The sequence below is a fragment of the Urocitellus parryii genome, chromosome 1 (genome assembly GCF_045843805.1).
Source record: "Urocitellus parryii isolate mUroPar1 chromosome 1, mUroPar1.hap1, whole genome shotgun sequence".
Classification (NCBI taxonomy): domain Eukaryota; kingdom Metazoa; phylum Chordata; class Mammalia; order Rodentia; family Sciuridae; genus Urocitellus; species Urocitellus parryii.
The window spans coordinates 188,643,764-188,767,266 of record NC_135531.1 but is presented as its reverse complement, the minus strand read 5'-3'; the positions used below and the strand labels follow the sequence as shown (position 1 = coordinate 188,767,266).

Below are 123,503 nucleotides of genomic sequence, written 5' to 3'. Positions count from 1 at the left end.
TTCTAGTGTCTTGCCTAATTAGGAATCCCTGAGCCATTGTCTGGGGTCCTCGGCCGACCTCGAGCACCATCTCCCGCCTCGGAGGCACCCTGCGCCCGGGTCGGTCTATTTCAAAGAAAAGGACAATGCCAAGCTGAGCACTGCGGACTGGCCTCTTGCACCGGCTGCTTACTTCTGTGTTTCAAAAAACAGAAGGGGACCTCGCGGCTGCAGGTCTACTAGATAGCAGCCCAGCTAGGGCTCACAGCCACTGGGGGCGGGCTTTGTGGGTAATGATTTAACTGCGCTTCTTTCCGAGCTCCGGTGGAGGGGTCCCCAAGCGCATTATCGGTCCCAGGCAGGAAATGCCTTCACTTGCACTGAGATTTCTCTGAGCGCCCAGGATGCAGGTGGGACCAGGAGCGCTCTCCTCCAAGAGGTCATGGCTGCATGGTCATCTGGCCCGCCAGGCCCAGGCCACAGGGGTTGGGGAAGCTTCCTGAGGGGCAAGAGGAGTGCCCTGCTTGACCCAAGCCTGCCAGACGGGCTGCTCAGCCAGTGCTGCACAAACCCCAGCTTTCCCACTCCAAGAGTCCCAGGGTGGCCCATGCTTGTGTGTTTCTCGAATTTTCTAAGGTAATAGATTTTGTGTGTGTAACTTCAGAGTGATTAATTCCATTTGTCTCAGCAGTTTGCTGTGTAATCCCCGCGACTCCAGTTGAGGCAGGAGGACTACAAGATCTTACTAGATCTCTTCTGGCGTACTAGCTACAATCGCTCTGACCTCAATATTGTACAATTAATGGTTATGTGAAATCCTGGAGTTTTCTGTGATCTAAGTGGAAACAGAAAGTAGATATAGTTTGTTTTCTTGATTGACAATATTATTAAAAATTTCCCCCAAAACTTCATTTTAAATTTTTATCTAAAACTTAACTGTTTTAGAGTTTAACATCTTATATCAAAGTTAAAAAATATATTTAGAATATTTTGCCTTATACCTAAAACTCATAACAATTTTATACACTGTTTCCATAAACAAGTGAATCATTTTAAAAATGACTTCCTTTTGCCTGACCATTCCAAAAGTTAAAACTCCTACTGTGTATTTGTGTTGTTATAGGCATACCAGTTATTGTCATAAATTCTCCTCATGTTAATGGGGAATAATTGGAAACGGTTGGTTATTATAAAGGACTTACCTGGAAGGTCATATGTGAGAATGATGTTTTTTTTTTTTTTTTCCAGTGCTGGGGATGGAACCTAGGGCCTCAAGCCTGCCAGTCAAGTACTCCACTACTGAAATACACTCCCCGTCTGACAATGCTGCTCATTTAATCAGATATAACTAGATCCTTTTAAGGAGCTGAGATTGACTTTATGGAGCTAGTGTTTACAAAGCCCTTTTGGGAAAACCAGCCTGGTATCTGGCTTACATCATTCCCACAATTTTGGAATTGTAATGAAGATGACTTTCTGGAAGGCCAGGGACCTGAGAATATTCTGGGAAACTGAAGAAGAGAGGAGTTTTTCCAGAGCTAAGAGTACCTCACCAGATCTGGTGGCAAGTTCCTAGCTTCTGGCCTTAAGTGGTTACTGAAAGCCCAGTCCAATTTTTTTTTTTTTTAATACAAGGATTGAAACCAAGAGCATTTAACCACATCCATATCCCCAGCCCTTCTTATTTATTTATTTTGAGACAGGGTCTCACAAAGTTACTTAGGTCCTTGCTAAGTTACTGAGGCCGGCCTTGAACTTGAAGATCCTCCTGCCCCTGAGTTGCCAATTTGATATCTTTAGGTAAACTTCCTACCAAACAAACTTTGAAGAGGCACACGCATGTGAAGTGGGGGGAGAAATGGAAGATAGAATCAACAGCTTCATGTTATCCAGACTGGCCTACTGCTTGTGACCCTTCTGCCTCAGACTCCCAAGTATCTGGGGTTATAGGCATGCCCCACCACATGATGCCCATCTGGTAAATGTTCTACCTATGAAAATAACTAGACTAAGTCTAATCAGAACAGTTTTATTTTGTGGACCAGAATAAGAAGAATAATCTGAAGGGCCCCATGGTGCAGACCTATAATCCCAGTGACAAGAGAGGCTGAGGCAGGAGAATCACAAATTCAATCCCTGGTACCAAAATCATCATCATCATCATCATCATCATCTTTCTTTGAGATAATTTTTTATCAAAATGGGGAGAGTGAAAGGAAAATATTGTTTTAATGGAAAACGGTGCATGTAATTCATAGCGCATTATGGAAGGTTATTGAATTTCATTGTCTTTGAGCTACTTTGCATATGTTTGTAAATTGCAGGTAACTGATGGCTATGCAAACTCTGTTTTGTCTGGCGGAGATTTAATTGACTCTACTGCCAACTCCACAGATGGAAGAATATAGTCACACTTATAGTTATCCTTTGTTAGAAAAAGCCTTTGCTTCCCTGAGTACACAGCCCTCATTACTCATATAAACTAGCAGCATAAGGTTGATTTACCCCAAACTTACCTAATCTGTATCATTGCCATTCAAGACTGATTTGGATCAACAGATTACCAGCTACCAGGTTTCCTCCATCATTTCCTCCCAAAGATAAAAGGGCAAGTGGTTCATTTCCTTTTACAAAAGAATTAAGATGATTTTCAGGATCGTAATCCACCATCTTCTTAGTTATGGCTTGAATCTGGACTGTCCTCCTCAAACACTCACGTGTTGAAAGTATGCTCCTCAATGCAGTAAGGTTCAGAGGTGGGGTTTAGACAATGATTGGATTGTGAGGATTCTGACCTCATCCAGCAGTTAATCAGTTTGATGGATTAATCTGTTGATAGCTGAATGGACTACTGGGAAGTGGGACCTAGTTGGAGGAGGTAGGTCACTGGAAGTGTGCCCTGGAAGGGCTCCTGGTCCTCCCACACCCCTCTACTTCTTGGCTGCCATGAACTGAGCAACTTTCCTCCAGGATGCCCTTCCACCATGATGTTTCTGCCTTGGAGCCAGCTGACCATGGACTGAAACTATAAAACCATAAGTGAAAATAAATCTTTCCTTCTCAAAGTTCTTGTTAGATATTTTGGTTGGTCACAATAAAGAAAAGTTGATTAACACATTGAATAAATATTTTTCCTGACCCCAACAACTTGTCCTGAATTAATTGGGCCCTTTTTAAGCAGTGAGTAAATGGACTTGCATTTGTTAACAAGAATGGGTTGTTGATCAGAATTACAATTGAGTTTGCAATTGTTCATTGGAATTTGCAATTGGAGTTGCAAATTGGAATGGGTGCTTCTACCTTGTCCGTATTATCAGTCCTTACCAAATTTTAAATTCTTCCAGTTGCTATCAATAGCTGGTTATAACCATCCAAAAGAACACTCCCGATTTTTCTCCCTGTCACCTGACTTGAACCAAAAACAAAAGCCTGACCACCCAACCCGTTGGTTGCCTGGACCTTTCTCCCAAGACCTGGAGAAGCCCTGTGAATGAAAGTCTGGCAAGCTTAAAGGATTCTCCACCCCAGCACACTCTTGTCAGCTAAATTTCTCCCTGGACAAGTGGGCAGAAGGCTTGGGTCGTGTGTACCTTTATGTGGAAGATAACCAAGATGTTACAAGCTCACTTAAAACACCTTTATTGAGCTAGAGACTTAGGAAACTTTGAGCGTGCTGCTGCTAGACACCAGCTCACCTCACTGACCTCCTGGAACCTGTTGAACAGGACACTTCCAAGGTTCAATTCTGGCTTTTTACATTTTTTTGAGTATTTTTTTTTTATTTTTTAAATTTTAATTTGTTATGTATGACAGCAGAATGTATTGTAAGAGTAAAAGAAATTGAAGTTAAAGTGTAAAAGACCAGGCATTGTAAAGTTTCTAAGCTGCAAAGCCTGAGTTAAAATGTAAAGGACCAGGTATTGTTAAGTTCCTACGCTACACACAGAACCTGAAATTCCTGAGGCAGTTAAGACAATGCCCGGTACTGACCATTTAGTTGTTTAATAACCTAGGACCCTGTGTAGCTTGGCACGTAGGCCTTCAGGGCCCAAACCAATCAGTTTAAATGTGTACCCCGCTTTAGGAATGACCAATCACCCCCGCCCGACCTGTTCCCGCCAATGAATGTACTAATCAAGTTTGAGAGTTGTTGTTCAATTTTCCCGCGCCTCATGATGATTTGTTCTGATGTATGCAAAGCCTCCGCCCTCCCCAAAAAGTGTACTTAAGCACTGCTTAACCTCTGCTCTGGGCTCTGGGCTGCTCTCCCTTCTTGAGTGAGCACGGAGCCCCAGCATGCTGGATTCTCAATAAATCCCCTTTTGCTGATTGCATGAACCAGTCTCTTGGTGGTCTCTTCCTCCGACGTTCGCGGGACCCTTACAGTATTACAATTTATGTTACACATATAGAGCACAATTTTCATATATCTGGTTGAACACAAAGTGGAGTCACACCATTTGTGCCTTCATATGTGTACTTGGGGTAATGATGTCCATCTCATTCCACTGCTGGCTTTTTACTTTGATAAAACCTTATCTATTAATATTTCCCTTTTTTTCATTTTGGGCATCATCTTTCAATATATCTGACCTTCCAAAAACTAGTTCACCTGGTTGTACAGACACAATGTCAGCAAGCCTCCCTGAGGTTTTATTTCTTAGTCTGTCTATCACCCACTCAGAAGATTGTCAGCGACAACTGGTAATTGAAGGGAATGAGCACATTGAATTTAATTTGAGCCCTGCACTCTTAGAAAGCAGTAATGGTTGAAAAATTCGTCATTTGTCTTTGTTTGTTTCCTGTTGCTATAACAGAATACAAGAGACTTAGTAATTTATAAAGAACAGACTTTTTTTTCTTTTTTTTTTTTTAATCACAGTTCTGAAGGCTGGGAGGTCCCAAACCATAATGCTTAGCATTTGACAAGGTGAGATCCATCTGCTTAGCTTTTGACAAGGAGAGAAGTGGAAGGCCAAGCAGGTGTATACTAAGAGAGTTGGGGACAAAAGGAACTTAGGATTGTTTGCACCTATCTCATGATAAGTAATGCCGCAGTCTGGCTGGGCACAAATCTCCGAGCCGCCACAAAGCACTTGTATGTTCAAACAGGAAACTTTATTGCTTGAACTCCAACAGCACTCCACGCACACTCCCCAGGAACTCTCCCGAACACCACCCACGCAGCCCTTCTCTGGCACACCACACACCAACCGGAACTCCCTCCACCGGGCTGCACACGCACTCACTCTCAGAACCCCGCGAGAACTCAACGGGAACTCCAAAGTAGTGGACACCCAAGGCAGCAAGAGCCACCCTATTACTGGACAGTAAAGGTCTAATATACAATTGAATACACAGTCTGTTTCAATCCAGCATCATCCAGTCACAGCAATTTTAGATAGCTTAACTTAATATCATCATCTTAATGGCTCGCCTCTCAACCATTACTTCCGGTAAAATGCCAGGGGTCATTCTGACTTGGCTGTGGCTCTCAGCAAAGTAATCCACTCCTGCAGGAACTACATTAGTATCTTCATGACCCAAACACCTCTTTTTTATTTTCCTTTCTGGTGGTATTGGGGATGGAACCCAGGGCTCCATGTGTGCTTGGCAAACACTCTTTCATCCCTAGCCCTTTAATTTTTTTTCTTTTTATTTTGAGGCAGGGCCTTGCTAAGGCTGGCCTGGAACTTGTGAGCTGCCTGCCTCAGCCTCCCAAGCAGCTGGGATTATAGGTGTATGTCACTGCTCTGGGCTCAAATACCTCTTAACAGTGCACAATTCCATGACATTCTGAATTTTATTACATTGGCAATTACATTTCCACATGAGTTTTGGCAGCAACAGACCTTATCTAATCTATAGAAGCTGGTTATGTTCTTAGAGCTGGTGAGCTGCAAAGGTTCAACTTACCCTGTGCTTGCAGACAGAACTGAACTCTACCCTTTGTCAAGACCCTTGCTTACTTGCGCTGGCAAAGTCCTTGTTCACTTCTGAGACATTCTTCTTTAGTGAACCTTCTATTTCAATAGATGGAATAAAATCATTTATTTAATTGTCCCTTCTGTTTCACAATGTTAACAATTTAGTTCATGGTATCATAACAGAACACTTTGAAATAATATTGTATCAGTTAAATTGCACTGTCACTTTAAAGCCAATAATTTCAAAACTTTGAAAAAAAAGAAATTGAATGATTTAAATAATATAAGAAACAAAATTTGGTTTCCAAATTAGAGATGATAAAACTGCTAGAACCACGTGTGGTGGACATTGTCAGGCAGCATTTGCTGAAGAGATGCAGACAGTGGCTGAGCAACCAGTAAAGCCTCATGTAGCCCAGCAGCGAGCCTATTTCTAGAATGGCAGAGGAAAGGGTATGGTAGATTCCTTCCCTAATAAACATTCTCCATTTAGCTGGAGAAAATGATTCAAAACAACAAGTCTTTGGAAATTGTCTTAAGGTCATCCAGCAAGTAGAAAAACATTCATTCAAGAAACTCGGTTAAATCTCGGTAGGAAATACATGGCATATGAAACACAATTCACTCTCTCCACTGCCAGTACCATCTTACAAACTATTACAAATGCTCTACTTGATGCAAGAAAAGGAGTGCTCTGCTGTATCCACAGACCCCAGCTGTAGGACAGAAGCTCTACTGCAGGTAAGCAGCCTGAGAAAAATGAGACCTCAATCCTTAACCCCTCCCACTGTAGCTTCCATACCAAGAGGGGTGAACCAAGAAGACCAGGAACTACCAACATCCCAGTGCCCACTTGTAGAGCAGAAACATCATTCTGGGATAAGTTGGTCACTGTCCCCAACTTAAGGACTTTGCAGTAGCACATAGATTTTGCCCAGGGTAGAGTCAGAGGGGACTTTTAAAATTTGAAGCAGTGTGGAAAATTCCATGCCTAAAGGTGTTGTTGAAAATTATGATATTTTATCAATAAATTAAGAGGGTGCTAATAGTTCCACGACACCAGTAGCGGTAAGCAGACTGACAGAATAATCAGAAATGTAATGGAGCGACCCAGAGAAAGTTTAGAAGGAGCCCTCCTTGCATCACAGGAAGTCTATGTACAAACATTAGGCTTCACATGCTCTAGAGAAGTCACAGCAAGATGTAGGGTAGACTTGGAAATATTTCCCAGGCTGCACAGAGACCCATCAGCACAGGGAGGAAGCCCTACCGGCACAAGGGGCTTAAATTCACCCTCTGACCAAACACTGGTTGAACAATAAGCTACTCTTAGACATCCAGGCTTTAAAATAAAATCATATGCATCCCTGGGAGTCTGGAAGTGTGCAAATGCCTAAGATGACATTCTTAGGAGTGATCAGAGGGAGGAAATCCAAGCTACTACTCTCTTGTTGCACATAAAACATGAGGAAAATAACAAGTACATATCCCAAACTGGTAGCACATCCAAACTACACACATTAATGGTAATAGGTTTATATATAATATAATATAATATAATATAATATAATATAATATAATATAATATATTGATATATAATTAATATAATAAGTGGCTTATATTAATTATATATATAATTAATATATATTTATTATTATATAAATATAATATTTTATATTATATAAAATATTATATAAATAGGTAGTCAGGCTAAAAGATAAAAGTGAGACAAAAATCTGAGTGTGGACATCAGAAGTGATACACTGCACAATATTAGCTTGTCAACTCACTAACCAAACAAATAATGACCAAGCAGGTGACAAAAGCAATATCAGGGGCTGGGGTTGTAGCTCAGTGGTGAGAGTGCTTGCCTCGCACGTGTGAGGCACTGGGTTTGATCCTCAGTACCACATTAAAACAAAATAAAGGTATTATGTCCATCTATAACTAAAAAAAATTTTTAAAAAGCAACATCAGCTCCCAGAAGATGGAAGAAATTCATTTCCAGGGATGATATACTATAGTACCCCCAAATGTCCAGTTTTTAATAATAAAAAAAATAGTGAGACATTCAAAGAAACAGAAAAGTATGACATATAAAAAAGCAGCCAATACAAATCATTTTTTTTTGGTACCAGGGATTGAACTGGACCACTGAGCCACCTCCCCAACCCTATTTTGTATTTTATGTAGAGACAGGTTGCTTAGCACCTCACTGTTGTTGAGGCTGGCTTTGAACTTGTGATTCTCCTGTCTTAGTCTCCTGAGCTGCTAGGATTACAGACTTGCCACTATGCTGAGCACAAACCATTTTTGAAGGGGCTCAGATGCTGGACTTAGTAGACAAATACCTCAATGTAATAATTACAAATATTTTCAATGAACTAAAGGAAATCATGCTTAAAGAATTAAAGAAAGACTTAATGATGATGTCTTATCCAATAGAGAATATCAATAAAGACACTCCAAAATAAGATAAATCTGAGATAATTTATTGCTAGTAGGTCTAATATAAAAGAAATACTAAAGGAAGTTCTTAGAAAGCAAATGACATCAGATAGTAAATTTGAATTCACACGAAAAACAAAAGGGTTAATAAAGGTAGATAATCGCAAAAGATAGTAGGGTTGCATGTTTTTCTCCTTTCTTCACTGATTTAAAAAGTAATTGCATACAATGTACAGATAATTTTATTTTGGGCTTCCTATATTGAAGGGAGTAAGAAGCAGTGCTAAAAAAAGTCATTGAAGAAACAGTGGCTGAAAAGCTCATAAATTTGGCAAGATTCATAAACTTAGAGATTTCAAGAAGTTGAGCAAACTCTATAAACAGCATAAATCCACATCAAGACACCTCTAAGTTCAACTTCTGGAAACCAAAGGCGAAACAATCTTGAAAGCAATGAGAGAGAAATGACACATTACTCAGAGGGAAAAACAACTAGAATGACAGCTGATTTCTCATCAGAGACCATGGAGGCCAGAGGAAGTGGCACAACATTTTCCAAGTGATCCAAAAAAAAAAAAAAAATGTCAACCCAGAATGGTATATTCAGCAATAGGACCTTTAGGAATGAAGGGAAAATCAAGACAAAGAAAAACGTTTAAAAACTAAGAGAATTGTCAGTAGACCTACCCTAAAAGAATGCTGAAGAAAGTTCTCTAAGGGAAATCATGAAAGAAGAAACCTTAGAATGTCAGAAAAGAGGAAAGAAATAATAAGGACAATATGGGCAAATACAATAGGCTTTCCTCTCAGGTTTTCTAAATTATATTTTATCATTGAAATTAAAAATATTTATATTTTTTTCAGTACTGGAGTTTGAACCCTGGGGTGCTCTACCACTGAGCTATAGCCCCAGCTTTTTGATCAGACCAAAGACTCTCTTCTCCATGTTCCAGTTCTTACTTGCCCCACAAAAATTTTCTAATGGAAAATAGAAGGAGGAAGGGCCAAAGCTCTGTGCCTGGCAGGAGTGCGCAGGTTCTCTGTGCCCAGGTTAGCTGGTCACTGGTCTGGCTAGTAAAGTTCTCCTTTGAAAGGAGCAGGAAACCAACAAGCCATCTAAATGCCTGGCCAGTCATCCTCAAGGACTGGTCCTATCCAATAGGCCAACGGGTTTTATACTTTCCTAGTGTGAGTAAAATGATATTTGGGATTCTTTGAGGAATGAAATGTATGATACATACTGCTCATTTAGGCAGCTCCTCTCAGGAGTACGGAATTTAACAAAAATGTTTAAAAGAGCATGTCTTTAACAACTATTTACTGAGAGACTATTCTGAATGGAGCCCTGTTCTTGCTCCGAGAATAGAACAGGGAAGAAGGCAGGCGTCTGTTCTTGGGGAGTTTATGTTCTGGTATACAGTGTATTTATAACACGCAGGCAGGTTGTTTTAAACAACATGGCGATGCAGTGTCAATCACTGCTTCAATAAATTTTCAATAAATTTTCATATGTCTGCCGTGTATCTAGCTCTCTGTTGGGCTCCGTGCTGTGTAGAAGTAAACACCCAGATAAAATTTGACTGAAAAATACCCACCAGTTATGGCTGTAAAAGCTGTATATACAAACCATGGACATAGTGGATGTGGACACTGTCATCTCTTCTCCCCAAACAGCACAAAATCAGGGAGCTCCCAGGGTACTGTATTCCAGCACGATTGTGAACAGGGTCCCTCAAGCCAGGGCAGCCCCGATGGGTACTGAGGTGGTGGCAAACCACTGCCATTGATAGGGAGAAACAAATATGAAATCGCAAACACAAAATGATTACAATCCAGTTAAAATAAATATGCGCAGATAAGACTGCAACCAAAGTGTGGACGACACCCAGTTTCAGTGGTAAAACTTGAGAGAATTTTTCTTCTTTCTGCCTTTGGGCGTTTGCTAATACAATGAAAGTTTTCTAGCAGAAGACTATAAAATAATTTCTTTAAAATAAGGTCTGGGGTTGTGGCTCAGTGGTAGAGGGCTTACCTAGCATGTGTGAGACACTGGGTTTGATTCCCAGCACCACATAAAAATAATTAAAGGTCAACAACTAATAAAATATTTTAAAAAATTAAAAAGATACAGACTGGGCATGGGGGCGTCAACCTGTAATCCCAGTGTCTCGGGAGCTGAGGCAGGAGGATCATGAGTTCAAAGCCAGCTTCAACTAAAGCAAGTAACTCAGTAGAACCTGTTTCTAAATGAAATAATAGGACTGGGGATGTGGCTCAGTGGTTGAGTGACCCTGAATTCAGTCCCTCAATAACCCCCCCCCAAAAAAAAAGAGATACATAATCCTGAGATTTTCCTCCTCCTTGCAAGGAAAGCAATAATCGGCAAGAAGGCATTTGAGTAGCTGTTCTTGGTTTCTTCGGGTCCTTAGACACTGGGGGCCGTGGGGCTCATTGTGGGCACATGTCCACATCAGGCTTCCCAGGGGCTTATGAGTTCAGGGCTTCAGGAAATTTTCATTTTAGCAGCTGTTCCTTTGCCAATCCTTGGGAATTCAGAGGACAGCTGCTGCTCCTTTTGTTCTGTGGGCCTGTCTCCCCAAGGGAGTCCGGCCTTTCCTTCCTTCCTTGGCTTCCTCTGTCCTCACCTGACCCCAAGGTGCCTCCAGCCTCCCTGGGAGCTCTGGACCTTGGGCCAAGCTCCTGCCCCGGAGAGGTGGAACTGGAGTGTATCTGGGTCCTCTGATGTGGCTGCACGCTCCCGGCTGCTGCCCAGGCCTCCACGTGGCTGTGCCAAGCAGGCCGGGCAGCTCCTATTGTCCTCAGGGCAGTTACTGGAAGCGCTCAAGGAAGGAAGCAGCCAAGGAGGTGGAACAACATCTCAGCCATTGAGGTAGAGAGGCTGTGACGTGCGCGGGGCTTCGGGAGGTCTCTTCCACCAGCTACTCTCTATCCCTCTGTCCCACCCCTGGGTCTCCCCGCCATTCTCTTAGGCCCTCTGAGTGACCAGTCTGATGTAGCCACATGCCCCGGAGTGGTGTGCCCATCTGGGTTAGCCTCAGACACACCTTCTCAGTCCGGGTATCAGGCTTTCCTTGGCTGCACACTGGGTCTTCTTTGGGGAGGCCACATTTGGGTTGGAGGATTAGAGGGAGGGAGGCCGATCTTTATTTGGGACAGAGGTTAGAGAATCTCTGATGGAAAAGTGGGTTGATTGTCATGGAAAAGAAGCAAAAAATGCACCTTGGTGTGTGGATGAAATATTCAATGAGAGGCTGGGCATCTGCAACTGAAGAACTCCGTGGTATCTGTGCCCAAGTGGTGTGTGTGTGTGTGTGTGTGTGTGTGTGTGTGTGTGTGTGTGTTTTGACAGGAATGGAACCCAGGGCCTTGCGCATGCTAGGCAGGTGCTCTACCACTGATCTATTTCCCCACCCCCCCAACCTCAGCCCACAACTGTTTTCTTGTTGGAAGGTCAAGGTGCAAAAACACAGCATTTGTGAATGTCTGTTGGAGGCAGTTCTTTGTTGCTCTTGTTCTGAATCTGTGAATTGCATCACATCTGTCCCAGAACCTAGATGAGGGTGAAATGGCATTTTCCTATTCTGAGTTGGAGGCAAGGTCTTCAGGAAATGGTACAACTCCTTAGCCTACCTCTATCCCTGAGTAGATCCAACTCTCACTAAGGGGTTTGGATCTGCCTTAGATCTGCCTCTGGATCTCTTGTGGTGTGTTCTTCAAGTGCTAGCAAAATTATCAGCCCATCATCCCACCAAGGTCTGTCTCAGCTGTTGCATGGTCCAGATAGAAGAAGGCCATTTCCGCTGGTCAGATGATATGTCTAACACTGGTTTTGAGAGCTCACCACAGGTTTAAAAAGAAACATTTGGTTTTCAAAACAGCAGGTGTCCAGCAGTTTGCATAGAGGTGGGGGTGGCACCCACTAGTCATTTGGTCTAAAGAGCCCCAGCAAGGAAAGGCTTCTGCTGGGAGGGTCCAGGGACTTCCCTGCTGTTCCCTAGAGCTCCTCTCAGGCCACTTCATGAATGCACTTTAGCCCCACATGAACTAGCTGATTTAAATATATGTTAAGTGTCTTAGCCATCCCCAGTCCCTGAGAGTGCAATGCCTAAGCTAGGTTCAGGGGATAGACCCGGGATAGAAGAGTCACCTCACATCACATGTTACCATTGAGCTATGCCCCCAGCCCATTTCATTTTTATTTTTGGTATCGGGGATTTAAACCAGAGGTGCTTTATCACTGAGCCACATCCCTAGCCTGTTTTTTTTTTTTAAGTTCTTTTTTTTTTTTGAGAGAGAGAGAGAGAGAGAGAGAGAATTTCAATATTTATTTTTTTTTAGTTTTCGGCAGACACAGCATCTTTGTTTGTATGTGGTGCTGAGGATCGAACCCGGGCTGCATGCATGCCAGGTGAGCTTGCTACCGTCTGAGCCACATCCCCAGCCACATCCCCAGCCCTTTTTATTTTTTATTTTGAGGCAGAGTCTCATCAAGTTGCTTAGGGTCTCACTAAGTTGCTGAGGCTGACTTTGAACTTGAGCTCCTCCTGCCTCAGCCTCCTGAGCTGCTAGGATTACAGGTGTGTGCCACCACACTGGGTTAATTATTTATTTCTTTTGAGACGGAGTCTCGCTAAATTGCCAGGTGGACCTGAAATTTGCCATTCTTCTGCCTCAGGCTCCAGAGTATCTTGGATTGCAGGCGTGGAGCAGGGAGAGGGAGAAAGATGGTGCGGGATAACTAGGGCAACTGCCTGTTCACAGGGGTGCTTACTTCCTGCAGCACTAGAGGAAATGGCTGAGGGGACCCTGAACTTCTGCCTTCTGGGGGCAGCCTTTGTGCCACTTGGTGGCCCCACCTTGACCTTGGACATCTCAGAGACCATCTATCCTTCTCTGTATCACTGCATTAAGCATGTAATCCAAGTTCCTCTCTGAGTGTCCATTGGCCTGTCCACTCTACCAAACCCTGTTGGGGATATTGCTCACCAGGGGTATCCCACGTCCATTCATTCTCTCTTCCCACCATGTTCCCCATGGCAGGGAGCACAGAATGTAGAGAGGGCTGTTCCTGAGGGTGGACAGGCAGTGCCCCTGGCTGCTCCTCTCCAGATGGACTAGTTGAGGCAAAGTGCTCACTCTCATGGTCCTGCTCTGGATGCCAAACCCAGATTCCTCTCTGACCTCTTGTCGGGGCAATGACACTCTCCTCCTTGGAGATCTTTCCCTCCACCTGCCGTGGCACTTTGGGATCTACCACTCTCCTCCTTACCATCCCTTCCCACCGGCTGCCCTGCTCCAGCTCTCTTGTGCTCCCTGGGACCTCTCATCTTTGGAGTGTTGGCACAGACATCCTCAGGGTCTCCAATGAGCTCTCGGGTTCCAATTGCATCTGTATCCAACCTTCACATCTAAGCCAGACAGCAGACTTCTCATCTGAGCTCTAGTTTCCCATGGTCCCTTTCCTTTGCCCCCCTGCTTCCCAAGATCTTCCCTGAGATGCACAGTGGTCTCTCAGCTGTAGCAGCTTAATTACAACTTCATCCTCAACAGACCTGCCCCCATTGTCCCATTGCCACACAGTCCAGTAAAGCAAAGACTTCTGCCAGTCATCTCCCACGCCACCAGACAAGGCCTTCCACATACATGGGTCATGCACACACCCCTGACACCCACCCACCACACCTGCACCCTTCATACCCACACAGGGCCCACCCACACTCAAATCCAACGGACAGGCAAATCCTGTCCATTGCAAAATAGACCCTGTATTTAAGCCCGGTTCCTAAAGCCACCTGGCCCAAGGTACAACCTTATCCTTCCTGGACATGTAAAAATAGCCTTCAATTGGATTGACTCTGTATCACTGTGTCCCTCAAGCAATCACCAGGAAGATTCCCCCCACCCTGATATTTTGCTATGAAAAATTTCAAGCACTCATCAAGTTTGAATACTTGGATGCCCACCACCTAGACTCTCCCATTAATACTGGGATAGACTCCCTTTACCATCTCTGTTCATTTATCCACCTGTCTATCCACTCATCCATCCATATTGATTTTTAACATGCATTTTAGGGTCACGGGGTACCATTTCACCTAAACACATCAACAAGTCAATGATAATTGACCAGAGCTCAATATTGTTTCCTATTCTTTCTTTTGAGGTAAAATTTACATTCATTGTGTTATGGTGTGGAGATGAGGTGTCCCCCAAGAAACTGATATATTAATTCAGGAATGTTCAGAGGTGAAATTATTAGCTTTAAATTATTAGCCGTAACCTCACCAATGATTAAAAGAATAATGATTTGAATGGATTCATGGGTGGTAATTCTGTAAGCAGGTAGGCAGATGGGGTGTGGCTGGTGGGTGGGGATGCCCTCAGGGATTATATCTGGTCCCTGGCTCCTCCCTTGTGCTTTTTCTCTCAGCTGCCGGGCAGAGAGACTGGAGTTGACTGTCCTTGGACCAAATCTCTGAAACTGTGAGCCCCAAATAAACTTTTCCTTCTCTTAGCTGTTCTTGACAGGTATTTTGGTCACCGTGACCTGGGTGGCCCACAGCCCTATTAAGATATAGAACATGATCAGAAATGCCCATAATGCCCCTTCCTGGTCAATTCCTGTCTTCTGCCCAACTGGCACTTGGGAGGCAGCTGCCATTCTGATTTTTTTTCCCATCACAGTCTAGTTTTGCCTATTCTAGAACTTGGTGTGTATTGTGTACTAAGTTCACTCAGAATGATGTCTTCTGAGGCTCACCCTTGTAGTTACGAGAGTGTGGTGTCTGTTTTCAACCTCTCCAATGAAGCTGCCAACTGCTGTGGCCCTGGTGCCCTGGCCCCCTAGCCTCTCTCTTTTATTTCTCATGCCCCACCCACATCTTATTGTTTTATTTTTATTTATATTTTTAAGAGAGTGAGAGAGAGGGAGAGAGAGAGAATTTTTTTAATATATATATGTTTTTAGTTTTTTGGCGGACACAACATCTTTGTTTGTATGTGGTGCTGAGGATCGAACCCGGGCCGCACACATGCCAGGCGAGCGCGCCACTGCTTGAGCCACATCCCCAGCCCCACATCTTATTGTTTTACAGACACTCTCCTTTCTGATCTGAGCACCCCAAGCTCCTTCTTATTTCAGGGCTGCTGAGCTTACTGTTCCTTCTGCCCAGATACTTTTCTTGCAGATGGTTGCAGGACTGCTCTTCTTTCAGGGTTCGGCTCAAATGTCACCTCATCAGAAGCCTTTCCTGGCTCTTCCTCTGACACCCCCCCGCCCCTGCCCAGTTAAACTCCGAGAGAGCCTAGTCCATATCTTCTTGCTCACTGTTCTATCACCAGTGCCCACATGGCATAACTACTCCTGAACAAACCATTGGTTGAATGAATGAGTAAATGTATGAATGACACCCTGCTGGGCAATTGCCAGATTCTTCCTGCCAATCTAACTTCAAGCTACACTGGCCTGTTGCTCCTTGAAACCTCAAGAACTTCCAGTAGCTGCCACCCAGCTCTAAGTTCACCGCTGGCTCATGGATAAGGGTCCTGGTTTGTCCACAGGCAGATCCATGTGTGTCCTGCAGTCAATTGCTATTGGAAAGTTCTAACATGCCTGCTCCTCTGCATTGTCAGTTTATCCCTATACAGTAAGATGAACTGAGAGATCCCCAGGCTTTCCGATTCATCATCTGTCAGATTATAGTTCAAATGAATTGGCTAAGACTATTGCAAAAAGAAAAAAAAAAAAAAGCACTGGCTTTGAGACATCAGCTATTTGGGGACAGGTGTTTTCCAAGTTTATTTCTTCAGTCAGAGCTGCATTTTATTCTGAACTCCTGGCTCTGAATTCTACTGTTAGTTTATTTGAAAGTTGCTGCTTTTCCTAGTCATTTCTAGATAGTCTTTTTCAGTAGCCAAGACTATCTAGAAGTTATAATATTTCATCCTGTGAACACATCAGGCTGTCCAGCCCTGGCCTCACAGTGTGATATTTGGGCTGCTTCCAATTATGAGCTACACTCTACTGCCCAGCTAGAAATATCTGCCTTTAGGGAGAGTGAAGGCATTTTGTTTCGTTTAATAATTTCCTCAGAAATAGATTCCCTAAATGATTTTATGGCACCAGATTGTTTTAATGGGCTCTTAGGGTGTCTTGTTAGTAGCACTTCATTATGGAAAGGAGTCCCTGGTTCTTACTCTTTGGATTTTGTTTAAAAACAAAAACCTTTTGCTGAGTTATGCGGGATCAGGCAGAATCCCTTTATACTTGGATGAATTGGATATTTCCCGGAGAGGGCACTGGCCTGGCATCTTAGTGTGCCCTGTTAGGCTAGCCATGGAAGAGGGACGCCCCAGGAGCTTGGCCTTCCTGGAGGCAGTTTTGTGTGGATTTGGGGATCCCTAGGGCCTGGCGGGAGAAAGGTGGTGCCCAGAAATGTCTCTCTGGAGCATAAAGGCTGTGAGACGACTCCTCTATCCTGCCAGGGACCACGGTGAGAACTCTGGGGAGGTGGTCTCAGCGTTACCCTTTCATGACACGGTCCCCTACAAGTGCTTGGGGTTCCTTAGGACCAGGAACAGTGGACTCAGGGAGGTCACCGGCCGGGTGTCCCCCGGTGGAGCTGGAGGGGTGGGGGACTCGTTAGTGTTTATTATAACTTCACTCACTTTAAAAGGAAAACTATGCCCGGAATCCGGGAGGTGGCGAACGGAGCTCGGGTGGCGGGTGGCGAGGATGTGACCCACGCCCGCGGCTGGCTGCACTCGGGTGTCCCCCAAGGCCGGTGCTGAAGGGTGGCAGCGTCCACCTCCACTTCCCACCCCGCTTCCCGCTGGCAGCCCCCCTCCCGTCTCTCCACCCCGCACCCGCACCCCGCAACCTTGCGCTCCCCACCCTTCCACCCCGGCCCCCACCCGCTCTCCGCCGGGTGGAGCCGCTCTTGCCTTTTTTGGGCGTCTCCCTCCTCCGCACCCGCGATCAGCTGCCGGCCGCGGCTGAGCCAGTGCAAGAGGCGACCAGAGGCGACCCGCGGCTCCGCGTGAGCGGCCACCATGACGGGAAGGTAACAGCCCCTCACTCAAGTCCGCGGGCGGGGCCGTGGCGCAGGGAGGGAGAGAGGAGGACTCCTGTCAGTGGGGGACGCTGGCGGGGACTGCGAGGGGACCCCCGGGGGGCGCGGGGTCAGGACCCTCACGCGACCCAGCCTGGGATCTACTCAGGGGCAGGACTCGGTCAACCCTTTGGCAGCAGCGCCCCTCTCCGGATTGGGGGGCCGTGGCAACAGGTGGAACCCCCTGCCCACCCAACCAGCAAACCCTGCTGGACAGGACAGTAACCCCATCACTCAGGAAAAATCAGGGTATGGGGAGGCCAGCGCCCTTGCCCAAGATCACACCAAACTGAAGGGCAAAACATCAAACCTGGCTGTCAGTTTCCACTAACTTCTCAGACCTGGGTGTGTGGTTCTGGGTGAGCCGTTGCTTCTGGAGACTTCCTTCTTCTCCTCTGTAAATCAGGGTGGTTAAAAAAAAAGGCTAATAGTAGTAAATTGCAGGTAGGGATTTGGCCACAACTGTACCCAAGCCCAAGGTGCATAGGGTGTGGGCAGGGGACTCGCCTAGCCTGCCCTGTCCTCTGCTCTCAGGCCCCTTGTGCCATTTTACAGATGAGGTAACAGAGGTTATAGAGGTTGAGTGACTCTAGAGACTGGTCACATGTTCACCAGTGTCCAGCCAGTGTTGACCTCTACAGTCCATTCTGGAACATGGCTGGGTACAAGTGCATGACTCAGAGCTGGGAGGGAGGGCTGGTCCCTGAGGCCCAGGGCCCCTTTCTAGCCAAGCCCTAACAGGAACATGTTCCTGAGGAGGGGCTCCTGGGCTGAGGAGGGGAGACTTAGCCCCCTACAGGGTTTTGCTGGGTAAAGGGACTTGTAGAGTGAAAAACAGTGTCCAGGAGTACAGGGTGGTGGCTCCAAATTCAGCCCAGGTACAGCACAGTCCCCTCCCCATAGGAGCACACTGCCTCTGGTCACCATTGGGCCTGTGTGTGAGAGTCTCTGGGAAGCCCCCAGAATCCCAAAATAGCGTGTATCCTCTAACCCAGTGAGACCAGACCTTCAGATGTGTTTGGATTTCTATTCCCTAATCTGCTTCCTGACCTCTGCCAAGGCTGTGGACAAAGCCACCCCCACCCCCCACCCCGGTCCCCACTTAGAAATACTGAGAAACCTTGGCTCAGGCCCATCTGTAAGATGAGATGACTTGGGAGGGTGGCAGCTGTCATTCCACAGACTGCCTTGTGGTTACTCCTGTGAGCTCGTGGGGCCCTGCCTCCCTTTTGCTACAGGGCTCCCTGCCAGCCGCCTAGTTCTTTGCCCTCAGTTTTTGAGGAAAAGGAAGGAGAAAAACAGGGACACTCTGTAGCAGCTACAGAACCAATGTGGAGGCAGGCGTGGCTAGGGTGCATAAGAGGTCACCTACCTCTCCAACTGGAAAGATCCTAATAAAAGGCCAGATGACCTTTCTCACTCAGGAGGAAGTAAAGCCAGAGTGGGGATCAGAGGCACCTTTATTTCCCAGGCAGGTATCCCCTTAAGCCTGTGTCTCTTGGCCCTCCTTGGAGATGGACACTGTCAGGTCAGCCATCCACAGCCAGCGGGAACCCAGGAAGACAGGGTGTGGTCAGCAGCCCTCCTGCTGCAGGGGTCCAGGAGAAATGCTGGTTATCAAATTACACAGGAATGGTGAACAAACACCTTTCTTGGTCAAAGTAATATGCTCATCTTAGAGAATTAGGAAAATCCCAGAAAAATGGAAGATAACAGATACAAAACGCAAGAAGAAAACATCCATGGTTATTCCTCAGAGCTACCCTTCACGGACGCTTTTGATGACTTTATCCAGTCTTTTTTTTTTTCTTAGTATTTCTCCCGCTCATTTGTTCTGCACAGCTGTGAGCCGTCCAAGAGCATAAGTTGACATCTTTCTTTGAAGCCTGCCCTTCTCACTGCAGTGTTGTGCTAGAACTGGCTTCCTGCCCTTCCACACACAGGGCTTCTGGCCAGGCCAGCTGCTGAGGAATGGACATGAGACCCAGTCTTGGGAGTGGGCGAGAATTCTTCCTGTCCCAGAAGCTGTGAAGGTTTATTTGCACCGTTTCATGCCACGGTGTCCCTCCATGTCCATTTCCCTGGCATGATGCTGGGGCAGTTCCTCATGCTGGATCCTGGGGACCTCACTCACTACCCTGGTGCTGCTTAGAGCCAGGTTGCCTTTTGGAAATGCCTCCTCTGCTCCCACACCTGCCCCAGAATCACAGCAGGCAAGAGCAGAGTGGAGGCAGTGTAGAGCTTCCAAAATGATCTGGAGTGACATTCGAGGAACTGCCCTATGCAGATAGACCCATGGGTACTTTGCCAAGGTAGAGATGAGGCAGTGGATGGTTGAGAGGCCAGCAATCATGGAGTTCCCTCCTGGGTGGCAGAGGGAATACAGCAGGGGAGGCAGAGCTGAGCTAGGGGGAGAAGGGTCAGTGAGGCATGGAATATGGTGTGGCTACTGAGGGAGAGGTTGTACCAGACAAGAAAGAGACTTAGCTCAGCCTGCAACACAGTGACTTTGGAACTTAAAACCCAGATTCTTTTTTTTTTTTTTTAAAGTCATCTAGATATTTATTTCCAGGCTTTTTTTTTTTTTTTTTTTTTTGGTGTAGGTGGACACAACACAATGCCTTTATTTTTATGAGGTGCTGAGAATTGAACCCGGGACCCGCCTGTGCTAGGCGAGCGCTCTACCGCTGAGCCACAATCCCAGCCCCTATTTCTGGTTTTTAATCAGTGCATTATAATTATACATAATAGTGGGATTCATTGTGACATATTCATACATGGAACCCAGGCTCTTTGTCACAGCTGAAGGGAGCTTTGGCATCTTCACTGTTCCAGAGGGTGGAGGTAGGAGGGTCACCTGCCCAGAGGCCCAGCCATCCCAGGCATTCCTCAAAATGAAGCCCGCAAGGTGGCACCCTCTACAGTCTATACTCAGTGGCTTTGCCCCTGCAGAGTGGGTCACCCCTCTCAGGTGAACATCACTTAAGGCCTCCATGTGCCCGATTGCATGCTTAGCTCCGTGCTCGGCACCGTGCGGAGTGTGATCTGTCCCCTTACATCTTCCAATGTTTCCTGCACCCTAATGGGCAAGGGGTATGCCCAATGACTCCCTTGGAGAAGGAGTTGGCCAAGGTGTAGCTAGGGGGCAGCCAGAGCCCTCTGGACAGCCCATGGGGTTGTGATGCAGCCAGGGCTTAAGTAAAATGTGAAGTGTGTGACAAGTGATATCTTTATAACATTCAGAGGGATCTGGCTGCCCCCAAGCTAAATCAGAACATTTAAATCTTCCTCAAAAGAAACCATGTACCCCCTGGTTATCAACCTACCCTCCCCTATCCCCTGGCACCTGCTAATATGCTAACTTGCTGTATGCTGATCTACAGATTTGCCTGTTCTAGACATTTCATAGAAATAGAACCATACATTATGGAGCATTTTTTAACCTCATTTTTTTCCATTTAGCATGTTTCCAAGGTCCGTCCATGTTGTAGCATGAGTCAAACTTCATTCCTTTTTTAACTGAATGATATTCCTTTATATGGGTGTATCATATTTTTTAATCCATTCACCGATGGTGGACATTAGAATTGTTTCTATTTGGGGCTGTTATGAGTAATGCTGCCAAGAGTCCTTTCTTTCCCCTTGTGGTATTGTGGATTGAACCCAGGGTGCTCTGCCACTCAGGTATATTCTTCTATGTTATTTATTTATTTATTTGAGAGAGAGAGAGAGAGAGAGAGAGAGAGAGAGAGAGAGAGAGAGAGAAATTTTTTAATATTTATTTTTTAGTTCTCGGCGGACACGAACCCGGGCCGCACGCATGCCAGGCGAGCACACTACCGCTTGAGCCACATCCCCAGCCCCCTCTTCTATGTTATCTTGAGACAGGATCTTACTAAGTTGTTGAGGCTGGTATCAAACTTGCAGTCCTCCTGCCTCAGCCTCCTGAGTCTCCGGGATTACAGGCTTGAATCATAGTACCCAGCTGCTGTAACATTCTTATAAAAGTTTTTGTATGAACATGTCTTTTCTTTCTCCTTTCTTTCTTTTTTAGAAACTTGCTTGTTTCTTGTGCATATACCCAGGATTGGAATTTCTGGGTTATATGGTAACTCTATGTTAAAGCTTTTGAGAAATCGTCAAGCTATTTTCTGAGTTAACGGTATAGTTTTGTATTTATATTTACACAGTTTTACACCAGACATGTATGAGGGTTCCAGTTTCTCAACATCTTCCTTAACACTTATTGTCTGGTTTGGTGGAAATGGAGTGTTTCACATTGTGGTTTTAATTTTCATTCCCTAATGATTAAAAGATGTTGAACATATTTTCATGTATTTATGGGGCACTAATATATCTTTTTTGGAGAAATGTCTATGAGAATCCTTTGCTCTCTGGCCTATCTTTTCTTTTCTTTTCTTTTTCGATACTGGGAATTGAACCCAGGGGCACTTTATCACTGGGATATATAGCTAGCCCTTTTTATTTTTATTTTTTATTTAGAGATAGGGTCTCACTCAGTTGTGTAGGTTGGTTGCAAACTTGCGATCCTCCTGCCTCAGCCTCTGGAGCAGATGGGAGTACAGATGTGTATCGCCATGTCTGGACCTTTGTCCATTTTTAAATTGTGTTGTCTTTTTGAATTATAAGAGTTCTTCATATATTTATATCAACCTAAAAAAATTATCAGAGAGAGAGATTCTCCAAAGAACAATGGCATTTATTTGGGAATAACAGAGCATTGCAGTGGGAATATGCATGCCATAGTGAACTATGTGCACATTAAAGAATGTTGAGGCAAGGGGCAGTTTTTATTTGTTTGTTTGTTTGTTTTGGTACTGGAGATTGAACCCAGGGGCACTTAACCACTGAGCCACATCCCAAGCCCCTTTTTAAAAATATTTATTTAGAGACAGGGTCTCACTGAGTGGCTTAGGGCCTCACTAAATTGCTGAGGCTGGCTTTGAACTTGCGATCCTCCTGCCTCAGCCTCCTGAGCCACTGGGATTATAGGTGGGCAGCACTGCACCCAGCAAGGGGGAGTTATTAAAGACAAAAGTGAAGAGGATTACATCATGTATTTTGAAACTATATATATATATATATATATATATATATATATTTCTTTCTTTCTTTTTTTTTTTTGCCAGAGAATCCATCTGTTCCTATGCTTTTCTTTGTGGGAAGTTTTTTTTTTTTTTTTTTTTTTTTTGATAAATAACTCAGTCTCTTAGCTTGTTACAAATATATTTGGATTTCTGTTTCTTCTTGAGTCAGTTTTGATGGTTTCTGTCCTAGAAATTTGGCTACTTCAGCAAATTTGTATAATGTTGATATATTGTTAGTAGTATTCTGTTCTGCTCTCTCCTTATTAGGCTTTGAGCTATTATTTTTCAAAGCCACCATGCAGTTAGGGGGTGTGATAAGGGACTAGGGTGAGTTAAAATATCCCAGAACTTAGTCTTCTTACTAAGATTCATCTGCTTTTCTTTCTTTCTTTTCTCTTTTGGTACCAGGAATTGGACCCAAGGGCATTAACCACTGAGTCACATCCCCAGTGCTTTTTATTTTGAGACAGGGTTTCTCTAAGTTGCTTCTGGCCTCACTGAGTTGCTGAGGCTGGCTTTGAACTCACGACGCTCCTGTCTCAGCCTCCCAAGCTGCTGAGATTATAGGTGTGTGCCGCCCTGCCACGATCATCTCTTTTTCTTGACTAGATGCCTCAGGGTTTTTATAAGCCTTTGGTTAATTTGCAAGGCTCTGAAAAAGTAGATTCTGACCATATTTGCGAGTTTTTTTTCAATGTTTTTATAGAAGGATAAACTTCTGGAGGCCCTTAGTCTGCCATTTTTTGCTATGTCACTCTTACTGCAGTTTTGCAACTGTGTCCTCTGGGACCAGAGTCTTGGCTGGGTAGCCCAGTATGGCATCTACCCCCATATCTGCAGTGGACCAGCTACAGAGGGTGCAAGGCTATGCAAAGATCAGAGATTTGGGGTCAGTCAGATTCTAAAGCCTCTCCCAATTGCTAACCTTTTGTGTCTTCTTTTATAGTACTTCTTGAATTGCTTAATACTTGGTAACCTTGTACTTGAACTTCATTTACATATTAGATTGTACAAAACACGTATAGTTATAGCTTCTGTGTTAGTCAGCTTTCTGTTACTCTAATAAACACTCAAGATAATCAACTTATAAAGAGAAAAGGTTTATTTTAGCCCATGGTTTCAGAGTTCCTAGTCCATGACTCACTGGACCCTTTAGCTTTGGGCCCGTGATGGTACATCATGGCAAGAGTACTTATAGAGCAAAATCATGGTCAAAATGCAAAATAAGAAATAGGAAGGGTTGAAGTCTCACTGTCCTCTTTAAAGGCACACCTCTTAAAGGGTTCACCATCTCTTAATAGCACCATGGACTAGGAACAAAGCCTTTAACATGTCTTTCAAGGGACATTTCAGACTCAAACTATGGCAGCTTCCCTCCTGGGTCTGTGTGTGGCCCTAGGGGCCCTCAAATAAGTGTTCCTTCCTTAAATAAAATGGTAGCTCTGGGCTAGAGTTCTGGGATCTAGTGTTCAGAATTTCTGCATTGGAAGGACTGAGCCAGGGTGGTAAGAGAGGTCCAAGACCTGGGTACTGACTCGAAGCTGCTCTAACAAAACTTTCTGCCTAAACTTCCTAAGTCCTTGACTGGTCACAGCAGAGCATGGCTTTTTGGCCCCTCAGCTTCTATATGCCCTTTAGCCCCAGGCACCTTTAAAAAATATTTGTTGAATTGATCAGCATTGGGTAACTTTGGAATTGGAGCGCGTTTATAAATGATATTGCACCCAATGCTTGAGGTCAGCTGATTGTAGATTGAGGCTGACCCCAGAGTGGTTAATGAGTACTTCCCCGTGTTGGGAGGTGATGTGTGTTCCTTGTGGTGTGAGTGGCATCTGGGTGGCAACAGGGACCCTTCAAACTTTTCTCTCACCCCAGTTCAAGCCATCCGCTGTCTGGAATGTTGGCTGCCGTCTCTTTCTTGGGGAAGAAGGAGGAAAATTCTATACGTGCTGTCTGAACTTACTAGAAAGGGTCTTCAAGGAAATGGAATCAGTGTCAAAATTTTTCTGTGAGTTCTCTGGATCTTTATTTTATTGTGGATCACAGTGACTGCTTGGCCAGAAGTGGCCACAGCCTTAGCACTGAACTTGGGTGCTTTGACTTGGATGGCAAGTAATCCCAGCAATCTCTACAGGTAAAAAATCTTCTGCTTCTGCTCTTCTGGCAAGCCAGTGGACTGCCTTTCCTCTAAATGTTTAGGGTGTGGACTTCTTTTGGAATGCCTGGCTGTGTGTTGGTGGGGTTTTAGAGGACCTACCTGACTGCTCTGATCTAGGCGTCCTAAGTGGCATTGGTGGCTGCAGGATCTCAGGGATGGGAGCAAGGGAAGAGAGCAAGTATCACTCCCTCATTAGTTTCTTAACTGTTTCCTGGATTCTGGAACTGGCCCAGTCTCACACTGCCCACCTCAGCAAGTTCAGGGGGCTCAGGGGTCCTTCCTGTGCAGGTGGCAGCCTGAGACCTGCTGGATACCCTCTCTATCTCACCTCAATGCTGGTTTGGGACCTTCCCAACCCAGTCCCCTCCCCAGCTGGGACCCAACCCAGCCAGCCTCAGCTTTCACCGAGCTGCCCCCGCGGTGCGCGAACAATATCCTTTCTATTTGGAGTTGACTCTGCTGCCCTTTGGAGATCCCAGCGTGTAACCAGAGCTCCTGTCCCGTGGGGGAGGCGCCGCACGCCCGTCCCGTCGCGGTGCCTGGCGGAGGTGGCTGCGCCTGCCCGCCGCGTCTTCGCTCCCAGGCCGGTGGTCCGACGCCACATCCGCCAGGTCGCCTGCGTCCACGACGATTAGGCGGTGGCCCCAAGTCATGGCTGCCCGGCTAGGCGCGCTCGCCGCGTCGGGGCTGTACCGGAGGCGCCAGCACCGGCAGAGCCCGCCATCAGCCACCCCAGGGTAGGTGGCGAGAGGCTGGGCGGGGTCGCCTAGGACAATGGCAGGAAAACTGCAGCCGCTGGCCTTGTCTCTGAAACCCCGCCTGGGCCTTCCGACGGCTGGCCATGGGCCTTGCTCCCCAGGGCTCAGGTACAGGGCTGGGGTTGACCACAGGGCAGGCGGGTACCACTCCGTGAGATTGGGTTTGATGTCATTTGTGATCAACTTTTGGGGGGCAGTGCGCACGGAGGGTGTATGTTAGAAATCAGTTGCCCTATGTCACTGCGCGTTGTTGCTTTCAGACTGGAAGGGGTACTTGGAGTCATTGGCATCAAAGTGACAGGGGGGGTCCTCTGAGGAGGAGGTAGGGAGGAATTGTAGGAAAGGAGGTTGAGACCGGGAGGAGGGGCTGGGGAGCCGGGGAGCTGCAGTCACAGACACAGGAAAGCCTGCAGCCCCCAGCGAGGAAAGGTGTCCAGCTAAATGCTAACCAGTGAGAAGACTGAGCTCCTGGCCTGCCCATGGCCAAGGAAGGCTTTGACAGAGGGAGACAGAGGACGGAGCCCTTAGAGCTGTCTTCCAGGCTTGAAGAGGGAGGGAAGGGGGAAGGTATCAGGTGGGAAGGAGGACTCACAGCCTGCAGAGCCGGGGTCTGTGGAGTGCCTGCCACAGGCAGGGCTCACAGCTGCAGCCCCATCAGAGGTCGGGATGAGGAACTGGTGAGCCCTCCTCTCAGGTAGGTAACCTGAGGTTCAGGAAACCAAGTAACTCACCTGAGCATGGCTGAGCAGGTCAGCTCTTCACGACCCTGGGTGTCTCTGGTAGGAACCATGGTGGCAGACCTGTGGATGGCCAGGGCATTCATGGCCCAAAGCTCATGCTGGAGAGTAATTTTTACAACATGAATGCAACACAATAACATGGCCAAGGTGTAAGGAGTGACCTGGGCCCGTAATGAAAATCAGGTCTCAGGAAGGTTCCACACCTCCACACATGTTTATGCACCACTCGATTTTGTTTTTCTTTGGATTTCCCTCATGCCTTTGGCCAGTTCCCTGATCTCGGTGTGACACACTTAAAATGTACTTGATGAGGGGCTGGAGTTGTGGCTCCTTGGTAGAGCGCTCGCCTAGCACTTGCGAGGTCCTGGGTTCGATCCTCAGCACCACATAAAAATAAATAAGTAACATAAAGGTATTGTGTCCAACTTCAGCTGAAAAAAAATATATATATTTAAAAAATGTACTTGATGAAAAGAAACGAAGGTGGCAGAGTTGCAGAAAAAGCTCAGTAATTTGCAACAGGTTTCATGTGGATTTGTAATGTTCCTGTGTCACGTGTAAGGCAAGCATCCCGGTGGAAGAGGGTAAGTGGTGCTGACTTCGTGTAAATTCCTGTTTACTGTGTGCAGCCCAGTGACCCCTGACTTGGCCTCTGACCGGCCCCATGGGGGAAGAGCTGGGAGAAGGGCCAGCAGTGCTGCGGGGTTGGAAGCCGCAGGCTCTAGGACCTTCTGAGGCTGTGCTGCAGTGGGATTCCCTTCCCCCAGCACCTGGAATAATTCCTGGGACAGCACAGGTTCTCAGTAAAGACCTAGCTGGAAGAGGGAAGGAGTGCCACTCACTGCCGTGGGCATCACTTCACTGAACCCTCCCAGCAAGCCTTGGATAGAACTTTCCATTTCACAGATGAAGAAGCTGGGTTCAGAGAGCACTTTGCCGCTGGGAGCATCTGAGGCAGGTTGCAGCCTGGCTGTAGAGGACAAGCCACAGGGCTGACTGATAACCAGGATGATGTGGCCTCAGTAACCCTGGCTCATTGTGACCAGACCTGTTGTGGCTAGTCCCTTTCTCTCCCCAGGCCTTCTCACTATCTTTTAGGCTCTGATTGATGGGAGGCTGGCAGAGAGGAAGGTTGGGGGTTGAGTAAAAAAACAAGGTCTGGAAAGGAACAGGAGGAGACCTGAGTCCAATTTTGTGTGACCCACAGGTGTGACCCACTCTCTGTTTCAATCTCCTTATTTGGAATTAGCCACCTCTGCTCTCAAGGGCCTGGCCCAGAGAAGGCTCCCGTCACCTCATTCATTGCAGTCTGTCAAACACTGTCAAACTCAGGGACATTTTATGGCAATTTGGCTTGTGTTGGCTGGGGATGATGGTGCATACCTGTAATCCCAGCTACTCAGAAGACTGAGGCAGGAGGATGGCAAGTTCAAGGCCAGCCAAGGCAACTGAGGGAGACTGTCTCCAGATAAAAGTAAAAAGGACTGGGGAGGAGCTCAGTGGTAGAGTGTCCGTAGGCTTAAGCCTCAGTACTGCAAAACAAACAAACAAACAAACACCAAATTTGGCTGTGTCATCTGTCCAGATCAAAAGAGTTGGGGTGTGCAGGGGAGGGTTGGGAAGGGTGTTCACTCTCCCATCTCTGGGGTTTGTCCCCTGGCAGTGTGCTGTGTGTTGTGTGGCTGGGGGTGGGGTGGCCGTGTCTCCTTGGAGGACAGCTGGGCAGACTTTGTGCTCCCTGTTCTTGGGTGGAATGTGCAGAAGAGGGCGTGGAATGTCTATGTCTCTGACCTTCTGCCCTCTTGCAGGCAGCCTGCAGGCCTGCCCCCCGGAACTGGCCCCATTGGAGGGACTCTGGAACGCTCTGAGTTGTTGGAAAACAACAGTCCCTTTATCCAGCACTTTGCCTGCCCGGCCCTGGCCTCTGTGCTTGACATGCTGGTGCCAGTCTTTCTTTCCTCCAGTGCCACCATGCAGTCACTGTTGTTCTGGTCCCTTCTTTCAGGTGCAGCAATGGATGGCTGGGCCTGTCGGGACTGGAGTTGGGTGGTGAGCCGCGAGCCCCGATCTGTGTTGCACGCACAGTTCCTCTCTTCCTCCCCTGTGGGGAAAGCTCACATTTTTTTTTTTCCTGGTGGTGCTGAGCATCAGTGGTCTGAGCTCATTCAGGTGTCCTTGCAGTGGGCTAGAATGTTCTGTGTTCTCAGGGTGGCATGAGGATGTAGCCATGGAAACTCTCAGAGCGCCCTGTGGGGTTTCTAATGACCAAGACTTGGGCTGGGGCATGAGTGGGTTTAGGAGGAGTGGGTGTGCAGGAATCTGTGCAAGGGAAGGGGGCAAATCCTCAAGCAGAGAAACTCAGGGACTCAGCCAGGGAACTCGGCACAGACCAGTGAAGGGCCAGCCCCTCTGGTTAGGGGCTGGCTGCTGGGTGTCAACTTGAAGATGAAGCAAAAGGTAGAAGAACAGGGGCGTGATCAGGCTGCTGTTTAGGGCCCTCGACACATGACAGTCGAGTGGCCTAGTGGAGGAGCTAGCTGGGTAAGGAGGGACAACTGCTGCTGCATAGGGGCACAGCCATCCGGCAGCTACTGGACATGGGAGTTGGACCAGCTCAGCCAGAAGCCAGAGAGGGAGGGGCTGTCCCCAAGGCCAGAACCTGCAGCAGAGACCTGGGGTCTGCAAGGGGTCTTGGCGGGCAAGTGGAAGATGAGCTGTGAGCTCTCTTGGTCAGAGTCCAGAAATCTGGGTTTTAAGGCAGGATACAAAAGACTGGGGCTGGACTTGAATCCTTAATTTGGTTTCATTTCTGGGTTCCGGGAGGGGGGCATTCCAGGCCCACAGTCACAGGATTTCCTGTTGATTTCTGACCTCTTCAAGACCCGCGAGGTCATGTTCATAGTCGGGCATTGGACCGTCTTCTCTGTCACCTTGGGTGTGTTCTTCCAGAGAGAAAGCTCAGAGTGTTCTTTAGGAAGGAAGTCAGGCCTGTCCCAACAGAGTCAGTGTACCCAGGGTGGTCAGTCATCCATCCCCAGGGGCTGGCCTGCCTTGTGGAGAGCAGCAGGGAGCTGGGAGGATTGGGGAGCTGAGGCTGCTGTGTGCAAAGCCGTCCTTTCATCTTTGCCTGTTCCTGACGTCTGCTACCACGTCCCTGTTTCCTTTTCCTCTGGTCTGAACATGGATACAGCAGGCGCCTCTGATTCCCCAAACTCAGAGGATAGAAGTCTGGCCTGCCTGGCAAGTTGCCGATTGGCCTTGTGGCCCTGTACCTGCCACACAGGTCCCCAAGCAGAGAAGACAGGAGACCCCTTCCCAGTTTCTAGTCTGTCTCCTTGTGCCAGAAACCTGCTGTGACACTCACGGCCCACACTGAAGAAACCCAGTTCTTCTTTGCCCAGCCTTCCAGACAGGCACCAGTAATCCATGGGAGTGGACACTTGAGACAGAATCAGTTTGCTGCCCCTCCAGTCAAAGATGCGGGTGTCAGGAGTTTGGATGGTCATAGGGGGATGGTGGGTGGTGTCGGGGCTCCATGGTGATCCCAAGTAGATGCCTGAAACTGTGGATAATACCAAGCCCCCCAAAGGCTATTGGCCTATACTGTACACATACACAGGACAGTATGGTCCACCGGATAGAGGAATGACTCACGTCCAGGGTGAGATGAGGAGCAAGGTTGTATGGGATTTCAGCACAAAACCTGGAATGGCACACAATTGAAAACTTATGAATTGTTTCTGGAATTTTCTTTCATTCAGTCTTTTTTTTTTTTCAGTGCTAGGGGTAGAAATCAGGACCTGGTACATGCCAGGCAAGTGCTCTATCACTGAGCTGCACCTTCAGGCTAGAATTTTCTGTTTCCTACTATTTTCTGACCATGGTTAAAACCACGGATAAAGGAGTCTTCTGTAGGTAGGGTTCCAGTCCTCCCAAAGGGAAGACAACATGGATGAGGGGAATCTCCCCCAACTACACCCCCACACTCTAGACGTCTTCACGATACAAGTTTTCTGTGGGAATAGTTGATTTGAAACCAACTTATGGTGCAGAGGAAGGAACCTCCAACAACCTCCTATTCAAATCTGGACTCTTTGTTATTTATACCTGCTGTGAGCTTGCAGGAGTTACGTAACCTCTCTGAGTCTTAGGCCCATCACCTGGAGCAACAGTAGCTATGGAGTTTCCTTGAGGATTAAATTAGAGTGAAAATACAAAGCCTGAGCCTTGGTTCTATTCTATACCTGAGACTAATTCCTTGAGGAAGGGGGTTTCTTTCCAGATGGAGGTTCTGCCGTGGCCCATGGTGAACCACGGTGAACAGAGCTCACTCTCTCTGAGCTCTGTTCCTTCGTCAGGAATTAGAGACATTACGCTGGCCTCGTGGGGCTGGGGTGGCCTTGTGGGAAAGGCACACTGCAGCCCCCGGCCCATGCTGGGGCTTAGCAAGCCTTCACAAGTAGTTGGGGGAATGTCCGTGGCCAGCGGAGCTGGGTGGTCCCAGCTGGGCCAGGTGGTCTCAGCCTGGTGGTCCTGGAAGGTGAGCGAGTTTCCAGACTTCAGAGGCCATTTCAACCGTTGAAGAAGCGGGAGGGCTATGGAGGCAGCCTTCCCTCCGGGCCTGACCTCCTCCCACACCCTCTCCCCTCCAGCAACATGTCTGATGCCTTGGCCAACGCCGTGTGCCAGCGCTGCCAGGCCCGCTTCGCGCCCGCGGAGCGCATCGTCAACAGCAACGGGGAGCTGTACCATGAACACTGCTTCGTGTGTGCCCAGTGCTTCCGGCCCTTTCCCGAGGGGCTCTTCTATGAGGTGAGGATGCTCGGAGTCAGTAGGACTCTGCCCACCCACTGGGAACTGACCAGTGACAGGTCTACATCTTGAGACGCACCTGTGTGGGCCTGTCACCTGTGACATGTGAGGCCACACAGGCGACTTCACAACCTCCTCTGGGCAGAGACCAGCACACCCTGGTGGCAGGAAGAGGCTGCCCTCATGGCGCTTGGCCTCTGTTGGGAACAGACGGTCAGTAGTGACTCGATGGTGCATCTATGGTGCCAGTGCCCTGTTCGTAAGGAATCCAGGGCAGGAGGTGGGTGACCAGGGCAGGTCACATCTGAGCAGAGTGGAAGGGCAGGGAGCCACCCGCGCATCTGCAGGTAGAGCACTCATAATGACACAGCATGTGCAAAGGCCCGTGGTGGTGGGGGGTGCGGGGTGTTTGGGGAACAGTAGGAAGGCCATCATGGAAGCAGAGGGAACAGGAGCATTCTCCTGCAGGAGATGGGGATGACAGGGAGATGGATCTCCTTTGGTCCTGTAGAGCCATATAGAACCTTAGGCTTCCACTCCGCAAGAGATTGGAGTAGGAATGCAGAGTCACACCATATGCCTGATCTTGGAAAATGACCCCTTTGGTTGCTGTGTTAGAGGAAACTGTCAGGGGGCTGGGGACAGAAGCTGGAGGCCAGGTGGGACCCGGAGCTGGGTTATTACAATGATCCAGGTAAAAGTGAAGGGACCTCGAATGGCTGTCACCAGCTCATAGGAGCAGGTTGTTAAATCTTTAGTCTTGCAAAATGATTATTAAATAGTCATCATTAAAAAATTAAGTTGTGGAAATGCACAAATGTGAAGAAACATTTTATTAAAAACAAAGGTGGGGCTGGAGCTGGGGCTCAGCGGCAGAGCACTTGCCTGGCAAGTGTGGGGCACTGGGTTCCATCCTGGCAACACATCAAAACAAATAGAGGCCTTGAGTCCATACACAGCTAAAAAAATACTTTAAAAAACCCCACAAAGGTAACTCATATGTAAAACTCCCCACTTCCTAATTATTTTGTTACATTTTACTATCCTCTATGCTTCTGAGGTTATTTCTATCCTTCCTACCTCCAAGGCAGCCAGTGCCCATGTCTTCCCGACTGGGTCAGTGTCGCGTTGGCAGCTGGAAATCACCCTGCGGGAATGTTTTCACCAACACTAGGCATCAGCCACCTCCCTCCATGCCACCAAGAGCTGGTTGTTGCACACTTACCAGCACACCACTGACAGTGGCAGTGGAGGTGGGGACCAGGGACTGGGGGCAGATGCAGTAGCTTTTGAGGATCCTAAGGGATCCTTGGTGGATGGATGTGGGTGTGTGATCTGCCTTGCACAGTAGCATTCTTGGGGTGCTTCATAGCCTCCTGGGGAGTGATGGCCAGCTGTAGAGGCAACGGGAAGAGTAGACGGTTCTGAAGGGGCCATGTGCTTAGAACAAAGCCTGGCATACAGTAGGCGCTCAGATATCACTGCAGGATGAACTTAAACCTCCATTGCCTCCCCAGGTCACTGGATAGGGCTGCAGTCGAATAGGCACTTGGTATAGAAAACAGAAAAGCCAGATTTTTAAACAAGAAAAAAATTGTTCAGGGAGAGGGTGACAGGGAGGCTCTGACATCCTGGGGCCAGTGCCTGGTCCTCGCTGCCAAAAAGTGGCTCCACGGGGGTGTCCACTCCCACTGGCTGCAGTACTCAGTTGTGCCTCCATTCCGGCCCTCCCCTCCCTCCCTCAGACCCTCCTGTGTCCCCTTTTTAATTCTCTTCACTCTTTTGTGACCTCTGGATTTCCCATACAGAAAGGACACAGGAAATAGGGCAAAGAGATGCATATGATTTGAACTTGACCTCATCCCGTCCCAGCTTAAGCTCCCTCCTGCAGTCTGGCCTGCTCTCGGGACCCACAGGGCCACCATCCTTAACATGCAGCAGGGGCCCTCTGAGAGCTGGCCTTGGGGACTTCTGCAGTGGTTCCTAGGGAAGCCCCTTTCTGGGCACCTCTTTGTATCATGAGGCCTCACCCCCTGTTCTGGCTTCTGGAATCTCCTCCTCTCAGTTCCACACCCATCCGTCCCTGCCATCAGGTCCTGACCCAACAAAGGCAGGGGTACGGGTGTGGAGGAGGCTCGTGGGGATGATGGGTGATTTATTGGTCTTGTCTGTGGCCCATTTGCAGTTTGAGGGCCGGAAATACTGCGAACACGACTTCCAAATGCTGTTTGCCCCGTGCTGCGGATCCTGCGGTGAGTCCGCTGCTGCCTGGGAAGTGAGAGGTGGGCGGGTGAGGGTCCTGCAGTGGAGTGCCCACGGGCCTGGCCTGCTGGGTGGAGGGGCTCTTCCCTGTCCACCTTGCCCGTCTCTGAGCATTTCCCTTCCAGCCCTCCACAGGCACCGCCTTCCTGTGCTGCAGGCAGGGTTCCTTGGACCAGGCTGAGCTTGGAGGAGCGCTGATGTGGACAGGGCCTGGCAGGGGCCAAGTCCTGCCCAGCAAGCAGGGACCTTTCTTCTTCCAGGCGAGTTCATCATTGGACGCGTGATCAAGGCCATGAACAGCAACTGGCACCCGGGGTGCTTCCGCTGTGAGCTGTGTGATGTGGAGCTGGCTGACCTGGGCTTTGTGAAGAACGCGGGCAGGTGAGGAGCCCCAGGGGCCACAGGCTGAGCCCCAGGCCCCTCCAGGCTCCCTGGCCTCTACTGATGTGGCTACCGACTCCCTTTTGTACCTCCAAGGTGGTCAGTACACCCCCAGTTTCTAATGAGGAGTGAGGCTGCAGAGACAGGGATGCGGGGCAAGAGCAGAGCCCCCCGGGCTTGGCACTGTTCCTCCAGGACAGCCAGCAGGCAGTGAGGACAATAGCCCTGGAGCAGGAGCCATGAGGTGACGGTGGTTGGATAAGGAGCTTTGAGTTGAGCTGACACCCCTGGGGCTTCCTCAGCATGCGGACCCCAGCTATCTGCACCCCCCAACTCTATAGACTCACATGACTGAAAGTTGCTGGAGAGAAGTCCCCCCAATCAGGACCATGCATTCACCAGCACACAGGTAGTTCCCACCTTCAAGAAGCCTTATGATTCTCCCCACCCCTGCCTTTCCGAACTGCTGACCTCTACGCCCCTCTGTAGAGTGATGGCCTTACCTCCCTCCTCCCTGGAGACGAATTTTGGGGTGCCCCTACCCACACCTGCATAGCTGCAGCCCTTTCCAGCGCACCTGCCTGCTCCACCCGGGAGCCCCCACTACCCTAGTGTGCTCCCCGCGGCCACCGTGGGCACTAACAGGTCTCCCGGTGGCTTTCACGGCAACGCCCCTCCTTCAGGTGGAAACGCCTCTTCTCTCCGTGAGAACCCATATCTCATGGTTTCCCCCTCCCTCATTCTCTTCTCTTCTCCTCTGGGGCTTTGTGCTTGGCCCCTCATGTCTGCCTTTGAAGACAGGCCTGAGACCCTGCATGGCCTGTCTGGATAGTTAAGGGCACCACCCCAGACGTCTTCCTACCAGTACTCAGTGGTCCACATGGCTGTTCCCTGGGGGGCACACTAGGCATCCCAAATGCAATGGGTCCCACCCCGAGTTTCCTGCTGGAAGCAGTGGCTCACGCATGTAATCCTAGTGGCTTGGGATGCTGAGGCAGGAGGAAAGTGAGTTTGAGGTCAGCCTGCACAACTCAGCAAGACCTTGTCTTAAAATAAAAAAGGGCTGGGAATGTAGCTCAGTGGTGGAGTGCCCCTGGGTTTAATCCCCAGTATGAAACAAAAAGCAAACCACTGAACTCACTGATGACCAAGTCTGCCTCTCCGTGTCCCCACATCAGAAGAGGCAGCACTGCCCCAGAGACCCCCAGCTGTCCATCTGACTGCCACACCCTCTCCCATGTAGGTACTAAGTTTTCTGCTGCAGCACCTCCCCTGACCCTTCCTGATGTGGCCTGCAGTGATCTTGTCCATTTGCTGCTTCATGAGAAAAAAGATGGCCTCACGTCATTCTTGGTGTCTGCAGGGCGGGCACAGTGCTTGGCGCTCTGCAGGTTGTCTGGGTGAGGGGCTGTGGGGCACTGACGGCACAGTGCAAGAGCTGAAGGACAGCTGTTGACCACTGGGGTCACCAGCCAGGTGTGAGCTTGGAAGGAGTCCTGTCCCCTCCTGAGCCAAGTCTTGCACAGGGCCACTGCTCCATTCACTGGTTGGGAAAATGAGAAGAGGCCAAAAGTGCTTTGAAAAGTAGCATGTGGTAGAAAAGCGGTAATGACAGGGGACAGGGTGGCAGCCAGGATGCTGAGTAATGAAAGTCCTCATTTGGACCCTCCTGGCTCAGGCAGGCATGGGTGGAAGGCGTGAGCCACCAGAACCTTGGCAAGGGAGCCCCCACAGCTGCCCCAGCCTCTGCTTGGCCATTCTTGGGTTGAAAGGGAAGAGAAGTTCTGGGAAGGGCATCACGTTGAGCAGACACAATAGCCTCCGTCAGCTTAAAACTACAATTCAGTTTATGATCATTACAAACAAGTACAAAAAAGGACATGTTAGGGGGACGCATGCAGGCTACCAAGCGAGACTGCTCAAAACTGGGCGGGCAGAGGCTGGCTGAGTCCCCTCGGGAGGAAATGGAACTCAGGATGCCACTGCCAGGTCTGGATTAGCAGGATACACACCACTCTCCTTTTGCTGAGTGGCTCTAGGGATTGTCAGACCATAGGCAGGTCTCTGTGTAGTTTATAACAGGAGGGATCAGGATGAATGTGTTCTGCAAACCACGTCTGCTGGGTGTCACGTGGCAACCAGTCTGAATATACTTACGGCATTTAGCTACAATTTATAGTCCATCCCCCCAAAATTCAGAAAGGGCTTGCCTGGCAAAGGCACTGCAAAGGGAACTCCTTGTACGGTAGACACTGTCCCTACTCCTCCACTGAGATTCATGGGTGCCTCTTCTCCTGAGTCCTTTGCAGCCTTCCTTCTGGGCCTTTCTACGTGGCCTCCCTGCTGTGCATTTCTGTAAGGAGGAAGGCTGGCAGTCTAGTGGGGGAGAGAAAGACCCTCAGTGTTCCAGAGTTGTTCCTCTGGGTCCCCTCCCCCTTTCCACGGGTGAACTCACTGGGTGTCCGGGAGCGACTAGAAAGCAGAGTCAACAGTCCCTGCAGAGGGACGGCCTCTCAATCCTCACTGATTCTTCTTCTTTTTTAGGGGTTCTGTGTGGTTAAGAGCCAGCTCCAGGCTGGGTGACTTGGAAGTTCAGACCTTTGGGAGGGACGAGTAGGGACCTGCTGAAACAGGTGGTTTGCTCAGGGAGATTGGAGAAGTGGGCAGCCTTCTCTTTGCTGAGACCCGTGTCACCCACCCCAAGGGGACCCTCCTCCTGCAACAGTCTGTGGCCCACCCAGGGACGCAGCCTCGGGCTCACAGCTCTGACCTGGCACTCAGCGAGCTCTCGTTGGTTTTCCCTTCAAAGCTGGGGGGCGGACCCGTGAGCCTTTTGCCGCAGAGCAGATTGCACAGGGCATGACGGAACTTCTCAGCTACGAAGAAGTACATGACGGGGTCGAGGGCCCCATTGAGGCTGGTGAGACAGGAAGTGATGCGGTTTCCCAGGGCCAGGACCCGCTGGGCCGTGCAGGAGGTCCCGCCGCCCCGGTAGTGCAGCACGTAGACGGAGCGGTGGACGTGGTAGGGCACGAAGCAGATCAGGAAGATGGCCAGCACCATGGCGATCATGCGGACAGCTTTGTTCTTGAGGCGCTTCTCCACGCGGGGGCCCTTTCTCAGGCTGCGGATGATCAGCAGGTAGCAGGTGACTGTGGTGACAAACGGGAAGGTGAAGGCCACAGCGAGGGACGCCAGGGCATGGTGGGAGGCCTTCTCTCGGTACAGCTGCAGGCAGACGACTGTGTGGTTGGTCTGGACCGTCTGTGGGCTGACCAGCAGTGGAGCCATGGCCACGGCCACCACCACCCACAAGAAGGCACAGGCCAGGTGAGCATAGAGAGGCCTGCGCAGCTTGAGGGACTTGACCGGGTGCACGATGGCCAGGAAGCGGTCAGCGCTGATGCAGGTGAGGAAGTAGATGCTGGCATACATGTTGAGGTAGAAGAGAAAGCCGGTGAGTCGGCACGGGATTTCCCCAAATGGCCAGTGGTTCCCAGAGAAGTGATAGACGAGGCGGGTGGGCAGGACCAGCACACAGGACAAGTCGGCCACGGCCAGGTGCATCAGGAACACGTTGGCTGGGGTGCCTGACTTGTGGTCCCGGATGAAAAGCCACAGGGCCAGGGCATTGCCAACAAAAGCCAGGATGAAATCCAGGAGGTAGAAGCAAGCGAACAGCATGTTCTCCAGGGGCGTCTCCTGCCCACATTGCTCAGTGGTCAGAGATGAGTTGTCGGTCAGACTTGGGGAGGCCACCTCGAGGCCATTCATGCTTTGGCTGGAGGCAGAGCAGGGGACAGACATGCAGTGAACAAGCAAACAGGCCAGAGAGAACCCAGGCTAGCGAAGCTTTGCCCTCCAGAAGTCACAAGTAGGACCTCTGATGACTTCAGAACTTCCCACCCCTAACTGAGAGGAACAGAGCTGCTCTGAGCGGAGCATTACCACCAGGACTGCCGAGAACCCCTGTGCCCATTTGGGGGTGACTCATCATCAAAGGCATTCTGAATTTTAGCAAAAGGTCAAAGCAAAACTGGGGCTTGAAGCTTTCCCCCTGAGTAGCTGTGTCCCTGACAAAATGGCCCGGGGCCAGTGCTGGGTGACCCAGAAATCTGCAGCTCCTCCCCACATTGTACCCCATGTTCTACTCCCTCAGGGCAGGGAGGGTGCAGTCAGCACTGTCATGGGGAGATGTGAGCTCCGACTGCCTGAGGCTCTGGAGGGCAGGGAAGGGCCCCGTATTTTCTGTTCTCCCTTCAGGTGTGCCATCTGAAAGGCAGACGGTGGCCCTCATTACCACTGACTGGGTGGGCTGTTTCTGAGAGCTGGGTGCTTGAAGCCTTCCAATTCCTTCAGCCTCAGTCTTTCCAAGTGAACGCCACTCTCCTTGAGTCCCAGAACCCTCCCTGACCTGTCTGCTTGGACCTTCTGGCACCCCTGCAGCCCCTGACCACGGTTCCCCCAGCACCCGACCTTCAGGAGGGCTTCCTCAGGAATGCAGCAAGGGCCATGTCCTAGGAGGAAGCCAGAGGCCTTCTCTGTCCACCAGCATCGGCGAGTGGACTCAGCCCACCAGTTCTGTTTTGGACATCCCACTGGGAGGAGGCCTGGATTGAGGAAGACCCTGTGCTTGGACCTCAGGCCAGCAGGATGTGTTTTCCCACCAGGTTGTTCCACATCAAGAAGTGGGATCTTTTCAGGAGGTCAAGAGCCTCATGGCAGAGAGACTGGCTAGGATTTCCCCGGGAAGATCTGCAGCTCAGAGAGGCCTGAGAGGCTGCCTGAGGACTGTGGTCAGAGCCCTCCCTTGCTAACAAAGTGAAGCCCAGATCCTCATTAGTGCTCCCCATCCCTCCCCAACAGACAGGGAAATCTGCTTTGCTTTGATTTAGTCCATTTAAAAGATCCAAGAGAGAGAAGAAGGGGAGTCCCAAACACCTTGCTTCTTTTGCCCAGGACTGGGAGCTGGGGATGTGGGCAGGAGAGGGTAGATGATGGGGCCAGAGCTGCCTACAGCCTAGGGTGGGGCAGGAGACTGGACGTGGCTCAGGAGGCCAATGCTGACCCTGACTTCTCATCTCTGGTCTGTCGGAACCCAGAGCTAGGAAGGGGCTGAGCTGGCTGCCCTCTACCCTGGGCAGTCGGTTGGACCTGGACTGTGCTCTACAGTACATTTGTCACCTGGCCCCTCCAGGAGGTCAGCTCACAGGTATGGCCCCCACCCTTACCCACACATGGCATGGTCAGGGCCTGCTTCCTCTTGTGTGTGCTGGTTCTAGGAGGTTGGCATCAGGTGCTCCATTTTACAAAGGGGGAAAACAGGGCTTGGCGTCTGCTTTCTTGCCTGAAATCACATAGCAGGGGGCAGTAGCCTTGGAGTTGGAAGTTGGATCAGAGAGACCCAAGGCTCCCAGGACACTACCTCTGGAGACCCACGAGGGCCCCGTGGCCAGAGCCAGGAGTGTGGCTTGTCTTAGAGCTCATTCTGGAGTCATCTCTGGCTCAGTGTCTCCTTCTTGGGACCTGGCTGAAGGACTGGCCACCTAATTTGGGGGACCAATGTGAAATGACAATGTGTATTCCTTGCTTGAAAAGCAAGAATTTCAAGACACGACAGCAGAGCATTAAACCACTCAGGGCTCCGAGTGTGTGACTACAGGGCTCACACCCCAGAGTGCTGGGTGGGCTGTGGCATCTGGTTCTGCCTTGCCTTCTGCCAGGTGACCTTGCCTGTTGATGCTGCCCTTGGCCTGCCACCTAGGCTGGAGACTGGGGATACTCACTCTTGGTGACCGAGACTGTCTGGGTTGTTTCTGTTTTGCTGTGATTTCTCCTTCCATTTCTCTCGCTCCCTTGTCCCTTAGAAATTTGAGCCTCAGCCTGGATCTATGGGTCCTCTGGGCTCATTCTGCTCAGACAGTCACAGAGCATGTGCTACTAAGAGCAACGTGGAGTATGGCCTAGACCTGGGGCAGTCTGGGCCCCGTGGCTGCAGGTCAGATGGGCCTTGGGCCTCCGTGGAGGGGCCATACGGGCAGACGCGGCTGGAGGAGGAAGCCATGGGTGGCAGTACTGTGGTTGGCAGAGGTAGTTTTTTGTACATGGGTCACCTGTCCCTTCCTGGTCCGAATCTGGCTCTTCCTTGTGCTAAGAAAGCCTTGTGGTTGTGGGTGCTGGCTGACTGTCACTGCGGCATGGGCCTGTGGGAAAGTCCCCTGTCCTTTATAAGCCCCCAATGGAGGGGCAAAAACACTGCATTGCAGGTCGCTGGGAGTTCAACTTTGGCCTAGCCATTATCAAGGAGACAGGGACAAGAGATGCCCCATGTTCACCAGCAGGGTGACTCCCGGACGCCCTGCCTGCCCGCCCCGTCCTGCTCCTTACCTCTCACAGCTGGTCCAGGAGGAAGGGACAGGAGCTGGGGTGGCAGGTGAACTGTAGGCGCGGGCGTTGGTGTTGGCGGTGGCCTCTGTGCAGCTGCGGGTGGACGGCTGGCTATTTAAGGAGAGGAAGGGAGCCTGCAGCCCCTCCAGCCCTGAAAGGCTACTTCATTCCTGAGGGGTCCCTTGTGGGGTGGGCTGCTCCTCCGGCTGCCTCTGCTGCAACGGGGCCGTGAATATTCCAGTGTCCCCAGCCTGTGCACCCCCCTCCCAGCTTGGCCACTGAGCGTCACAGAGGCTGAGTGTGTGACTGCTTTGGGAGCCTGGGAGTGGGTGACGGCTGGGGCTGGGTGGGGGGCTCTGATTGAAGCTGACAGACACAAGGGGACATTTCAGAAGGGGATGGTTTCCTACTAATGGGGGGGGGGCAGGGAGGGGCCAGCCACCATGGCAACAGGCCCGAGCTCCCAGGCCTGCGCTGGGTGGGCGGGAGGGGGTGTCCGTGAATGCAGAGGGCGGGAGGCTGAGGAGTCTTGTTGGGCTGAATGAGAGGGGATTCTTTCAGGACACTTGCTGTACGGTCCTTGTGTCCTGCCCTGTATAATTAGGCTCCGTTTGGGCATGTGGAATAAATCATGGCCTTTATGTAGAATCAAGCACAGCTGCAGGCCGCCTCATAATGGGGCGCTGTCTGTCCCGTGGGGACGCAGCTCAGCTAGGCAGGCCCAGCTCTCGCCGGTGTGGATTCTTCCTCAGCACAGAAGGGCCATCAAGAGGGCCACTGAGGCCCACTGACCGCTGGCTCCTAAGACTCCTCTATGGTTTGCTCGAGGCTGGGGCCCGAGCAATTTGGGTATTGCCAGGATGGCCTCTCCCAAGACTGAACCAAGCTCATTTCTCTCCATCTTTGTAAAAGACCTGGAGAACCAAATCAGCAATCCTGGTTTCAAAAGACTTTTAAGTTTTTATTTAAAACTGTATGTGGCTGGCACTTGGGGAGTGCCTACCATGTGCACTATCTGAAATTTACCTTTTTGCATAACTCTGTGCATCTGAATTATTGCCCCATTTTGTAGGCAAGGAATCTGAGGCTCAGAGAGGTGAAGTAACCTACTCAATGGCAAATGCCAGAAATTGACAGAGCCAGGGTTTAAACCCAAGCCTGTGTCACTCAGAAGAGCTATGCTTCCTGTGTGGGTTCTGTGGTTTTTTTTTTTTTTTTTTTTTTTTTAGTCCTGGGGAGTGAATCCAGGGGTGCTTAACCACCAAGCTACATCCATATCCTTTTTTTGTGTTTTATTTAGAGACAGGGTCTCACTGAGTTACTTAGGGCCTTGCTAAGTTGCTGAGCCTGGCTTTGAACTCGTGATCCTCCTGCCTCAACTTCCCAAGCCACTGGGATTACAGGCATTTGTACACGTGGCTTTGTGGTTCTCTTTTGCTGCTGTATCTTAATGTTAGAATTCTTAGTTTCCATTTGAATTCTACTTGGAAAAAAAATTCCAAAGGTCCTCTTTGGATCTGGTGTTGGGATTGAGTGTATCCTGAACCTGTTTCCCAGCTGGGGTGTCTACAAGAGTAGGGGGCTCCTCTGCCCTGCCTGGGAGCCAGTGGGTAAGCAGGTATCTGAGCCAGGGTAGAGGTCCCTTTCCTGTTGTGCCCTGGGTGGGCTTTCTGGAAGAACTGACTCACACTGGATGAAAATGTGGGTGTGTGCTGGGTGCAGTGGAACACGCTGTCATCTTGGCAACTCAGGAGGCTGAGGCAGGAGAATTGCAAGTTCAAGACCAGCCTGGGAAACTTACTCAGTCCCTATCCCAAAATAAAAGATTAAAAGGCCTGGGGGATGTAGCTCAATGTTAAAGTGCCCCTGGGTTTAATCCCTAGTAACACACACACACACACACACACACACACACACACACACACACAAAGAAAGAAAAGGAAAAAAGAAATGTGGGCGTTTCTGGGTTCCCCCTGACCTGCCCTTCCATTTCCTTAACGCTAGGGATTGAACCCAGTGCCTCGTACATGCTAGGCAAGTGCTCTTCCACTGAGCCACCCCCCGACACACACCAACATACTTTTCATTATCGAGGTGACTCCTGATGGAGGCTGGAAGGGCGTTGACCATTGCAGTAGAATTTGGGAAGTTGAGCGAATTTCTACAGCTTTGAAATAGAGTTATTCTATATGGGTTGAATGTTGTCCTCATGCTAAGGAGTAATCTCCAAAATTGGGAGTGGGACTATGGGGAATAGAGACTGACTGTGACAGAGGCCGGGGGGAGTGGGCTGGTCATAGTCGGTGGCTGGGTGGGGCGGATCAGCCCTAGGCCAGATGTGGAGGTGGTGTGGGTGGGGGCTGGGGCGTAGGTGTCTGGGTGAGGGTGAGATCCCGGGATCATGTTGATGAAGGCTGCTGCTACAGGCCACATCTGCTGCCCACTGTGGGGTGGGGAGAGCCAAGGGCCCAGGCCAGGCTTGGCCAAGTCACAGGGAGATGATGCCCACTGTCCTTCCCTTCTTGTATTGCGCAATCACTTGTTCCCTCACATATTCCATAAGCTGATCCTGAACCACTGCCCCATGCTGGGCACCCTGCACCTGCTAAAGGCACAGCTGGGAGCCCGGCAGATGTTAGCAAGTGGTTCCCAGGACCTCGCTGGGACATGCCCCCTGGTAAAGTCGGACTCGGGGGCAAGTAAAGAGCAGGGAGCTGCGGGATGGAGTCCAGATCCAAACAGACATAGTGGGCTTGGGGGTCCAGGCTGGGGACACTGAGTTGACTGCCCACTCTCACCTGGCAGGGAGGTTTTGAATGAGAGTCAATCCCTTATGTAAACTGCCACCCTGTAAAAGGAGCCAACATGGAGGTTGCCGTGTGGAGGTCGGAAGGGTGAAGGGGCGTCCCCGTGGATTGGGGGCCTGGGAAGGAGGGTCTGGCTGCATCAGGAGCACATTTAGATTGGGGTGGCAGGTGGGGCTCAGAAACCAGGGGCGCTGGATTTCCCTCTTTGTCTATCTTTGCCTGAGGACCCTGAATCTAAATTCTTGCCTCCTTTGAGGGAGGGGAAACAGAAACCATGTTGATTTCTCACTCAGTTGAGACCACAGCTGTGGAGTAGCATCAGAAATGACTCTGAGGTCTTCACAAAAAAGACTCTGTGATGACAGTTCCTGGGTTTGGGGCCTCCGTCTGACACAGCCGCACTTGTCTTTGGAGACAGAAGGTGCCTGTACACGTTAGGACCCCTTTTTATCTGGTGGACCCCAAAGGAAAGGATGAGCCCGTTGTGCGGTCCTGTGCTTCGTGGCCACTCTGCTGGGCATAGTGGGGTTTTGAAACTAACCTTCTCTGTAGCTCCTGTTAGGACATTTGAGACATGAAACTTATTTTCCAGCGAATGTCAATTATTCTGTTCCATATACTATCCTAGGTTCAGGAAAAGTGGAAACATACCACTTTTAAAAGAAGAAACATACTAGCCAAAGATAGAAAAACATGAACATTCTGCTGTATGCCTAGTCTTTTTCCTGAGCACAGGAGGCCACTTCTTTTAAAGGGTGCACCTGTGCCGCCCTGGGCCCTCTTTTTAAAGGGTGCACCTGTGCCGCCCTGGGCCCTCTTTTTAAAGGGTGCACCTGTGCCGCCCTGGGCCCTCTTTTTAAAGGGTGCACCTGTGCCGCCCTAGGCCCTCTTTTTAAAGGGTGCACCTGTGCCCCCCTGGGCAGCTTGCTTTCCTGCTTTCTGGGATGAGCCTCATTGAAGCCCCAAGGCTCTGGCTGAGGCTGCAGGCAGGGTCCTGGGCTCTCTTCTACAGGTGGCCTGGCCATCCTGGGAGCAGGAGGTATTGACCTGCCCCTAACAATACCCTCACCTCCCACAGGCACCTGTGCCGGCCTTGCCACAACCGTGAGAAGGCCAAGGGCCTAGGAAAGTACATCTGTCAGCGGTGCCACCTGGTCATTGATGAGCAGCCCCTCATGTTCAGGAATGACGCCTACCACCCAGATCACTTCAGCTGCACCCACTGTGGGTAGGTGCCTGTCCTGTCCCTGGGGTGGGGGCAGGTGGACAGCCATGGCTGTCAGAGAGCAGGGGTGGTGGGACCCGCACCTAGGGCAGTGCTGAGGCAGGAGAGGTGAACCAGGTGGGCAGAGAGGGTGTCCACACCATGAGGTGCAGAGTTGCAGGGAAGAGGTAGAATGGGGACCGGGAAGTGGCTGGGGCTGGAAGCTTCTCTCTCCAGGACTCTGTTCAGGGGGTAATTGAGACTTGGGGGGTGAAAGCGGGAGGTTGGTCCCTGGACTGCAGAGACCATGGCTGAGACGGAGCAGAGAGGTAGGGGTGGAGAGTGAGGTTGGTGCTGGTGTGGGAGAGGGACGAGGAGTTATTCCCTCAAAGTCTTTTCTGGTCCCTTCCGTGCCTGTCCCAGACACCCAGTCTGCTTTGGAGGAGGAGGGAGGTCAAAGGGCTGATGGGGCAGAACACAAGGGCCCTTCTGCCAGGCCTGTGGGGAAATTCTGTGCCCCAGGGCCTGTCTGGGGCTCATACAGGAAGTCTCCAAAAAAACCAAAGATCAGAGAGTTTCGGCTCAGCCTGAGTGGGGCCTTTCAGGGCACAGTGCCTTTGGGCTAGAGAGGCTGGAGTGACCCTGCCAAAGGTCAGGGGTGACACCTGGAGGAGTCTGTGCTGTCTTCCAGGAAGGAGCTGACTGCCGAGGCCCGGGAGCTGAAGGGTGAGCTCTACTGCCTACCTTGCCATGACAAGATGGGGGTCCCCATCTGCGGGGCCTGCCGCCGGCCCATTGAGGGCCGTGTGGTCAACGCGCTGGGCAAGCAGTGGCACGTGGAGGTGAGACTGGCAGTAGCACGAGGCTTCAGGTTGAGGGGTGCCCCCATTCACAGCCCCCTTCACATCCCAGCCCATGCTGTGCACTGGCTCCCGGAGAGGCCCAGCCTCAGGGAGCTGCCCCTCCTGTGCATGGCCAGGGACCGCAGGTGTCCATAGGCGCCGGAGACCTGAGCCCACAGGTCTTGGTCAGGCAGCCACGTCCACCTTTCCTCTTCCACCTCCTGCATTTCAGAGGATTCCAGAGTTGGCCAGAGGCACCCCGAGGGTTATGGTGGACAAAATCAGCCGTGTGCAGTCTCAAGGAGACGAGGCACTAGTAGGCTGCCCAGGTGTGCACACTGGGGTCACCTGGAGCTCTTGCCCCTGGACCAGGGCTTTAGTGTTCTTATAGACACACCTGGAAAGGACGTTTGTGCTCCCCGGTGGCCTGGCCATCTCTGTGTCCAGAAACTATGTATTGGGTGGCCTCTTTGAGAAGGTCCTATGAGAGACTGTGGGCCATGCTGCCCTGACCCAGGCCCTGGCCTGTGCCCCTGGGGGAGGTGCATCCTCACCTATGAAATGGCTACAAGCTGCCTCTCAGTGACCCTGTGTCTGGAGGACACCACAGAGGCACCCTGCGGAGAGCGGGGCAGCTCCCACCCGTGAGAGGCCACCACACTGCAGCACCTTGCCAGCTCCTGGCTTCCGGGAGACCCCAGGCTGGGAGAGAACAGTGACGAGGGATGTCACTGTGTTCAAGGAGGACCAAGGAGTCGCCCTTCCCTCTGCCCTTCCCTCTGCCTCCTGGGGTCACTGCTCTAGCTCTGACACCTCCCCAGCCACCCTCTCTCCTCCCAGCACTTTGTCTGTGCCAAGTGTGAGAAGCCATTCCTGGGCCACCGGCACTATGAGAAGAAGGGCCTGGCCTACTGCGAGACCCACTACAACCAGGTAGGGCTGCAGGGCAAGCCCGCGGCACACGGGTCTGGGTGGACAACTGGGGTTCGCAGGGGATCTGGATGGACGGCTGGGGTTCGCAGGTGATCTGGGTGGACGGCTGGGGGTTGCAAGGGGTCCAGGTGGATGGCTGGGGGTTGCAGGGCATCTGGGTGGATGGCTATGGGTCTCAGGGGCCTGAGGGAGGTGGGCTGGGGCTGTTGTGTGAGCAGGAAAGGCTGTGGGCAGTGCCCTGAGAGCCCGTGGAGGGGCTGAGGCCAGGCCTGAATCCCAGCTTAGACTTGAGACATGAGCAGCTTTCTCTGCTCAATGTCCTTATTTAAAAACTGTGTGTCTGTGGCCGGTACCTGTTGTGAGGACCCAGCCAGATAACAGTGTGCGGTACCAGGCACATGGGGTGACAGCCAGCCTCCTCTTCCTTAACTACTGCTCTGGTGAATAGGGGTGGGGGCAGCCCATAGCCCTCCTGGTCACCAGCAGGAGCGACAGCACTCTTGGGGAGCAATGCCTTGACCTTGTTCTTTCCCAGGGATGGATGTAGTGGGCCCCGTGCCCCCACCCCAAGCCTGAGGCTGTGCCTGGTGGGAAGGCTTCAGGGGATGCCTGAGAGTGGCCGTGTTGGGGGGCCTCAGGCTGGGGTCTGCAGCCTGCACTGATACCCTACTCTGTCCACAGCTTTTTGGGGATGTCTGCTACAACTGCAGCCATGTGATCGAGGGTGATGGTGAGGCCCCTCTGTCCCTGAGTCCCTCCCACCCCCACCCCGCTCTCCCTCCAGGCGGTGGGCTCTGCAGCTGCTGGCCCAGCTGGCTCTGGCTTTGCACAGCTGGGCCTGCAGCTGACCTGCTAAGCCCCCTTCTGCCCTCACAGTGGTGTCTGCCCTCAACAAGGCCTGGTGTGTGAACTGCTTCTCCTGCTCCACCTGCCACAGCAAGCTCACCCTGAAGTGAGTCAACCTACTGCCTCCCACCTGCAGGGGCGTGTGGTGGCGGCTCTCTGTAGGTCCTTTCCTTTTCTCATCCAGTCTTCCCTGCACACTGTGGTGGTCAGGCCCCGGGGATGTCAGGGGCAGCCCAGGCAGATGGGGACAGGTCCCGGGACTCCAGGGTAGGGTGAGGGAGGGAGTAACACATCCACAAAGACTCTGAACTCTTGGCAGGGGAGGACATTCTAGCTCAGGGGACAGCATATGAAAGGCAAATATGTCGGGGAAGCCTGGATGGGACTGTGAGGAGTCCAGTGATTTGGAGCCCAGGCTTCCATGGGAAGTAGGGAGCCATAGAGGGTTCTGGAGGGTCCGAATCTGAGAAGCCTCCAGGAGGGAAGGAGGCCCCAGGCTCATCTCCTTATCCCCATGTGCCCTGTGGCCAGAAGCAGGCCTTTGCTGCCTCTGGCTCATTATCTGGGTTCAGAGTCAGTGGGGCATGAACTGCTGGCTTCATCCCCAGGAACAAGTTTGTGGAGTTCGACATGAAGCCGGTGTGTAAGAAATGCTACGAGAAGTTCCCTCTGGAGCTGAAGAAGCGGCTGAAGAAGCTCTCAGATCTGACCTCCCGCAAGGCCCAGCCCAAGTCCGTGGATGTCAACTCTGCCTAAAGGCTCCCCAGTTGCCTGGCCCCCTTCTCCTGGCCGCCTTCCACTTCTCCACTCTTTCCTTCTCCCAGCCCCGTCCCCTGCCTTCTGCCCTCTCCCCACTCACCAGGGCCTCCCTCCCATCTGGTCTGGGTCTGTGTGCTCCAGCACCTCCCCCCTTGGCCATCCCTCTCCTTCCTCTTCTGTGTGGACGCCTGATCCGCACCTGACAGCCGCGTCCACCTGTGCCCCTGACCTGTCCTGCTCTGCAGGGGTCTTCTTGGCACTCACTCTGCTATAGAGCCTCATCCCGAGTGGCACGTGGAGCACCCAAGGCCATCAGGCCCAGGCAGGAGGAAGCTTCTGGGGCTGGGGACACCACTCTTCAATCTCACAGTCACTCACTCAATCACGTAGGGTCCCTCTGATCATCCTGGGCCAGGCCCACTCACAAACCGGCTGGAGGGACGTGGCCCCAGCCCCTCCCTGACTCCAGGACCCTCTCTGACATCTTGTCTCGGCCGCCCTCCTCAAACTGTGGTTCCCTTCTCCTCAAACCCAGGATCTACGCTGAGCCTCTGGGCATGGCCTGGGGGCCAGGAGGTGGTGGAGTGAGGGGCGGCTCTCTCCCACTTCCAGGGCAGACCCATCCTCCGTGGCCAGCCGAGACCTGGCCATGGGGCTCACCTTGGCACAATGAAGGCTTATTCACGTGCCCACCGTGGCCTGTGTGGTTTGTGGCGTCAGGGGTGGGGGGAGTGGGGTCTCCCCTCATGTGGACCCCCTGCTGCTGGGGTTACTAAACACCAGACAGGCAGGCAGAAGAGGTCAGGGGGCACCCAGCCCTGTCTCAGGCCAAGCCGACAGACAGAAGGCCAGCCAGGAACCGTCAGGCAGGTCAGGGGGTTATGGTCAGGGTGACTGTCAGGTGGTCTATGGAGGCTGGGCTGAGGGGTCTCTAAGATAGGTGGGGGGGTGACCCAGGCCTCCAAGCCTTGTACCCATTGCCTGGGCACAGTCTGGCCTTAGAACAAAGTCAGCTACCCAAGAGAATGCTGGCCCCACATGACCTCCACCCCAGCCTCCCATGGCCTCCACCCCAGCCCCCCTGGAAACAGTGCACGTGTCCCTTACCGTGGGGGAGGAGGAAAGCGCAGGGGGTCCTGGAAGGAGGAATCTCAGTGAATACCCTGTGTCCAGTCTGAGGACAGGAAGGAAGGGCCGGCAGGAGGGAGAAGGAGGGAAGAAGGAGAAAGTGCACATGAGGTCATTCCTGGGGAATGCAGCTGTCACCGGGTTTCCTGGAGAAGTTGCAACGCTCTTGGCTTTTACTGGAAGAGACGCTGCCTCCCAAGCCTGCTGTCCACCTGTCACTCGGCCTGTTACCTCAATGACACGCTTCCACGGCTCCATGAAGTTTTATTAAATGTTCAGGGAGAGGGGTTCTCTCGGTCATCTTGCATGAGTCTGGAGCCAGAGACAACCTCTGGCCTCCATGGTCAGCACTCGGGAGACAGGCACCTGAGGGAAGTGGGGTGTGTGCAGGGGGCAGGCCCTGAGTTTATACCCTGAGGGATCCTAAATTGGGCAGGTGGCTGTTAAGTGCTGGCCAGGAATGGGGCCCGGGGGCCTCTTTGTTTGTTCACAGCACTCAGGAGCTGTTCCACGTAGGATGTCAGCAGGTCGTCCATCTTGTAGCCCTGAATGGGGACAGGTTTGGGTCAGAGGCTGTGGGCACGGGGAGGGCAGCTGGGGTCTTGGATGCGGGGACCTGGTGGCATCCAGCATCTCTGCTGCAGCCACACAGTGGGGAAGGAGGGCCCAGCTGTTGGGGTCCCCTCTGTCCTGTTGGGCCTGATTTCCCTCCATGCCTCCCCCAGGGGGCCAGACGGCACGGATCCCTGCTATGAGGTCTTGCCACAGTGGCTGCCGACTGCTGGCCCTTGGGATGCACCTCATCTCCCTGCGGGCCTCTGTTGGCCCAGCATAGCCCTGATCCCTCATGAGGTGAGGGCGGGAAGACCAGTCCTTGGTGCCCGTGGGTGCTGTATATCTGGGTGGGCGACAGGGCCTGGGCTCACCAGAGAGGTCTCACACAGCAAGCGCGTCCCGCGGCCCAGGCTCCCCAGTGCCATGTGGAAGTAGGTGCTACCACTGCTCCAGCTGGAGATCTTAGTGAAGGGGTAGGTGGTGAGCAGGTCCTGTGGGCAGAGAGGCAGGTGGGCAGGGACCACAGCCCGTGGGTTGTGCATACCTGAGTGTTCGTGCGTGCATGTGTGTGTCTTGGGGGACGGGAGGGCAGGCATGGCACACCAGACTGGTGACTGCAGCCCCACCTGCACAGGGGTCCTGGGACCCTGGTGACCCCCAGCCCTGCCCCAGGACCTGCTGTTCTACCTTGGTCTTGGGGTGGATGAGCAGGACCCCGTGTCGGTTGATGGCGATGAGGACAATGTCTGGATAGGATGGCTCTGAGGTTTGCTGGAGAGGGAGAGGCACGATGGTCATAGCCCAACCCAGAGGCCAGGTGTCCACTTTCTACGTGCTCACCTGGGGCGCAGGCAGGCACACAGGTGTGCACATGCACACACACGCGACTCTGTCACACCTGGCAGTCAACCGCACCTGATGGGTGCTTGGGGTCAGACTGAGTGGGGCTGGTGTGGGGCGAGGCTCACCTTCACCTCAAAGAAGGCGGACCCAAAGGTGGGCCACCGGCAGATCCACTTCAGGAAGGCCACCTTGGCCTCCTGCACGGTCTTGTCTCTGTGCTTATCACATTCCACGAGGAGGCTCTGGGGAAGACAGGGCCAGTCAGGGCCTGAGTGGGGCTGTCCTGGCCAGAGGGGATTTTTCCTTCTGGACCTAGATGCCCCAGAGGCCTCTGAGGCCCTGGCCAGAGTGGCGCCCGTCTGCCTGAGGGCCAGTCTAGGTGGAAGGTGGAGTGGCTCTGTGGATGGGGGGTTGGGGTAGGCATGGTGATCAGCCCCCCTCCCATGCCCAGCAGTGTGCCCACTGCATGGGGGGGCAGAACCGGACACCCAGGTGGGGTCCCTGGTAGGGCTGGCAGCCTGGGGATCCCCTCCACCACCCAACAAGCACCTTTTTCCACTCCTCGGAGGACATCAGGCGAGTGAGGTTCTCGGGCACCAGTTCTCTCAGGATCTTGGGTATACTAGCCAGCTGGGACCGGTCATTATCAAACTGGGCCTTGTAAATGAGGCCCGCCAGGTGGACAGCGTCTTCCCGGGAACACTTGTGGAACCCACGCAGGTACTTGGGCAGCTCCTGAGTAGTGGACATGCTGGGCCTCAGGCTGCTGGCTTATCTCCCACCTTCATGAGCAGGTGGGGGGTGCTGGGGTGTTAGCCTGCCCTCATCTGGGAGAGACTGAGCAGGTCAAAGCTGAGGCCCTGGGTAGTTTTGGAACATGGGAGTGACCCTTGAGCCAGGACACAGCTCCCTGACATCCTGCCGTGGTGGCCACGGTGCTCTACCCACATAGAGTTGGTCCGTCAGGGCACCGGCTAGTACTCCACAAGCTCTGGGACCTTCTCTCCTCACCCCCTCCAATCCCGCTGCAGGTAACAGTGCAGTTACTGTTCCCAGATATTGCTTTGCTCTGCTCCTGGCTCCAGAGTCCTCATGGGCTGGACCTGCTCACTTCATGGGACACTGGCTGGTGCCCTGGGGCAAGGCAGCCCTGCCCTGGCCTCAGCCTCCCAGACTCTCAGGGAGGATGTGGGATGGAATGGGAGTGGAGCCAATGGCCACAGGTGGGCAGGGGCTGGGTCGGGGAAGCCTGCCAGGTACCTGATGGTAGTGGAGTATGGTGTCTGCATTCACGTCCTTCCCTGGGGCCACGTTGATCCACAATTTCCGCATGAAGTACACCTGGTAGGGGAGTGTCACGGGGGCCCCTGGACGAGGGGCAGTAGTGGGCACCAAGCTTGTTCCAGCAGGTTCCACAGCCCACTCCCATGGCCCAAACAGGGCCGTGCACCCCTGTTCCCTGCATCAGCACACCCCCCCCACACACACTTTGCTCCTGCTGCCACCTCCTTTGGAAAGTCTCACAATTTTTCCTCCCTGGCCTCCAACTCTTCCTCATCTTTCAAGAGTAGTGTGGGGGCCACCTCCTCCAGGAATGTTCCTGGACCTCCCCTTGGGGTTGGGGCCTGTCCACTACAGCCATCTCTGTGTCCAGGAGCATATAGGACAATGAGTGAATGAAGGAATGACCCCGGGGCCATGCAGCAGTGCTGGAAAGGCAGATAACCCCACGTTCTCCCCTCCATCCCAGCCAGTCCCCCCGCCCCTGAGACCCCCTAACCTTCTTTCTGGGGCTTGTTCTTCTTTACCCAGTCAGACATATGCCTCAAGGAGTCGAAAAAGAAGTCTCCTTCTTTCTGGCTGATGACCTGGGGTTGGGCAGGGACACAGGGCAGGAAGGTAGTGTGGCTTCCAGGGAGACCCTGTGGGACTGGGGTCCAGTGGCCATCTACCTAGGCCTGGTAAGCTGGGTGCACTGTTGGGGTTGGAGTCACCCAGGCCAGGGGTGTGTGAGGCCAGGGCTTTAGCCCCAAGACCCACCTTCTTTCATCCTAACAGCCCAGCTGTGCAGTAATGGGCCTGGCCCAGCACAGCCATGCCGAGAGGCTGACGTCCACCCCGCCCCACAGGACCCCTGCCTGCCTTCCCTTGGCCTGCCAGGCCAGCACACCTTGTCTGAGATCTTGATGAAGAGGCTGCAGCCTTCCCAGGAGGCCAGCTGTAACCTGGTGGCGATGCTCTCACACACGTCTCGCACCCGAGTGTTGGCGCCCACCTCCAGCATCTGGGCAGAGAGATGGCAGGTGAGGGCCCCAGGCCCACGGGAAGCCTCCCCACGCAGCTGTCTCAGGGCAAGGCACAGCCTGGGAGCGCCCTTCATGGCTGGTGCTTTTGGTCCTTCATGAAACTCAGGCTGGGCGTGCTCTGGGCTGAGAGGGGCAGGCCTCCCTCCCAGACTGCCATCTGGAGGGTCACATTGCTTAGTCACAGCACTCACTGTCTGGGGACCCAGGGGGCCCAGACTTTGACCTTGCTGTGAGAGTCCTGCAGTCAGACCGTGGGAAGTTTCCATTCTAGGGACTCAGCTGTCCCCAAGGCCATAGAGACCCACTTGCCAACAGGATGTGAAGATGGTACCATCTGCCTTGGCTGCTCAGTCCCCTGGGCCCGCCTCCCTTTGCTGCCTCTTGCCAAGGGTCTCTTTGTCACAGCTGGGTCCTGATGGACTCCCAGTGCCCTCCGTTCTCCTGAGCCGCCATGGCAGGCTCTGTCCACGAGGCACATCCAAAGCTGGCCCCTGCTCACCATGGCCCCAGGGACCGACCCTAAGCCCTGTGTCTCAAACTTGCTGCCCACACTTCTGGTCACCAGTTTTCTGTGTTCTTGACCTAATGTCCCCAACTTGCTATTTTGGACAGTCCCTACTTCCAGTTGCACAAGCAGCCTCCCCCATGACCCCCTGCCCTCTGTATCTGTCCTCTTGGACTCTGTACCCCTGTGTTCCACACCCAGGCGGGGCCTGCAACCCAGGTGGACGGTGTGGGAGGGTGAAGGTGAAGCCATCTGCTTCGGACTGGACAAGGCTCAGCTTGGGTGGCCAAGGAGCCCGCACAGTGGCGCGGATGCCCCACAGTCTCCTGAAGCCTGAGGCTTGTGGTACCAGGGTGGGGTACTCACCTCGTTGGTGTCATTGGGGAAGTAGATCTTGTGGCATAGTCGGGAGACATTCTGCTCGGCGGCCTCCACCTCCACCTGATGCGGGGGCTGCTTGCGAGGTCCTGTCCTGAGAGAGACAGTGCACGCTGCAGATACTGTCCCCAGGCCCACCTTGCCCTTGCCCCAGCCACCAGCCTCCACTTGGACCCTAAGCCAGGCTCCAGAAACAGCCCCTGTGGTGACTTCTATGGGGGTTCAGGGGGTGTGGTGGGTTCCTCAGCCCAAGGGGCTGCATCTGCTAGGTGAGCTCAGAGGAAGCCATGATGGAAATAGGCCTGGGGTCCCCTCCCAAAGGGACATACATGAAGAAAGAGGGGCCCGTGCCAGGAGCTCCTGGGGGAAGCAATGTGGGCAAGGCCAGACGTGTCCTTATTCTCATTCAAAAGTGCATCAGGCAGGGGCTGAGGATGCTCATCAGGGTCTCTCTGAGAGTGCCCACCTCCCTCCATGACAGCAGCTGTCATTGACATGTGGCCACTCAGTCAACTCCCCCCACTCCATGGCCACAGGGGGCCAAGCCAAGTGGAGGCAGGTGGAGTACAGGAGGCTCAGGACAATCTAGGAAGGACTTCTGACTGTGGAAAGAACGAGGAAGGGAGGGGTCCCTGATTTTAGCTACCCTGGGCTGGGTGGGAACATCTAGGTCACCCTTGGCCAGTGTCCCTGTGTCCTGGTGGGCAGTGGTGGAGCAGGTGAGCTACTGATAAGATAGCTATGACAGTCCTTTCTGACTGCCCAGACCTCACTGTGACCTTTAGGGGCCTCATCCGCTGTCTCCTTTCCACAGTCTTGGGGCCTCGTCCTGTCTGTCCAGACTGATAACAGCTTTGGGAGAGATTCTCGGTCCACCCTGCTGATGGGTCTCCCTGCTGACTATGCTCCTCCTGGAGGGCTGGTCCAGGTTCCTCTGCACCCTGGCTTGCTGTCCCAAAGTTGATGCTCTGGGGGTCTGGAGGTGACCGGCTCACCTCAGGACCTTTTGGATGCGGCGGCTACAGTCAGGGGCCAGCAGCTTCTTCCTCCGAGTGTCTAGGAACTTCTGGGCATGGGGCAGCAGGGCCTTGCCAGGTGGGAAGAGGCCCGTGCAGAGCCACAAGAGCTGCCAGCCGCGCTCCTCGCTGTACCTAGGGAGGGGGGGGGATGGTGGTGGCCATCAGCAGGAAGGGCTCCTTCCTGGGTCCCAGGCCAGGCAGGCAGCTGGGGTAGCAGAAATGTAAGAGCCGCCTGGGTTTGGAGGTCTGGGGGCCTGGCCAAGGGGAGGACTCTGGGGGACACCAGCAAGGCTACTGCCTGATTTCGTAGACCTTTCACAGCCTAGAGATGGAAAGGGGTACCATGGTGTCCATTTTGTGGACAGTGAGGTTCAGAGAGGCTGTGGCCTGCTCAGGTCACAGAGAGAAAGGGTGGAGCAGGCAGGGCACAAGGTGGGACTGTCCCCTCCTGTGCTGACCCCCCTGGGGATGCCAGGAGAGCAGAGCTGGGGCCTAGGAGGCTGGATGAAGGCTGAGGGAGCCTTCCACCCGGCCACCCCTGGCAGACCTGTTGGAGTTCTGGGTCAGCTGCTTCAGGATCTGGCAGTAGACCTCGTCCTGCAGGGCTGAGTCCTGCAGGGGCAGTGAGAAGATCTGATCTGTGAGCTCCAGGGTGGGCCAGGCCTGCCGGGAGGGGTAGTCCCCCATGTACTTGAGGATGGGTGCAGATGTCAAGGAGAACAGCGCTGGGGGGTGGCCCTGAGCTGACCCCCTGACCAGGGCTAGCCACTGACCCCTGGTCCCACACTGACCCTCAACCCGGGCCCCACACTGAGCTCCAAGCATCCCTTTGGTGAGGTGACGTCTGGCCCCACCCATGGGGCTAGGAGGGGACACCCAGGTGCACACGGCATGTGGTGAGGGCTGGTGGCTGGGGAAGGATATCCTGGAAGATCTGGCAGGCGGCGTCCCGCAGGTCAGCTCTGTCATGGACGCGCTTGAGCAGGGGCTGCCTCAGCGGCTCCGGGGAATAGGCCCACAGGTGGCCCCGGGTGCGGGCCAGGGGCATCATGGCTCTGCTGACCGTTTCCTTCTCTGGGGTCCTGTCAGGGACACAGGCTGGAGTGAGGGCCTGCCGTGAGGCCTGCCCTGCCCAGTGCTCCCTCCCTGTCCTCATCCAAGCTCCCGGCCATGGCTTCCCCCTGCCCTGGGGAGGCCAGCAGGTGGGCACCTGAAGAACTCGTAGGAGAAGTCCTCCAGGGTGTGCAGCTTCTCCTTGGGCTGCTCCTCCAGCAGGGGCTCTGAGGGCTGCTTTTCCTGGGCCGCCAGCTTCCGCTTCTCTGGTGACATGGCCAGCAAGCTCTGTAGGGGGAACAGGCTATGGGCATCTAGGAGACACTGCCCATGAAGCCCTTCCCATCTTCATCTCCTGGCCTGGTGGCCTCAGTGACTTGGGAGGGGTCAGACCTTAGAGCTGGTTGGACCTGGGCCTACCCTTCTGCTTCTCTTGCTTTGTGACCCCAGCACAGTGACTCAACCTCTCTGAGCCTGGTTTCCACCCCCTGCCCTCAGAGGAGGATTAGTGCCATTGGTGTAGAGCCCAGCCCATCCTGCTCTCAGGGTGTGGCCACTTGGGTTCTCTCAGATTCCCTGGCTCTGTTCTAGGGTACCTCTCCTTAGGGACATCCCTCACTCTGGCCTTGTTTGCCTGGTCCACCCGCAACCGCAGGCCTCAGCACAAACATCTCTCCCTCAGGGATGCCCTCCAGACAGGACACCCCTCCCCTCTGTTATCTGTTTCCATAACAACCAGTGCTGCTTCTTGGTAGCACCTGTGTATTTGCCATCAGTTTGTTCCAAGGTCTGAAGTCTCCCTGAGGGTGTTGAGTTCAACCTTATTGCCAGCACAAGGTACACAATTGGCACTCAATAGATGCATGCTAGAATGCCTGCCTGCTCCTGGCTTCCTGTGAGGCTCCTCTTAGGGATGGGGATAGGGTGGATTTCAGGGCAGAGGAAGACTTGGGTACCCTGGGGTCACAGTTTAAATGAGGCTGGGGAAGGATAAATTTGTCCCCAGGACACACCCATGGTAGGAGACAGAGAGGGAGTGCCCATGTATTGAGCACCTATTAAGTGCCAACTGCTGGGCTGTGTTCTGCATAAATATTGTGCCAGCTTTATGGTCACCCCTGGGGATGCAAAGGGCTGGCAGAGCTGCCCTGGTGCCCAGGTGGCCCTCCTGGTCCTCTGTCAGGGTGTGGGCGATGGAGGGAGGCCCCCAGGCAGACATCTCTGAGCCGTGTCTGCAGCTTCCCAGGTGAGCAGAGGGGAGCCTGTGACCCACCAGCAGCTGGGACGAGGGCTTGCTGAGCGTTGGGATGGTGTAGAGGCAGGCGGTGGGCACCAGCCCCGTCTTGCCAGTCCTGTCGTTCTGGCCCAGGGTCCAGCTCTCAGAGGCCAGCAGGGCCTGCTTCCTGGTCAGGATTATCAAGTCCCCCTTTTTGAAGGGCAGGAGGGTGACATCATCTGCCGGTCACACACACACACACACAGGAACAAAAAGAGCCACAGGGTAACGCATCTGGGATGTTTCTCACTGCTACGCACCGCCCTTCCTCTGCATCTCAGAGGTCCCCCTGTTCTGAAGCCCCTGTACTATGTGTGCCACTGTATTGCTTATGAATGCCTGGCTGACCAGTCTGGGCTGGGCAGAGGCCCTGGGGCCTTGTCCCACCTCTGCCTTCACATGGCCACAGCTCAGCTCTCTCCGGGGTGCCACAGAAAAGTTGTGGCCAGGAACTAGACTCTCACCTCCCTGAGCTGTGTGACTCTGGGCAACATACCTCCCTCTCTGAGCTTCTAATTCTGGGTCTGTAAAATGGGATCATGAAGTGGCTGTGGGATGGTGTTCAAAGCCGCCCAGAGAGGGTCAGCCTTGCCAGTGCTTCTGCACACCAAGCAGCCTTGGAGGGTTGGAGGCTACCTCCTTGAACCTCCTCAATTTGTGAAAGAGGAAACAGAGGCTGAGAGAAGGTGGGGACCCTCCCTTCTTCCCTCTGTCTGTGTCCCCAGGCCCTGCTCTGTGCCTGGTGGCTGCTGTGACATGGACATGGGTGAGCCACCTCCCCACTGGTCCCCGAGTAGCCCCTCACTGTGCCTCCCCGACCAGTGGGCACCTGTGGCCTTCCTGTCCTGCAGGGCCATGGCGAACACGGACCTCTCCTTCAGGCCCTCCAGAAACAGGGCCACCAGCTCAGCGATGGCCACACAGCTGGGGGACACGAACTCGTACTCTTCGTGCAATGTGGAGAGCAGCAGTCTCTGCCCTCCCTTGGCCTCCCTAGGGGATGAAGGGGACGGTGTGACCCGAGGACTTCTCCCCGTTTCAGCCCCTTAGCAGCAGCCTAGAGGTGACCCTCCAGGGTGACGGATGAGGAGACCGTGGCTGCCCAAGGGCCACTGGCAGGGCTGGGGTCTGAGCCCAGGGTGGCCCAAGTTCCAGAAACCGCTGTGGGCTGGCAGATGGGCAGAGCTCAGGGCCCTTCAGGTCTCAGAGGCTGTGTGGGGTTGGCTCTGGGCAGACCACCAGGTGGCCAGTATGCAGGGACACCACCAAGAGTGTTAGTGCTGGAGACAGCCACCCGCTCTGGGGGACCCTGGCGAGCTACCAGCCTCTGTGTGCCTCAGTTTACCCTATAGGTAGAACAGGTAGTGCTGCAAGGACTTCACGGCATAGAGGAAAGTGCCCAGTCAATCTTGGAGAGTGGTGGCCAGTGTGTCCCTGGGGCAGCCCAGTGGTCAGTTATAATGGGGTGCTTTAACCCAGGGCTACTCTGGTAGGACAAGGGCAGGACTTCCCGAAGGGCTTGGAAGAGTTCCCATAGATGGGAAACATGGGGTGGGGGTTTGGGAGGATGCCCCCAGCACTGCCTGGTGCCCTGCTCAGGCCCTGTCCCTTGCTCCTCTCTGAAGTGACCTATGTCCTCTGTGACCAGTTCTCTCCCACGGAAAGGGAAGGAGCCCACCACATGAAGCTTTCCAGAAAGAGCGCAGGCCTATGTGACCTTTCCAGGTGGGTCTGAGAAGCACAGTTGGAGGACTTCACCAGCAATGTGGCCTGATATGGGGGCGGGCTCCCAAATCCAGTGGCCACTAGACATGCTGATCATTATCCATCCCAGTGACAACACACTGCCCCTGCCCCCCATCTTTCCAGAGCCCCCAGGGACTGAGGTTGGGAAGGGAGAGATTTCAGGGCCTCTTCCCTTGGGAGCTCCCACCTGTTGGTGACCAGACCCATGATCTCTGGAAAGGAGAGTTCCAGGAGCGTCCTCTCCCGCTGATCCAGGAAGTACAGCCCCTTCCAGTTAACAGCCAAGATCAGCTGTGTCTTGGGGAGGCGGGGACCTGGCCAGAGGAGACCGCAGAGTGAAGGCCATGGCTTGCCCCAAGGGGGTGCAATCCATACCCACCTTCCTCCTATCAGGGACTGTTACCAGAGAGTGTGGTGACTTCAAAGAGCCGGGAGAAGAGGAGTGGCCACTGCAGGAGGGCAGTGTCCACCACCTGCTCCTGCACAGCCAACGTCGTGGCTCGGGCCTGGGTGTACGGGGCCTGTAGGAGATGGCAGGCATTATCTCCATTCTCCCTGCCTCCCCTAGCTGATCCCTCCCCAGTACTAAGGTGATTATTTGATGGGTCATTCTGCAAAACCTCTACCTAAAGGAAGCCGGGGCTTGGTCAGGGATACTGGGGGTGGAGGGTTGGCCCAACTCTATTAGAACCTCTAGGAAAGAACCCTTCAGGAGGTGGTCTCGGGAAGTGAGAGGCCTTCCCCTCATTAGAGTCAGATGTCAGAAGCTACAGCCATGTTGGGTGGAGACAGCTGTCAGTATAGGTCGGGCATGCATGCCCAGGTGCCCAGGGCCCCAGCTTGGGCTTGCTTTTATCTGTAGATCTGTGTCCTGCTTCATGCATGAGGGCTCTTTCCTGTGTACCCAGGTCCTGGGCATTTTTGTTTTTCTTTTCTGGACTTCTGTGTATTTGGGGGCCTCTTGCAGGAACCTCCATCTTTATCTTCTCCTCTAGTTCCTTCCTCCTTTAGCATGCCTCTCCCCACCCCCCACCCTGTTCTCTTCCCATCTTTACTGCTCTGTGCCCATAACTGGCTCTGAGGTCCTGCTAACCTTTCTTTTCACTGTTTGTCAGATCAACAGTTATTTCTCTTTTTGCTACTTTAAAAAGTGGCTGGGTAATATTTGTATACCGGCTTTGGGAATATAAATGGGGACATCATATCTGAAGGGCCATATTCAATGTGTATGTCCAGTATTTACAATGTCCATACACTCTGGTCAAGGAGTTCTCGTGTGCCTGGGGGCAGGAAGAGGGGAGCTCTGAGGACAGGCCTGGTGCTAAGGCAAGGTCATGGTCAGCTGTCAGCCATGGGTGCTCTCTTGTGCCAACAGGCCAGGGCCCAAACAGGCACCACAGTACAAACCAGATAAAATGGGGAAGGAGAAGGGTGAGTGGCAGGGGCCATGATAAGGCGTTGAACTGCATGAGCCTGTTTAAACATGGCATCTGGACTAAACTCTCAGGTTTAAAACGTCCTGTTTGGCAGTGGGTTGGGGGTCATGGGGAAGAATCCATTACCTTGGCACACCTAGTCCCCCCCACCGCCCGCCACCACCCTCCCTGAAGGAGAACTGAGCACTGGGGTGCAGGCTGACCTTGGTATGGGCATCAGTGACAAGGCTAGCCCACTTCTCTGGGGGCTTGGTCTTGTACAGCTTGGAGGGGACACAGCCGGGCAGCAGCTCCTGGACAGCTCTACCCCTCAGGGAAGCACCAAGTTGCACGTAGCAGTGCCGGGCCAGCAGCTCCACCAGCTCTTCTTCCTGCACAGCCAGGGGTCAGACATGGAGCTGAGGGGAAGCGAGTGAGCCCACCCTCTCCTGTGATGCACCCACCCCGTGACCAGCTCTTGCCTCAGCACGGTGGAGCTGACCAGGAGATGAGGTAGGACAAGAGAGTGTCCTCAGCTGCTCCTGTTGGCAGCAGGTAATCCCAGCGACCTTGGCATAAATGGGTAAGGGCCCTTTCCCTGTCTTCCCTTGCCACAGGAGGCTGCCCTTCAGGGCTTCTGCAAAGACTCAGCCAGATCAAGGTCCTGCGTAAGGCACTTGCATGGCCCAGCATGGGAGGGACCCAGGTAGCCCTTCTATCTGGGAACCCAAAATCTTATAGAAATGGCCCTGCCATTCCCTGACCGTGACCCTTCTAGAAAGGACTCTGAGATTTCTGTGCCTGCTGCTGGTCCTCTTGATTTGGCACAGGGAGGTTGGCACCTGCTGTTCACATAACTTCAGTCACACCCTCATCTTCCACCACCCTCCGTCACCACTACTGCCCTATGCCAAGAGCTGTTGGCTCTCCAGATGTGGGCCCAAGGCTTGGGGAGGTATCAGGATTCCCCAAGTTCACATTGTCCCAGAGATGTAGACTGGGACTTGAACTCAGCCGCCTGAGCTCTCAGGTCATGTTCATGTTCCTGACCACCAGGTCCTGCTACTCCATGAACAGTTACTGTCAGAGGTCAGGAAGGCCTGTGGCTTAAAGGCCCCAGATGCCTGAGCAAACCTGTGGCCCAAGGGAGGAGGAAATGGAGACCAGAACAGGAAGGGATAGTTGTATCCAGTGGAGGCCCCAGGACTTGCTCCCCTGTGACCACCTTCCTGCCTCTTCCCTCTGCCTCCTGCCCACCACTTTCTACACTGTCTCTGATCCCGGCTGAGGACCGACTCTGTGGAGGAGCTTCTGATGGCTTCAACCTGGGCCAGCCCTGGATTCTTGCTCAGGTCCCCTCACCTTCTCAAAGCTGTACTCGCCAGACCAGACTCCGTGGAGGACTTGCCGGTAAATGAGCTCGGTGCTGACAGGGTCCTCCTGGGAGTCGTGCCAGGGGGTGAAGAATTCCTTCCGGAAGTAGATGCGCCAGGGTGACTGGCGCTGGCTCGTGCCCTTCTCCTGGGCCAGTTGCTCACACTGGGCCACAGCGTCCATCACGTGGTCACGCCCGCTGCCCAGGGACCAGAACTGAGGACAGAATCCGGGGCAGTAAAGGTTAGCAGCTGCTGTGTGTCTTGCCCCACAAGGACACCCACCCTCAGCACAGCATGTGGAAGACAGGGACCAGAACTCTCAGGGCCCACTGTGGGCTGAGTGGATGCTGCTGAGTCCATTTGGACACCAGAAGGACCTCTCTATAAGGCCTGTCCATGGGTCCCCAAAACACCTCTCTGCTGGCCCCTCCCAAAGGAAGCAGAGATGGATGCGGGTGTGATTTGGGCCATGACATCTTGGTTGGCCGACTGGTGTCTGTCAGTCTGAGGGTGAGGGCTGAGGGGGTTCAGGTGGGCTGGGCCCTGGCTGCTGCAGGAGGCTGCTGTGAGTATGGGGGGAGTGACAAGGTGAGCAGCTGCTGGGCTGCGTGAGGACAGCTGCCTGTTGTCAGGCTGCCTGGTGTGTGTGTGTGTGTGTGTGTGTGCGCGCACTTACACACCCCCTTGTGAGTGTGTCTAGCAGCTAGGAGGAGGGGCAGGAGCCAGGTTGGTGTGAAGACCCCAGCTTCAGGACACTCTGGTCCAGGTATGGGAGGGAGGCCAGCAGCAGAGGGGCAGCGGGTGTTTACCTTGTCATACACAGCGACCTGCAGGGAGAAGCCCAGGTGATCTCTGAGGCCCTTCTTTTGGGCAATGTGCTGGCAGATTTCTCGTGATGTGGAGGCCGAATCCACCATGACGGCCAGGCTCTCCCCAGTCACCAAGATGACTTGGATGGGGATGTGCTTCTTGGACTTGACAGCCTGGGGACAGATGAGGACTCAGGCCCTCTCGCCTCTGGGAGCCTGAGCTCAGCTGTCCTGGAGCTCCCAGAGCCTTGGACTGGAGGTTAGTCCATCACCTTGCCCCACCTCCCTTCTCTCCTGACTGTCCCCCCCCGCCCATTGCTGTGGGTTCCTGAGAACAGGACCTTCAGGGTCCGCCATGTCTCAGCATGCAGTTAACAAAATTTAGGTTCATGGCTCCTGCCAAGGGCAAAAACAACATTGCCTGTACATCTGGTGATTTGTGGGCATCTCCAAGTTTGCCTCAGTAGCCCTGTGGGCACAGCCTGCAGGCCATAATGGTCCACTTCTAGGTGAGAACCTGGTGCTTGGTAAGGTTAAGTGACTCAGATTCGCAAGGTGAGTCCTCCAGAACATTTCCAGGTTCTCAGATCCTGTGCACCACACTGTGAACACTCACGCTACAAGTTCACCTACAATTCCAGGATGCATGAGAGAGAGCCCTGTGGACTTGGGAGGTCGGTGAGAACAGGGAGGAGCTATGGCTAGAGGTGACCCACAGGTCCCAGGATAGGACACTGCAGGGTCACATGGGTGAGCACCTTCCAGGCATGGGCTGGGACCAGAGATGCAGGCAGAGCCGGTGCTGGGGATGCCACCTCCACCCTGGCTCACCAGAGTGATTCTTTCTGAGGACATCTCAAGAGCTCGTAGGTGTCCCAGCTGCCAAAACAAGTAGAGAGGGGCACCTGCTCCCAACAGCAATGCCATCAAGGATGACAACCTTGACTTTCATGACCATGACTTTCATGAAAGTGCAAATGCCCAGGGAGGAGTAACTCAAAACAATTAGCAGCCCTTTACAAGGCCATACCAATGAGTGTGTCAGATTTATTGTTCCCCTTCAATTAATAGGCCATAAGAGAATGTTTATAGCAGTGTAAATCCTAATTGCCAAGTTACAGAACCAGCCTAGGTGCCCGTCAACTGTTGAATGGATAAAGAAAATGTGTTATATATACACAATGGTGTTTTATCAACCATAAAGAAGAAGGAAAATATGGCATCTGCTGGTAGATGAATGGAACTGGAGAATATCACGCTAAGTGAAATAAACCAGACTCAGAAAGTCAAGGGTCGACTAATAGGGAGAAGCTAGAGAGGAAAAAGGAATAAAAAAGGGATCTTGTGAAATTAGAAGAAAAAACAGTAGAAGGGGATTGATGGGGAGGGAGGAGAGAGGAGAAAGGGGAGGTACTGGGAATGAAATCAGCCAGACCATGCTATGCCCATGGATGATTGATTACAACACAGTGAATCCCACTTTTATGTATAATTATAATGCACTAATTGAAAAAAAATAGAAGGGAGGCCAGCAGAGTCAAGAGAGCAGATCAGGGGGAGGAAGGAGGGGAGAGAAAGGGGAATGAAGCTGATTAAGTTATGTTATGTGCATGAATGGATGTGTCACAATGAATCTCACTATTGCATATAATTATAATGCACCATTTTAAAAAAGACTATGGATTTAGAGAGGCTGAGAGCAGCTTTGAAGCTTGGGCTATGCTAGCAGAGGCTGAGCTCCACAGGGGTTCACAGGGACCATGAAGGTGCCCTGGAGGAGGTGGAAGAATGCTGTGAACAAAGTCACCCCGCAGCCATGCCACAGGAACCAAAGGAGCTGCATCTCCCTACGCTGCCCACCTCCCACCCTTCCAGTCCTACCTGAAGCTCCAGCCAGGTGGGAGGCTCTGCCCGCACCCCATTGGCGTAGGTACGCCGCAGGCGCTCAGCACAGAAGGGCCCATATCCTGCTGGCCCTTGACCAATGAAGTTCAGCAGATACTGGGGGGTAAAGAAGGGAGAAGAGAGGAGACATTCAGAAGGCAGCTCAATGTTGACTTTCTACAGATTTTTAAAATTATCATCCTCAGTTTAGAAAGATGTGTTCAGATGGGCACTTTCCATTCATCATGAAGAGGACTAGAAATGGATAGATACCTGAGGAGCAGGTTGGCAGTTTATATCAGCAGAAAAAAATAGTGGAGAAAATTAAAAGAAAAATCTAGGAGAGTCTGCGTCCAAAATGCGCTTGACAACAACAACAACAAAAACAAAACTGTGCGGAGGCTTGGGGATATAACTCAGTTGGTACAGTGCTTGCCTTGCATGCATAAGCCCCTGGGCTCAAACCCCAGCACCACACACACACACACACACACACACACACACATACAGTGTTGAAAATCTTTTTGTCCCATGGAGGTGAGCAGGGAAATACTACCTGAAAGGGTTTACTGGCATCACAGTGGCTTAAGTTCTCAGAACCAATGCCCAGGGTGAACATGGTTCCTGATGTCCCCACAGGGACACAGAGTGAGTGTTTTCCATTTGACTGTAAGTATGACACTGTAACACCACAGAGGCCAAAAGAAAATACTAATGGAAGCCAGGTGGGGTGGCACACGCCTGTAATCCGGTGGCTCAGGAGGCTGAGGCAGGAGGATTGCAAGTTCAAAGCCAGCCTTAGCAATGGCAAGGCACTAATCAACTCAGCGAGACCCTGCCTCTAAATAAAATACAAGATAGTGCTGGGGATGTGGCTCAGTGGTCGAATGTCCCTGAGTTCAAATCCTCGGTACCCCGCCCCCACCTCTGGGTGTGAGAATGACTTTATTTTCAGTTCTGATTGACTGTATTCCACATTTTACTTTTATCTCAGAACCAAAAGGTTTATGGAGACAGAGAAGTCTGAGGCCTCTAACATCTGCAGGCTTCTGCCAACCAACATCCACATTCAATTCTAAGGAGTAGAAGCAGGTGCTGTGGCCAGTATCAGGTAGGGGCTCACTCCCCGGACAACTGTCTGGAAGTCGAGTTGTCCTGGTGCCTGAGCCACGGGGCAATGGCCTTGCAGAGCCTGGATAGGGATGGGAAGGAGCCAGGTCTATACCAGTGAGTGCCTTCTGGTACAGACAAGGAGACGGAGGACCAGAGGAGAGCTGCCCATTGGCCTGAGGGTTCGGGAAACCCTGGCCCAGAGCCTACTTATGCTGCTGCTGTAACCTGTCCCCTGCCTCCCCAGCCCTGCCCTTGGCCCTCCGCACCTTCATGAATCTCTCTGAGGGTGGGAAGCAGCCCAAACAGAGGCTGAGCAGGATCCAGCCCCGGGCCGTGCTGCTCTTCCTGGAGTTTCCCGAGAGCTGTTTGCAGATCTGGCAGTAAATCTCATCCCTGAAAGACACAGCAGACACTGGGAGGGCAGGCTGGGTATTTGTTCGGCGGGCGGTGGGGGGGGGGGAGGCTGGGGGGCGGGGGCGGGGACAGGAGCCTGGGCACAGGGTCTCTCTGCACCTCTGGGTGAGGTCTCCTGCTCAGGGCACCCCTCCAGCCCTGGAGGCCTCCCTCCCACTGATGTTTTCCCCTGTCCCACTCCCTTCAGACCTCTCTGCCTGGTTCATCGAGGCCCCAGTTGTCAGCCCTCCCTCCCAGACACCTTGCCCCTCAGGCCTTTGCTCTGACTTACCCCCTCTGCTTTACCCCTGCGTGACTGCTCTCAGCCTCCTCTGCCCTGCTTCTCTGTATAAGCCCATCGGCTCATTTCCCCCAGCTTCAGTTATTTCAGACATTAATTTCTCCTTCTACCCTGAGGCCTTGTCTCCTTTGCACTTAGCCTGGCCCAGCGGGGCATTAAGAGCACTTTTTCTTGGTATCCTCACTGGATGTGAGCCTACCCACTTTTGAGCATTTACTCTCATGGTGGGTTTCCTGGTTCTCTCATGCTCTCTGCCATGGTTTGGATAAATGCCCCCCAAAGGCCAATGTGTTGAAGGCTTGGTCACCAGCCTGTGGTGCTGTTGAAAGATGGTGGGCCCTTTAAGAGGTGGTGCCTAGTGGGAGGAAGTGAGGTCATTGGGGGTGTGCTCTTGAAAGGGATTTGGGGACTTTCAATCCTTCCTCTCTTTCTTTTTGCTTTTTGGCTGCCATGAGATGAGCACCTCTCTCTACCAAGTGCTCTGCCTCACCATTGGCCCCAAACAATAGGATCAAGGGATTTCAGAAACTTCAGAAATCATGAGCCAAAAGAAATGTTTCTCCCTTATGAGTTGGTTATCTCAGATATTTGGTTACAGTAATGGAAAACTGACTAACACACTCACCAAATAAAGGGTGAATTCTTCAAGGATAGAGATGTGTTTTCTTCATCTCTGATCCCTAACCCTCAGGCAAAGGCCCCACCCTGAGCAGGAACTCAGTATATATTGAATGCATAACAGATATGGAATGCAGCATTTGCTTTGTCTTAGAATTTGGTTATAACCCCAGAGCCAAGGACAAATGGATGTTAATATCCAACATTCTAGAGACAATCTTGTAGAATTTGCTAAAAGATGGCAGAACCAGTCTAGCATGCCACCTCCAGCCTATATAAGGGAAGGTGAGAAATTTGAAAGGTGACTTCAGAAGGCACTTCATGGCTCATTTCCACTACTTACAAGTGGATGAGAGTGAGGGAGACTCCAGAAGAACTATCAGTAAGTGTCTGTTTTCCAGAGATGAGACCTATCCCACTTCCCGTCTGAGGCAGAGCTTCAGAAGCTCACTGCCCACATTGTAATGGAGCACAGTGAAAAAATTCTTGTAGATTTTGACTTGCTTCCTTCAAGTTGAGGACCTCTGTGAACAAAGAGACTAAAGGCTGCTTCTTTCAGGAGATCCGAGCCCATCTCGATTGGCAAGGTGAAGGAAGAATACTCAGGGACTGGGAACTGCATCTATATTATTTGGTGGGGCATGCATGAGTTTCCTGTTGACCAGGAGGATGCCATGAGCTGAACTTTAGGCAGCTCACTATTCCAGAAATTCCTAGCAGTAAATGACTGTGGGATGTTCTACCTGCAGCTAGAGTCAACAGGAACCCTTAAAGGATTAGCAAGGTTTCAGCACAAGGTGGATATCTGGACTGCATGGGTCCATCTGTAGGAGTTATCTGAATAACCCGTCATGCACCCATTTGGACACAGCTTTTATGTGTCTGCCATATTGGAAGGTATGGTGGCTGGTAAGGATTATCAAGGGGCAATTACCAACAGAATCAACTAATTAGAAGAGTTTTCCAGTCGATGGTGTCAATGCAGACAGCTAAAACATGGGTAGAAGTTATCTATAGTCTTACTGGCTAGAATAATCAGAGAACAGAGTTTGAGGTCCCCATAGCAACTTGAAAGTGAGAAAGAAAATCCTGGAATGAAGAAAATCACAGAAGGAGAATCTCAATTTTGTATATAAAGTTTTTCTAAACTGCTGGCTGACACCTTATCATGAATAGTGGAGTATATGCTAGCAGGCTAGCTGAGGCTAAAATGACTTAACAAGGATTTCATCTGCTGCTCACAATTTCAATCCAGCCAAATTAACTGCTGCCAAAACAAACAAAAATCAACACTCTTTGAAAGAATATAACAGAATTCAGTCTCTAAATGTATCCTCCAGTACTAAACTGAAGGGGAAACAGGAAAACATGACCATCATCAAGAGAAAAAGAATGGCAATGGACACAGACTCAAATATGACCTCCATGTTACATTTTCAGAAAAGGCTTAAAAACTCTGGTAACTATTCTCAGTGATGTGAAAGAAACTACATTCATTATGAATGAACAAATAGGAAACCTTGGTAAAGAAATAGGAATGTAAAAAATAATCAAGGGCTGGGTTTGTGGCTCAGCGGTAGAGTACTTGCCTAGCACATGCAAGGTGCTGGGTTCAATCCTCAGCACCACATAAAAATAAATAAATAAAATAAAGGTATTGTGTTCAACTACAACTAAAAATATTTTTTAAAAATCAAGAAAACTATAATAATATAATATAACTTAAAATAGAACACTCCAACTAAAAAACCTCTTGAATGGTTTAATGGTGGATTGGAGAAGACAGAGATCAGTGAATTTAGAGATTAATCAACAGAAATTGCCCAATCTAAAGAACAGAGAGAAAAGAAGGAAAATACAAAAAGATCCTCAGGAACTTGAGGGATAGTAGCAAAAAGCCTTATATAAGTTTAATTAGAATTTGATGTGGGTAGGGGAAAGGAGAGGAGAAGAGAGAGGAAAAGAGAAAGATAATTTTTGAAGAAATTATGGTTAAATTTCCTCAAATTGGGTTAAAAATAATAACTTAAGGTAAGCAAACCTCTAAAATACAATCCCTTAAATCAGTATACATATTTATATGAAAACCTAATTCATATAAAGCAAATTGCATATGAAGTAAATTTGCATAAGTACACACACACACACACACACATATACACCATCCTGCATTAAAGTCTGTTCTAAAATGAATCCACAGCTCATGATTAATCTGTTTTCCTAAAACGAGGTTTGTTCCTTGGTTTTCTTAATGAACAAGTAGAGAACCCTCAGTGGCTGCAACATCTGCTGCACTGGGAGCCAGCCTGCAGGCCCTAGGCCAGGGAGCAAGGAGAGAAGCAGTTATTTGGGGGCAGAAGATGAGGTTGTGACCATGGTTTGAGGACCAGTAAGGGGACCTGATCCTCTGAACAGGGGTGAGGTGGGAGTGGGGACTGACCTGAGGCCAGGTCGCAGAATGGCGTAGCCCACAATGAAGTGCACCTTCTCCAGGTTGGACATGGGTCGTTCTGAGATGGGGCCATCAAGATCAAATGGCTCCTCTCCGATGTTCAACTGGCTGGCCACCTTGAAGCCCAAAGATGGCCATTAGGATAGCTGTGATTCTCCCCGTTTGCCAAGGAGGAAACCAACACGTGAGGATGGAAGCCATAGCTTGGGAACCCTGCAGCAGGCTGGTGGCAGAGCTGGGAGAGGACTGAGTCCCCTGGCCCTGGGCTTACCTGGCCTGTGATCCTGGAGGACCGCTTCAACTTCATGGAGGAGATGCCTTTGGTTCCTCTGTCCTTCTGGCTCAGTTTCTGTGGAAAAAGGTACCAGAGGAGTGCACACTTGAGCAGTCCCTTGGTGCTCCTAATCCTACAGCCATTTACAGTGGACAAGTGTCCCCCTCAGCCATTTCCTGGCCAGTTCATAAAATCTATGGGGAAGGATTTGCCCCCAGCCTTTAAGTTTTTTTGGTCTCCTTAGGCAGGGTCTGCAGCTTGTCATGATGGCCTCATGAAAGCTAATAGTAGGAGTCAGCTTGGGTCGGGATCAGCCCAGCTCCAGGACTGGGCACCATCTCTGGCTGGGGTAAAGCTGGGGTTTGGCACAGGAAATTAATGTGAAATACATGGGCTAAAAGCTCGGTGAGGGCAGGCAGAGCTTGTTTGGCCCCACTCTGTGAGTGGCGCACAATGCAGGTATTAAATGAACACATGCGGAAAGGAAAACCTGAGCTCCAACCTCTGGGAAATCAGATCTGTGTCCCTCTGTGTCCACCCTTCAGAAGAACAACAAGGCTCGACTGCCTCTGAAGAGTCCTTTCCTTGAGGGTTCATCAGCTTCCCAGGTGAATTCCAATTATTACTACCCCTCAGCATTCCTGCCCTGTGTTCCTCCCCACCCCACAAGGTATAAGACTTCGAAGATCAGATATTGCATATTCTTGCTTTCCTTCTTGAATTACTCATCTTGGGGGAAGCCATATTGTAAGGATGCTCAGGTAGGTCTGTGGAGAGGCCCACATGACACGGAACTGAGGCATCCTGCCAAGAGTCATGTGAGTGCAACATCTTGGGAATGGACTCTTCTTCAGCCCCAGTCAAGCTTTCAGATGACTCCAGCCCATATTGACAGCTTGATGGCAACCTCATGAGAGACTCTGAGTCAGAAATGACCAGGTAAGCTTCTCCTGACCCTCAGACACAGTGTGAAATAATAAATACATACTGTTTTAGGCTGCTATGTTTTGGGGTAATTTGTTACACAGCATTAGATATCTAATATGCTCCGTAGAACTTATGTCTCCAGAGGTCAGGGAGTTAGGGCTTGAGCCTGGGACGGTTTGGCTATGCAATTGGGACTGCAAAATCCCTTAGATTTCTATGCAGTTAGTCTGTATGTGGGACCTCCCAGGTATCAGTCATCTGGCATATGGGGGACTCTTGGATTCCTATGGCTGGTGAACTCCCGAGTGCTGTTATTGCTGTTTAATTCCTTTGGACTGTTCTTGGTTAGTTCCACTAAGTTACCTTGTGAAACTGGGCCTTAGAAAGTATGTCTGACCAAAAATAGATGAGAATTAACAGGGAAGGATAGAACATGGATTAAGAATGGTTTCAAAGTAAGCTCCCACACATGTGTTCACTGTGATTTTTGTGGAAAGTTATTTTACTTCTATTTCTTTAGCTTGAAATAAACATAAGGATCCCTACCTTGTAGGGTTAGCCCAACTGAGAATTAAATTAAGAGAAGCCACTGGCACACATCAGGCTGTTAATAACATTTCTTGTTATTATTATTGTTATGTACATTTGAGTTAGGCTCAAGTCAAACTGATATTCAGAGTCTAGGGGACCCTCTCCACTAAAGATTGTGTGATTCAAATGGGGGGTGATCCTCACTTCATGAGTTCTTGAGTGCAATTCAAAACTGAAAATATCTGGGTGCTTGGGGACTGGGCTCATGATTGATGTTGCTGAGGGGGCTCCAGGTCCAGCTTTCTGAGGTCTGATACCTGGTGGACACCTGCCTACCATCCTTACACCATGCACCTGTGCAGATCCATGCTGTAGTCCCCTGGGTCCGTTCTCCTTGTCCAGTGTGTTGTGGATCTGCTGCATCACTGGGCTGCCACTCAGACTGTTCTTGGCATACAGCATTGGCTCTGGAAGGTCACCCATGAACCTCAGTATGATGTTCCACACGGCCAGGGCAGCCTGGGGGAGCAAAACAAAAGGTTGGGCTGGAACTCAGTCTCAGTACTGGGGCCCACAGTATCCCAGGCCCCTTCCTTATTTCCTCTGAACCACAACTCAAACTCTGAGCTCTGGGAGTGGTATGAGTCACTAGAAACCAGGAAACCATGGCTACCGAGTAGTCTGTGTCATCCTCGTGGTAGAGTAGTGGGTATCGTAGGGGCCGCTGGATATGTGTATGGGTGGCTGATTTCTGGAAGTAAGTCACAGCAAACTTGGGAAAGGTGTACTCAGCCAGGCCATCCACATCCTCCTCTGGCTCTTTCAACATGGGGACTGTATCCAGGTCAATCTCAGGTAGTTTCTTCTGGGTTTTCACTTCCAGATCCTGGGGCCAGTGAGGAAAGATATGGATCATTTTAGATAACAACCAAGCTGTTGACTAGTTACCCAATGGGATGAGCAGTGCTAGGGGATAGGGAACTTTAGAGAGGTCCATCTTGCTATCTGCCAGTAAAGTTATATCCAGTAAGGTTACCTAAGACTATATATGATCAATATAACCTTTAGTAAGGTTTAGCAACCTTACTGAACTCTAATTTGTATAATTTGTCTCTAGCTTCTTTGAGATTTTTCTAAGACGAACACATTATTCTGCAGATGAGAGTGTTATTCCTTCCTGATCTGTATTTGTTATTTATTTTTCTTGTCTTATTGCATTGTTTAGTTCCTCCAATACAATGTTTAACAGTGGTGATGATAGTGGGCATTCTTGGATTGAAGAATGCCTTTGTCCATCCAGAGGAATCCATGCTCCTAGGCCGTTTTCCCTGCTAGCCTGGCCCTGCCAGGCTCTGTGACTTGGTTGGCATTTTCTTGCCCACTTACCCAGCCCCCTAGAGTCTGAGATCTTCACCGATATAGTAGGCCATCGTATGCATGACCTTGAGCATCCTGCTCTGCAGACACAGGACCTCTATACTCCTACTTCCAGCCCTCCTCCATACCTCCCTGCAGGCCCAATAGGACAGGGACAGGGCTTCCCCTGAGGAGGTGATCCCAGCCCCCACCCTACCCCTGACTACACAGAGTGAAGGTACAGGAGGAGGGCTGAGGTTTTGAATACCAACAGAGGGAAAGTACCTAGGTCACTGGGTCTTGGGACCCAGAGCAGGGTATAGTGAGGGTCTATAGGACAGCCCTGGGACACTGCCCTTCCTACCCTCTTCCATATCCCACCACCACCAGCCTCAGACATCACATCCTCCTGTTTCAGGGTTTGTCCTCTCTGCATTTCAGCTTCCCCAGTCACATTGTACAAAGCAACAGCCTCCAAGGCTCCACACAGAGGTGGGAGGTGCTGCCTGATTGAAAGCTCCCTAGCATTCATTTACACAGAAGAGGCTTCAGGATGTCTTGTAGGGGAGAAAGCTGCCTGGCTCCAAAGGGTTGACCATAGAAATGCATGCTGGTTCTCCTTTTCTGCACAATCACCCAGGGCTGCAGAACTTCCTTGGCCACCCACCCTGGCAGCTTCTTCAAAGAAGCCAAGGGGTTGATTGAGATCAGGGGCTGGGCAGGTTCTCCCATTTCCCTCTGGGGTTGTCTTACCTCAAAACCAGTTGGTGCCTGGCCTTCCTGGCCCCCAATCATGGATGGAAGGAAGCCAAACACCTTCTCCACCATTTCTGTGTCAGTGACAGTATCATAGATGGACTTGCGCTTCTTGGAAGGGAGAACATTTTCACTCTTCTGCTCTTTGACCGGGATGACCAGAGGTCCCTGCATACACAAGCATTGGGGAGAAGGTGACTTGCATGCCCAATTGGGCTCAGGGGACTCAATTCTGCCTGCCCTCATAGGCCAAGTAACTTTTAGAAGCCAAGTAAAATTTGTCATGCAGTTATTCATCCAAATCAATCTATTTTGCCCCTAAATAACAAATTTTCATAGTTAGGGTAAATGGAGATCAACCAACCAGAGCTTTTCACTTCCCAATGATAATCAGAGGTCTAGGGATTTACAGTTGCTGGCTTGACCTCCAAGGTACCACCTGAAACTCCAGGGAGTCCAAATCTCAGCAGCAAAACCACTACTCTGGCCCATGGGGGGTCCACTCATTCAAAGGGCATCAAGGGTCTATCAGGGAGGTCCCCAGGGTCAGAATGTTTTTACACCCAGGCCAGGGACACTCAAGCTCAGGAGCACGCTCCTGACTTGTCTGAGGGTCTCTTTTTTCATGTGCCCTGTTTATTGTAATGGTAGTTTGTACAGCAGACCCAATTTCCATCTGAGGGCAAAAGGAAATGTCATCTAATCCACTCTGTTTTACCACAAAAAGAACCAAGCAAGAAGGAATGAGGCTGAGTCTTAGATACCCTATGGAAGAAAGAGGATTACGCAAGGGCGAGATTTCGAAAGGCAGGAGCATGCGTCTTGGAGCTGCTCTGCTGGTCCTTTTTCTTCAAGCCTTCTAGAAACTCAACAGCTCCCCTTGGTGTTTCTCTGTCCCCTGAACTGTCATGCACAATCCTATTACCAGGGATCTTTGAACAGTGACGCCTCCACAGCTCATCTGGCTCAGGTTTCCCATGTCTTTTAGGGAAATTATCCCCTTGAAAGAAAGGTCCCCAAGGCTAAAGGGAAGAGACCAAGGAGCTTCACTTCCAGGTTCTAGGAATAAGGCCATCATCTGGTTGATCTGATGCCTATCCCCTGTTATTGTGAGCCCCTGATTGAGTCTTCCCAGAAGATGTGAAGAACCCTGCTGCCCTAACTTTGGACAAGGAGAAGAAAGGGATGTCTCTTGTCCTTTCTAAATTGCAACCCAGAAGATGCCTCCTAATTTGCTTCTTGTATTCTTGCTGAGTTCTCGAATAATTAGAACAGATTTAAACACCTTGACTTGAGAGTGAAGACTTTCCAAAGGAGCTTCTGGTGAGAGCTCTATGTTGCCATCCATTTTTCCCATTTGCCCTCAAACACGTGGACCGCAGCCAATGCCACCTGCCCAAGAAGCTGGGTGACTACCTACCTTGGCTTTCCGCCTCTGGAAGCTCCGCCGGGCAGCCATGCCCCTGGCATGTGCCTGGATGGTCACTATAGCTCTCCTCTTGGCCTGAATTTGCTGGCGCACCAGGTAGCCCCTGCAGCGGGCCTGCAGCTGCACCATCCTCTGCCGCGTGGCCTGGAACTGCCTCATCAGCAGGTGGCTTCGGGCAATGGCCTGCAGACGCTCAAAGCCCACCAGGATCTGTGGAGGCAAGAGAGAGGAGGGTTCATAACCAGAAGGCCCCATGGAGGAAACAGACAGCAGCATTGCCCAGACCTTGCAAGTTTGCTTTGTAGTCACCTGCTTTTTGTTATAGGGCTGGTGTGAAACTTACACACACCAATGAGAATGAGCCTACGAAGTGAGTGTTTTATTTGTAAGTATTTAGAAGACAGCCTGCCATGCAAGTAAGTGCTAAACAAACATTTGCTAAATAGCATAAATAATAAAGTGGCCTCTTGGGGGCCATAGATGGAGTTGGCATGGATTTCACAAGGGCGATTAGAATCCAGAGTCTTGATTTTCATTCATATCTGCCAGCCAAGTCCAGCCACCTTATTGGATGTAGGCTAATGCACCTGTATAGGCCTGTGACTGGCTCCATCAAGCTAATGCCCTAGGGAGTCTTTAAAATAGAAGGAAAGTAAGATATGAATAAACACCTACTTTTATGCTACAAAAATTTCCTCAACCACAGCAGTCCCTGAACCCCTGGGATGAGCTTCTAAAGACGAATCAGCTCAAGGGCTTGGAAATCACACAGATTCACGTCCGAAAACCAGCTTGCTAACTGCATGCTCTTAGGGAATATACCTAACTCCTCCATGTCTCAGGCCTTTGATTTATAGAGTTGGTCCAATATTAAATGAAAAGTTGAATGTAAAGCAACAGGTCCCAAGTGGCCTTTCCATGCATATCAGCTACCACCGCACTCTTTGTGAACATGGAATGCAGGCAGACCTGAGGCCAGTTTTGCTGATGGGATCATTTTATGTCACAACCACAATTATGGCCATGACAAAAACAAGTGATCCAGAGAGGTTCAACAGGGCATGGGCATGGCCACTCTACTTCATAGATTGAGCAGATACTCATTAGCAAGTAAGTGCCTGTGGTTAGGAGAAAAATAAGGAGTACTTGAAACGGAATAATCAATCCATTTCCTTATTTTGTTGCATGAAAGCTGGGAAAAAGATAGTTGCTTTCTCAAATCAGAACAGAATGCCTCAGACAGGCTCAGGGGATGCCCGGCATTCTACAGGAAAATATTGTGAAGCCCACAAACATGGGGCTTGTGACTATGCTACAAGGAGAGCCTGGGGGTGCTGATGTCTGGTTGTTCTAAATCTATACTCCATGTCTGTTAGGGATGGGACACTTCCTGTTTGAGATCTCTCATGCAGAGAAACAAACTTTTAAATTTTGCCTTTTATTGGACGGTTAGTGATCTACTGCTCCTGACCACCCGACCTCCTGAGCTTTCTCACCAGCTTGAAATTCTTCCTGCAGCAGTAGCCTCGCCACTCTGCCTGGAGGGTCACAGCCGCCCGCCTCTGCCGCAGGAACTCCTTCCTAAAAGGGGAAATGCAAGCCAGAGGTGTGTGACAATCCCAGGCATCTTTAAAGCCTTTGTAGAGTGAGGACTGATTTGGAAGGGGAGATGGACAATAAGATGTTAGGGAACAGGAATCCATGCAGTACTTTCTCAAATGCCTTTATAGACCAAAAAATGCTCGGCCAGGTTAGGAAAATGACACTTATGTCAACAACCCAAGTTTCTGAATGAAGACAGTCCAACTTTTAAAGTAATCAAGAAATCCTTCCTTGTCCCTCCCCTAGCCAAGATATATGAAATCATAGAACCCATCTCAACATTTTATTCCTTGCCAGGACACCCCCCCCCCACCACACACACACACCACCACCTACTCTGGCCGCTACCCAGGGTGAGACACAGAAAGGAGAATCTGAAAGTTGGTCTCTAAGGGAGACAGAGATGTCCTCAGGCGAGCTTGAATCATGTAGATCTTTTATTTCACACTTAATGAATTTTCTTATCCATTCTAATACCTATTTTTAGAGACTTCCTTAAATTTAGAGCTGTAGATTTCAATCATACTAAAAACCACCTGAAGAACTTCAATATCTATCTGCCTGGGTCCTACCCAGTCTAACTAAGTCAAAAGCTTTGCTGATTTGTCTAGAATTTGTGCATTTCATTCTTATGTGCCTGTGCGTGCACATACGCACACATGCACACACATAGTTGGCCCTCTGTCTACACAAGCTCTGCATCTACAGATTCAGCCACTCACAGATTTAAAAAAAATTGGGAACAAATTGTGTCTGTCCTGAACTTGTACATACATTTTCTTCTCGTCATTGTTCCTTAAGCAATACAGGATAACAACTATTTACATGGAATTTACCCTATGATAGGTATTATAAGTCATTTAGAAATGATTTAAATTGTATAGGAAGATGTACATATGTGATATGCAAAAATTTTTCCATTTTATATAAGACACTTGATGTTAGCCATCATTTAAAAAATGCTTCCATGGGCAGTTGTGAACATACCAGGAACAAATTGGAAAACAAAAAGTCTCAGTAAAGAAATAAAAGATATAAAATAAATTTCCATTTCTAAATTTCCAAGTGGAAATTTTATAACTGAAAAATACAATAATTTAAAAAACCTTGCCGTGTGACAGAATGGAGATAGGCAGAGGATGGATTAGTGAGGGTAAACATAGAACAGTAGAAATTAGCCAGGCATGGTGATGCACATCTGTAATCCCAGCAGCTTGGGAGGTTGAGGCAGGAGCATCGTGAGTTCAAAGCCAGCCTCAGCAATGGCGAGGCACTAAGCAACTCAGTGAGACCCTGTCTCCAAATAAAATACAAAATAGTGCTGGGGATGTGGCTCAGTGGTTGAGTGCCCCTGAGTTCAATCTCTGGTACAAAAAAAAAAAATAAAAGTAGAAATTACAGAAAGAAAATAGATGAAAAGATTATGAACAGGGCTCCAGGAATATGTGGAACTATAACAAAAGATCTAATATTTTGTGTCATCAGGGTCATGAAAAGAAAGGAGAAGAAGGTGGTGCTAAAAAGCAACTGAAGAAATGATAAAAAACTGGAAAGCTCATGAATTTGGCAGGAGATATAAACTTTTAGATTTAAGAAGATAAGAAAACTCAAATAAACCTACATCAAGCTGTATCTAAGTCAAACTTCTGAAAACCAAAGGGGTGGGGAAAGACTTGAAAATATGGAAAGAGACAACACATCACTTAAAAGGGAAAAACACAGTTCAAAGGACAGCTGATTTCTCAACAAAGACCATGGAGGTCAGGAGGAAATGACACATCTCCCAAGTGCTGAAAGAAAATAGCTGCCAACCTAGAATTTTATATCCTGTGAAAGATCCTCCAGGAATAAAGAAAGAATCAAGATATTTTCAGATGAAGAATAAAAATTTTAAACCAAGAGAATTATCTGTAGATGTACCTTAAAATAATGGCTGGGAAAGTTCTCTACACAGAAAAGAAATGATAAAAAAAAAAAAAAAAGAAATCCTTGAATGTCAGGAAGGATGAAAGAAATAATAAGCAATAATATGAGCAAACATAATAAGGTTTCCTTTGCAGTTTTCTAAAAGTATATTTTGATAATTGAAGCAAAATTCATAACCTTGTCTGATATAGTTCTAGAGGACAGATTTGAGGAAATTGTATTACAAATGGGAGAGGGCAAATGGACATCAAGAGAGAAACAGGTTATATACTTAACTTGAAGTATTAAAATGATAGTACCAATCAAGGACACACATATCCTAAAGAAATCACTTAAGAGGGTGAGGCAAGAGGATCACAAGTTTGAGACCAGCTAGAACGACTTAATAAGACCCTGTCTCAAAATAAAAAATAAAAAGAATGGGCTGTAGCTAAGTGAGTCCAATCCCCAGTATATAAAAGAAGGCAATACATACAAAAAAAGTGGAATTATAAAAAATGCATAAGTAAGTCATAGAAAGGCAATAAAAAGAAAACAGAAAATAAAAACAAATAGAACAAATAGAAAACAAAAATATAAAATGGGAGACTCAAGCTATCACATGCATAATTACATTAAATGTGAAAAGACTAAATACTTTAATTGCAAGACAGAGATTGGCAGAATAGATATAAAGTCATGACCCAATTACATACTGTTTATAAGAGATTCCCTTAAAATATAATGAATAGTTAGGCAAAAAGCAAAAAAGATGAAAAATAAATATCATGGAAATAGTAATCAAAATAAGATAGGAATGGCCATATTACTATCAGGTAAAGTTGACTTCAGAGCGAAAACCAAAACAAAGCAAACAAAACCAGAGACACAGAAGGATGTTACATGGTGATAAAAAAGTAAATCTACCAAGAAGACATAGCAATCTCAAGTCCATATGCATCTAATAACAGAACTACAAAATGAAACCAAAGCTGATAGAAGTGAAATTTAAAAGGTAAATCCATACTTACAGTTGGAGATTTCAACACCATCCTCTTAACAATTGACAAGTAAACAAAAATCAATAAGAATCTAGAGTTCAACATCACTACAGACCAACAAGATTTGATCTACACTTTTAGAACACTTCACCCAACAATTCTGCCCAACAAGAGTGGAATCTGTGTTTTTATAAACACCCTCAGAACAGCTACCAAGATATATCACATCCTAGGCCGTGTTGGAAATCTCAACAAATTAAATAAAATTTAACTTATATACAGTTGTATCCCTGACTACAGTGGAATCAAACTGGAAATCAATAACAGTAAGATAACAAGAACATCTCCAAACACTTGGAAGCTAAACAACATATTTTGAAATAATCTATGATCTCAAGAGAAAATTTTTAAATGAACTGAATGAAAATAAAATTATAACATCAAAGCAACTGAAAAACCCATAAATTGCTCGTGAGAAAGTAAACTGGTACAGCCCCCTTCTTCAAAAACAGTTTGGTGGTTTCATTAAAAACAAAACATGTTACTAACATTTGACCCAGCCATGAATTCTTGGGCATTTATTCCAGAGAAATGGAAATTTAGGTTCATACAAAATCCCTTCCCCCATTTTCTCATGCCTGGGTTTCAGCTCATGACCATGCAGTGGGGCTTACAAATCCCTTGGAGTGGTGGAGGTGGGGTGCAGCAGGGGCCTTGCTGATGTGCTAACCCTAGAGTGAAGTTCAAGTGGAGTCATGTGTTGCTGAATGACAAGTGTGTTCTGAGAAATGTGCTATTAAGTGATTTTGTCATTGTGCAACCATCATAGACTAGATAGTTGATCCTTGAACAACTTGGGGTTAGGAAGGCTGGCCCCCCTGCACAATTGAAAATCCAAGTATAACTTGCGACTCCCCACAATAGCACAAGAGGTGGCTATAATTTTTAAACATATGATGAGTATACAGTTAATTTTATGCAGTTATAATTTAATCCTGTAATCTTATGTTTACAATTCTCTCTTTTTTTTAAGTTGTAGATGAACATGATACCTTTATTTTATTGGTTTGTTTTTATGTGGTGTTGAGTAGTGAACCCGGGGCCTCACGCATGCTAGGCAAGTGCTCTACCACTGAGCTGCAACACAGCCCCAACATGTCTCTTGATGGTGAATGGCAATATGTATGAACTGAGTTTATTTTTGTATGTTTTGATATTTGTGTGTGTGTGGTACCAGGGATTGAACCCAGGGGATGCTTAACCACAGAGCAACATTTAAAAAATTTTGAGACAGGTCTTGCTAAGTTGTTGCTTAGGGCCTTGTTAAGTTGCTAAGGCTAGCCTTGAACTTGTGATCCACCTGCCTCAGCCTTCCAAACCACTGAGATTATAGGCCTGGAATGTTTTGATGATTTTTAATGTTTTATAACAGATTTTTGTATTTTAGATATTAGTAAGTGATAAAAGACTATTATCTACATATTTTTATGTACTCATATATTTTTCTTAATTTTTTTGATATTATCTATGATCTGTCTATGAACTGTGTGGTTCATATTTGAGTTCTTTCAGGTCATCATAAATCTCCAAAACACCAAATCTGCATGTCAGTGGACACACGTAATTCAAACCATGTTGGTCGGGGGTCAACTGTATTTATTGAGACCAAGATGGCTGTGAAGACACCAAGTGATACAAACTTATGGACCACTGACATAAATGCAAAATGTTATTATATGATGCATGGGAGTACTGATCAGTGAGAGGATTTTACCCCCTCTAAAACTAAACCACCTCATAAGCTAAGCCCATATGCTCTTTAAGATGATCAAAGCAGAACATCAAAATGTAGTTGAGAGCAGAGCAGATATGTGGTCTGATCCCATCTCTAATTTACAGAGTGGATTTTGTTTCTTCCAAATATTCCAATAACCTTTTAGAATTCTCTGGCCCCCGCAGGCTGCAGTGTTGTTGGTCAGGGGACCTTGTATCTCAGTTTCCCTTTCAGGCATGCCTGAGAGACATGGTGAGCAGGCATGTGGGCTGGGTGGGGGATTGGGTGGGGCAAGCACCTGTATTTGTAGCCTCGCATGGCTCTCTGGATTCTGATCGCTGCTTCATCCAGCGCCTGGCTCCTCTGTATCTCCAGTAGGGTGTCCTGGTGATCCTGGGGACAGGAGCAATGCCTTCATGTAGCTGCCCCATCCTCTCTCCCACAGTCCCTGCTTGGGACAGGGCTTAGTCTCTGTAAGTCAGTGACTCTCAGATTTCTCCCAGGAAGGCAAACTAGAGAAGGGGCGCTTAACTTGATCTTGATGTAGTTCAGGGAAGGAGCTGAAACTATCCCTTTCCCAAGAACTTCCTATTTTAGCTGTTTCTTCCTGCTAATTCAATCTGGCAACTCTGATTTCTGCTTTGGAGACTTCAGGGGAGGAGGAACAAAATTCCCCTGAAGCGTTTCATTTCTCCAAATTTGCATGGTGTTTGCATTCAACAGCATAACAGACCCATGCTTGTTTTGACATGAAAATGTTCCCCCACAACCCACGAGCATGAGATGATGAGCCTTGGGCATGACTTTCTGCAGCCTACTTCCTCCTGGATCCCTTTACCCTGGGATGAGAGGCATGAGCCAGCCATCTAAGCCCTGGGGAGGCAGGGACTGCTCTCATAGGACACAGAGCAACACAACCCTTGGTAAGTGGGGAGGAGAGGCTGAGGACTTGATGGCCCTTCCTGCCTCCCTCAGTCTAACATTAGGCATCGCCGAGCTTCTCTGTGTGCCATGGCAGGCTATGGGATACAAAGATGGACGTGAACCTAGCTGTGGTTTCAAGGGATAGCCAGAAAAGGAAGGAAAGGAAGGGTGGGTGCTCTTCTCCTCTCCTCAACCATCTGCCCACACTGACCTCACCAACATGCCCATGTATGGCCCTCGCTATCCAGTCTACCCTCCTGGGCAGTGCCCTGGGGTGTTTCTTTTGCTAGTTTTGCCTCCATGTCTCTCTGTCTGGGTCCCAGACTTGGCATGGGCCTTATCAATGCATAGACAGATGGATAGACAAACTGACTGGAGGTCTGGGGCCAGGAGGTTGCTCTGAGAATAGATGAGGGTGGGTGGGCAGGCAGGGGTGATGAGAATGGGGTGGGGGCTCAGGTGAGCTGGCAGGCTTCAGCCTGGCTCTGATCTCTTCCTCTTCCTCCTCCCTGTGCTCACCCACCCCCAAGTCTTAGGAGGCTAGTTAGTGATGTACTACTTCCTTAGGGTCTCACCTTCAGGAAAATTTTGGTCTTTCCCACTCTCCATTCTTTGTCTGTCCCCAGACACACCTCGGTGATGCACAAGGTCATCTGGCGAAACTTGTCTTGAAGCTGCACAGGAAAAACAGGGGGTGGCTCAGTGCCATTTGGAACAGAGACCATGGGGAGCTTGAGGGGGCTTCCTGCAGGGTTTCCAAGGGATCCTGCCTCCTTCCTCCTCTCACAGGCTTCCTGTCCAAGGGCTGTGCTGCTGGGCCCAGGCAACAGGCATCTCAGATCAAGGGGTGAGCAAGGGAAGCCCCCAGGGTTCAGGACTCAGAGGCTACCTGCTTTACTACTGTTGTACACTTGGCCTCAGAGCACTCCAACCTTTAGGATGGTTGGGGATTCCAGAAAGAATAAGAGGGACTTCCTGCCCCCAAGAGCTCCTAGCCACACCTCAGCTCCCTAACATTCTGCCAACAGCAGAGTGTCATCGTAACAAAACTGCAAATATCTCTTCTGCAGCTACCAGGGTCAGCCAGTGTGAGCCACTTCCCTTGCTTTCACAGAAATTAAAGGATGATGAGGGAAGGGCAGACAGGGGTCATGTCAAGGCTGGGATCCAGAGGGCATCCTGGGCACCAGGAGAGCAGTAAGAGGACACCACCCCCATTAGAACTTGGAAGCTAGAGGAATGCAGGACAGAGCGCAGGACTGGACAGCGAAGGCGCAGGATCCCACAGATCTAGTGTCCGTGCACTCACTGGCTTGCGCTCAGCGCTGGGCAGCAGCACGCGGAATCTCTTCGAAAATTCCTCAAACGTATAGCGGATGGGGAAACCAGACTTGCGGATGTGCACGGTCTCCATCATGCCGGAGTAGCGCAGCTGCTGGATACACAGCTGGCGGTCGAAGAGCTGCGGGGTCAAGATGCAGAGCGCAGAGGGAGCAAAGGGCCCTACGCTTCCCCACCGCTCCACCACCTGGCACGCAGACCTACAGTCAGAAAGATCAGCTGGCCCAGGAACCCATTTGGCTGTCCCCCAAAGTTGGGAAGAACTCAATAAATGTTTGAACTACAGTGACATTTTGAAGAAAGTCGGGGAAGGGGCTGAAAAGTGCATAAGTGTTTCCAAGGAGATGAAATCAGTAACAGAAACTGCTGCTCCTGTAAGAACATCACACTTCTGTCATTCTCAAGATACACAAAGTACTGTGACTAGAAAAGGTATTTGCATGTGCCCCATTGAAAATGTTTTCAAGTGCCCCTGTGAGCACTGCATGCATCTTGGCTTCCCATGGTGGAACGGTGGAGTGAAGAAACAAATCTGGTAGTTGGGGGCAGAGATCCTTCTAGTCAATTTATAAACTTCCTTCCCTGAGAGGGTCAAAGGAGAACCAGAGGGAGCATTGGCCATAGGGATCTCTGTCCTCCTCTGTTAGGAGGCTGGTGGGGCAGGCAGAGAGGAATTTGGGCATGATATTTTTTCCCAGGTGTCAGGTAGCCCTAAGACTGCCATAGCGTGGCCTCCAGAGAGCCCCCCTCATCTGGGGCACTAGGGAAACACCTTCTAAGTGGGCGAGTCCATCACCAGGATTATCACCTCACCTGAAAGCATGCAGGACCACAGAGCCACCTCTTTTGTGGGTTTAAGCCCCACAGCAGTCAGGTTTGGGTGACTAGTTCCCAGCTATTGATTGGATATTTCCTGTGGGCCTAGCGATCCTTGGTTAATCTTTAGAGCAGCTCTATGTAGTAGGGGTAATTGGCTTCTATCTAAATAAAAATGAGGCACCTGCTGCACAGGGTCATACTCCTAACTGACTGAACCAGGGTTCAGACCCAGAGCCCACAAAATCTGACCTCAGACTTAGGTTCACCCACTTGTCCTGCAGCTCCAAAGGTGGGCAGTGTGGGCTTGGCAGGGGACCCCCTGGGAGCACAAGCTTCTCTGAAGCAGTTAAGGAAAAAGAGCCAGTTTACTAACATCTACATTTTATAGCGGTTAGGAAGACATACCCGAGATTTCATGGGACAACCTCAATTTCATATAACATCATTCTTTTCAAAAGATATTTCTTTTAATTTTTTTAAATATTTGTTTTTATTCCCTCATGAGATGCCTTAGCATTATTTTACATCCTTTCAAATGGCATCTACAGTTTGGGGAATCCTTATATTTATAGTCTCTGAATGGATGGGCCAGGGACTCCCAGGTTTCCATCCCCTCACCATACAAATCCTCGATAAAAGTGCTGAGGGTCTCGGCCACCAGGACTGGCTAAAATCCTAGGACTGGCAGCTGCCACTTACTGAGTGCCCTAACATCATGTCCAACCCTCACTGTACCTCTGCAGGCAAGAGTCTGACTTCATGGATGAGAAAACCAACGCTCAGAGAAGCCAAAGCCTGGTGAAGCACACACAGCAGATAAACAGCACTATGTTTGGGTGCTCCAAATTCCTGCTTACCAGCGGCTTCTTGTACTCGTTGGGTTTGATGCAGCGGATGAAGTAGGGCTGGCAGTTGGTCAGTATTTTCATCAGCTGATCCAGGGACTGTTTGAACTGAGATGCCAAGGTGGAGGGCCGCTTGGTGGAGTCTGTACCCTGCGGGTGTAAACACAGGGTTTGAATTGGGCGTGGGGAACTGTAGCCCGGAGCACGACTAACCCTCTGCACCAGGAGGGCTGCTGCCAAGGGCCAGTGCACTCACTCAGTCATTCATTCATCCGTCCAGCACAGGCCTCCCAAGCACCCACTGTACGTAGGCTTCTAGTTGGGCACCCACTGTTGATTTAAATGGTTTTCCCTGTGCACATCTTTCTGGCCCTTGAGGAAAGAGACCCAGGAGGCCTGGGAGGTGCTGGAAACCCACCTTGAAGAACTGATTCCTAGTCTTTGCCTGACGGATGGTGCCGTGGCCCAGCTTGGTTTCTGCAGACTCCAGATTGAATATCTCTCTCAGGAACTTGTTTTTGGAGGAGTAAACCAGGGTAAGGATATCTGCACTCAGCATATCTCGGTTCTTCTCCAGGAAGCCTGTGGGGACAACAGGGCCCATTCACCAGACCTGTTCAGCCATCTCCTGCACCCCACAGGGAAGGTGAACATGCTCAGAGGGACACCACCCCCATCCCCAATGACCTCACTGAAATCCTGCATGGTCCCCACCATCTCTACCCAGTTCCAAGTCACTTGTGTACTCCAAACTCTCAACAATCCAGGCTCCCGTCCCTACTCCAACTCACCCCCACCCTGTCATCTAAGCCAATACAAGTCTGCCTTTGGGGTCCAACCTGAATGCTGAGCCTCCCAAAATGAGAGAGGGGCAGAGTGTTATAGACGGAATTGTGTCATCCCAAATTCAAAAGTTGAGGTCTTAACCCCCAGGATGTTAGAATGTGCATGGATCTCCTGGATTTGGAAATAGGGCCTTAAGGAGGAGATTCAAATAAAAAATAAGATCATCATGGTGGGCCCAATATCCAGTATGTCTAGTGTCATCATAAGAAGAGGAGATTCAGACATGCAGAGAGAGAGAGAAGACAGTGTGAAGACGCAGGAAGAAAACAGCCATCGACAAGCCAAGGAGAGAGGCCTCAGGAGAAGTCAACCCTGTTCACACCTTGATATGAGACTTCTAGTTTCCAGATCTGTCTGGAAATTAACTCCCGTTGTTTGAGCCACCTGCCTGTGGTATTTGTTTCTGAAGCCCTAGCTGACCAAGACAAGCATGGAGCCCAGGGTGAGAAGACCCTGCCTCTGCCCTCCAGCCACAGGTAAGAGTGGCTGTGCCCTGAAGTAGGGACTCTCCAAGGGAGTGCTGAAGACGAACTGCTTCTGGGGAGGCTGAACCCAGAGTGGGAGACAGGAAGGGAGCCCATTTCCCCTCCTCTGCCTGCAGGTGCCCCCTGGGAACAGCACTTGGCAGGGGGCTATACCAGGTGCTGGGGCAGGGTGGCACAAGGGTCCTTGCAGATCTGGGAGTGACAGGAAGGAGCATTCACTGAAAGGCTCAACGGCAGCTTCAGGCCATCTTGAAAGGAGGTGTTCTGAGACCTTTCTGGAGCCCAAAGCCAGGTTCTGGAGGGAATCAGGAAGGGGCCACCCCACCTTCCCATTTCCTCTATCAGAAACACTCCCCTGAGCTCCCTGCACCTCACTCTTCTATGTAAAATACCTGCTCTTCCTGTCACTGTGTCTCTCCAATGGAAAAATAGACAAATATCTGGAACTGTATCTCCAGTTAAACAGACCAGAGCACCTTCCCATTTCTCCACACATGCAGCAGAGTGACACTCCAATAACTCTGCTTTCCTGACCCCAGCTGCTCAGTGGCCACCTTTCTCATTTTTCTAAACACACTGATCAGTTGACCACCTCGAGTCTCTTCTTCTCAGCTCAAAACCACTGCTCACCCCACCTCAATGTGTGACAAGTTAACTCAAAATAGATCAGAGACCCTAAAACTAAAACTGAAAACCACTTACAAAAATAGGTAAGGGTAAATATTCATGATCTTGGGTCTGACAGTGAGCTCTTAGACATGACACAGCAACGAAAAGAAAACAGACAATTTGGACTTTTAAAATGAGAAATTTCGCACTCTAAAGGACCCCATCAAGAAAATGAAAAGACTTATGTGAAGAACAAAAAAATATTTACAAATCATATATCTGATAAGGTACATGTATCTGTGATACATAAAGAAATCTTCCATGGGGTTGGGATTGTGGCTCAGTGGTAGAGCACTCGCCTAGCACACGTGAAGCCCTGGGTTCGATCCTCAGCACCACTTAAAACTAAAGGTATTGTGTCCAACTAAAAAATAAATATTTTTTTTTTTTTTAAAGAGAACTCTTGCCAGGTGTGATGGCTTATACCTATAATCCAAGCAACTCAGGAGTCTGAGGTAAGAAGATTATAAGTTTGAGGCCAACCTCAGTAATTTAATGAGGCTGTAAGGAACTTAGTGAGACTCTTCTCAAAATAAAAAGTAAAAATGGCTGGGGATATAGCGCAGTGGTAAAGTGCCTCTGGGTTCAATCCCAAGTATAAAAACAAACAAATCCTGTTGCAATTCAGTAGTAAAAAGACAAAGAATCCAACTGAAACATGAGCAATGAATTTGGATAAACATTTCTCCCAAGAAGATATACAAATAGCCAACAAATGCATGAAAAGCTGCACAACATCATTACCCATCAGGGAAATTCAAGTCAAAATCACACTGAGGGGCTGGGGATGTGGCTCAAGTGGTAACACGCTTGCCTGGCATTCGTGAGGCACTGGGTTTGATTCTCAGCACCACATAAAAGTAAAAATAAAGATATTTTTAAAAAATGGTCAAGATGGTAAATTAAAAAAAAAATCACACTGAGATACCACTTCAACCCCCCGGGATAGCTAAAATAAAAAAGATAACAACACGTGTTGGCGAGGATGCAAAAAAGTTGGAATCCTCATCTGTTGCTGGTATAAAGTAGCATAATCACTTTGGAAGAGAGTTTGACAGGTCCTCAAAAAATCTAACAGAGGGCTGGGGTTGTGGCTCAGTGGTAGAGCATTGCCCTGCATGTGTGAGACACTGGGTTCAATTCTCAGCACTGCATATAAATAAATGAATAAAATAAAGGTCCTTCAACAACTAAAAGCAAAATTAAAAAAAAAATTAACAGAGAGTTACCATATGTCCCATCAGTTCCACTGCTGAGTATATACCTAGGAGAAATGAAAACATACATCCACACAAAAACTTGGACATGGATAGTCACAGCTACATTATGTAGAAAAGCCAAAAAGTAGAAACGATTCAAATATTCATTAACAGATGAAGAGACAAACAGGAATAGAGTATGTTCATACAACAGAGTGTTATGCTGGAATAAAAAGAAAATGAAGTACTGATACAAGTGACAACATAGATGAACTTTGAAAACATGTTGGCAAGTGAAAGAAATCGGCCACAAAAGGCCACACTGTATATGATTCTGTTTACGGGAAATGTCCAGAGTAGGTGAATCTGTATGGACAGAAATCAGTTGTTGCCTGGGGTGGGGGTGGTGGTGTCAGAAGCGACAGCTAATGGGGAGTTGTCTTTGGAAGTGATAAAAATGCTCTAAAATTGTGGCAATCATTGCACAACTCTGGGAATCTACTTAAAATATACTGAGATATCCACTTTCAATGGGTGAATAATTAGGGTATGTGAATTATGTCTCAGCAGAGCCACTACCAAAACACAAAACGTCACCAAATGCCTGGTTCCATTCCTCTTCCTTTCTCTAGGCAAATCCGTGCTTCGAACCCTGCCATTCCATTACTGGATTGGCGAAAGCACCCGTTCTCTCAGTCTCCTTTCTATGATCTCTCTGCTCCAGATCTGAGAGTGCGTGAGGGGAGGTCACCCACCTTCGGCCTGGTAGTAAACCTCGCCAGCAAAGTGAGCAATGCCAAATCGGGCATCGTGGATATTCTTGGGTTTCAGGAAGGCCTTGTTGTTGGCATGGACACTGTTCAGTTTTTGCAGCATGGTGATATCTGTACCCTGGAAGAACCCGGATGCTCTCTGAGCTGAGGTCCCAGAGTCCAGCCGTGTGGTGGTCAGCTTGGCCCACCCGCAGGGCTCAGGAGCTCCCTCATGGGACAAAGTAGGCTCAGAATGATAGATGGAACATTAATCCCCAGGGGTTGGTGACTTGTCATAGTGAGTGAGGGCCCAGCCAGGAGCAGAGGCTGCATCTGCCACCCCCTACCACCAGCCCTCCTGTTCTATCCCCTGGGCAATTGTCCAGGTGCCCTAGCAGCCAGGAAAAGCTTTCTTCAGGTGGGCCTGAGCTTGGCCTTCAAGGAAGGGAGGGTCTGGTTAGTCTGAGACTTGTCCACTTATTCCTGGCAGAGGTCTCAGCCACCCTGGGAACAGGTGGGCCTCTCAAATGGATCTTCCCAACCTCAAAGAAGAGACCCACGAGCCAGGGCTCCGCCCCCAAGGCCCAGAAACACACCTGTGGGAGGCGGCTCTCTTCATCTAGGAGGGAGATGACGCTCATGGGCTTGAGGGCCAGCAGGTCCAGGGTGGGCCGGTTGTCGGTATAGTGGATGTAGTCCCAGGAGATGTTCTCTGAGCGGTACTCCTCCTGCTCCATGGTGAAAACATGCTGCACAAAGAACTGCTGCAGGTGCTCATTGGCGAAGTTGATGCAGAGTTGCTCAAAACTGTAGAGGCAATGCCACCACCCAGGGTGGGGCAGGGTCAGTGGTTATACATGGAGGGAGCCCTGGGATCACCAGCCATCTGCACACAGCCACAGACTTATGATGTACATTCATGTGCATACAGATACACGCTCTTCCCTGCCACACCTCTTGCTTCTGTGTGCCTCCATTACCATCACCTCCTCCATCCCGTGGCAGTCAAAGAGAAACAAGAAGGCCCAGCATAGCATCGAGTCCTAGGGTCACCTACAGGGTCCTTTGCAGGTCTCCCTAACTTCTCACTGAGACTCTCCTTATGGGGCCAAGTACTCACAAAATGCTCCAGATTCATAGTAGGCAAGTGGTCTTGGTATTGAGATGAGCTTCCAGAATCCAGTGCTCTCTGCTGGGACCCTCTGGATCAACCAGATATATTCTTGTCCCCTGCAATTCTCCACCCCACCAATCCTCCAACATGCTCTACCTGCTGGTTCCCTGCCTTGGGAAATGACTCCTCCATTTACCACCCCTGACTCAAGTCAGAAATCAAGAAGTTACACTTGACTCTGGCCCTCTCCCCAATTCCTACCAATTGCCAAAGCCTGGTCCATGCTAGCTGCAACACAGCATCCTGAAATGTTTATTTCTTTTTGTCCCCACTGAGTTCAGGCCACCTCCAGTACTCCTCTGGAGCCCCGTGGTGGCCTCAAATCTAATCATGCTCTTCCTTGGCTTCAAATCCTCCCGGCTTCCCATGTTTTCAGGATCCAGACAGTGATCACAGTAGAAAGCTTTGACCACCATTCCAGCTTTGCTGGGGTCACTCTCTGGCCACCTGGACTTTTCACAGCTCCCTGGATGTTCCTGGTTCTTTCCTATCACTGAGTCGCCACACATTTGGCGCCCCCTCCTCTCTGTCTCTGGGTCTCTTAGGTGTCTCTTAACTCAGAATGGGTCACCTATTTAAATAAGACCTTGTCATGCCTGAGGCTGATTGTTCAACATCTGTTAACCACCAGGTAAGCAGGAACAGGCCCACCATGTCCCCCATGCCCAGCACACATAGAAAGCATGATGGAGTAGAGCAGGGGACCCAGGTCCTTACAGCATCTCCTTCCCAGGCCTTGAGACTGCAGCCGTGTCACAAACCAAGCTAGTGGCCACCAGTGACCATCCTTCAAGGCAGGATCGCCACATACATGGCTAGATCCCCAGGACCAACCAGTCATCCACCTCCAAGGTGTCCCTGGTGTGCTTGATCTGTTTACCTGTGCCCCGCTCCCCAGAGGCCAGAACCCAATTTACACTTGAATTTACTGTGCCTTAAAAGTTCCATGGCACTAGGCATCGTTTTGCCAGCCCTGTCACCTCTCACCTGACTGCAGTGGTGGAACCTCTGCCCTGTCCCCTCGCTTAGCTGGGAGGCTGAAGTCCCAGAGTGTTTGCACTTGGAATGGCTCATGTCTGGTTCTCAAGGTGGGGCATCCAAATCCCTCCCAAGTGAGGCTCCATTTACAGACATGGTCTTGGGCAGGAGCACGTCATCCCCAACTTCTTGGAACCAGTGACCTGGGCTCTGTCCCGCCAAGCCCTTTAAATGAACCAGGCTCAGATAATCTGGTCTGCATCCAGAATACTTCCTGCCTGTTTGTCCCACAGCCCTTGTTTCCTGCATTTGACTAACTCCTGCCTGTGATGATGCTCTGTGATATTACCTGCCCATCATGATGCCCTGGAATATCACCTGCCCAGGTTTGGCTCTTCTGCCTGGCTCCCCCGGCCACCTTGTGTACCTTACCCCATCCTTCACTGTAGTCATGTTGAGTAACAATGTTCTTACCTGCCCTGGTCATAGATGTTTAGCTTCCAGATGTGCGGGGATACCAGGTCAGAAGTGTCCTGCCTCACTCCCCCAACCCCCAACTCAAAAGTCAGGGAGGGTCCACACATGCCTCTAGTTGAATCAATGCTTGCTATTGATTTCAACTGTCACCATGACCTCATGTGACAAAACATTCTGGTTCATGAAGCAAGCACCAAGAAGGATGGACGAATGCTGGGGTCTCAGTCTGGCTTCCTGGGATGGCTTTTAACTATGTGACCTTCTCTGGACACGTTAGGGATTCTGGGGGCTATGCATGGGCCATCTCCTGCAGAAACACTCAGGCCTGCTCACAGGCTCACCCTGGCATTGTGAGGGGGAGAGAGAGAGGCCCTTCTTGGAGCCTGGTGGCAAGGGGGTTAGGTGGGATGGGAGCTGGGGATGGCAGCCTCTGGCTTTCTTAGAGAGAAGCTGTTTTTCTTCTGTTTTCTGATAACAGGTGGACTGAGATCTTCATACCTATTGTTCTGGAAATTCTCAAAGCCAAATATGTCCAGGAGGCCAATAGCCCTCCGCACGTTTTTGGGGTCCTGGGCAGGTGGCGGGAAGATTGCAGCGTTGATCTTCTTGACAATCCACAGGAAGAGGTGTCCATAGATGCCCTGAGGAGACATGGGGTGAAGCCTCTGTGCTTCAAGGCACAGAGGGAGGCTAACCCTTCTCCAAGTTCACCCAAAAAGACTGCATGAAGATTGGATGTCACAGAACTACTGAGGGAGGTTACCCCAAGAAACCAAGCCCAGAGAGGCTGGGAAGCCCATGGTACATTCCTAGGTGGGTGATTGGCAGAATTGGGACCTGTTCATCAGTCTCTGTTCTTTCTTGTTTTTCACCAATAGGGCCAGAGGCAAGCCCTGTTCCCACATCTCTGTACCTTGACAAAGGCATCCCTCCGGTCTGCAGCCTGGGCGATGTTCAGGGGCCTGGTGACATATTCCCCACGGATAAGAATGGTGTGCTTGATCAGACAGTCCCGGAGCGCCTGGTACTGCACCTGGGGAAGCAGGTACAGCTGCATTGCACCTGTGGAGCAGCAGGGCCTGGACCCAGACTCCCACCTGCTCCTTATGTGTCTTGTTCCCTCTTGTGACTGAACACTCCATGACCAGGGCCTGAGGGGAGGCAATGCCTGTGACCAGGGTCAGGCCAGACTGGGGTCACAGCCAGGGTCCTGGGAGTGCTGGAGTGCAGACAGCTAAGGAAAGAGATTGGATAGGACCTGAGCATGCTGGTCTCCTGGGGTTTGGTAAAAGGACCTCTGGGAAAGGGCCTGCTATGGGAAGGGCTCTGAGGCCAGGCTTCAGACACCCAGACCTAAAAAGCAAGGGGAGTCTGGATGCACCACGCAGGGAACACTGAGCAGGCAAAACTCAAAGCTCCCATGTGCCTGCTGTGGTTTGAATGTGGCCTCTGAAAGTTCAGGTGCTGGGAACTTAATCCCCCAATTCATATGTTAATAGTAGTTAGAGGTGGGAACTAGGGAACCAAATGGATCCTGAGGCTGCTGCCTCATAAATGGATTAATCAATCTGTGGATTAATAGATGACTGGGTTACCTAGGGAATGGCTTTGTTATAAAATCAAGCTCTCTCTGGCACAGTTGCTCTGTCTTGCCATCTGAGGCCACCAGTACATATGTAGCAGGTGGCCCTTGTCAGACCCAAGCAGATGCTGGTACTGCTCTTATCCCAGCCTCCAGAACTGTTTTTTAAAAAAATATTTTATTTACATTTTAGTTTTCGGCAGAGACAACATCTTTCTTTGTATGTGGTGCTGAGGATCGATCCCGGGCTGCACCCATGCCAGGGGAGCGTGCTACTGCTTGAGCCACATCCCCAGCCCCTCCAGAACTTAATTAACATAATTAAGAGAGAGAGAGATCAATTAACATGATTCTTCATAAATTACCCAGTCTCAGGTATTCTGCTACAGGAACCAAAAATGGACTAATATCCTTAAGCCAAATAAAGGTGATTAATATGAACGCTTTCCCCCATCCCCTCTAATCGTATTAATTTCTCACAGAACAGTCCATGGCGTGTGATATGGAGAGTTCAAACATACATCCAGTACAAAAATACATCCCCATCCAGAACCTGCCACCTTTCCTCTGGGTCAAGGCTCCTTTTGGTCCCTGGAATAATGTGAAGGGCTACTGGTATGAGTCACATGACTCATTGGCACAAGCCACTTTCCCAGAACAGCACAACTCCTGGAGAAGTCTTGGGGGACAGGGCATAGAACAGAGACATTCTGAGGGGTGTGGGATTGGGTGCTTGAGTGAGGAGTTGGGGATGAATGTGGCATGGAGTGAGGATGTTGCATGGCGGGGCCACTGGAGGGCAGGAGGGGACACTGGACACAGGAAAAAGTGCAAATTAAGGCTACACTGGTCATTTCACTGCTTGGCTACTGATTGGCCCAAATGGTCCCCTCCCTGATGCCCACCCTCAGGTGTCCCAGTGTGCAAAAGGACACAGAGATAGAGCTCAGAGCCTGGGAGAGGGAAGGGAGGTAGGGGTTATGAGAATCAGGCATCAGGGGTCTATGAGCCCAAGTCCCCCAGTCTGTCTCAAAAATGGAAAGTAGCAAACACAGCAGCCTACTACCTCCAGCAAGTTCATCATGATGGGAAAGGCGGGTGTCTCCATCACATCAGAGGAGTCCAGGTTCTCGAAGACCGCAGCTAGAGAGAGAGAGAGAGAGAGGCAGCAACCCTGGGGTGGGAAAGTGGTGGGACAGAGGGCAGCCCCAAATCTGTACCTTGCAGCAACTGTCCCTGGGGGTGGGCCACTGCCTTTCTCAGGGCCCTCTCATGAAGGGAGTGAATGTACTTGGTGACCACCTGTCATTAGCACCTTAGCTGCGAATGAATGTAGGGAACCGTAGTTCCTTTTGTCTGATGAGATCAGGGTTCTGGGTGAAAGGGAAGTTTGAAGAATCTTGGGGTTTTTTTGGACTAAGTTGGGATACCCAGTTGGCACGGGCACAGGCAGGGCCTGACTGGGATCTGTTACAGGAGAATGAGCCACCAGCTACCTTCAATCCACTCTATTGTCCCTAGACACCTGGGCATTCATTTTGTTCATTCAATCTAATAAAGCAAGCATTAATGGAGCACTGACTGTAAACAACAGTCTCCTGACCACCTGTCTACTTCAAGTTCTTTCTCTCTGAGCCACTATCCTCCTGCCAAGCTGGGGTGGGGATGCTGTTTATTTATCCTTTTTTTTAAGGGTTAAAAAACATATTTATTAAAAAAAAAAGATTGAGTCAGTAAGATAGGACAAAAGGTAGATACAGTATCTATTGTTGTACTCTCTTTTCTGTTGATGAATATATATGTCTATTGTTACTTTTTAAATTAAAAAATTTGTTAAATAAAACGTACAGATAAAAGTGCATCAAACAAAAAAGTTATGTTGTTGCAAGGTTCATGCTGTAAAAGAACTAAAGCCAAATGCGGACCCTCCTCCCATCTTCTACGCGTCTTCTCCTTGTAAAGTGATATTCTTCTCCCCTGGAGTAATACTTGCCTAACTTTCATGGAAATCTCTTCCTTGCTTCTTCTCATTTCCTACGCGGGGTCCCTTGTTTTGCCTGTGTTGAGTGTCTGTCTAGGCGTGATCTCAGTGCCTGTTTTCTGTTTATTTTCATAACATCATGTTTCTGACACTCTTCCACCTCCTAATGCCCACTTCTGGTCAGCAGGCACTTCCCTGGCAGAAATGCCCAGTGGAGTTGATAGATGACAGCCCACCCTAACTACCACTGGCCTGCCATCGGCTTTCTGGTATGATATGAGGTTGTGGCCCCAGCTCAGTTTTTCCGTGAGGACACCACTGCTCTGAAACAGTTTCCCCCCAAGCCTGTCCTTTCCCCCACTGCTCTGTGAATTGATGTCTTTGGTTAGTTCTAGAACCAGTCACAACCCCTTCAAATATAGCTCTCTTTCTCATTAGGATTCCAGCGAAAGGTTTGCTACATCTTCTCACTTTGTCCTCTACGCTTCCTACCTTTCCATCTTTCTGCCTTTCCATGCCTTATAGTTACAGTTTCTTCTGACTTTTCTTTTAACTCACACATTCCTCCAGCTGCTAAATCTATCCACTAAGTTCTTAATTTTGATGTTGCTGATTTTGGTACTGAGGATGGAACCCAGGGACACTTGACCCCTGAGCTATATGCCCAGCCCATTTATCTATCTATCTATCTGTCTATCTATCTATCTATTTAATTTGGGGGAGTAACCCAGGATTTAACTCAGGGGCTATTGCCCACTGAGCCACATCTCCAGCCTTATTTTGTATTTTATTTAGAGACAGGGTCTCAGCAAATTGCTTAGCACATCACTTTTGCCCAGGCTGGCTTTGAACTCGTGATCCTCCTGCCTCAGCCTCCCGAGCCACTGGGATGACAGGTGTGTGCCATCACTCATGGCCTTTTTTATTTCTGAGACAGGTCTCGCTGAGATGCTGAGATGCTTGCTAAATTGCTGAGGCTGGCCTCAAACTTGCAATCTTCCTGCTTCAGTCTCCTGAATCGCTGGGTTTACATGCATGTGCCATTGTGCCTGGTGTGTTGTTTTTTAATGTTAGAATTTCTGTGTGGCTCCTTTTAAAATATGTGATGTCATTTTCTAGAGTGTCCAGTTCCCTGTGTAAATTTTCCTACTCAGATTTTTCTTTTCTTGAACACAGCAAGCAGAGTAGATCTCTTTCTGTTGTTCAATTATTCCAATATCTGAAATCTTTGTTGCTTGTTGTTTCTGCCGGCACTTGCTCATGGTACCTGTTTTCTTGTTCCTATTTCTGGGCACATGCTGCATGTTGTATTTGAAATATTATTAGAAGGAATCATTAGTAATCTATGTTGCTGTTATTTTCCTCCAGAGAGGATTGTCAGTAACTTTGGGGTTAGGTGCTTGGGAGTACTAACAGGTCAGGATACCTAAATTCCAAGACCATCTTTATATATATATATATATATATATATAATTTTTTTAGTTGTTGGTGGACCTATATTTTATTTATTTATATGTGCTGCTGAGAATTGAACCCAGTGTCTCACACATACTAGGTAAGCATTCTACCACTGAGCCACATCCCCAGCCCCCCTAGACCATCTTGATGCTTATGAACTAGCTTGCAATTTTGTGTGTAGATTTCTCTACATTGTTTCATCTTCACCCTGAACGTGAGTCCTTTGGAGTTCCAGCTAAAACTGGGGGGGGGGTAACTGACCAGAGTCTCTACTTTTGGGGTTTCCTAAGCTTTGATGTCTTCTCCTAGGAGACATTCAAAACCGCAGCTACATTTTCTGTGTGTATTTTTTCAGGACTGGGTTGGACCCTGTGACTTGTGGGCCCCTCTGGTACAAATCCCCAGCGACTTCTTCCTCTTACTGTCCCAAGTCACCCCACTCCTCCTCCCTGGGGATGCAACTGGGGTAGAAACGGCCTTACCCATAAACTCCACATTCCCCAAGTGGAGAATGGCTGCCAACAGCTTGCTGATGTCCCAGTTCTCAGAGTCGGAGAACAGAAGGATCTTCATGGCTGAGCGAACGTGGGCATAGTCCTTGGCATCATTGAGCCCCTCATAGGAGGTGCAATTTCCCTGCAAAACAGGACATCTCAGCTAATGGGGCTGCCCCATGTCCCAATTCCTCCATCCAGAGGCCAGCAAGGCCTGACATCCCAGAGACTCAGCCAAAGGCCACAGAAGTCATACTTCATTGGCTGTGGGAGGATCCTAAAGGGTCATATCTAGGCATAAGCTCAGAAATACAGGAAAGTATTCCCAGAGGCATGGGTACAGCATGCCTGCCTTGCCACAAGTGCTGGCACTTGGCCACAGTGTGACCTAGGGCCAGGTGTTCCCTGCTCCCTATTTGTCATCCGTCCATGCTCAGCCTTGGTTTGTCTGTCTCTGTGCAATACTGTGGGCTCATCCCTTTAACAGACACTTCCCAAGGCTCACCATACTCCAGACCCTGTGGTACTTGCCGGGAATTCAGAAATAGTGAGCTCCAGTCCCACTTCAGGTGCTGTGCATCTAGGCAGGTGCTGGGACCAAAGGAACCAGGGCCACCCCCATTGAGAGGTGGGGAAGGGTGTGCAGGAGGAGGAGCCTGAGCTTATTAAGGTTCTGATCTTCCAAACAGCCCAGGGTGGAGATGGCAGGAGCAAGGCTGCCAAGTGGCAGGCAGTGGCAGGGACTGCCAAGAGGCAGGGCCGAGAGTTGAGAGGGGAGAGTGGGCATAGGGTCAGATCCTGAAGGGACCTAGAAACCATGTCAAGGAACGTGGCTTCTACCAAATCATTGTCGTCAGAGATCAAATTTGCACCATAGGAGGATTCCTTTGGCCACAGGTAGATGACAAATGGGAGATCAAGACTGCTCATGGGGGTGGGGGTGGGGAAAATACTGCCATGGTCCAGGCAAGGGCTGATGAAGGCTTTGAGGCAGTGACCACAGGAGAGTGGGTCATGCAGAAGAGAGATCCAAGGGGTGGAGTGCGTCCACTCTCTTGTTAACCCATGTGAGCATGTGGCTGCTTGTGCAGTGCTATCCCAGGGGGCAGGGACACAGTGGTGAGCAAGGCACCTACTTTCTGGGGGCTGATGTTCTGGGGGCGCCTACCAGGATGGGAGCAGGAGGCATGTGGTTGACTCTCCAGAATTCACTGTACTGGGAGTCTTTTGGTCTGCAGGGACCAAATGAAGGTGAGGTTTGTGGGGAAAGGCCACAGGATCAGCTAGGGACCCCCGAGGTAAAGCTGACAGAAGGGTAGGAGGAGGCATGTTGTCAAGAGCAGGTCTCTGGCAGTCAAAAAGTGGATTCCAGACACAGAAGGAGCGAGGGCAGGTAAGGGTAAGGAGGACCATCAGCCCTGCCTCGGAGGCCCAGCTGGAGTTGGGGGATTTCTGTAGCTATAGAAATTCAAGGGTTGAGCAGACCCTGACCCTTCTCTCTGATTGCACTGAGGAGTGGGATTGGCGGATGGGCTCACCATGGTCAGGTAGTGGTACTCAGAGGGCATCCCCAGGCCCAGCAGCTTCTTCTCCTCCGCACTCATCCCCATGAGCATGCAGTAGAAGATGTGGTAGTTCCGCTCCTCTGCAGCCTGAGAAGGTGTCCCCAAAAGACATGTCAGCAAGTCCCCCGAGACCACCAGCCTTCCCACTGTCCCAGCTTCAATTCCAAGGTCTCCCAGCCAGGTGTGGCTCTGCCACTGATCCAAAGGCTGGCCTGGCCTGGCTGCCATCTTTGTCCTGGGCCTCCAGAGCCCATTCATCCCCTGCCCAGAGCTTTCTGCTTCTTGACTGCGTCTCTGTGGCCCCGAAGCCAGCTGTGCCCAACATCCCACACACTTTGCAATCACTTTTGTGACCCACCTGACAGCCACAGCTTGTTTGGGCCTTGTATTTCTTTAAACACTATTTATAAATGCACGCCTTATAAATATTTAATCCATATGAAGTATATAGTGTTATGAGTTGAGAATTTCCATTCTGCTTCCTCCAGCTTGAAATCCCTTCCTTTCCCTCCTCAGAAGCCCTTGAGAGTCTGTGTTCCTTCTAGATATTACATGCATTTACTTATATCTATAAGTAGTTCTTTTACTTTTTATAAATATATATTTATTGTTCTTCAACTTCCTTTTAATCTGTCTCTTGGTGATCCTTCCACATCAATACACACAACCCTCCCTGTCCTTTGCAATTCTGCCCACATAGAATGTATCTGCCATATTTTTAATTTCATTTCATTGTTTTGGTGCTGGAGATGGGACCCAAGACCTTGCACATGCTAAGTACATGCTCTATCAGTAAGCTGTACCTGCAGCCTATGCCATATTTTACTCAGTCTTTTATTATGGACAGGGCTTGTTTTTAAGCTTCCTTTAGACGTTTCTCACTCAAAGTACTATTTTGGGTGACAAGTTCTACAAATTCACCAACCACTGTGTGAAGAAGGAGGGGCTTTTGGGAAGGGCAGGCTGTGGAGTCAGAGAGACTCTACCATGTGCTAGCTTTTTGACCCTGGCAAGCTACATAATATCTCTGAACTCAGTTTCTTTTTTTTTTCTTTTTATCTGTACTATGGAGGTAAAGAGCCCCATATCTCGTGGTTGTTGAGAAGAGCAAATGAGACAAGCAGGGGAAATGACCTCCTTCTCCAGCTTCCCATGTGCCAAGGTATCTATCTACCCTCAACCTTTTGATGGTAGTGTTTCCCCTGCTGGAACTTCATGTGTGTGTGTGTGTGTGTGTGTGTGTGTGTGTGTGTGTGTTAATGTGTGCATGTTCACACACACACCCATAGACATTTGGGGTTATGCCATTATATGAGAGTGCGCACACACACACACACACACACACAAGGCTGCACTGATTCTGTGTGGTAGGTGTCACTCATTGGCATTCCTGCCATTCAGCATCAGCTGTGTGATTTGTGGGTCACTGCAACATGAAATCACATGACCTCTTGCTGAAGAGTGAGAATTTAAGATGGCAACAACAGAGCATTGAACCAAGTGTGAGCCTTTCTGGGCACAGGGCCCTGGGTGATAGCATCAACCTGCGTTTTCTGGTCATTGAGGCCTCCTGGACACTGTCAACCAGCTAGCCCCAACATGCCTTAAAATGCCCCCATCCTTAGCTGGGCACTGGCCCGGCCTCAGAATTAATTTTAGTGAGGTGAGGCACCATGGCACCAAAGAATGAAGGAAATTATAGGGTTGAAAAATTCAAAAATTCCAATGAATGACAGAAAATCCTATCACTGGTTTTGCTGGAATACTCCAGGGGCCCATGGGGTCTGGGAAGCTTCCTCCACCCAGGAATGGGGGTGGTGAGAGTGAGGAAGGTCACCCTCCTGGGGGGCTGCAGGGGTGATGGCAGAGCCTCACCTGCCGGCAGACCCGGGACTTCTCCAGGAGGAACTGCTCAATGCGTGCACCCTCGATCACCCCGCTGGCGTTGAAGTAGATGTCTATGTACTTCCCGAAGCGGCTGGAGTTGTCGTTGCGGATGGTCTTGGCGTTTCCAAAGGCTAAGGGTGAGTGGGTGACATCCACGATGAGGGTAGAGAAGAGAAAATTTAGAAGATTTAGAGGGGTCATCTGAGTAGGCTTTAGAGAAGCTGTCTGAGTAGGCCTCTCTGAGGAGGTACCAGTCCAGAACTGAAGGAGGAGGAGGGTTACCCCAGACAGCCATCACGCAGAGGAAGGGGAAGAGCAGGAAGGGCTTGGAGGCCAGAAGGCACCTGTGTGCCTGCAAAGCACAGGACACAGGAGAAAAGCAGTGGCAAGAGGCCAGAGACAGTGGGATTAAGACTGAATGCCAGGCTCAGAATTTGGAAATTACTCCTGCAGGTGCTGGAGGAAGCAGGAAGTCTTCTGAGGGAGGGTGAGAGCAGATTGGTATTTCAGAAAGATGGTGCAGGCTGTAAGGTAGATGCAGAGGGCAAGCTTTCAGGGAGAGGGACATGAGCCGACCTGGCCAGAGGACAGATGAGGTAGTCAGAGCAAGAAGCATTTGGGTTGTAGCATGATCCAAAGTGTCTTTATAGAGCTATTACTGCAAGCTCTTTGGATGTGTCCCACAGTAACAAAGATACTTGGCTTTATGTTCTGCTCCATAATGTGAAAGTTAGAATCAAAATGGAGTCACTCATGTCAAACCCTAACCAAAAAATAAATAATAAAGCTGGGAGACCAAGGAGGGAGGGCTATCGGAACGACCAGAACATGCCTATGATGAAAACTATTACAAAAAGTCCCTGAAGGGCTCCTAACCATATATATTTGTCACTAGAACTTTTGCCAAGGGATTTCCTAACTTCATCTTGCAACGTGAATCAAAAGGACAGCTGTTAGAATGCACAAGCACACCTGCTTGACACTGTCTCCACTAAGAATGGGTGTCCATTCCTAAGATAGGCCCCTGTAACCAATGTTTTCTGTTTCAAAACAAACTACATGGACTTCTTTCTTTTGCCTTTAAAAGCTTCCTCTTTCCTTAACTTCTTTGGTCATGTGTATGGTCTCCACATGTCCTGCCACTGGTGGATAGACTCAGTATTCCTTGTAGACTCTCTTGTTATTTAGGTTGATGACATACATCTGCATCGGCACACACATAATTAAAACAAAATATTTGGTGCAATTCTTAACAAGAGCAATGGCCTGGGTATTTTCTATTCTGTGGTAGTTTATTTGTTCTGAAAGACTGACTTCATGTCCCACTAGTGGGTTGGATACAGTTTGAAAATATCACCATCTAATGAAGAAGAGTGTTCCTTGGTGAATTGGTGAAATCAGTTTAGGAATCACTTCCCCTAACCCTTTCTCTCTCTGAATCCTAAGGTATAGCAAAGCCTCTGAAAAGTGTCAGTTATGAACCTTATTTAATGTATTGGAACCAGAGTGACCCTCACAAGATACTGGTCAGGTATCTCCTCAAGAAAGAATCTGATATAGAAATATTTTGTAAAAGTTGGCAAGCTGATTTTAACTTGTATATGGAAAGTTAAAGGACCTAGAATAGCTCAGTTTGAAAAACAAAACAAAATTGGAGGACATGGCTGAGGGTATAGCTTATTTGGTAGAGAGCTTGTCTCACATACAAAAGCCCTGGGTTCAATCCCCAGTACCACCAACATCCAAAAAAAAAAAAAAAATTGGAGGACACAAGCTACCTACTGCAAAACTTCCCATAAAGTTACAGAAATCAAGACAGTGTGGTTTTGGTGAAAGGTTAGACAGAAAGTAAAAGTAATAGAACAAACAGAGACACAGGAATAAACCCAGATATGTATATGGTCGATTTAAATAAAGGTGCAAAGGCAAGTCAATGGAGAAAATTAGTCTTCAACAAATAGAGCTGGAACACTTAGATATCCACACAAAAGAGAGAGAGAGAGAGAGAGAGAGAGAGAGAGAGAGAGAGAGAGAGAGAGAGAGAGAGAAGAGAAGAAGAAGAGAAAGAGAGAGGCTACTTATACCTTGCACATTGGAAAAAATTAGCTCAAATTGGATCATAAGCCTACATCTAAGACCTAAAAGTATAAACACCAAGAAAAAAAACTAAGAGAAACTCCTGGGTTTAGGTAAAGATTCCTTAGACCCCACACCAAAAGCATAATCCACTAAAGAACAAAATGATAAATGAAACTTCATCCAAATTTAAAACATCTGTCCCACTAATGACAATATTAAGAGAATGAAAAGATGACTTACAAATTAATAAGGAAATAAACCAATTAAAAAAATAGTCCAAAGATTTGAACAGATACTTCACCAGAGAAGATACACAGAAGGGAATTAAGGTCATACAAAGGTGCTCAACGTCATTTGCCACTGGGAAACTGGGAGTTACAGCCACAGTGGGGTACCACACAACACATATCAGAGTGACGATATCCTTGATGGTGCCGGGTACCAGCAAGGACAGAACAACTTGAACTCTCCTACTCTGCTGGTGGGAAAACAAAATGGTACAGCCATTTTGACCGTTTCTAATCAAGTTGAATGACTCACTCACTATTGGAGCCAACAATTTCACTCTTGCATATTTATCCAAGAGAAAAAAAATTGCTCACCCAAAAACCCATATAGTGAGTGTTTGTAGAAGCTCTATTCATAATTTCTAAAACCTATAAACCACCTAGGTATCCATCAATCGGGGAACAAAGTGTTGGTAACTCCATAGAATGAAATTCCACTCCATGTTAAAAGGAATGGGTTGTGGATCGAGGAAAATAACATAAAAGAACCCCAAATGCATTACATTAATGAGAATCGCCAGTGTATGCTAGTGTAATCACAAGTCAACAGATTGAGTAATTTCATATCTAGGATATTCCAGAAAAGACCAAAACTTCAGGGGGATAAAAACCAAATCCGTGGTTTCCAGGGGCAGGGGCTGGAAAGATAGATTAACTATAAAGGGACATGAGGGCAATTTTGGAGAGTGATGGAAATATTCTACATAATTATGATGGGTGGATTATGGGAATGAATGTGTCTGTTAAAAATCGTGAATCTGTACATTAAAAAGTGATATTTTGGGGCTGAAGTTGTAGCTCAGTGGCAAAGTACTTGCCTCATATGGTGAGGCACTGGGTTCAATCCTCAGCACCACACAAACATAAATAAAGATACTGTGTGTCCACCTACAATTAAATAAACATTTTTTTAAAGGTGATTTTTTTATTGTACGTAAAGCCCATCCCAGTCATAAGGAAATGGGAGATTGTGCTGTATAGCAGCTGGCAGCTTTGGGGCTGAGGTCACAGATTTCTTGGGCCATGCTTACCAGGGACTAAACCTGGGTGACTCTGGATCTAAGGACTCCTCTAAGGAGCAGTTTGATCCAGAGGCCTTCGTTGGGTTGACAAAGCTTTGTGGGCCTGCTGCAAAATCAAACTGTGGGGCCTCTTGCTAAAAGTGAGAATTTCAAAAGGGTGGCAGCAGAACATTAAACAAAGCTTGAACTTCTCCTCACCCTATTTTCCTTCTTTTCCTCTTTCCTTCTGAAGTATCCAATCAGCATCACCATCTGAAGCTTTGCCCTGCTCACTCCTACTTCCTCCCGTTTTATTCTCTGTGCTACCCCCTCAAAAAACTCCTTGCAAATGCTAACTGTATGTAGTCCAGTAACTGCTTCTCAGGGGACCTAAACAGATGCAGCTGATATTTCCCAAGTTGATTTAATCTTGGAGCCCCTTTTAAGAGGAATACTTCTTGTATCCTGTGTAAAACATACATAATGCAAGTTTATGAAGTTATCAGTCAACTCCCTTCCTGCTGCCAGGGAGCCCCATGCTTCCATATGGAGCTTTATGACTTACCCTCTTTCTTCCTGCAGGAAGGCTCCCATCTAAGGGGCTGGGAGAGGAGAGCAATTCCCCAGGGTGACCCCTTACCTTCTAGGATGGGATTAGCCTCCAGGACCTGCTGCTCAATCCAGGAATGCTGGCCACTGACAGTGGCCAGGAACTGCAAGATGAGCTTGGTGGTCTCCGTCTTTCCAGCCCCAGACTCACCACTGCCAAGGAGACATGCAAGGACATGAGTCCATAGAAAAACTATTTTTTTCAACACCTCTCAACTCTCCTTCAAATCCACCCAAAGCCTGTTTTCTGGTCCAGTCTAACAGGACACCTTTTCCCCATGAAGAGATCTCACAGCATGGCCCCTTCCTGAGGCCCTCAGATAATCAATGTTGAAGAAATTATTGATGTGTTTGTCTTTTTTTCACTGCTTGGCTGCAAACTCCTTGGCACAATCAGATCTGGCTCATTCCAGAGCCACTTGGTACAGTGCCCCATAAATACAGATGAATGACCTTTTATTTCTGATTTTGAGATGAGATCTTGCTAGGTTGCTGAGGCTGGCCTTGAGACCATCCTCCTGCCTCAGCCTCCCAAGTCGCTGGGATTACAGACATATGCCACTGTGCCCAGCTCCACCTGTACTATTTGAAGTAAATTCCAGACAAATATTATTTCCTCTGAAAGTATAACCTTTTGAAGAACCCATGATCAAGGTGTTCACATTTGCTATACCAACAAAGCAGAGTCAAACCAACAATCTCCAGTCTTAGTCATGGACCCCTGTGAGCACCTGCCACAAACAGGAACTCATCAAATAACCTGCCAATTTCACAAGGGAAGAGAAATTAAGGGGACTTGCTCACAGTTCGGCAGAGCGGGAGTATGTGGGGGTTTGTGTGCTAGTTACTATGGTTTGAATATTCCCTCCAAAACTCATTTTGGAAAAAAAAAACTCTTATTGTTTGTTTGTTTTTTGAGATTGGCTCTTGCTAGTCTCAAACTCCAGGGCTCAGCTGATTCTCCTGCTTGGCCTCCCAGGTAGCTGGGACTACAAGTACATACCACTGTGCCCAGCTCCTTGTTGAACTTTAATTGCCACAGTGACAGTATTAAGAAGCAGGGGATTAGGTAAAAGATTGTTTTTGCTATTGTTTCAGAAGTGGGCTCTTGATGAAAGAATAAGTTTGGCCCCACTCTCCCTCTGTGCACTTTCTCTCCATGTTACGACATATGCAGTGTTTCTCATGTAGCACAAGGTCCTTACCCGATGTGCCCCTCTACCTTGAACTTCCCAGCTTCCAGAACCATGAGCCAAATGCACTTCCACTATTTATAATTCACCCAGTCTTGTAATCTATTATAGCAGCAGAAAATGGATGAGAGAGCCCAGTTTGACTTAAAATGATGTTCTGTTCATTACAGCGTGCTGGGTACCAAGGAACTCTTTCCTCTTCTCAGCCTACACCCGGTCAGCACTGCCACCCTCCAGGTAGAAGCCGACCCTGTGAGCTTCCTGGCCAGCTGTCATGCAGTCTAGCTCAGCTCAGGAGGCCTCTTGCAGCAAGCAGATCATCCTATCTTGGGAGACAGATTGGGACAGATCTCTGTCTTCTCCATTTCCCTGCTGTATGCCGCTGAGAAACGATCTCAATCTCTCCCTAACAGTAAAATAAGAATATCTTCAGATGGTGACTGATGACATTAAATATGTTCACTTATGCTATAGAACATCATTCGTGTCTCTGGTTGAAACAACGTCCCTGCTCAGAGAGGCTGTGCCTGGTCTCCCTTACACCTGATGCAGCATGCCCTAGAATGTGAGCTCCACAAGGCAGGGGTTTTACCTGCAGCCGTTACCCATGTCAGACCTGTGAGGGGCACGTGGCTAGGACATGATAGAATCTCAAATGAACTAATGGACCAAAAACGAATAAATGAATGACTACTGGCACATCAGTCCAGATGCTCTGGAGCCCAATTCCCACTTCACCTCCCTTTCCCTCTTCTGCTCCCTTTCCTTTGGCAGCAGGAGGACCTGTGGTCACAGGAAGAGAGAGGCCAGGCCAGGCCAGGCCAGACGAGGACTTGAGAGGCCTGTGAGCTGCTCTTGGAGTTCGCCTGAGGCCTGCCCTAAGATTTTATTTTTGAGTGAGATCTCACCAGTTTGAGCCCTGCTCTCCCAAGGGCCTATCTGGGCCCCATTTCTAAAGCAGCCATTCCACCTTTCTTCCTTGCCTCAAGAAACATTTATTGAAGGCTGGAAACAACCCAGGCCCTGGTGATCCAGTGAAAAACCAGGTTCTGAAAGAAGGATGCTTTGGAGGGACATATCCTAGGGGAGGGGCAGCAGGGGACAGTTCCAGGTGATCTGTGTGCCCTTCAGAGGGGTATTTGCAGCTGAATAAGAAGAGCCCCTATGCAAATTAAAAGCCAGCCTCAGCAACTTAGCTAGGCCTTAAGTAACTTAGAGAGACCCTGCCTTAAAATTTAAAAAAGGCAAGGGATGTGGCTCAGTGGTCAAGCAATCCCCAGCGCAAAACAAAACAAAACAACAAAAAATCACACCAGCCTCAAAGGCATGTTGGTCACACATGCTTTAGGGAAAGGGGTTGTTCCTTCCTTCCTTCCTTTGCAGGATGTTTGGGCAATGGCTGACCCCTCTGGTCCCCAGAAACGTGGGCACCTGAGCCCCACCTGATGACACAGCACTGGTCCTTCTTGTTCTTCTTCATGCTGAAGTAGCAGCTGTTGGCAATGGCGAAGACATGCGGGGGCAGCTCCCCGACGTGGCGGCCATAGTAGAGTTGCACCTGCTCCAGGGTGTACAGGGGCAGCATCTGGAAGGGGTTCACGGCCACCAGGATGGAGCCTGTGTATGTCTAGGGAAGGGAGCAGGAGGTGGTTAGTGTCTCTGCCCTGGGGAAGAGCTACTTGGCCCTGGCCTCGGCCTTGGGTGCCACCCTTTGAGGGTTACCAGGACTGCGGACTCTGGTGGAAAGTAGGGTTTGATTCTGGGCAGGGAGGAAAGACTCACACTCTCAGATGCTCAGGGAAGCTGGGGTGTCTACCAGGAAGGTGAGCTTCCATTGGACACGTTCAGAATAAGATCACATGTTCAGCACCTTGCCTGGTATTTATGAGGGACTTGATAAAATGGGCTGAACGTATGAAATGAGGTTCTACCTGCTTCCTGCAGGAGCCTCTGTAAAGGCTGGTCAACGGCTGTGGCCCTCACTGATCCCAACTGCACCTTCTGTGGACTCCAGGTCTCAGGGACAAGCCCCAGTCCTGGGACCACAGCCCAGGACCACTTGTTCATTGGAAGCCCTCAACTAGGTCCAGCTGCCCTTATGGGGTGGGGCAGGGAAACCTCCACCATAAGACATAGAATTATCCTCTGCCTTCACAGTGAAGAGGGCCAGATCAAGGATGCCTGCATGAGCACTTTGCAAAGGATGAGGTACAGTTCAGGTTATCTTGTTCTCAGTCTCAGGGGCTCTGATCCACATTATTCAGACAGAGCACTCCCTCCTCCACTGGTGGATGGGGGCGCCTGGATGTCACTCTCAGGAGGGCTGGTATGCTCCGTCAGGTTACCCTGTTTGTGACATGCCTAGGAGTGGAGAGGTGGGAACAGGAAGCTGTGCTCAACCCATGGTCTTTCAGTGTCTACCTGACCTGTCAGAGTAGGTCCTCGCTCAGCAACAGACAGAGGAAAGGGCAGCACTCAGAGCACCTACTGTGTGCCAGGTACTATGCTCTCAGCACACATCAGCTTCCTCTCCTTAAGGGTCTCATCCTTGCTTCTTTTGTGTGAGAAACAGAGATTGAGAAAGGCCGGATACCCCACCTCCTCATACAGTGAGGACACGGGGAGTGGTGCCCAGCTCCAGATCCCCGTCATAGTCTCGCCCCCACGGAAGGTTCCCAGATGGACACAGGGTAGGGGGACTCACATAGATCTTGTGCTGCTGATAGCGGATCAGGAGGTTGTGCACCATGCCTGCCTCGTTCAGGTCCCCCAGGCGGATCATGTCGTCTACACCCTCGACAGAGTTGGGGTGCATGGGGCTAAGAACACCAAAGTCCTCCGCTTGAATCCAGTGTTCCTGGAATGATGGACACAGACTCCCTTGATGGGCAGCCTCCACATGGACCAGTCCCCTAATACTCTACTTCTCCACATTGCCAGGAACAAGGTGACTCATGTGATGACCACAGATGAGCTGACCTGGGGCTGATGGCCAGTCTCTGGCCAAGGTCAGTCTGTGGCTTAGGTCAAGGGACACCTGTAACAAAATTAGGTCCAACTGTGGTTTTGGTCAGCATGTGTCAAGGGCCTGGGGTCCATGTGTAGCTGGGCTGGGGCTAAACTTTAGGCTAGGGTGGAGGAGCTGGTAGCTACAAGTTAGATTTAAGGTCAATTTACAGCTGGGGCCTCACCATTGTTGGAATAAGTACAAATAAAAGTGTTTTTTTAAAAATCATAAATGGATGTTGAATTTTGTCAAATGCTTTTTCCTGTATCTATTAACACGCATATATGTTTGGTTTTTTTTTTTTCTTTGTCTACTGACTTGGTGACTTACATTGATTTGTTTTCAAATGTTGCAGGAATTTTGTATTTCCAGGGTAAACCCCATTTGGTTATGATGCAGTTTCTTTTTTACATGTTGGCTAATATAGAGGGATTGCTAATTTTTAAAAGGACTTATTTGTGTATATGTGGTACTTGGGATTGAAGCCAGGGGTGCTCTACCACTGAGCTACATCCCCAGCCCTTTTCTTCATTTTTAATTTTGAGACAGGGTCTTGCTAAATTGCTCAGACTGGCCTTGAGTTTGGGATCCTCCTCCTGCCTCAGTCTCCTGAGTCACTGGGAATTCAGGAGTGTGCCATAACACTGAGCAGTGAAAGTGTTTTTGAAAAACCATACAGCATTATGCAAGTGGGAGGCTCCACATGGCTTCCGTAATCTGGAGCTTCTAGGTACCAGTCTAGAAGTTTCTCCTTTAGGCCATGTCTGCAGGAGCTGCACCCTGGAACCTGTCTGGGCCGGCAGTTAGTCAGCCTGAGGAGTGAGGTGACCAGCTGGATGCTTGCCTTGCCACCCTGGCCTCACCTCTCTGCCCCCCAGTGGCCCCTGCCTCCTCCAGGTGGGTGAGCTTCAGGTCTGGCCACCCTAAGGAGCCAACCCTCACCTCTGCATTTCTGCCCTTTCCTCCCCCCTCCACAGGTTTCTGGCCCACCTTTCCCTCCAACTCCCCTTCACTCTGAACACCAGCTTTCAGCTCTCCCTCACCTGGCCCTGCCCTTCCCCCTCCTTCCTGCTCCTCTAATTCTCCTCGTTTCCCCAGAATGCAACTCTTGAAACATCCCCAAGAGGAACACATAATGTTCTCCAGGGCAGGACTTCCGTCCTGCCACAGAGATCTTGGGCTTCTGAACCCTCAATGCTGGGGAACAGCAGAGGTAGTGGGCTCCAGGGCCCTGGTGGGGTGGGCACAGGGGAAAGCCCCTCAACACTGACCTTGCCCTCGTCATCCTCGACCAAGACCTTGCCTGGCTTGGTTTCTTTGATGATGCCTCCGATGGCCACTTCAGTCTTGTTGGTAGAGGCAGGCTCCAGCCACACATGATCACCCTGGAGGACAGAGAAGAGACAGTGGTCTGATCCCTGTTTCTCTTCCCTTTCCCACTGGATACTTACCTGTCCTGGGGCTGGCTGTGCTTTCAACCTGGAGCTCCTAGGTGGCTCTGTCTCTCCTCTCTTTCTCCCTTCCTCCCTCTCCCTCCCTCTCTCCCACTCCATCCTCCTCTTCCCCTTCCCCTTGTCTTCCCTCTCTCCCTTTCCTTTCTTCTCTCCCCCACTCTCTCTCCATCCCTCCCTCTCTTACCTCTTTCCTTTTCCTCTCCTCCTTTCCCTCTCCGGTCTCCTCTGAGCATGTGTCATCTGTACTGCTCACTAGGCAGGTACCAAACACTGTCTATTCAGCTTCTTGCTTTGTCTCAGGTGGACAGTAAGTCCACCAAAGATAGGAGACCCACAGTGCCCATCATAGAGAAAGACAACAAATAACCAAATTCAGCCACTATTTATGAAAATAGTGAGGTAGGGTGGTTTAGAGCAAATGAAAACGACAACAGGAGTTGAACTTCTCACTTGCATCCTCTCAGAAATCTACTGCAAGCATCTAGGAGAATGAGAAACAGAAACAAAACATCATTTTCATTGAAAGTAGGAGATGGATGAGCCATTGAGCAGATGGGAGAGCCACCAGAAGATGAAGAAGGAAGCTGAAAAGAGGGCCCTAGCTGCAGATTCCAGAAAGAGCTGGAAAAGTTCATTTCTCAAAGTCCAACACATTCTATTGCAGCATGTCTCATTGCATCAGCAGAGAAAGGGCAAGAAGTGGTAATAGGAGCTTCCTTGGCCTGACTTGGCTCTAAGAAATGAGATGCCATATTTGCAGGAAGCAGTCTGTCTGTGAGGTGGGAAAGGGAAGCTTTGCCCTGTGAAGAGCCCGGCAGTACCCAAATCCATTGGCAGGGAGAGGGGCAGACTAAGAAGTCAACGCTAGCCTGCAACACATCAGCAACCACACCTGAACTTGCTGATCCAAGAAAGTTAATCCCACTCCAAGGAGAATAAACCCAAAGGAGCCAGCACAGGCCTAATACAAAGATACTGAAATCCAAGGGAGGAAAAGAGCATTCAAAAAAGAAGGAAAAACAAAAACAAAAACCCCCAAACAAAGCCTGTCAGAGCAGTAGAAAGTAAAAGCCAAGTATTTCACCATCATTTATTAAAATATACCAAAGAGCACCTCAGAGGCAAAAGAACTCAGGAACTATATGGCAAGACAACTGAGAATGAAAGGTATGAGTTGGCAGAGTTCAAGAAAGAAATGAAGGGTAAGAAATAAATTAACTGGAAATAAAAGGAAAAAACAACAGGAGACTATGCACTGTTAGGGTATGGAGGTGAGGTGTCCCCCAAAAGCTCATGCATGAGACAATGCAAGAAGGTTCAGAGGAGAAATGATTGGGTTATAAGAATCTCAATCCAATCAGTGAATTGATCTCCTGATAGGGATAAACTGAGTGGTAACTCAAGTGGGAGGGTGTGGCTGGAGGAGGTGGGGTTTGGGGCGTGGCTTTGGGTATATATTTGTATCTGGAGAGTGAATCCGCTCTCTCTGCTTTCTGATCTTCTTGTGAGCTGCGTCCCTCAGCCACACTCTTACACCTTGATGTCCTGCCTCACCTTGAGCCCTAAACAAACCTTTCCTCCTCTACAGTCTTTCAGTCGCAGCAGCAAAAAAAGCTGACTAAAACATGTACCCACAACAAAATTAGGACAAGAATCCTAAAGATAGGAAAGAAAAGAGTGAGCAAAATGACAAGGAAATTTTTAAAAAACAGAATTAGGAAGAAAAGGATAGATACACAGAAGACGAGATAAAATACAGAGTATCCAAAGAAGAAAACTAGAAAGGGAAGAAAGAAGCAGGAAGATTATTAAAGATACAATTCAAGACAACTTTTCAGAAATTAAAGAAACCTTGAATCTGTAAACAGAAGACAGATTCCAGGTACCAGAAAGGGCGGGGAGAGAGATCTGGTACCAGGAGGGGAAAAATAAAAATAGACCAAGAAAAATAAAAATCAAATCTAGTACAGATTCAGTGCAATTCCTATTAAAAATACCAATGACATTTTTCACAGAACAAGAAAAAGCAATCCTGAAATTTATATGGAAACACACACACACACACACACACACACACAAATAGCTGAAGTCATCTTTACCAAAAAGAACAAAGCAATAGGCAATTCACTGTCAAAATATACGATTCAGCTGTAGTACAGAGAGGTGGCAGAGTCAGAGTAAGCCCAGGAGAGCTGGGGAGTAGGGGTGAGGATCTAAGTCCTTTTGTACCTAGAGGGAAGCCCATGATAGATAACATTGAAAACCCAAATATCAAGTATCATCATAACCTCTTTATAGACACAGAGGGAATAGTTGAACAGATCAACTAGAAGAGTTGATGGTGGTCACTTCTAGGGAAGAGGAAGAGGGCACTGACTCTTGTACACTGTGTGCCTACACAACTTTATAAAAATAAAAGTTAGCTAGGCTCGGTGGCACATGCCTGTAATCCCAGCAACCAGAAAGGCTAAGGCAGGAGAATTGGGAATTGGAGGCCAGACTAAGCAACTTAGCAAGGCCCTGTCTCAAAATTTAAAAATAAAATAAAAAGGGCTGGGACTGTAGCTCAGTGGTAGAGTGCCTCTGGGTTTAATCCCCAGTATGGCAAACAACAACAACAACATTAATAATAATAGCTAAATTATGTGAGTTGCGTCCCTCAGCCACACTCTTCCACTTATTGCAAGGAGCATTTATTACAGGATGCAGAAGACAGCAGGAAAATACACTGTATCAAGTTAATTAAATTACATACGAACCCTCAGAGACTGAGGACGAGCTCTCTTAGGACCAGGCTGAAATTTCAGTGTAAATGTGGGCATTGTGCAGTGAAAACAGCTGGCCAGTCACCAAAGTGAGAAGATTTAAAGTCAAAGATATATGATGAGCTCCTCACAGCAAAATTGACATTAACCAGAGATGAAAAAAAAAAAAAAAGAGAGAAACTATCTCCAGGGTAAGCCCAGTGATGAGGTGTCTGCCCAACAGGACAGAAGAAGAACTAACAGGAAGAAGAACTAACAGAACTGGAGTATGGATTATGCAAAGTAAGGTGCACTGGGTTTGCCATTTGGCCAGAGGTGCCCTGGGAAATAAATGGGAAGCCAAGTGGCAGAAAACAGAACTTCTTCCTGAACTCTGTGATGTCTGTTCAAAAGCAACTGAATCCTGGCAAGAAAGGGCAAGAAGGGGGAAAAGCAGGAGCTGTCAACTGCAAAGGAAGTGGAAGTGCATGCTGAGGTTCAAGGAATAGAGGCTGATTTACAGAAGCAGGGACCTCCGTGGCCTGTGTTGCTTTCTGTTTGCAGCTCAGCGTGCAGAGGAAGAGGGAGCACCAGTCAGAGACGGAGATGACTACACAGAAACCCAAAGCTGTAAAGGCCACTCTCACTCCTGAGCACCGGGCTCTCAGATGCCTTCACACTGACATCTCCCAAGACGGGCAGCACTTTGGCCCACTCGCTGGCATGAGCAGGGCTCCCGTGTGCCCACCTGCCATGCTTCTCTTCTCCTAGTAGGAGAGATGGTCTGGAGGAGGCTTGGTGCCTTGTAGTGGAGTCATCAAGGACTCTCCAGCAGCGATACCTGGGGTGTCAGCCCCAGTGCAGTTCCATCAATAGACCTGAGGCTCCTCTCATTGGCAGGGACTGATGGTTGGTGCCCTATTTCTCCTAGAAGTGCCCCCCCCCACCTGGGTGCTCATTCATGAGATCTCTTCCCAATCTGATAAGGAATGGGTTGACTGCACCGCGATTGTCTGTCATTTAGGCCCCCTAGTTTGTCATATTTTCTTATGGCAGCCTGATCAAACTAATAGAAAGTGCCTTTGAAGTCAGACAGACCTGGTTTTTAACCCCTACCCAGTATCACTTGGATTTTTAATGACCCTCAAGTGTCCATGTGTTGGAAGCTTAGATCCAAGTTTGGTGCTACTGGGAGAGAGTGGGAACCTAGTGGGGGATCTTAGGTTGTCCTTAAAGGGGATTGTGGAACTCTAGTCCTTTCTCATCTCTTTTGATTCCCAGCCACAAGGTGAGTGGCTTTGCTCCGCCATGTGCTCTGCATTGTGATGTGCTGTCTCACCACAGGCCTGAAAGCAATGAGTCCAAACAACCATAGGCTAAAACCTCCCAAACTGCGAGACTCGGTAAACTTTTTTTCTCTTTATAAGTTGATTATCTTGGGTATTTGTTACAGTATTGGAAAGCTGACTCACACATTATACTACATTCCTTGAGTTGTATGGTCTCAGGAAAGTCACTTAACCTCTCTGATCTTTAATTTCCTCATCCTTTGAAAGATCTATTGTGATATATTAATGTAATACAGATAAGGAGCAGAATAGTGTTCAGAACAAAGTGGACCCAAGTAGATGGTATATCCATAGTAATCTCATGTGATTCTGCCTTTTATTTAGCAATCACCTGGGACTCTGAAGGATTCATTGATAAATAAAGATGACAACCCTCCCCTCAAAGAACTTGCAATCTTAGAAGACAGAGGGAGCCTGCAGTTGTGATTATGAGTAATACAGCCCCAGAAGGTATCTTCCCAAACTCTGCTTCTGTGCCACTTTGGAGACATTCCAGCTATTGCCTGCCATGGCACTTTCCTTAGTGAAATAGGTTTGGCTTTGCCTTGTGTTCTGATTGAGATCTGGAACGTCCCCCCAAGTTCATGTGTTAAAAGCATGGTCTCCAATGCAGCAAGGTTCCGAGGTGGGTCTTTCAGGCAGTGACTGAATCCTGAGAGCTTTGACGACCCTAGCAGATTAATAATCCACTGATAGCTGGATAGTCTGCAAGGAGTCACACTTATTTGAAGGCAGCAGGTCACTGGGGGTGTGCCCCGGAAGGGGGAAGTAGGTCACTAGGGGTTTATCTTCTCCCAGGTCCCTTTCCTATCTCTCTCTTTCTCTCCCTCTCTCCTCCTTCTCCTCTCCCTTTCCTTGGCGACCATCAGCTAAGCAGCTTTCTCCGCCATGCCCTTCTGCTTTGGATCCAGCTGAACCTCTGAACCTGTGAGCCAAAATAACCCTTTCCTCCTCTAAGCTGTTCTTGTGACACATTTTGATCACAGAAATGAAAAGCTGATGAAGACGATGTGTTTATCCTGATTTGAACTTTATACAATGTATAGATACAGGTATCCAAAACCACGTGGTACCTTGTAAATATGTACAAGTTTTGTTTTTATACATCAGTTAAAAATAAGTTTAAAAATATCATGTTCTAGTACAGTGCCAAGTCTAGTGTTTGCAATGCAATGACCAAAAACCCTTGCAAAGTTTTAGACTGCAGGAATGAATGGATGAATCACAGACGAAAATGGCCTCATCTCCAGTCTCTAAAATTTAAAAACAATAACCACCAACCCTCGATGCCCATTCAGAAGGTCAGAAGCTGCCAGGGCCCAGTCCTAGGAGCCTTGGAGCTCTTGCTTGGTGATGGGCCCCCTCCCAGCAGTGTGGATCCAGCACCTGGGAAGAATGGCTACTGTGTGTGGGAGAACAGTGGGTACATTTTCTTATCAAAAAGGACTTTGCAGCACTGTTATGGGATTTGTGGGCAGAGGCAGGGGTGGGAATCTGGGGAGCAGGGAAAGATGCCCAGATTGCTTTGGGGGCTCCAGCCTCCCAGCTTCTCCTTGCCATATACACTCCATTCCAGGTGGTCTGAAGGCCTTTCCCAACTCCCTATAAGGGAAGTTTTTCAGTGTCTGTTGATTCAAGAGTAAATGAAAAGTTTCCCTGTTTCCTGAAGGCAGAGTCATCTCTTGGCCACTTGAAAATATCTTGAAACACAGATATTTGCTATAAGGAACATGCTGCAGAGCCCAAAGTGGTGCCTTGACCCAGGGTCTGATTCCTACCCTGTTCCCTGTTCCATAGTCGCCTGTTTTCTCTGGGTGAGATCTTAGAGTGCCATCATGAGACAACAAATTTGAAATCCCCTTTTTAAGCCCTACATGTAAGAGGGATTACTATGCACGTGGCTAGAAGCTTTCTAAAGTAAATTATTGTCTTTCGATAATAGATTCTATCTTGTTCCTCAAACTCCCTTATCTGTGGTTCTTTCCGTCTAGGTCTCTTTCTTCTTCATTCTTTGGAAGTGGTTCAGCTCAGCCTTGGGTAACTTCCACAAATAATCCCTCGATTGAATACATGCAATTCTTACCAGCCTGAACACCGACATCCTGGGTCAACAGCTCCACACAGCCTGTATGTAGAGAGAAAGCAGAAGGTCAGTGTGTCGTGTTCCCCGAATGTGGAGCTCCCAGAGGGCAGGGGCTGTGCATGGTCATCAACCAGTTCCTAAGTGTCTGGATCATTAAATGGCTCTGAACAAACGGATACATGAGTCCCATCCGATCCCAGGTGCAAGATGATGCTCTTTCAGCCTCCATTGTCTTGCACCTTTATTGAACAACTATTTTGTATTCATCTGTGGACTTGACAGGGAGTGGGGTGGTGCCCTGTCATCCAGAGCACAAATGTTGTCCGGTTGGATATCCACGACAACCAGTCATCACCACACCTCCTGGGAAGTGCTCAGCTAAGCAGTCACCAGAGCAACACGCATGTCACATATGTGTAAGCCTCAGAGCACTCCAGAAGGTGGGTGTCTCCCCATTTTTCACATGGGACTCAAGGAAAAATGGCTCAGTTAATGAGCACACAGCTGGGAACCGAACTCAGATCTGCTTCATCTCACAACTGTCCTGGCACCTAGCTGCTCCTGATGCTTTGGGAACCCATGGGCAGGCCTGATTAGCAGCCAACAGGTGGAGGAGGTACCCAGAGCCTCAATCTGCCTGATCTGAAGAAGGTGGCCGTCACCCATGACCCTGCCTTGAGCACTGGCACCTTCCCTTCCTCACACTGGCAGTGTGTGGCAGGTGCTGGCTCTGTGGTGTTCATGGCCCTGTTTCCTGCACCTACCACAGCCTGACCCACACTTAGTAATATATGTCCCATGAAGAGGCACCTGAGGCCCCTGGATATTATTTTGATGGTGGCTTTGAGAATGCACAGCAGCGGGGCCAGCTCTGAGAGCAGATGCCTTCATCTGCATATTACAGGAACATAGAGGCTAGAAATGCTGAGACTTTATCAAAGCTGTTCAACTGATATTATGATTTGAATCTAGAAATGTACCCCCCCCAAAACCTCATGGTCCCCATGCAGCAAGGTTCAGACATGGGACTTTTAGACAGCAATCGGGACTGTAACCTCATTACTGTGTTAATCCAAAATGGACTAATAATTTGAATGAACTAGTGGATAATAATTTTAGGTAGGTAAAACATGACTGAAGGAGGTAGGTCAATGGGGATGTGGCCTTGGAATATATGTCTGTCTCTTACCCTGCCCCGCTCCTGTTCCAAGGTGCCATGAGCCAAGCAGCTTTCTCCCCGCCCTCCAACCAACACCCTTCTGCCATGATGTTCAGCCTCACCTCAGACCCAGAGCAATGGAGTTGGCTGACCAAGGAATGAACCTCTGAAACCATGAGCCAAAATAAACTGTCCCTCCACTAAGTTGTCCTTATCAGGTATTTTGGTCACAATGAAAAGCTGAGTAATACAACTGGTAAGTGAAGAAACACAGTCTTCTCCCCAACTTCGAAATCCAGCCTCTTTACCCTACATCCTCTGCTTGGGATGTGTAAAAGTCAGTGTTAAAATGCAGAGAAAATTTCATACTGCTTAAGGGAAACACTCATAGACAAGACATACCAATAATAAATTTATATGCCCCAAACAATGGAGCATCTATGTTCATCCAACAAACTCTTCTCAAGTTCAAGAGTCAAATAGACCACCACACAATAATTCTGGGTGACTTTAACACACCTCTTTTACCACTGGATAGATCAGCCAAACAAAAGCTGAAAAAAAAAACTATAGAATTCAATAAAACAATCAATAACTTAGACTTAACTGACATATATAGAATATTTCATCCTTCAATGAATGAAGACACTTTCTTCTCAGAAGCACATGGATCCTTCTCTAAAATAGACTATATATTGTGCCACAAAGCAACTCTTAGCAAATATAAAAAAGTAGAGATACTACCCTGCATTCTATCAGATCATAATGGAATAAATTAGAAATCAATAATAAAATAAAAAATAAAAGCTACTCCAACACCTGGAGACTAAATGCTACTGAATGAACAATGGATTGCAAAAGACATCAAGGAGGAGATCAAAAAATTCTTAGAGGTGAATGAAAACACTGATACAACACATCAATCTCTAGGACACTATGAAGGCAGTACTAAGAGGAAAGTTTATTGCATGGAGTTTATCCCCTAAAAAAAGAAAAAGTCAACAAATAAATGGCCTAACATTACATCTCAAAGCCCTAGAAAAAGAAGAACAAATCAACACCAAAAGCAGGTAGAATACAGAAAATAGTTAAAATCAGAGCTTGAAATCAATAAAATTGAAACAAAAGAAATAATTGAAAAATGGACAAAACAAATAGTTGATTCTTTGAAAAAATAAATAAAATTGACAAACCCTTAGCCATGCTAACAAAGAGGAGAGAGAAAACTCAAATTGCTAACATACATGATGATAAAGGAAATATCACAACTGACACTACAGGAATACAGAAGATAATTAGAAATTATTTTCAAAACTTGTACTCCAATAAAATAGAAAATATCGAACGAAGGCATTGACAAATTCCTAGAGTCATATGATTTGCCCAGATTGAACCAGGATGATATACACAATTTAAACAGATAAATTTCAAGCAGTGAAATAGAAGACGCCATCAGAAGCCTACCAACCAAGAAAAGCCCAGGACCAGATGGACACCCAGCCGAGTTCAACAAGACCTTTAAAGAAGAACTAATACCAATACTATTCAATTTATTTCAGGAAATAGAAAAAGAGGGAGCACTTCCAAACTCATTCTATGAGGCAAATATCACCTTGATTCTAAAACCAGGTAAAGATGCCTCAAAGAAAGAAAACTTCAGACCAACATCTCTAATGAACATAGATACAAAAATTCTCAATAAAATTCTGGCAAATCAAATAAAAAAAAACATATCAAAAAGATTGTGCACCACCATCAAGTAGGATTCATCCCCGGGATGCAAGGTTGGTTCAACATACGGAAATCAATTAATGTAATTCATCACATCAATAGACTTAAAGAAAAGAATCATATGATCATCTCGATAGATGCAGAAAAAGCATTTGACAAAATATACCACCCTTTCACGTTCAAAACACTAGAAAAACTAGGGATAACAGGAACATATCTCAACATTGTAAAAGCTATCTATGCTAAGCCTCAGGCCAAATCATTCTAAATGGAGAAAAATTGGAAGCATTTCCTCTAAAAACTGGAACAAGACAGGGATGCCCTCTTTCACCACTTCTATTTAACATAGTTCTTGAAACATTGGCCAGAGCAATTAGAGGAAAGAAATTAAAGGAATACAGATAGGAAAAGAAGAACTCAAATTAGCACTATTTTTTGATGATATGATTCTATACCTAGAAGACCCAAAAAATTCCACCAGAAAATTTCTAGACTAGTAAAGGAATTCATCAAAGTTGAAGGATACAAAATCAACACCCATAAATCAAAGGCATTTCTGTATATCAGTGACAACCTCTGAAAGAAAAATGATGAAAATTACCCCATTTAAAATAGCCTCAAAAAAATAAAATAAAATACTTGGGAGTAAATTTAACAAAAGAGGTGAAAGACCACCACAATGAAAACTACAGAATGCTAAAGAAAGAAATTAAAGAAAACCTTAGAAGATGGAAAGATCTCTCTTGTTCCTGGATAGGTAGAATTAATATTGTTAAAATGACCATACTACCAAAAGCACTATACAGATTTAATGCAATTCCAATCAAAATCCCAATGACATTCCTCATAGAAATAGAAAAAGCAGTCATGAAATTCATCTGGAAAAATAAGAGATCCAGAATAGCTAAAGCCATCCTTAGCAAGAAGAGTGAAGCAGGTGGCATCATTTTACCAGACCTTAAACTACAGAGCAATAGTAACAAAACCAGCATGGTATTGGCACCAAAACAGGATGGTAGACCAATGGTACAGAACAGAGGACACAGAGACTAACCCATATAATTACGGTTACCTTATATTAGACAAAGGCGCCAAAAACATACATTGGAGAAAAGATAGCCTATTCAAAAATGGTGCTGGGAGAACTGGAAATCCATATGCAACAAAATGAAATTAAACCCCTATCTCTCACCATGCACAAAAATCAACTCAAAGTAGATCAAGGACCTAGGAATTAAACCAGAAACCCTGTGTCTATAGAAGAAAAAGTAGACCAAAATCTCCATCATATCGGATTAGGCTCCAACTTCCTTAACAAGACTCTTACAGCATAAGAATTAAAATCAAGAATTAATAAATGGGATGTATTCAAACTAAAAAGCTTCTCTCAGTAAAAGAAGCAATCAGTGAAGTAAATAGAGAGCCTACAGCTCGGAAGCAAATTTTTACCACATGCACATCAGATAGAGCACTAATCTCTAGGGTATATAAAGAACTCAAAAAGCTAAACTCCAAAAAAAAAAAAAAACCCACAAATAATCCAATTAATAAATGGGCCAAGGAATTGAACAGACACTTCTCAGAAGGTGATATGCAATCAATCAACAAATATATATATATTGCTCAACATCTCTAGCAATTAGAGAAATGCAAATCAAAACTGCTCTAAGATTTTATCTCATTCCTGTCAAAATGACAGCTATTTTGCATACAAACCACAATAAGTGTTGGTGAGGATGTGGGGAAAAAGGTACTCTCATACATTGCTGGTGGGACTGCAAATTGGTGCAGCCAATATGGAAAGCAGTATGGAGATTCCTTGGAAAATTGGGAATGGAACCACCTTTTGACCCAGCTATCCCTCTCCTTGGTCTAAACCCAAAGGACTTAAAAACAGCATACTACAGGGACACAGCCACATCAATGTTTATAGCAGCACAATTCACAATAGCTAAACTGTGGAGCCAACCTAGATGCCCTTCAGTAGATGAATGGATAAAGAAACTGTGGCATATACACACAATGGAATATTACTCAGTAATACAATAGAATAAAATCATGGCATTTGCAGGAAATGAATGGAATTAGAGAAGATAATGCTAAGTGAAGTGAGCCAATACCAAAAAACCAAATGCCATATTTTTTTCCTGATATAAGGAGGCTGATTCATAGTGGGGCTGGGAAGGGGAACATGGGAGGAATAGACATACTACAGATAGGGCAGAGAGGAGGTAGGGGAGGAAGTGGGCAAGGGAGTAAAAAATGATGGTGAAATGAGATGGACATCATTACCCTAAGTACATGTGTGAAAAAGACACGAATGGTGTCAATATACTTTGCATACAAGCAGAGAGATGAAAAATCGTGCTTGACATATGTAATATGAACTGTAATGCATTCTGCTGTCATATATAATAAATTAGAATAAACAATTAAAAACACAGGGAGAGATAAACAAACAAACAAGGCAGGGAAAAGCTGGGGATGTGCCTCACACCTGTAATCCCATCCACATGGGAGGCTGAGGCAGGAGGACTGCAAGTTTAAGGCCAGCCCCAGCAACTTAGTGAGACTCTCAACAACTTGTGAGACCCTGTCTCAAAATAAAAATAAAAAGGGCTGGGGATGTGGTAGCCCCTGGGTTCAATCCCCAGTACCAAAGGGAAAAAGAATGTGGAGAGAATCTTAGCTGAACCCTGGCTCCTAGAGAGCTCTTCTGAGGGGAGTCTGGTCCCTGTTTCCACCTCATATGTCCCAGGGAAGTGTAGAACATAGAGGGGCATGGTCTTGCCTCTGGCTGCCCATTATTTCCTGCTCCTGGCTTCTCCACACCAGAAACTTTAAGCAGAAACTTAAGCTTCCCATAGTTCCCAGTTCAGTTGCTGTCCTCCCTCCTCACCAACCACATAGCATCTGACCTCCAACCACCAGGCTCTGCCTCCCAAGTGCTCCATGCTGGTCCTGCCAGTTCCCAGGGCATGGCCTGTCCCATACCCTAGACTGCTGCTCTTCTGACCCCAGAGTTCAGTGCCCTCTACTCCCCAGCAATTCCTCCTTGTCTTCCTGTGACACAGAGCAGCAGAACTGCTGACCTTACCCCCTCCCCAGTGCCAGCTTACCCCCGAGCAGCTGCTCCCTCATTGCATTGCTACCCCCTGGCCCTCCCATTTCTCCTCTGTCAGCCTGTTCCTAGCTTCATCTCTATCCCCACTTAGCCTGTACCTGCCTTAAATCTCTTTGGGGAAAAAGTGGTCCTATGATACCCATCAATGGGATACAAAAATAAAATACAATGAGCACACATGATGTGGATCCCCTGTCTTGAGAATAGTGGTTCTTCCCTTTAACTGACTCTTCTCTCACCTTGTAAGCTCCCAAATCTAGTGAGTACAGCCAGGGACTGGGTCCTACTCCACTGAAGACAGCAGTCGGGGTGCTCTCATGGGCTGCACCTCCTCTTGACCTTCAGAAATGCCCAAGGGTCCTTCCTTGGACATTCGCCAGCTCTTTTGGCAAAAAAATAAAATAAAATAAAAATTCTACTTCAATAATTTCCCCCATTTGTGGAAGTGTGGAAAGACACAGAGGGGCATAATATGGGGGGGGGCATGGTATGAGTGGAGGAACTTTGGATGGACCAAAGGGGAAGGAGGGGAGGGGAGGGGGCATGGGGGTAGGAAAGATGGTGGAATGAGATGGACATCATTACTCTAGGTACATGTATAATTACATGAATGGTTGTACTTTGTGTACCCAGAGAAGTGAAAAATTTGTGTACAATGAATTGAAGAGCATTCTGCTGTCATGTGTAACTGATTAGAATAAATAAACAAACAAATCCATCCTCATCCCATTATCCAGTGATTTTTTAAAAATATTTTTAGTTGTAGATGGACACAATACCTTTATTTTGTTTAATTTTTTTTATGTGGTGCTGGGGATCAAACCCAGGGTCTCACATGTGCTCTACCGCTGAGCCACAACCCCAGCCCTACCCAGTGATCTTTAAAAGATGCAAAAATGGACCACATTATGCCTCTCCATGCTAAGAGTGTGCCGTAGCTTTATGGCATTCAAGAATCCTCAGCATCATAGCTTGCCTGCCTTCTGAGTCTGTCTTCTATCTTACCTCTTCCTCTTCCCCAGGACACACTGAGTTTCTTGAAGTTCCTGAAACACCCCACGCTCTCTCTTACCTTATTGTTTCTGATCATGATCTGAGTTTGGAGCACACACATGTACACACACATGTACCGTCATCCTCACACAGAGAAGCTGCCATTTTCTGCCTGCTTTTCTATGTTATTGTGTATGTCTCCCCATACCTGTGAGTAGGGAAGAAGATGTCAAAAGACCTGAAAGCTAAACTGTGCCTTACTCATGGATGTGATTCAAAACAAGCTTGCTGAATGATGGATGGATGAGTGGATGGATAGAGGGGTTGGTGGATAGAATAGAGGGATGGATGAGTGGATGAATAGATGGGTAGATGGATGGTAGGTGGGTTGGTTGGTGGATGGGTAAATGGATAGATGAATGAGTGAATTAACGGATGGATGGGAGGTTAGATGGATGCATAGATGGTCTGGAAGACTGGTGGGTAGATGAATGTATGTATGTATGTATGGATGGTTGGATGGATAGGTGCTTCCCCTTAGGATCCCAGGAAGGCAGGTGAAGCACTGATCCTAAGGGGAAGCACTGGTATATCTGAAAGTTTTTGCCTTTTGAGTGTGATATGCCTTCTTCCTATCCCAAGTCCCCTTCTCAAGCCCTAAGAGGTCTATGTGACTGAGCCCACGGGAGTCAGTGTCCCACCTAACCTCAGGAACCAGAATGGGTTGACCATCCCCCAAGGGGAGAAGGGTAAGCTGCTGGTTCTCAAAGCCCTCCACAGAGCCGCTAGCAGTGTGAAGCAACACCACTAGCACACGTTTCCAGGGTGTCACTTGAGTGGAATACAGGAGGAGTAGGGGAGAAGATGTCAAAAGACAAGTAGAGAGGTAGAGTTGTGGGGAAGAACAGAGTGTGGCTGGGCTAGGAGGGGGCTGTAAGGGGTCTGTGTGCTAGAAGGACAGGGTACCAGGTGGTGTGCAGAGCCTTTGCCTAGATCTCTCGTTTAT

The 123,503-nt window shown here is 49.2% G+C and overlaps 3 protein-coding genes across 8 annotated transcripts; 1 reads left to right on the top strand and 2 right to left on the bottom strand.

Moving 5' to 3' along the window:
- The first annotated feature begins 11,053 nt into the window (after positions 1–11,053).
- Positions 11,054–48,042, top strand: Lims2 (LIM zinc finger domain containing 2). Of its 5 annotated transcripts, XM_077802362.1 has the most exons (11): positions 11,212–11,245; positions 12,715–12,784; positions 30,903–31,062; positions 33,248–33,314; positions 33,585–33,705; positions 43,978–44,127; positions 44,795–44,945; positions 45,786–45,878; positions 46,560–46,608; positions 46,755–46,830; positions 47,333–48,042. In XM_077802362.1, the coding sequence occupies exons 2-11, from the start codon at positions 12,774–12,776 to the stop codon at positions 47,478–47,480; spliced, it is 1,026 nt and encodes a 341-aa protein (XP_077658488.1). In that variant the 5' UTR covers positions 11,212–11,245; positions 12,715–12,773; the 3' UTR covers positions 47,481–48,042. The 5 variants fall into 5 exon arrangements, with proteins under 5 accessions (XP_026244253.1, XP_077658488.1, XP_026244241.1 ...); XM_026388468.2 differs by lacking the exon at positions 12,715–12,784 and having other exon boundaries at positions 11,054–11,245; XM_026388456.2 differs by lacking the exons at positions 11,212–11,245; positions 12,715–12,784 and adding an exon at positions 17,162–17,438.
- Gpr17 (G protein-coupled receptor 17) lies at positions 36,463–37,479 on the bottom strand. Its single transcript, XM_026388486.2, has one exon. It carries the CDS (start codon positions 37,477–37,479, stop codon positions 36,463–36,465), a length of 1,017 nt encoding a protein of 338 aa, XP_026244271.2.
- An 880-nt stretch (positions 48,043–48,922) lies between the features above and the next one.
- On the bottom strand, positions 48,923–115,508 carry Myo7b (myosin VIIB). 2 transcript variants are annotated; one of them, XM_077798248.1, is made up of 47 exons: positions 115,491–115,508; positions 109,132–109,245; positions 107,558–107,710; positions 106,296–106,480; positions 103,692–103,813; positions 99,673–99,815; positions 97,771–97,884; positions 96,221–96,374; positions 93,366–93,442; positions 91,631–91,750; positions 91,216–91,358; positions 88,685–88,895; positions 88,092–88,227; positions 84,556–84,719; positions 84,150–84,287; positions 82,442–82,594; positions 81,708–81,806; positions 80,507–80,601; positions 75,423–75,507; positions 73,918–74,136; positions 72,495–72,665; positions 71,059–71,271; positions 70,740–70,904; positions 68,925–69,002; positions 68,642–68,769; positions 65,156–65,282; positions 63,774–63,893; positions 61,893–62,066; positions 61,070–61,297; positions 59,932–60,099; positions 58,696–58,813; positions 58,480–58,606; positions 57,376–57,539; positions 56,544–56,725; positions 55,428–55,558; positions 55,142–55,299; positions 54,765–54,918; positions 54,194–54,349; positions 53,187–53,292; positions 52,180–52,293; positions 51,790–51,877; positions 51,270–51,376; positions 50,559–50,744; positions 50,135–50,251; positions 49,854–49,937; positions 49,538–49,657; positions 48,923–49,156 (listed from the first exon to the last, which is right to left on the bottom strand). In XM_077798248.1, exons 1-47 carry the CDS (start codon positions 115,506–115,508, stop codon positions 49,055–49,057), a joined length of 6,429 nt encoding a protein of 2,142 aa, XP_077654374.1. In that variant the 3' UTR covers positions 48,923–49,054. The 2 variants fall into 2 exon arrangements, with proteins under 2 accessions (XP_077654374.1, XP_026244703.2); XM_026388918.2 differs by lacking the exon at positions 68,925–69,002.
- Between the last annotated feature and the right edge of the window lie 7,995 nt (positions 115,509–123,503).

Bases quoted from the DNA above. Each gene is read 5' to 3' on its own strand.
- Lims2 (XM_026388441.2), top strand. From the start codon at position 25,404: ATGGCTGCCCGGCTAGGCGCGCTCGCCGCGTCGGGGCTGTACCGGAGG. The intron at 33,706-43,977 runs GTGAGGAGCCCC...CACCTCCCACAG, and splicing joins TTTGTGAAGAACGCGGGCAG to GCACCTGTGCCGGCCTTGCC. The intron at 44,946-45,785 runs GTGAGACTGGCA...CTCTCCTCCCAG, and splicing joins GCAAGCAGTGGCACGTGGAG to CACTTTGTCTGTGCCAAGTG.
- Gpr17 (XM_026388486.2), bottom strand. From the start codon at position 37,479: ATGAATGGCCTCGAGGTGGCCTCCCCAAGTCTGACCGACAACTCATCT.
- Myo7b (XM_077798248.1), bottom strand. The intron at 55,559-56,543 runs GTGGGTCACAGG...TTCCCCCTACAG, and splicing joins AGCCCTCGTCCCAGCTGCTG to AGCTTGCTGGCCATGTCACC. The intron at 55,300-55,427 runs GTGCCCACCTGC...TGTCCCTGACAG, and splicing joins TTCTCCTACGAGTTCTTCAG to GACCCCAGAGAAGGAAACGG.